At 38.0% G+C, this 144,179-nt stretch overlaps 1 protein-coding gene across 1 annotated transcript; it reads left to right on the top strand.

Moving 5' to 3' along the window:
- Positions 1 to 27,398: 27,398 nt before the first annotated feature.
- Positions 27,399 to 110,131, top strand: VEGFC (vascular endothelial growth factor C). Its single transcript, XM_052779470.1, has 7 exons — positions 27,399 to 27,687; positions 85,655 to 85,868; positions 87,883 to 88,073; positions 98,952 to 99,103; positions 103,679 to 103,788; positions 104,049 to 104,379; positions 108,995 to 110,131. The coding sequence occupies exons 1-7, from the start codon at positions 27,544 to 27,546 to the stop codon at positions 109,107 to 109,109; spliced, it is 1,257 nt and encodes a 418-aa protein (XP_052635430.1). The 5' UTR covers positions 27,399 to 27,543; the 3' UTR covers positions 109,110 to 110,131.
- Positions 110,132 to 144,179: the final 34,048 nt, after the last annotated feature.

The following is a 144,179-nucleotide window of genomic DNA, read 5'->3' as shown; positions in this document are numbered from 1 at the left end:
AGGAATACTCTTTGGGACTGGGATACTTCTTACTGCAGTGCCTAATTTTGTTACACCTATTCAAATTGAATTTCTAGCATAATGCTGTTGACCTTAATGAATGTGAGTACAATGAAAAGACATACTCAGAAACCAGATACTGCTTAACACTAAGAAATTGAATAGCGTGAGAACTCATTGTTTTGAATGTCACAAAGTTAGTGTTCAAAAAAAGTTAAGAACTTTATAAAGTTTAAAATATTGCTCAAGCCTAGTATGTTATCTGACTTAGTAGACTCCTACTATGTAGTGATCATGTGTTTTTTCAAATTAGTATCTTCTACTGTTTCAAAAGTACTCATCTTTTGAATTGAAAAAATTGATACCAATCAAAAAGCTATTAATTTCCATACCTACAGACAAGGCTACATCTATATATACTGCTTGAGTCTTAAAGGTAATCACCATAAGATCTTAAAGATGAAAGGTTTTGTGTGAAATAAGAGGGGAAGGTTTGTTACCTAAAAGCCTGAGGCTAAATGCTGTACTATTTTCAAAGAGCTTTATAAATGCCATCAAAAGCTTGGATAAGCCCTTCCTCTTTTAGTTGGACATATAGAATGAATATTAAATCACAAGTTGATCAGCTATGTGGATTTTTCTCTAAGGGAAGGCAAGTAACAAAATTATAGAACACTTCAATAGATAAACTGGGTAGTAGAATGGGAACCAAATAGTACCAGGGACTCAATACACAAATGCTGCATTAGAGGTAACTGTAAAAATTACCTAATGATTTTTTGTGATAATTTAGATTTAGGAAGACTAACATAAATGAGATTTATCACTCTATTGCTAGAATTCAATTACCTCTGTCTGTTGGATGAGGTCGTCTTTTTTTTCCTTTTACAAGTGGCCGGAGTTTTTAAAATAAACAACTCTCAGCATCTGACAGAGAGAGAAAAAACATTTATTCTCAAATTAAGGACAAGACAAACTCAGTCTTTAATGCATATGTTTCCTAAACATCTTGCTAATGCTATTATGGTATTAAGATATTTAGGATAGTCTTTTCAAAATATCAGTGCTAAACTTTGAGTAAAATTGAGTCAGTAAGTGTCTAACTTTGTATTACCTACCCAAGGAGAAAGCATGGTTACTGTTGCCTAAACCTTGGAAAAAAAGGATATTATGTCAGTTTCCCATCTCCCAAATGAGTTTCCCATTCACTAATTTTTTTTTTAAATCCTGCTCCCTGTTTTTTGGCCTAATAAAACTTTTGTCACTGTTTCAGGAGCTCTTTCAGCTCCAGAAAAACAGTTCAAAGTATAGGCTGAATATGGTGACTTACTACTCTCCTGAGGGAAAGGACAAATCTTGTGACTTTTGCATCTGGGGTAAATGACCATGACTCTACATATATTGATGTGCTTAATGTGGCTGGAGCATACTTAAACTTTTGTTTATTGTTATTTTTCTAACAGCCTAAAACACATACTAAGCATTAAAATAGCAGAAGGAAAGGAAGATATTTTTTTTTACCCTAGCTTGCTCTTTTGAAGTTGAGTGAAGTGCTAACGAATCATGGGCAGTTGTTCTGTGACTTCTTTCTGTTTATCCCTCTGAATATACAGTATTGGATATTGATGTATCAATTATTGGTGATTTAGGGTGGTTCCTAAAGACACTGAATTGAAGGAAAAGTAAATGAGAGATAATGCAACTTAAAGGGTGAGAGGGAATGACTCCAACAGGAACCATCCTATTTCTCAATTTATCATCTGTTGAAATATGACAGGGTTATATATGCATGTTATTACCTGGAAAAAAGTGAAATAATTAGAGTGACTGTTCTTTTCTTCTGGTGAAAGCGTGGGCTTCTAGTTGCCCCTTAAAATGTAAGTTTTCTTATTTTAGGCTACTGAATACATAAAACTAAGAAGGTGCTACAGAACTCAGTGGCAATATGAATTGGACATACCTAGACAAGCTTCTATTCTAATTTGCATTTTTCTTCAGTTTCCACATCAGATTTTAAGTATTTACTTATGACCATATAAAGGGAAAGCAGTGAAATACTGAATTCAGCTAAAACAAGACTCACTCTACCAAATTAGAGATGGAGAGCTGATGTATTTTCCTTTTCATCTACTGCATGATATTTCTAATTAAAAAAAAAAAAATCTGAATTGAATCTTTATGCTGACTCATACCAGCTAAGTTCCTAAAACAATAAAGCAGCATCATTATCTACAATTCTAAAACTAAATCATCATGCTGTTGCTCAGGTATTATTTAAAAGGCTTAAGCAGACTTCCCAGGGAGGCTCATTTCCCTCCAAATCAAATCTATCGCAATTGTAACCCCACCCTATTTGTAATGCCTGGTGGGACACTTAGAGCTTCTGTTGTTTATGAAGTATTGCAGTGTAAGTAATTTGCCTGCATAAGAGATCTATAGCTTGAAAGGGCAAAGGTCTTGATCGCCTGTGACCCAGAAACAAGAAATGTTTAGCCTTTCTGTGTACATAAAGTTTGGCCACTTCAAAACCTTTTGAATGTGCCTGTGCTGTGCCCCTGAAGCTTTATGTGAGTCTTCTCTCAACAGTAACTGTTTTAAAAATTCCTTTAAAAATAGTACCTTGCAGGGACTGCTTGGCCTCTCAGAGTGTGAATAAAAAAATGCATTCACTGTCACAATCAAGCTCTCGGGAGTGAATGATAACATTCGGCTAATAATTTGTTGCTTTAGGTTACTGTGTAAGCAGTAGCTTAAACTGTGATTCAAAGATAGTATTTAGCTTCATGGTTCTTATGACCTGTGCAGCTTTGGGTATGGTAATTGTCCTTGCTGGTTTTTCTGTGTTCCATAAATTCTCAGCTTACAATAATGCAGTGTACATAACTTACACATGTTACCTGAGAAAAGAACTTAGTTTGATTAACTTCAGGTATCTCTCAGATGCAAGAAAGGATTTTGCCAAATGGTCTGGAATTTATCACTGCAGCTGCTGGATCAGGCAGCAAGGGAAATTAATCCAAAAATATGCTAAAAATTTGAACACAAACAGGGATTGTAGTGCAGTCTCCTTCCCATTCTTGCGTGTGATCTGAGTAACACTAACTCTTTTTATTTGAAGTGTGCTAACCATTGTGTGATGGTGTCTCAAGGTTCTTGGCAATGAGATTTTTATGCTGAGTTGAATCTCTCTCTGAGATGTCTCTAAGAGCCTTGGGGCTCTTAGTTCTCATAACATTCCTTTTTTGGTAGAGTACTGCTATGCTACTAAAAGCCCTGTTAGAAATACATAGCCTAAATCCATATTAGGCAAAATAGTGCTGAGGTTGGTGTATCAAATCTCCTTAGGTCTCCAATTTGCAGATTTGTTTCTTTTCACTACTGATGAATGGAGGCTGGTAGCAAAATAGGGTCTTAATAGTAAAAAGCAGATTATGTTGTGGAACTAGCAAATGGTGGGTTAATGGGGAGAGCGAGGCTCTTTATCCATCGGTTGTTCACTATGCAAACTTATTTTCAATTCTGAGCAGAAAAGCTCTCCTTGACATTACCCCAACAAAGAGCTTCCCTTATGCAGCTGTGTTGGTCTCTTTCCCTGTGTACAGCTGAAACATCAGGACACACAGCAGACAAGTCGTGGTGAAGTGAGATTAGGAGAACAGTTTACACCTGGGACCTTGTAGCAATTCTAGAATAAGTAATCCAGACTTGGTGTTTAATGGATATTCTACAGAAATGGTGTGTCCATATTGCTCCAGTTACATGCTTATTTAGCTGATTTAGCATATACACCAACTAAATTGTTTTGACTTAAGTTTTTGTGGGCCCAATCTCTGAGCTACTTTCTTCTCAAACGTTTCACACACTCCCCCCCACCCCCCCCTTTTTTTTCCCCCAACCTTTCTTCTGGAAAGAGGGTGTGAAGAAAAGCATGTTTTGACTATTAAAGCTTTTATATTTTCTTCTTAAGGGCTGGAGCAGGGGTAGAAAGAACAAGTATCACTATCAAATTTGACTGTAAATGATTAGCAGAAGTCTATGTAAAGCAAATATGTTTAATTCATTACTATACCTTGTAAATCATTTATTAATGCTTCAGTTCTTACTTTTGCTTTAGTTATCTCAAGTAAACTTCAGAAAAATATTTTCATGAATTTCATTAAGCTAAATATCTTATTACATAAAGCCCTGCGATTGAACAGATGTTCATGTGGTTAAACAACAGTTTCAAAGAGTGGGGTTGAATGTATGTTTTTATGGTGTTTTAAAAGGTCTATGTCCCCTTGAAGCTTTTGTTGTCATCCTACCTTTAGCCAGTTTGGATATAACTGAGAAACCTAGGTGGAAAGAAAAACTAGGCTGCAGTTCTGTATGCAGTTTGTACATTATTCACATTGCTATTTTGTTTCAGTGATATCAAGATATTAACTTGCCATTGATACAGAAAACTGCTGTAAATTGGAACATAATGTGCTTTTCTAACTACATCTTATTTGCATAGCATGACACACTTTGCAGTAGATACTAGTGTAGTCTTACATGGAAAATGTAAGATGAAAAGTAAGTTACTTCAGATAACCAGGTTAATTGTAATTCTGAGACAGACATGGCATGCCTGCGTTTACTGATAGTCACAGCTTAACTTTAATTGTTATAGCTGACAAAGTTTTATCTCTTTTATACATGGCTCTCAGTCCTTCATAGATTAGGTCCGACTATTAATTTTCCTTGAAGGGATGGGGACTTACAGGTCAGTGCTGACTTTAAATTACCATTTAATTTTAAAGAGAGTCAAGTAGTCTGTTGACCATGTGGGCTGCTTTTCACTTTGGAAGATACCCATAATTGTAATGCTATTTGTCATTTTAAGACTAGGAATATGACCCGAGTTCCCAGGCCCACATAGCAAATAAACACTCGTGTCTCTTGGGAGTAGTACTACTAGCCTACTACTAACTTTGGCTCATTATACTAAGATCACTGAACATTTAGTCCTTTTGATGTACTGTGTATGTGATATATGAGAATGAGTGAGTGGGTGTTGCTTGGAAATGTCCTCTGTTCATCCATAATATAAACAGGCCATACTTACTGGTCCCTAGGTAACCAGTTTCTGGCTCGGTGTTTAATCTGAAGACTCCTGGAAAGATTGTATGTTGGACCTGATTCTGTTTGTATTAGAAAATTATCTAGTTTGTAGAAATTCTAATGATTTACTATACAAGATTCTAGCGTAAATAACCTAAACTGAATGCCCTGATAACTCCTTTACCCTATATATCATGGATGCTTTAGCAATAAATCATTCTAATCTTTGGGTTAGGCAGTGTGCAACAGACACCCTCAACATCTTTTCTTTGTCTTTTAGAGGCAACATCCAGTAAAATGAAGTTCATTAACTCATGAGCCAAGTGTTGTACTTTGTTGCTTTTCCTAGCTGCCTGCTCCTTAATGCTGTTACCATCACTTTTTTTTAATATTTACTAATGATTTATATACAATAAACCATCTCATGATAGTGATTTGAAAATGTTCCTTCTCTCTGTTATCCCAGTCTCTTAGAATTAGAAAACAGAAAACCAGAAGGGGGTGAGGGGGACCCTGTGCTTCATCAATGATATTTTTCTTGTTATGGTCTTATTTGTGTCGCATTTGCCACCTCTTGCACTGACATTTGACAGTGTGGCTTCTCTTTAGCTGTTCTACCTTGTCTTCAAATGACAAATTATCACTCTTAGTACAATGGAGTCTTTCACTTTACACTTCCTTTTGCATTAGAATTTGCAAATTATGGTCAGATGCTCAGTTAAGAGAAACAGATTAATATTTGGTTTTTTCTGCATTTGCAGAAAGAGGAACTTCAAGGAGAATTTTAGGACTTCCCTCTTATGAACACTTTAAGATATCGAAGCATCTCCATCTGTGCAGTCCTGCTAGATGGTGCGTGTGGTATGTTCCAATACGTACTACTGCCTGCAGAGTTGTGGCAGGCAACTTCAGAGTCTTGTCCACTCTTGTAGTCCTCTCTTCTGTTTTAATATAGACCATACACTATCCAACTGTCATGCTGGTTATTAAATAAAAACATTCTTTTTACTATAGAGTCAACAATGACAGTTGCTTTCCTCTTTTAGGGTTGCTAAACTGTCTTTTGTGTCAGACCTGTGCTTCATCCATTACAAAACTGTACCATAATTTACTATCCTGCTTCAGCAGAAGTAAATCTCTAGGTAGATGATATCCTGAATATAAGTCAGTAATGTTTCTGACTTTTAGCAGGGGTGAATACCTCCTTTTTCTCTGCACCCCACCCCCCAACCTTCCCTTGAGCACCATGTTGCACCAGCAACCATGTCTCTGTGACACATGCATTCCTCTGGAACAACAGGCTTACAAAGTGCAGGCAGAATGCAATGCAATATATAGTAATCTTGGCCAAAGGAATCAGTTGTGAAATTAATTTTTGGAAGACCATGTTACTTGGGCATTTTCATTCTGTAGCAGCTGTTAGTTACTCTTAAATGGCTGTATTAGAATAAACGAGTGGAAAAGACTTCATGAATTTCAGCCATGACCACAGATATTATTGCCGTCATAAAACACTTTACGTACTGGTCAATTTTGCATAATGTATAGTTTAATGTATGTTTAAATGTGTTTGTATCTTATGCCATAGGATTCCAGAAAGGTAATAGAAGCTCTTGACTGTTCTTTTTTATTATATTCCGCTTCTAGAAAGTTCACAGTTTTAGTATTTACTGCAGAACTCTTTGTGTTAGGTAGGGCCTCAGAGGCACTTCAAATACTAACCAAGAAGTAAAGAGTTGCAGGAATGAGGCTTGTTACCTGCTTGTTGGTTAGTACTCAGACAAATTAGCTTGCTAGTTCAACAGTGCATATGGATCCATTTATGTCATTTGAACTGCATTTGCATATATGTTCCATGCTGGGCAGCTGAAAAAGAGAAGCAGAGAAGTGGCAAGCACAGGAAGCCACAACTGGCAGCTTGGTAATTAATATAGCTAAAGTTCTTATCTCAAATGCACAGAACTTGTAAGATGAACACAAATAAAAGTATACTGAAATTTCTGAGTCTATGTTACTTAAAGTTTGAGTGCTGTGGGCTTAAACAGTAACAAGTATTTTCTGTTTTATAGCCTCTCTTGCTGAGTATTTTGAAGCCAAAAAGTACTAGTAAATATGACATGTTCATAACTCTCTACCTTCTGAAAGAAGGACAATATGCCTTTCAGATCCTTGCTGCACATTTTGTATTTGTCAGATACGAGAGCAGGACCATATGATTAAAAAATGCACATAGTACTAACGAGTAAATACTTTGTTTTTCTAGGAAGCTTTACTGGGAGCAGGAGGGGGGAAGAAATAAAAAATTCCTATTTTCCCAGATGTAAATCTCATCAGACCAGCATGACACAATATGTAAGAATTTGTTACCTTGAGTTTTGTAACCTAGAATGTGTCCTCAAAAAGAGTATCTAGATCTAACTAGAAGACTTGTAGTGATGGTTTGTTTCAGTGAGTGTCACACTCACTAATTGCAAGTAGGTGTCTTATTTTCATTAGTACTTGCTTTAGTTTGTTGGTCATCTTATATTTCTGCTAGATTAAGCATTCTCATTTCTTAATTTCCATTGGTTTTCCATTTGTTTTAAGCTTTTTGAAGCAAAATGCCTGAAGTAAAGGCAATGTTGGGCTTGCAACAAGACTGCATCTTACTTGGTCAGTTAAGATTTTTTGCTCTTTAACTAACCCTAAATTCAAAGTGAAGAGCACTTTAAATGCTCTTTTATGATATAATAGAGAACTCAAACTGAAAACCATAAATCTTTTGAGAGCTGGCAGCAGCAAACGACATCTTAACCACAAACCCAACTGAATGTTTTATCTTGCATATACACGTCTTTGCCTATGAATGTAATTTTCCAGAAATGACCGTCAGTTGAATGACTTTGACAGATGTCACTGTCAGTTGCTCGTCAGGGAAAACTGCCTATGATACGCTGACTAGTACATCACCTTCAGCCCTTACAGAAGGTGAATGTGCTACTGCAAGTGTATTTTTCTTGCCTTGGTTCTTACAGGAGTTTAATATAAGTTATTGTCCGTTACATAGCAAAATGTTTTCAGTCCAATGGGGGTAACAGGAAAAAAGAGACAGTAACAGTAGCATCCGATCTTATTGTAGCAGCAATAGTACCAATAGCCCCTTCACGTGCTATAAGGCAGGTTTGAGACTTTTCTTACCCACAGAGTGGAGGTCTAAAGTATTTGTGTGTCTTAAGCAGCTTCTGCTCCTAAGAAGTTTGTGGATGGTCCTTGTGAGTCAGATAAGACTTTAGGAAGAACGAGTCATTGCACTATTAGAATGCTCTCCTGAAAACACTAAAACTACCTCCTAGCAAGGCAGGTTTTGTGATATTAGCAAATTAGGGACTTTTCTTAAAACATCACTTAATCTTTAGTTTTTAATTCTAAAGTCAAGTATAGCATCTGTAACTTTACATTGAGTCATAGGCTTAGCATAAAAAGCTGAATAACTTGAAATATGAAAGCATGTTTTTTGTTTGTTCTAGATTTTGTTTGATTTGGTTGTTTAGATTTCTCTTCAGGAGCAAATTTTTGTAACCATATAAAGAATATTCCTTGACTTAATGATTAGTAATAAAGAAATCAATGTTAAGAATTATTAGGAACGTAATAGAGGAATTGAATAGGAAACACCACTGATTATTTAAATCTGCAACAAACATACAAGAACTGTATGCAATCCTTTTCTTCATTTCAATTATGGATGGAAAAAAAGGTTTAGAGGAGGATGACAAAGATAATCAAATGAACAAAACTATCTTCTGCATGAAGAAAAAGCATACTGACTAGGAACCTTCAGGAAAAAAAAAGTAAAGAAAACTAAGGGCTATATGGAAGGAGGTTTACAAAATTGGAAGTGTAGAGGAGAAGGTGGATAGGGATTTATTTCAGTTCCACCATAAGAATGAGAGGCATAAAATAAAACCAGTGGTATTCAGAGCAAACCAAGGAATATGGTTCTTCACGCAACATATTAATAAGCTGCCACATGGTGTTATGGATAGTGAATATTTACATGATCTCGAAGGGTGACGGTTCAGATTCCTGGAAGAAAAATAACTTAAGTACTGTTATATAAAAAAGATAACATTTCTGCTCAAGAAGTTTTTGAGCTGCATCTTGCTAAGGTCTAGAAAATATTCTGGGGAAGTATAGCTATGTGCTTGCCTTCATCTTCCCTAGGCACCTGCTGTTGGTCACTGTAAGGGTCAAGATAGTAGGCTAGACAGACTCTCTTTCCCCAGTATCTTCACTCAACATAAAAGCTGCATCTATTTCAGAAATATTTGAGGGTACCTAACAGGAAAACAGAAAGTAGGTAAACATTTTGTACATTATGTCAGAATTTACCTCTGGGGGGAAAAAAAAAAAAAGTCTTGCCTCTCTGAAAAAGAAACATTACTTTGAGGATACAGCTGTCTGACAAAGGCTTTATGGGTTTGGTATTTATTGCTTCTCAATCACTTCTGGTTCAAACAGGTTATTATTGCAAAAAAATTCTCTCTTTCTTTGGGAGCGATGCAGGCTATTTTGCATTCTGGTGGCTGTTATGTTGAGATGGTAGGCAGTGACTGTTTACTTAGTGGTATGAGTGATACAAGAATTCCTAAACATTTCTCACTTAACCTATACAGGCTATACTGTCTATGAAGGCAACTATATGTTGATTTGGTCAGCTAGTTTTTAAATTACTAATATATCACATCAAACAGATTTTGCATCTTTAAAAAAATATGTGCTTGGTTTTTTTTCAGGTCCTTACTGGTTTCCTTCATTGACATTTTACATAGTTTTCATGGTCATCCTGTTTGGACAACGATGTATTTTATATTCACTTTTTAAAAATAGAAAATAAGAAAGAAAATTTTAGTAGCGTCTGTTACATATGAGCAAAATAACTAATTTAATTTGATACCTGCTGCCTGAGTTATTACTATTATTACTCGTCTCCTCTCTTGCTTACTTTTCTCATTCCTTAGTACTTTAAGTTAAAATACTGTAGCAATAAGAGAGATGAAATAGTTGCTTGCTTTCTTTTTTTTTTTTTTTTTTTTTAATAGGGAAAATAAAGATCTTTTAATCTGTCAGCTGCTGGGGGTTTGGGGTTTTTTGGTTTTGTCTTAACTGAGATCACTTTTTATTAATTTTTTTCTTTTTTACTAGTCTGTTAGTTCTCTTACTTTATGGTGCCTAATACTTTTGTTTGTTTCTTCCTTGCATTTTCCCTATTTTTTGCAGCCAGAAAGTTTTTGTCCCAAATACAAATTCATTTCAGAGAATTCAATTTCAGAATCAACACAAACCAATTCTCAGCAAGGATTACATTTTCTTGAAAACACTAAATTATACAATTCACATTTTTTCTCCATCTGGTCAATTTAATGAAAATAGACTCTCGTCTTTCTCAATTTGTACTTATTATGTGCTTCGTCATGTAACAGTACTTACCTACTGATAGAAATGAGTGGTGTTTTTGCATAAGCCTGGAAGATAGCACTCGATTATCTGAAACATCAGTTTTTATATAAAGATGACATACCAAGGAAAAGAAACTTGGTAACATGTGTGTTTTGGTTTTGGTTCATGCTCTGTAGTGGCTTGCTGCAGGTTCCTGGTAGTCATCTCTAGCTGTATTGTTTGAGCTTTTACAGAGGCTGGTCTGCATTCCCTGCTTCTGATGAAGTTTTATGGCTTTGCAAACCCTGCTAAATCACCTTTACAAATTTGTGATCATATTAGGTTCAAAGAGGAATTTTTTTTTTTTAACAGAAAAAGAAAATAATCTTAGTCTTGTAAATGCTAGGTATCTGGAGAAGAAAAATCCTGGGTTTACAGCCAATTTCCCCTATTATAGAGTATTTGTTATTACTATTCCTCTTCAATGTTGCAAGATAAAACAAAACATTAAGCTACATATTTTATTTGGGGGAGGAGGAATATTTTGGCTTTTGGGGGTTTTGGTGGGGGTTTGTTTGTTTGTTTCAGAACTAAGTATAAATATTTCCAGAGGCATGTAGTTGTATATGAGTGTGTTTCCCTGCTCCATCAGTTGTGTTGGGGGGGGGGGGGGGGGGGGGAAGTCCTGTTTTAACAGAGGGAAAACAACCAGTTAAGCCTTGTCCTCCCTTTCTGAATGCGCATACCTGTAAGTTACCACAGTTTAAAAAGGAGTATTTTTGTGGGAACTGTTTGTTAAAATAGTATTATCTGCCTGGATTATTTGCTTGCTTTCTTCTATTCAAAATAAGTAGTAATTTTTAAATGGAAAAGAAAGCACTTTTGTAATGACAGAATCAACTTACTGTAAGCCTCATCTTGTCCCTAAATTACATTTTCATTCCTATAGAATGAAGAAATAGAAAGATATGTTGCTGAGTATGCCAAGTTGGAAAAGGAGCACTTCCCTTGCTTTCAATACAGGACTGAACTTGATGGAGAATCAAAGATTGTTTTTGCCACACAAAATGTTGGATTTATGTTGCTGTCAATTTTGCCAAGACTAAGGCAATTGAAAACCAAAACGTCTATAGATTTCTTCATCATGTACTGTTCTGCCTAAAATGGAAAACAGTAGGAATGAAACTTTCTCACTGAGGATAGTGGAAAATTTTGTTGCTGATTTTTAATAAACTTTTGGATTTTACTAGTATTGGAATATCAGCTTTTTTTTTTTCCCTAAGCAAATAATGAACATGGCTTTAATTTATATCCAAAGTGGAAAGTCTTATAACAGTGACTTGAGTTAGATTGACAGTTAAAATTTGGTAAACTTTTCTGCTAATTAAGTACAACGCAGATTCTTACTGCATTTTAACACTTTGGTCTTTGAATTGAAAATAAAATCTTGCTGAAGGGAAATAGGAAAAATCATGGAAATGGAGAAAGCAAATCTTTAGAGTAGAACAAAGCAATGCTTTCAGAGTTAAGTATCAGATGCCAAAAGGGGAAAATATGTATTTAAATCCCATATTTGTAGAACCTTTATAACTACAGTTTTTCTGTAGCTAACCCATCTTAAGCAACATTTTGACTATGTGTTTTATTCGTTTTATTTTAACTATCCTGGTAGCATGCATATGACTGAGCAGCAGGATGTCTTTCATGTACAAAACACTCACCAAATATTAGTAAAATTGCACTCCTGTCAATCTTTTATTTAAACAAAAGCAAAAAGAACTTGGAGGCCCCAGCAGATCTAATAAAGGTTTGTGTTGCTTTCTACCAATACAGGATGATTACAAGTATGGGGGGATAACAAGGTGAAAATTCCTGATATGCAAGTATAAGTAAATATTTTCATAAAGTATAAATGTACTGTAAGAGTACTGGGGACATGCTTTTTACTTTCCACAGATGTCTTATGGCCTTCTGCCTAATCTTTGGAAACAGTAACTGTGACACTGATGTATTCAGTGCTATTGTGCCTGTTGTGTTAGGAAAAAAACCCAAAAAACTACTTCAGAATAAGATATTCCATTTAAGACGCATTTGGACGAACCAGGGGGTAAATCTGCCTGGGAAAATGGGATTTAAGTGTCTAGAAAACAGGATTAGCCTTTTCCATTTGATCTTTGGTGAAATCATATTGAACTGAGATGTTTCAGAGTTGACAGCTCCTAGTGAATTCACTTTTTCTTCATGTTACTGAACTGGAGAGCAGAGGCCACAGGCCCTGCTGCCCTTTTATTGTCATAGCTCTGTTGAGTCAATTCTCATGCAAGAACTTGTGTTGCATATATTGAGTAGCTAAGGCTTCACTAATAGTATTTGACATTATAATAGATTTCCAGCCAAAATTAGAGAAAGATTAGATGGATTCAAATCTCTGTGATTAATAGGATATGTTACTTCACGCAATTTTTTTTACTTCTTTGAAGTAAGAATACATAATGAATGTCATAATGTATTTATAGTCTTTGCAACTTCCTAGAATTACTACCTCAAGTAGGCAGCAAAAAAGGTAAATAACTATTTCTTTCTTGTTTTAATAAAAATCAAGCATAAGCTTCTAGTTAATACAAAAAGAAGGTTTTTGTGCTGCTTTTTACTTAATTATGTAATGATGAAGGCCACATACATGGTATCACTTTAAAAAAATACTACCACAAGTGTGAAATTTATCATGTGGCAAACCAGCTAAACTCAGGAGAGAAAAATTTCACTGGAGTTATTATCTGTGCATAATTTTGTAAGAGACAATCAGCGTTCTAAATAGAGATTAAAAGTACAGTGCCCCTGAAGAATAGATCTCTCATGGAAGTTATATCTCAGTTGGTTCTCTTTCTATTCTGCTATTAATTCAGTTGAGCAGTTTGCATTTATTGCACAAGAAAGTTAGGGTGAACAAGTATAGAATCTCCTCATGCACAGGTAGACATTTACTGTTTGCAGTGAGACTGTGTATAGAGATATTGGGCAGAATTTTCTAAGCTGGGTCTCAAACATTAGAGAAACCAAGTGTTGCATTCAGAGAAACTAAATTTAGTAGCTCTCATAAAACCTGATACTTCTGAAAATCAGACCACTTGTATAAAATAATTGATATTTAGCTATAAAGGAAAGAATACCTTGTCTTGTTGTCTTGTTTCCATTTATTTCATCCTTGAGATACACAAAGGAAAAGCAATGCTGTTCAAATTATAACCATAAATTTGGTTCCAACAGAAGGGTCAACTTGTGGGCAGTTTTTGCATCTGTTTTGCTGAAAAAACATCCCATAATACATGCAGAGTGTAAGGACTACCACAGGGCTATGTGAGTAATGAAACTCTGTGTGCTTCTCCACTACTTTGTGAAATTCTGAGACTCTTACTGAAAAGACCATTCCACAGTAGTGTTCAAAAAGCTGATCTGGACATACAATCAGTCATGGATAACTGGACCAGGATCAGTGATGATCAGAGCTATGTTTTTGAATCAGAGGAGTTCCTTTGTGGTGAGATAGACATCCAGGAGTGCACTTTGTCTCAAGTATCTGTATTTCCAACTTGGAAGACTTTATAATTGGGGTAAAATGCTTCCTTTTTCTCACCTCCTCAAGCAGTGCTGTGGTGATTTCAATGAGCAAACTATAACTTAGCAACTCCCAGCTGGGTTGTTGCATTCTTTTTTTTTTCTTTTTTTCCTCGGATGCTTTTTTTTTCCTTTTCTCCTTTTTGTTGGTGGCAGAACAGTATTCTAAATCTTGTCTGAAAGAGGAAAAAATAGTGATGTTAGAATTTTAATACTTAACATTAGCTATGTTGTTCATCCATGATATCATCTAAGAGGCTTTGTGTGAGGCTTTGTTAAATGTATTTTACCTTGTAAGACACCTTTCTGCCCACTACTTTACCTGGCAGGCTTAGGATATGTTCTGTGTATATTATGTGATACACATATCAATTCCAGGAATTAACATACTCTATAAAACACAATAGTTCTATAGAAATCTCTCCTAATTCACTCACTCAAAGAAAAAAATCCAAGATCCTTTATTATCATACAGAGTCCAGCAAGGCAATTTACCATGTTAGGTGAAAATCCTCATAAATTTATGATTATCAATAATACATGTTGTAAAGACTTGTAGTTGTGGTGCAAGAAAAAGGAAAGAAAAATGGCGTGCTCATTCTTATGGCAAAAAAAAAAGGTACAAATACGGTTTCTTCTTCCTTGATAAAACTGTAACCTTTATTTATTGAGCAGTATCTGCTCACTTTGCTAACCAGAATATTTCAAATGCATTATCCCTGAAATACTGAAGAAGCCATGAGAGAGTCAGCTGGACCTATGTATAGCACATTCATCACATCATCAAAATTGTTAGCAAGTTTCTCTCACAAAGTAGTCCTCTATAAGAGAGGTTCTTTAACTAGAAAGCCAAAGTGTGTTTTAGTTTTCAGAGTTTTCAAGATTGGCAGCAAAAAAGAGGAGGGAGATGTTTTCTGGTTTTTTTGGGGGGTAGGGGTGTAAAATGAGAACCTATTGATATGTAGCCTTTGGAGGGGGGAAAAAACCCCAACCACCACTAAAAACACCCTTCCACCCTCCCCCCCAAAAAACCCATTGAGGCCCCATCAGGAAGTTTTGAAGACTCTTTTAGGTATATTTACACTTGTAGAAGTCTACAGCATGAACTTCCTTGTGAGGAAATCCTAAGCCCTGAGGAAGTAGTCTCAGAATTTGAAAATTAGATTTCTAAAAATCAAATTATTACTCTAGTAGTAATAAGGTACTTACTCTAGTGTTTCTTTAAAAAGATCTAAATGAAAAAAAAATCAAATTAAAAAATATCAAATGAAAAGCAGGGTTTCTTTCTTTTCTAACCTAGAATCTATTCTTTATCTGTTTCTTGTTCTACCTCCACTTTTTAAGCTTTTTCCAACTCTGCTCATGTTTAAAATGTGATTGTCTTCATTTAATCAGTCGCCTACTTGCTCACTTTGTAGAGAAGCTAGCACTTTTTATGGCATATTTCATAAAAGCAAGACTGTGTCCCAGAATTCAGTCCGAATTTCAGATCATCTAGCAATATGCTATTTCTGTTCTGCTTGATTTTGACAGCCCAAATGTCTTTGGTGGGAAACCTGTCTTGGGTAGAAATCAAAGTGCTTTAATAGAAATCACTCCATGGGAAAGATGAGAGCATTAAGGATCTAAAATGGACATCTGAGCACCAAATTCCTAGATGAGATCTACACAATGCTGTGGCAAAGCATCTAAGGCAGCACTGCTTGCTGCTGGCAGCTCTGTTAGGCAAAATGATGTCAAAGTATTCACTTTAGATACTCATTTGCTATATTAGTACATGCTAGACTTTGGGTTTCTCCCCCCCGCTCCCCACCACGCCCCCCGGCTTGATGTACAGAAAGAATGCATAAAATCCGGTCTTTATAAAATAATCTCAATAGCTCTAGGACTTGACTCTGCCTTCTCCTTCATGGACAATTGTACAGAACTCCCAAAGTAGTGAAGCAAAGAAAGAACTGCACTTAGCTAATGGCCAGATCTGAGAGAAAAAAAAAAATCATGTCTCTGTTCTGTTTCTTCTCTTCCCATGTAGCTGAGCTCATGGGCTTTGAGAGGTTGCCTTGGACTGCATACTAGTCATAAAACAGACTAAGGTAACATCAGAAAGTGGGAAATTTGGAGAAAAAGAAGATTACTGCAGATACAGATAGGGAAAAAATAAACTTTTGAGTATCCCTTCCGTGCATGACTTGGACCCCTGTACGGATATTGTCCCCAGCTATAAGAGCTCTAACTGTGGATAATTCAGAAAAGGGCAGTAATAATTTTAATTTCTGATTATTGAGCGTATTCAGGTTGCTAGTAGAGTGTGAATATTGTACTGCTAGGAAAGAGATCATACCGTAATCACAGTGTATTACAGGTGATGGAGATGGAAAAGGACTTTGCACTATATATTATATTTAACAGAACAACATAATTTTGCTCTCTTGATGTAACTTTTGTCTAGATATATTAGTTTTCAACTGTGTCCTATGGAGAAGAAAACATCTCTATAACGAAAAGTAATTTAAAAAAAAAATCTTTCTTTTACTGCTGCAAATAATACTTTATTCTCAGTCTCTATAGTGACTGATTATGAAAAGTTCTCAGAATTAGCAAAAATAGCTCTGTTACAACAAGCTGTTTCAAATACAGTTTGTATTACAAATGTTTAAAAAAAATTGTAAAACTTTAAGAGCCACTGGTAGTTATCTCAAGGACATTCACTAACCATCTTCTAACATGACTTTAGCTTCACTTTATAACTTTTTAGACTGACTTCAGCCAATTGCAATGTGATTAATTTTTTTATTTGCTAATTTGATAATTCTCCAGTAAAACCTACTGACATGTCTAAACATTGAAATCTATCATACGTTTCAATTTTTGTTCAATAAAGAGCTAAAAAGAATAAGCAAGACATAAAGCTAAAATGAAAGCATGAAGTCAGTCAGTCAACAATCAAACACTTCTCACATTTTTATCAGGTATGCCACTATTACCTTTGCTCCATTTTGATAGTCAAATTTCCAAGTTGGAGATTAATTTCATGGATTTAATCACTTGCCTCACTTAAATTCCTGGCCCCCTTTCCTCCTATAATTCTTGTACACCCCCTTATGGCATTGGGGCTCCCCAGGGATAGATTTTCCAATGTAGATTCTCAGCACGAGATTTCTCTTCTGTAACTTTAGGGATCTCAAAGTTAGCATATAGTCTACCCCTATTACCAACAAAGAGAAACCATATTTTAGTGCATGTCCTAAAGTGCCAAAGAAATGGAGAATGAGTTCCCCTTTGGAAGGGGCCTATTGCTCTCCATTGACCGTAATGGGCAACCAGACACTTGGCTTTAGATTAGAACTTTAATTCTGGGATGACAAAAGGGAGGCAAGAATCTCTTCCATTTATTTTACTCTTTCTGGGTGCAATTAGTTTTGCTGAATATCTGCCCACACATGACTACTGTTGAAAACAATTGTAATTCTCCTTTTGGATTTCACATTCTTTGGCCCTGTGTGTCAGTGAATGCTGGCATGATGTAAGAGGAATATCAAGGCAACGGTGCCCTTGAGGCATCCTGGCATTTGCATGAATTTGTGCATTTCTGTGTATTGTGGAGGTTGGAACAAATACAGTTCAACTGATGAACTGAAGAAAAGGTCAAGCAAGCAGACACTTTTTTTTAATCTTTGGTAAAAATTAGTAGGAATGGCCTGTAAAGTTCTATTTTTAAGATTAACTGCTTGCTTTCATTAAAAAGATAGTTTAATGTCCTTTGAAATATCAAACTGACAGCTCTGTTTTGTTAAAATCAAATGGTTTGGCTTGTGTCTTAGTAGGGAGCAAAAAAAGGAGTTTGCTTATAAGGTCAAGTATTCAAGCCAACCTGAAAGAATGAGTAGTGTTATAATTACTCCCACTGCTGTGCAAACATGAAGCTGACTGATGAAATGAGCCTTCTTAATTATGAACTTTGACATTCTATATTTAGGGTAAGCTTTTGGAAACTCACTGAGTTTAGTCCCAGCTCTTCTTGAACTTGACTGAGTAGATTGAACTCAAAAAGTTGTTTTATTCCTACTGGCACTCAGCATTATTATTTAACAAGGCATCTGTTACACAGTTTAACTAAACAATAGGTCACAATAAATATGCAGAAAACCCCTTGAAACTACTGTAGTGTATATAACAACTAGACTTTGAAGTTCTGTTTGGAAAAAAGGGAATACACTTTTCCTCCACGGTTTTAAAACTCAAATGACTTTTCAAGACCCCCTAAGAATATTAACAGCCTTGCTATTAATATCATTACATGAATACATCTCTTTCCCATTGAGTGAAAAGAGCCTTATCCTTTTTGGATAGATCATTGACACACTTGGATAAGAGCAAGAAAAGGAAAATTCACTTACAAAAATCAGATGTGATTTGAAACAAGCCTATTAAAATATAAAAGGATATAATTACAATTAATAATTGCTCCTAATTCCCTCTGTCTGCTTTGACAATTTCAGTGCAAAACTGTGGACTACAAACATTAGCCTATCAGGTGACTGTAACAGTCATTTCAGAACTGTGTGGAAACAAATATCCCTATGGACTATTTTAATTTTTATGTAATTTTACCAGTTAGAATACTAGAACTCCAAAGGTCCACTAGTAAACATCTATTTTCATTATAAGAAATTAGAGACTTACTAGGAGTAACCCAAGAGCAAAAAGTGTGTGGTGCAGCTGTCTGCTATTTGCAACCCCTCGTAAGCATAAAAATGCTTTTAAAGCTATAGTACAGCTTGCATCATCTCTCTTGTGGCTGTCTTTGTAGCAGCAGCACCGTGTAGTTTGGGTTCACTGAACTTCACCAGGTTCTCTGACAGTCTGACCTCCTCTGTACCTCCGCAGCTGGGGCGGCTCAGCACCCAGCACCAGCATGTTCCCTCATCCCGCAGTCCTTCCTCTGTACAGGGGCTGCTCCTGACTGGTCCCATCTCAAAGGAACAGAAAAATAAAATGGAAGTATGAGCAGGACTTTTCTCTAACCTGCTTAGGTGTGATAGCTGTGAGTGGCCCTATAGTTATACCAAGGGACTAGAACACAATTATGACTAACCTGCTGGGGTTGGTAGGGACAAAACCCAAAATCTGGCTCAAAAAAAAGGCGATGACAAAGCTGGCTTTTTGACTACTCAAAATTTTAAAGCAGGAAAGGTAAGCAAAGGTGACTTCTGTGCATCTCTGAAAATTGATTTCAAAAGGTAGGTTCAAAAATATGGATTATTATATTGAAATATCTGCGTATTTTAAGTTTGGGTTTTTCTGTTTGTTTGCGGGTTTTTTTGTTGTTTTTGTTTGGGGTTTTTTGTGGGTTTTTTTTTTTTAATGCTTGTGTCTCTACCTCTTCCTCCTCTATCCAGATCAAGTGGTTACCCTGGGAAGATGCCATCACTGCAGGGAGTCTTACTAAGAAGCTGGTGTTGTTTTTAGTTTTGAATATACTCAGGCTTATATTCATTATCAATAGAGAAGATTAGGTTGAGTTCCACAGCTGGAACCTGCTACTGAAAATGGTCTGTTGCTCTACCCTTTGCACTTAGGAGTTTTATGCTGGGACAGATTAGTTGAAGTGTCCCTGTGGAGTATAACTGTAGGTTTGTGATGGGATAGGAATTTTAAAAATAGATTAGGCCCAGCATGCTTACCCACTTTTTAGATCAGTAGTGGCTGCTTATATTCAAGTTACAAAGAGATAAGGAACCCGAAGGACGATGGATGTGCTGCACTGAAGGCTGCTTTGCCCAGCGATGTTCTGGTTCCATGTTGCGTGCAGCAGCTGCCTAGCCTAGCCGGAAGTGTTGAAAGCCAATAGACTGGCCAAAGGAGAGAGATTAACAGGTTGTGCTGAAAGGAAGAAACAGTCAAGAACTGGTCTAAGAATGTGTCCTATTACATAAATTCATTAATGGTAAGGGGGGAAATTAGCATGGCTTTCACTGTATCACAGGGAACTAGGATCTGCGTCACCCAGTGTTGAGTGCTTAGGAAAATGAAATTTCCTGGCCAAACAGTGAAGGAAGGAATTGCTTGTGGCCTCTGATGCAATCTGTGTATCAATGCACCTTTGTTCTTTAAATCTTTGTCATTGTAGCTTTTTTTTTTTTTAGCAGCTTTTGGAAAATGAAAAGGTTAGGGATTGAATTTTGAATTCTTAGAGATGGCGGCTTCTCATCCTTGTGCCCAGGATGTATCCTTAGGTCTGATAGCAACAAAAACACTCTTGATTCAGCACAAAGCATACAACTTTTTGAAGGGAACATGTTATGGTTTTTATTAAGCAATTGTTTAGCAGAGAACAAAACCTTTTTAGTAACCAAGTTAAGCATGGTTCCAATTCAAACTATTAGTAATAGTAACTTCCTGACCGAAAATTGGGGTGTAGGTTTCTTGTTTTGCTTTGTCTTATCACATAAAAAAAAAAAAAAAAAATCTGCTGCTTTACTGTTTTTCTGTGATAGGTATCCAAAAAGCAGATACATGGGGTTTGGTTTATGTTTTTTCTTTTTAAGATGGAATGATGGTGATGGCAATAGCACTCTTTATTCATTTTATTGTAGAGTATAAAGAATATTTTACAGACTGGATTTCCTGTGTATTTCCTTCCAACCATATCTGTTGGACTGACTTCTGGTGCAATAATGATGTGTAAAAATAAGTATTTTTGTTATGACTAAGTATACGTGGTCTGAACATGAGACTACAAGACAAGAACAAATTTACTTTGTGGTTTGGAACTGAATCAATGAGAAATTGATTCAGTTTCCCTCAAAATATAAGAAATGTCCTATTGGCTCAGACAAACCATCTGTCTAGACTGTCTATCTAGCTTTCTGTCTCCAACAGTTGCAACTGAACATGCTGTTTAGGGAGAGCACACATGACTCTCTGCTTCTGCAGTCCATTTCCTTCACGCTTTTCCAGCATCTGCATTCATTGAATTAGGTATGCAACGTACTTCTCTACTCCTACCTTTTTTTTTTTTGTATCAATTTATGGTCCTGATCTCCATAAATTTGTCTGATCCATTTTTAATCCTCACAGTTGTCTGCCTCCAACTTCTCATAACAACAAATTCCAGAAGTTCACTACCTGGTGTGTCAAGGGAAAAAAAACAAAAACCAACAAACCCAAACCAAAAGCTAACCCAAACTATAAACCTCTCTTTCATCGTTTTTAAACTAATCTCCAACTGTTTTTAACTATGTGAAAAATGAAGATGGGCCTAAGCAAGAATCTCAGATCTGAATATTCCCACATTTTGGCATTTTTGGTTTCTGAAGCAGTAAGATGGACCAACGCAAACTCTGCAGCCTGAACCAGCACGTCAGGAGGGAAGTTTTGACCTTCAGCCAAACCTTGCAATAGGTCACTAACAATGATTTGCTGACCCCAAGAAATCAAGGGCAGCATAGGTGAAATACACCTTTACTTTGTTACATTTACAGATGAGATCTAGCTAGCAAGGACAGCACAGACAGGTAGGCTTAAAATTGGAAATAATTTTGATAAAGTCAAGAAACAGCTAAAAAAAAATAGGAGATAGTGGAGACCATTCTGTTGGGAAATGTGAGTGCTCCACTTATGTTGGAAGAGTCAGATCTACAACTGCAGGAAAGGGAACAATTGGCTGGATAGAAAATCCTCGAAAAATATCTAAGAGTTACTGCTGATTGCAAGCTGAACATGAATCTGCCTAATAGGCAAATACCATATGGGAGTGTTATAAGGGTAAGCAGAACTTTAGAAAAAAATCTATGCAGAAATGTTGGAAGAACTGATCCTATTTAGCTTAAAAGAAGATGACTAAGTAAGAAAGGCTAAGTGTTCAAATATGTAAAAGGCTATTTTACATAGGAGAAAAGAATTGACTTTGGTAAGGAAAACCTATTAAATAATAAGGAAAAATCAGGATCATAATCAGTAATAATACATTACACTGTTCTGGGCTTGGAAATGAATTTGTCTCAATACCGTTTGGCAATTTTAAAGTTTTAATACTTCAGCAATTTGCATTTGAAGGGCTTAGCATATTCTTAATTTCCAGAACAGCCAAAATATTGAACAGAAGGTTTGAAGCACTGAAGAAAAGGGGGAGGAATGCAGCAGAATATATATGAGTGGAGAAGAGGTATTGCAGGAGCTAGGTTAGTGGAAATCGCATCTCTTTATAGAAATAATTATTTCTGCCATTGTTTTAGCAATTATATAGAAATGTCTCTTGAATTGATTTCGGACTGTTTTGTCCTGTTACATTCCAAAGTCTTCTAAGTATAGCTGGGGAAAAAAGATTCTGAATACATTCTTTATCTCGTGGATTGTCACTTGGAAGACTACTGCAGAAAGGTAGGTAACATGATAAGCGTTTGGATGTGTAGTGGTCATGTGCTGTTAAGTCCAAATATGTTTGTTGAATCTAAATTTGCTTATATAGTGACATGGCTTCAGTTATACACAGTTTAGATTGTGCACAGCTTTCAGTTAAGAGGCAGCATAAATTTACAATCAGTCATTTTATTGTTTATAGTCAGAGGTTATAACAATGAGCATCATCACTATGTGGAGAGATTAATTAGTTTACAGGATGCTAAATCAATATTTTCTGCATATCTGTTCTTGTGTGAGACCTTACATCACAAGAGGGAAGAAAAACTATGGTAAAGAGAAAGATCCTAACGTAAGACAGCTGAATAAAATGTATGCTAGGGCTTTCTCCATTCTAAGTTTAGGGCAGCTTTAGAGATATGTAATTTGTTTCGGGTAATTCAAACACTTTTCTTGAGATGCTGCCTTGTGCTGTCCATTTTTGCATCATACTAACCCCTTATTACAGCAAGGGTTGCAAGCGTTTTACACTATAGCAGTCGTCCAGTCTATAGCATAGAGAAATTCTAATGTTAGATGCCAATAGTCTTGATTTTAACGGTTTAGAAAGAGAATCCCCGAGAACAAAGAAATCCCAATAATCCTGTAATCCCTGAATATCAACCAGTGTCAAAGGGCTGAAGACTAAGGATTCTTGTCTTGTTAACTAATTTTCAAGAGGGACCAACTTTTATACTAAATGAAAGAGAAATTTTGAGATAATAAAGTGCGGGTTGCTAGGTCAAGCATTGCAGAAAATGATTTTGCAGCAGTGATGTCTTTCTCATTGAATTAAAGTATTCATCCTGGCAATATTTTTAGAGAAAATGAATGGATAAAACTACATTTTGGGATCCCTAGCTGGAGGTTTGGTGTAGAACAGTTTCCCATGGGTTAAGTTTTACAGTGAGGATGCCTGATCAAAGTCAAGAAAAAGATTTCAGTTGCTTTTGATGATCTTCAAGCCACCATGCTTAGATCCTTTTCTAGGATCATATAAGAAAATACTAAATGAGGGCCTGTACAAAAAAAGATATGTTTTTAAATCTGCTTGTGAGGAATGAGGAAGGCCATTATGCACATAATCAGTAAAACTGCAGTACTTCTAAATGCTTCTACTAAATCGTGTAAGTTTATATAAAGAAGAGGGTTTGAGGAGAGAAGTGGATTACAGCCTGAAATCCACTGCACCATCCTTTTTCAGCAGCGAAGTCTTCTCTTCCGTAGAAGTGGTTACTCCAACTGGATAAGCAATATGATAAGAAATGTGTAATGAAACTTGGGATTGAAAGATTCAATTGGCAGAAAATACATTAGTGAGCAGCTGTTCTAGTAGTTTGGCACTGAATCTGAAATGCCTTTTTTCTTTCTTTTTTCCCCTACATGTATCGGGTTCGTTTACAGTATTGACATAGGACTTTGATATTTAAGACACTGATCAATATCCAGATTTTCTTTTCCCGTGCTTTTAAGCATTAGGGGAAATATCTGTAGAGGAGCTAAGGACTGAAGCTTACTACAGTGCCTCCATCTTTTGGAACGACTCCAGAATGGCACTTCCACAGTCTTTTGGGTTGCTGAACTCGGAGAACAATGTTTTCTACCTTCAAGATTTACATTAAATATAAATTCCACTGAAACTTACCAGTAAGACTATGTGTGTGGAAACAAGAGCAAACCGTGCTATCTGTGATTTTAACTCTTGGGCGTGCCTCTCTACGTCTATTTAAGAGGAGAATGCAAAGGAGATTGGTTTGAATCAAACACAAAAATTTACACATAAGGAGAATGGAAATGACATTCTGTGAAAAGAAAACATTTAACATTAGCATTTAACTCTACAATAAGCAAATAGACCAAATTACAACAGCATGCTACTGATTTTTCTTGCTGCTATTGACACTTTCTATTCCCCGTCTTGGCTCATGTTTCTTATACTGGTTCCTCTCTGGCTTTTTGTACTGCTAATGAATGGAAATAGGAAACAGGTACTGAAACACATCCACGTTTCAGAAGCAGAATGTATCAGAAGGGAACATACCAGCTATATCTAGACACACAAGAGGGATGTGCTTGACACATGTACGTTACACCAACTTGAAGAACAGAATAGGGTCTGGATTTTTTTTTTAATGCAATTTTAAAACCACATCAAGAGAATTCATTTGAAGGAATCTTACATCTGACATAAAAAATTTCCTTTGTTTGTCAATAGTAGCTATCATTGCCATTGAAACATAACAGGGCAAGACCTAGACCTGTATCTCCACACTGTTAGGGATATCTCTGTAGTCATTTGTGTTTATAAGGTCGGCTCACTGTCAGTGTAGTGAGTGCCACTTGGAACTCTAATTGTCCTGTAGGCCAATTTCTGCTTAATTTGAAGATAAGTGGATGAATATTAATCATTAGGTGGTGGGGAAAGGAGAAAAGATTTTTAAATCGGTAAACCTTTAAATTAGCCATCTTTTATGGGATGGAAAGAAATACAGCCTGAATTGAGGAAAATCTTAGTGTCCCAGAGCCAATGGAATATTTACTTGTTTGTAAACAGAAGTTATAAAGTATCATAGATTTCAACCACTTTATTTTAAAAACCTTATGATTAGGCCGTGACTTGAGGCACTATGACTATGATTACTAGCTTTCAATTATGACACTTTAAACTCGCTACACAGAGCATTTGGTGGAAATGCTCTCTTGCATAAAAGCCTTTGATGCTGTGATGGATGTTCTATGAATTGGAGGGGGGGGGGAGGGACAGACTGAAAGTCCCAGGAAAATGGGGAAATAAATAATGAAGCCAGCTGATATTATGATGGCACAGCAGGAGTGGTATGTTCCATCCCTTTGTGATTTAGTTACGGGGAGGCGCTCCTTGTATGGTACTCGGTTATTGAAATTATCTGTGCATGATTTGTCAGGTGGGTTTTATTAATGTGCTGCAAAAGAACTTGCTTTCTACACCAGTCTGTGATGTTTCTGAGAGATTTTAGCATGTTTAAACTGAAACCAGTAATGCTGTATTTCTATTTAGATGGGGTTTGCATCCTGGACTATGCTCTCTTTAGGCTTTAATCCTATGCTTTGATCTGCAGTGCTGTAAGGGTCCACTGAAGAACAATAGGCTTCTTAATTTATGTACGCTATTTTATATCTTCATAGCTGTTCTGCTTAACTTCTACCACTGTCTTTGCTTCATGGCTTTATTGTGTTGTGAAGATGTTAAAAAATTGTTAGTGCTTTAATAACTTTCTAGTAACTGTAAGAACTTTAGAAATAGAGCTGCATTTTAAAACTTTAGATTTCATTCTGACTGCAAATGAAGTGATTACTTCCTAGCATCAAAATAATTTGTGTAGCAAGCTGAAATACCATCCTGAAAATGATAAGTAATAAAAAAAAAAGAACAGGAGGTACCTAAAGGCCTGCTAGAGGCACCTTTATGCATAACCCCCAGAATGTTGTTCCCTGAGTAGTTACATAATGGGATTCCCAAAGAATAAGAGCAGTGTAACATGAGCAGACTGCCAGCATCCAGCCAAGGCAGTCAGGGATCTGCCCCCCCCCCCCCCCCCCCCCCCCAGTTCGTTCCCATACAATCTTGTTACCAAAACACGTATAAAAGTGATGCAGAACAATTTGAAAGGCTTTCTAAATATTTACACAAGGTTCAATAATGCTGTTCACACTGAGCAAAAATAATAGTACAGGGAATATAACTTTTTCCTTTTGCATAGCTGAGATTTGAGCAGACTGTAGTGTATTTTGTTAGCAACGTGCAATCCGTTTTGGCTTTAGTGTTTGACTTTTTTTTTTTTTTTTTTACTTTTAATCACAGTGTCACTGGAACACAGTGTTTACACTCTGTTTTATTTAGGGCTCTGAATAGGGTGTAACTTTCTGTTCAAAGCTGGTTCCAAGGTGTCATACCCTGCTTCTAACATGGGAAAATCTTCTCCTCTCTGGCCAAAAAAAGCTGTATACTCTCCCAAGTGCAGCTGCCACCACTGCTCAGCATAGTACCTGACTAGGATTAACGGAAGCTTTCTTGTGTGATTTCTCTGGGTGTGTTGTACCCAACTTCATCTGTCTGTTTCAGAGGCGAATGAAACAAGCCGGCCGCTTTGCTTTCTCCTCGGGGCAGGGACCTACAGCGGGCTGCTTCACCTTGGCGGAGCCAAGGTTCGGGGCGGGACGAGCCCAGCTCGGCGGGACTGCCTGTGCCCCTCTGGGGTGCGCAGGGGAGGCTCGGGCCTGCTCACCTCCCCTTCCCTTCCCCTCCCTTCCCGGCACGGCCGCGCCGCGCCCCGGGCGGCCCTTCTGCCTGCGGCGGGGGGCGATCCGCTCCCCGGGGCGCCAGCGCTGTGCCAGCGGCAGGAGGCGCTGGGCGGCGGCAACAGAGGCGGAGGAGGAGGAGGAGGAGGAAGGCCGCTGCCGGCCCCCTCTCGCCGCGCAGAGGCGCAGGCAGAGGGCGCTTTCGCCATGCGCGGCCCCCGCCGCCGCCGCGCAGCCCCAGGCGCCGCGCTCCCCCCCGGCCGCGCTGCCGCTGACAGGCGTCCGCAGAGACCTCCGCGGCGGGCGGAGCGGAGACCCTCGGCTCGGCTCGGCCCGGCCCGCGCGGGAGGGCGAAGGGAACTCCACCGCTGCGCCCGGCCGCTCGGTCCCGCTCTGCCGCTCGCTCTCTCACTCTCCCTCCTTCCCTTCCCTCCTCCTCCTCTCTGCGCTTTCCACCTCCTGAGTGAGCGCAGCCTCGGATGTCCGGTTTCCTGGTGGGTTTTTTACCTGGCAAACTCGGGATAACTTTGGTGAGAATTTGCAAAGCGGCTGGGAAAGTTGGGAACTCCCCTGCCGGCGCCTGGGAGCTGCTGCTACCGCATCTTCTCCATCCCACGGATTTTACTGCCTTGGATATTGCGAGGGGAGGGAGGGGGGAGAGGAAGAGAAGGAGCCTCATAATTTCGCCTGCGTTCCTGCAACCGCCCCGCGGCCCCCGCTGCGCGCTCGCCCTGCCATCTTTGCACAATGCACTTGCTGGAGGTGCTCTCCCTGGGTTGCTGCCTTGCTGCCGGCGCCGTGCTCCTGGGACCCCGGCAGCCGGCCGCCGCTGCCGCCTACGAGTCCGGCCAGGGGTATTTCGAGGAGGAGCCCGACGCCGGGGAGGCAAAGGTAAGCCCGTGCCCCCGCTGCAGATGCCAGCTCGCTCCTCTGGGCATGGGGCTCCGAGTCCGCTCGAACGGACCGCCTGGAAATCCCGCCGAGGAAGATAGTTGGGAGAAGCCTTTCTAAGTGGGGCTGCTTTAAAAGGGGAGGAAGGATCTGTTTGAGGAGGGGGAAAAAAAAAAAAATTGTCTGGGTTTTCAGGGTTGCTGGAAGGAAGGTCGCACGGGGAACGACGGCATTTACAAAGAACCGCAAAACACCTGATCGGCGGGGGCAGCCCAAGGGCTCCCCTCCTGCCGTGGTGCTGGGGCTGCCCGGCGGGCAGCGGTCCCGGCCGCGGCCCCGCCGTTTGCAGCGGAGCTCGGACAGGGCAGTGACCCGCTGGCTTCCTCGTACCCCCCGGCCCCGGCCCCGGCCCTGGCAGCTGGGGCGCTTCCCGCGGGGGGGTCGCGGAGGTACCCGGGGCCGCCTCGGTACGGGCGAAGCTGCGGGGTCCTGCGGCGGCCCGGGCCGGGGAGGGCTGGGAAACGCTCAGGGGAGCAGGCGTCCACAGGAGCGGGGGGGCGATGACAACAAAACCCGAGACTTCCCATTTGTTGCGAAGTCTCTTGGAGTTATTGACACTTTGGATGAGTTGCTGCTGCGTGACGAAGTTGACAGGAGGTGACACGCTTGAGGCTGAAAATGTTCATTCTGCCCAGGCGCGCGGCGAAAGTTGGGCTTGAATTCTCAGATTCCAGTCACAAATACTTACAGTTCTGTGTTAATTTTTGTTTGCGTAGGAAGTTTCGTAACATAGAATTCAAGTACCTTTGGTGCTTGTGGTTTTGTAGTTCCCGGTATGCTGATGCATAAAAATGATGTTATAGTATGTGGTTGTATAAGCATGTGGCATTACTAGGAAGATCTTTGATGTCTGAGCTTATGACAACTCTTACCCTCGTCTCATTGTTCTGAAGATATCTGACATACTTATTGAAAGCAATCATGACCCAGCTCATTCACTATTCATTTCAGTATGGGGCGGGGAGTGTGTGGATTGAAAGTTAAGCTGATGTTCTGATTTTTTTTTTTTTCCCCTATGTTGTTAGTTTTACTGAATAGAAGTTTGGGAGATTTTACTGTAACTACATGGGAAGTCGAGTTTCGATAGCGTATGCTAGCTGTACTTATTTCAGGTGTCGTAGACCATACGTTGTTCACAGAATTCATGCTTTTTAAATAATATTGTGCATGGAAAAGGTTACTGAGTGTACTGTAGTCTCTCTTAAAATATTTTAATTACAGCCAAATGCTTACATTGCAATGTTCAGAATGCTAATATGTTATCAGTGATCATATTGCTTAAACGTTTATCAGGTATTTTTCAAACTGAAGTATTTAAAAATAGAAACGCAAAATCAATTCAGCTGGTCACTCTTATCACTTAGACTATTTATAAAAAAAATGCAGAACTCAGTGGAGGGTAAAAATACCTCAACTCTTTCCAGCCCGTGACTGTAAGTTATTTACTTGTGAAACTGGTGTTTGAGTTATAAAGCCTCAGGATAGCTTACGCTGAAGGCGTAGAAAGAATCCAAGCTAGAGCATGGTGCATATTTTGTACGCTTAAACTGCTGAGGTAGAACAGCTGATAGCGAAGCTATTCCCCTAAGTGATGCTGCATGTACCCATGCACGTGTTGTGGACAGTCACTCTGTTTCTTGAAGAAGCTTCAAAGTCTTTTGGAGCTGCCACCGTAGTGCAAGTGCTCCCTGGAAAAAGGGGAACTGTCAGCAAACCAGAGGAAGAAACGTCAGGAGACCGGGAAGTGAATGGGATAGCATGTGTTAAGCGATTACGTTAACAGAGAAATGGTTTTTGTGCCTGACTACTGGTGAGTAGTAGGGAGAGAGAGAGAGAATGACTCTGGATCCAAGCAGACTTAGTCATGTTGGAAGTCTTTAGTTGTGAGTTTGTTGCTTTTGCTGGAACTGTTTGAGTGAGTACTGTGCATATTTGTTCCAGCGATGAGAGAATGTTGAGATGAATGTTTGAAGTAATTATGAAAGAATTAAATAAGTAAACTGTAAGTAATTGTTTCAAGGAAAATATGACTATATCGTCAGTGAAAAGTCATCTACTTGAACTTTCTTAACTTCGACAAAAAATGCGTGATCGCTTGAGTTTGTGTTCATAGATGTTATGCTTCCTCTGTTTTTACTTTCTGTCCATATGCTGTGCTGCTGCATGTTAAACTGATGCCTAAGTGCAGGTCATACAGCCTTTTGGGTCTACTCTTTACACAATATATTTATTTCTCTTTACTCCTATTTTAAGAACGTCAGCTTTAGAAACACTTCTAAAAGTGTGGATGAAGTTGAGGGTCCTCCAACACAGGAGGAAAAGCTGAGCAGAAAATAAGGGTATTGTGGTTTTGTGCAGGTGAGTAAGTGTTATGCATTAATCTCGTCCTAGAGAGATTTGCAGCAACTTGGAAGCGTTACAGATATGAATAGTAGTAGCTCTTCATACGCAGCTCTTGCAAGGGCATGTTCTGCAGCAAGTGGGCACTGATAAGCTTGTGCAACACTGCCTCCCCCCCCCCCCCCCCTTTTTTTTTTTTCAGCCTAAGGGTAAAGTTCATTATTTAACAAGCTTACAGGGCCCAGATTAATACTTCTCAGCTGAACTCTCTGCTCAGTGGGATGGGAACGAATCCTGCCCGTAAATCACCTCTCTCGGATTTCCTGCAGCACAGGGGGGTTGCCCCGATGAGGTGACCCCCTCACAGGTGCACCCAGCCTCTCCCTGGTAGGGCAGGAGGCAGGGCGGCCCCCGGCTCCCTCTCTCTGTCTGGGTGGCCTGCTGCAGAAGACAACCTGGTATTTCAGTTCTCTCTCTGCTTCAGGTGGGACTGGGGGAATCAGCCCTCCTGTCCCCAGAGTTCCAGCAGTTTGGCAGGGACCCACCACCCAGCAGGGATGCTCGAGCAGCTGCAGCAAGGAGAGGGTGAGCAGTTGTGTGACACCAGTGACTTGAATCGGTGGTGATAGGGTAACAATAGCAGGAGTAGGTTATTATGGTAGTAATGGTATGGTAACAATAACTGGAAAGAAGCCACACAGCTGGGAGGGTTTGCCGTAGCTGCACCTTCGTTTTGTTGCGTAGTCAAGCCTTTAGGATTATGTGACTATACAAAGGCAGTATTGGTTAATTGTCCCACGTGGTTTTAAGAGGTTTAAAACTATAGTTAAAAACTGTATTTATGCAAGGATTCTTAGTTTTGTACTAGAATGGGAATGACAAATGAAAATGTATTTGCCTGTTCTAAAGTGCATCCCTGAAAGTGGCATTGGGGCCTCTTTACACAGACAGCAATAACGCACAGAACAGTCTTTGTGCTGTGATTCTGTGATTTGCTTTTTGCAATGAAAATAGGTGCGCTTACTTGAGCTCCATTTATCTTGGATGCTACCTCAGCTGAGAGATACCTTTTTTTTTAATTATTATTATTTTAAAATTATTTCCAATCTGACCTAACCATAAAGTGCTGCTAGTTGATGGCTAATGGAGTTTAAATGCTGTTAGCGTGGGAGTATGAGGAAAAGCAGTGTGTCGGTTTTGGGGGTTTCCTTCTGTCACTGTATCTTGAAGATGTAATCTCAAACCCATCAGTTTTATGGCCACCACTTTTATGAAGTGTGCCTTACTCTGCGTTGTGACATTACATGCACGTGTGAGAGATGAGGCTATGTTTTCTGCTCTGAAAACAAGCACAGACCTCACTCCCAGCACTCAAGCAGTACTAAATTGAGTGAGTAGGGAGGATTTTACTTTTTCTGCTGTTGCTGTTTTGTCTGCTGCAACTTTCTTCTTCATGTGTGTGTAGCCACTCTTTTTTTTTTTTTTCCAGACGCACACACAGAAAGATGCTGTCTTTTTTTAGAAGCACGATTTGTATCAGATACAACAGGATGAACAAGTAATACAATAGGACCTATTATGAAGACTAAGCAATGCTTCTGCAAACATAATTATTAAACTTTGGACTCGCTTTTGTGTGAGTAGAGTACAATACTAAGCTCTAAGCACTCATGGCACTTTCTAGTTCTTGGTGTAGGTATGTGCATTCTTGGATATCTTGTGTAAGCACACTTGCGTGCCTGTGAGGGACCTCCTGGGATTGCTGCTGCCAAATAACTGGACTTCTCAAAGTTCTAAAAAATGTTGGGGATCACTTCAACTAACTGCAGTGTTTGGAGGCGTATAGAAACATCCCATCAAAAATACTATTTTTATGCTCACTTAGGTTCAGTGTGTGTTTAAACTCTTGCGTGCTCTTCAGGGGTGTGTATCTGCTTATTTTAGTAAAACCAAACCAGCACTTGTCCTTCAGGCTGTTGTAGCTGAGGGTGATGGTAATAATCCTCTCCCATTGATACCCTGCATCCAGGGTAGGAAGTCTGTCTAGAACCTCATGTTCAGCTGCTGCTTTTTTGAATGTGGTCAGTGATTCATTAAAACAAAATGTGTGGAACAAAAGGTATCCAGCTGAAGTCAGACTGGTATCCTATCAAGTTTAATATCCTTGTTTAATGTAAAAAATGTGCTACAGCTGTTTGTAGAATGAATTATAAGAAATTCCAAGCAAGGTTGTTATTTGAAAGATGTAAGCTCATTCAAAGTCTTAAGTTGTTTCTTAAGAGTTTTGTTTGGTAAGGTATTGAATTTTGTTTAGTGAGTAGGATAGGTATGATTGTTTTCATCATCTGTTATAAACATTGAATACCCCTTCCCCCCCCCCCCCCCCGCTAATTCCACCTTGCTTCTAACCTGAGTGATCTGTAATACCAAGTTCCCCTCTATGTGTATGTGTATCTGCTTCAAAGACACTAATGGCTGCATAAATTGCAACAGAATTTTAATTTAAAACATTGATAGCTTAGGGGGACCATGAGGAATTGTTTGTTGAATTCCTATTGTATATGAATTTGTCAACTTGTTTTTCTTGCTTTGTGTTTATCTGTCACCAGAAATTTTTCTGATGACTTAATATTTATGTGTTACTGTATTTTTCCCTCTCTTTGTTGCATTTCAGACTTTAGTTAGGAAATAGCTGAACCGCAAGTAATTTATTCTTCTACTCTTCCATTGTAATCATTGTAAATCAATCCCTCTAGCTCTGTTGTAGTTTGTTTTTTTTCTTTTGACGTTTCCTGACTTGTCTAAGATGGCTATAACTCCTTACAAATACTTAGAGACTGCAGTTGCCACTGGAGTGAATGGATGTTATGGTAAAATGCTCGATTTAGCAAAGTAACCAAGCGGAATGGTGTTCTTGGGGGGGAGGAGGAGAAAACAGAGGAAAAGTACCTTCCGATAAGGGAAAGAAAAAAAAATAGTGGTAGTTGGTATATTTTGGCTGTACTGTAGTCTCTGCTGAGTATGGGTAAATTCTGTTTTAGAGTGAATGTGTTATCTTCCCAGATGTAGTTACTAAAGCAATACATTGTCTGCAGGAAATTTTTGGGATCCTGATTATGGTTAACTTCCATGAAAAATGATTGCTTGGGGAAGTTAATGACATTAATTATCTGGTACTGCCGTCACCTTGAACCCTGTAGTACTCCATACTGTTCGCGTAATGGCTTTACCTACTGGGTGACAATTTTTAAATAGCCTGACCTTGAGGATGCAGCTTAAAAACTGTTGAAGCTTTTTCACATCCTGTTCCTCATTGAATAGAGCAGGAGTTTTATCCTGGACAAGGGGAAAATACTGGCAAAGAATTGGACAGTTCTTGGAAGACACTAAAAGTCTGCTGGGAGCAGGGGACACAGGTGTTTCTTTCTGGTGCCACAGGTGTGGCATCCCCTGTGTTACTCCTACCTACTTGTGGCAGCACTGTGAAATAAACCATTAAATGGTTTAATTTTTTGGCTTTCCTTATCCAAGAATTGTGCTCTTGAGAGACAAGAGAGGAATTCAGCAGAAGGGATTGCTTCTGAAAACAGATGCAGCATTTGGCTATTTCCTCATTTTTTTCCCAAAGGAGATCTATAGCAACCCTCCACCCCCCACACATGCATATGTGAAAATTTCTGGGACTTGTAAAGATTGTTAGAAACAATAGATATCCTACTATCCTGCTGTATTTAGCATTGGTACAGCCTCACCTTGAGTACTGTGTGTGGTTCTGGGCCCCACAATTCAAGAAGGATGTGAAGGTCTTTGAATGTTTCCAGAGGAGGGCAACAAAGCTGGTGAAAGTGCTGGAAGGCATGTCCTATGAGGAATGGCTGAGGACTTTGGGTTTGTCTGGTTTGGAGAAAAGGAGGCTGAGGGGCGACCTCATTCTCTCTACAGCTTCCTGAGGAGGGGACGTGGAGAGGCAGGTGCTGATCTCTTCTCCCTGGGATCCAGTGATACGACACATGGGAATGCTTCACAGCTGCACCAGGGGAGGTTTAGACTGGACGTTAGGAAGCATTTCTTTACCGAGAGGGTGGTCAAACACTGGAACAGGCTTCTGAGAGAGGTGCTCGATGCCCCAAGCCTGTCAGTGTGTGAGAGGCATTTGGACAACGCCCTTAACAACATGCTTTAACTTCTGGTCAGCCCTGAAGTGGTCAGGCAGTTGGACTAGATGATTGCTATTCCATCCAACTGAAATAGTCTATTCTATTAGAGATCATTCAGAAGAAGCAAAACTACTCTAGCTGTCCTTCAACTTTCTTCGACTTCAGACTTCAGCAGACCAAATGTATTTGTGGTGGACTGCTCCAGCTGTCCAGAATGTACTTGCTGCATCAGTCACAGTATTTAGAGCCAAGAGAAAAACTGGCCAAGTGAAGCTTCACGTGTTAGCTGCTGTCTACTTACTCATGTTTGTGTAGACAATGAAACATTTGGGGTTTTGTTTGTTAGTTTGTTTGTTTTGTGGGTGGTTTTGTTTCCAGTTGGCTAAGAGAGATACAGCTGGTAAGTAACCTCTGCAGTGTGCTCAAGGAACAGTCTCATTAGAGAGACAAAGAACAGCAATTTTAGAGGTTGAGGTATTTATTACTTCCAGGTCAAACGTTAATTTTAGCAGGGAGGTATTATAATTATGTTTCAAGTAAGAGCCGAGCCATTCACCCCTTTCCAAATAGGTGGCTAATGCTCATTACCCTGCAAGTATGGGATCTGTATACGTAATCATGTGAAGAAAAGCTGGTAGGATTGTTTGAGGTGTGCTGTCTGCAGATGGTGGGATCCGCGTTCCTGCCCTGCCAACTGGATTCCCGATCTTGTGGGATTCTTGCTGAGGAAGCAGTGCGAGGGCAGCGTGCGCGAGTTCCCTTCCCTGGGCCCACTGTGACCCAGAGTCAGCCCAAATGGGCACTGCTGTGAGCCTGTTCTTGTGTTCATGGAGCTCGTAAGTACCAAGACCACGATCTGTGGACTCAGATTCACACTTACCTGCACTTCAAAGTGCTCAAACAAAGTTGAGCTCCAGGAACTGTCCATGTAGGTGGTCTCACTTTGTGCTATATGCATATTAAAGAAACTTAACATGGAGAATGAAAAAAAAATTCAGAAGAGTTTAAAACATAAGGAAAGCCTGAGAAGTGAGGAAAACTGTAAGGAAAAATTTGCTTGAACAGCTTTGGTTTTGTTAGTTCCTTAAAAAAAGGGAGAGCATTTCTTGCCACAAGCGTTGGAAGTAATTGTGAGAGGTTTTTTTTTTTTTTAAAAAGAAAATATTTTCTTTGAAAATGTTGCCTTTGGAGCTCTGAATTCACCATGGTCTTGACCTGTCATTCTTCTTGACTAACAACTGCTAAATATTGCAAACTATGTGACAGCTTTGTGACTGCTGTGAATTGGAGACTAGGAGGATACCATGAAAGCAGGTTTCAAAGGAAGTGTTTGTATTTTGCACCCCTAAAAGGATTGTTCACTATTTAGTGTACTGCTGAGGAGAAAATCTCTGCTTATTTGCATCTTCACTGGTACTTAGAGAACACCACTCCTACTATTTTGTCTTCTAAATAATGCAGATACGGAAAATTACGTAACTTCAGTCATTCGGGTTATGTATATTTGTAACTGGCTGCAGATACACTTGACAGAAACATACTTTGCCTGTAAATGTAATAGTAACAAGACTCTTGATGGAGACTATATGTATCATTTTTATAGAATCACTACTTATGGTTAGATTAGCAGGGTAATTAACTGTCTAAGGAAACTAAGAAATAAGCTTGCAAGGTAGCGCCTTACTGATGTTTGTCCCTTGCCTAGGGACAGATGTTTCCAAATTAAAATGGAGCCTATGACTTCCTCTTCACCCCACCCGCTCCCCAGCAAATCTTGCGTAACAGGCAGACTGCTGCTGTGGTACAAACATGACCATTTATTTACTTAGTTTCGTTTTATTCATGTATGTCAAGGTACTCACCTTAAGATTTCAGTATCTCTTTGCCATGAGGCTTTTTTTTTTTATTTTATTTACTTTATATCATTAATATTGAAATATTCTGTGATTTGGCAGAAACGAGACAATCTTGTTAATAATCAGCAGGCTTGCACTGTTGAATCGCAGTAGATTCAGTAAACATGAAGTGTTTTTTCCAGGAAGGAAGATAGCAATGGACAATTATTTTGTCTTTCCAGTTGTTGTGGTTTAACCCCAGCCAGCAACCAAGCCGCACACAGCCACTCACTCAGCTCCCTCACAGTGGGATGGGGGAGAGAATCAGGAGGGTGAAAGTGAGAAAACTGGGCTGAGATAAAGACAGTTTAATAGGGAAAGCAAAAGCCGCGCATGCAAGCAAAGCAAAACAAGGAATTCATTCACCACTTCCCATGGGCAGGCAGGTGTTCAGCCATCCCCAGAAAAGCAGGGCTCCATCACACGTAACGGTGACTTGGGAAGACAAATGCTGTAACTCTTGAACATCCCCCCTTCTTTCTTCTTCCCCCAGCTTTATATGCTGAGCATGACATCATATGGTCTAGAATATCCCTTGGGTCAGTTGCGGTCAGCTGTCCCAGCTGTGTCCCCTCCCAACTTCTTGTGCCCCCCCAGCTACTCGCTGGTGGGGTGTTGGGAGAAGCAGAAAAGGCCTTGGTTCTGTATAAGCGCTGCTTAGCAATAATGAAAACATCCCTGTGCTATCAACACTGTTTCCAGCACAAATCCAAAACATAGCCCCATACCAGCTACTGTGAAGAAAATTAACTCTATCCCAGCCAAAACCAGCACACCAGTTGGGTGTGTTTCTGGCTGGCTAGAGAAGAGCAAACTGTTGGTTCATTTAAAAATTCCAAGAACCCTGTTGTGCTGGCCACAGGGCACAGCTTTCAAGAGAACATTGACAGCTGCTAGGTATCCCACTAATATGACTGAATATGGTGGGTATTGGCCTGTCTCCTTTGTAAAGTTTCATGGCCTTTCATGGAGTTTTCATCTAAACTGCCAGGCGGCAGAAGCCAAGAGGTTAGTCTCAAAATCAAATTCTCCGAGGGTCTCCTTGCTCTCTCGCTGGAGTGTTAGCAGTGCTGAGTTTGTGCCTTCTGCCTTGTGTTCCCAGGTGCACCCTGAGATGTGAGAATGTACTTTTTGAATGAACACACAGTTTTGAAAGGTCTGGGCTCCTTTTGTGGCTCAGGAGAGCCCAGCAGGTGGGCAGCTCTTGGCTGCCTCAGTGCAATTTCTTTCACCTGCCAGGAATGCTGTGTTAATAGTACTGGGCACATGAGATTGTCCAGACCCCTCTTAGGCAGGGATTCACTATGTCTGTGCTGAGGGAGGTGAGTTTGATGAACAGTGTGGACTCAGACTGAGATCAGGCCACGTTGGAGTGGTGAGTGGTTGATAAAGGGTTGTCTCTGCAGTTACGATTCCCTTCAAGATCATGGTCCTCAAGTCAAGAGTAAACGCAGCCTGTAGAACTAAAAAGTGTGGCAAGTGATGCGTGAAAAAATGCTTTTATTTTTCTTGTCCAAGAAAAGCTGCCTATTTCTCTCTGATCATCAGCTGTGAAAATGATGAGGATCTTTAATGAGAACCCTGCTTCTTCATTTCTCCAGGCGGCTGGGCCAGCAGGTCATCAAATCACTAAAAACAAATGAAAGGAGTAAAGAGCTGCAGAGGAGTTCCAAGTACTTTCCTTTCCAAAATATCTGTGGACAGGCTGATAAGGCAGTAAAGGCACATAGAACTGTGATCTTGGAGCAGGAAATAGGGGAAGGAGCAGTGAAGGATTTTCAGAGGACAGGACTATGCTTTGAAGGAAGGAAGAATTAGGCTTTTTTATTGCATCAGGTGGAACTAAAGAATTAGGCAAACTCTAAACTGAACAGTCATTATTAATCTGGATTAATAGTATAAAAAGGCTCTTTGTAGTAATGAAACTCTTTGAGTATCTTAGCTAACGGTTTCAGAAAATTAATGAAATTTTCAAATCCTCATCTCTTATGACAGATGGACGATCTGTATTTTTCCCTTGCGGCTGTAAGTTGCTGCTTTACTCCATGATTTGTTGGCTTACGGTATTTATTTTGAGTACTGAAGTCACATAAGAGTAGAAGAATGGCTGTACCTGGTCAGACAAAATGCCTGGTTAGCCCTATATGCCGTTTTCAACAGTGCCCAACATGGGCAATCTTGTTGGACAACCCCTGCTGCGCAGCCACTAAACATGCACAGTGTGCCCCACTGATGTGGCAGAGGATGGCTCGGAGAGTGATGTTGGAAACCTCATGCACAGCACATGATGAGGAGCAATCTGTCCCATCTTCCCCCTCACGTTCTTTTCTCCCCAGCTCCTTCCAGGTGAAGGCTGCCCTTTGGCCATGGGCATGTCTCTTCCTACAAGAAGACAGTGCCCACTGAGTCCTGGCCCCCAAAAGTTTCTTTTTTTTATCCTCTGTCCTGTGAGCTGCCCTGCTTGATTCCCCTGTGGGGGTCTTGTTGCATGACATCCAGCTGATTTGTCCCCAAACCATGCCATGGAAACAGCTTGGGAGATTCATATTCTGCTTGCTTTGCTGCTTCACCTTTGCATCCCACAGACCATGCTCAGAAGAAGCCGTGAAACCCCGGTGTGCAAGCACGTACCTGCTGCTCGTTCCTTGGCTAGTTGGGGACTTCAGTTGGAAAACCCAACAGCAGGCATTGGATGTTTACAGGGTCCCCAGGCTCATCATGGTTTTTGTAGTGAAAAGGCAACCATAGCAACATGCACCTGGCTACAGCCACTCTTCTGGCTCTTCCAGTACCTCTTAGTTAGTTTTTTTGGCTGGACTACTTCTTCTCTTTTTTTATTTATGCCCTGACCATCCAAGGCCCTGCCAAATTACAGGACCTACTTGACAACCTCCTTCTGAGCAAAGAAATGGAAAGTGTTACTACATGCTTACAGACTGTTGGCAGCAGGGCAGCTTGTGGACTTCCTTGCCTTAAATGATGAGGTGGGGGGGGATTATTTTGTTTTTCTTTATTTAATAGCTTTCAGTTCACTTTTCTCCTACGTGCTATCCAGGTGCTTATTGAGGCCGCAGAAACTTTTGACATCAACACCTTTCTGTATCAAGAAGTTTGGCTCGAGTGGATGTTCTGTTAAATATATATAATAGTAAACTTAAAAAACCAAACAAGCCCCAAAACTGAAAGAACCATTCTTTTTGCTTGTCTTGAGCCTGACACCTGTTAATTATGTATGAAACTTCCTCAGTCCTTGTCCTGGACAAGGCAGGGAACAATTCTGTCCATGCTGCTTGTGGTTTTTTTGAGTCCTGCTCTCTGTTGTTCTTTTTCAGGCTAAAGATCCTTCACTTATGTAACCTGCTTTTTGTAATGAAGCTGTTCCTTACCTTTGATCATCCAACTTCATACCTTTCTTAATTCTCTTTAAGACTGCAGAACAAGGAGAGGGGAGAGCCAGGAGTTGCACACGGGATTCCGGATGTGGGATACCACAGATGTGTGTAGGGACACAATGATGCTTTGTTCTCTTTCCTAACAGTTCCAGTTAATATATTTATTTTAAAAGTGTGTCTTGATTGGAGAGCATTTTGTAACATGTCAGACATCAGTATGATTAAAATCCCTCTTTTAAAGAACTACCCGTATTTATACTGAAGAACTAGATGGGGGAAGGCATTTCATAGTTACTACAACTTCCTCAAAATTCACATAAAAGCTGTTCTTAGGGGCCTGTTTCAAGATGATATATGATTATTTAACCGATGTGTTCATTATGCTCTGAATGTGGTTTTCTGCCTGCCACATGTGCGCAGTGAGAGATTTAATGGGACTAGCTATCTTCTGAGTTATAAACCATGAGCTGTATATTTCATGTCCTCAATTATTTTTTTTAAGAAATAAGATGTGCTCTCAAAGTAATCTGTAAAATATGCTAGCAATCTTGCAACGGTCGTTTATACCTGTTAACGATAAGACGTTACTGTCAGGCAAGATTTGTGAGAGCTTGGTTATGTGCGCTAACTAGGTGCATATTACTAAGCAAATTTATCAGGAACCTACCCACATTTGCAAATTTTTAGACACACATCAAGCCTAGCCTAAAGCATAAGAATATAAGAAATACCCCACTGGGGCAGACCAATGGTCTGCCTAGACAATTCTTTGGCCTCTGTCAGTCCGAGCAGCGTGTGCTGTTCGTCTGAGGATAATGTTCGGCCTTAGTTGCTTTCTGCAGTTCGCTTCCTTCATACCCTCCTAACATCCGCAGTTGCTGAACTGAGGCTATTAGAAAATATGCCCCTGCCTCTTCCCTTCAGTGTCTGCTTATGGACATCTTGTCCATGGATTTGTCTAGTTTTGTACTGAAGGCACCACGAGCGGTTAGAAGATCCTAAACTACTTCATACCAGGACGGTGCCAGCTTGGGTGCAGTGGAGCTGCTTTGATTTTGGTGACCTGCAATGTCTGTAAAGACTTATTCTACAGTTAATATTCTTTAATTCTCTCTTGTTTGAATCTTGTGTGTTACACAGGCACAAGTTATTTTCAGCACTTGAAAAATAAAATTTGCTGTTTATTTTGGCATCTGGGATACATGTCCTGAAATTTTCAAATACCAAACTAAAGAAGAAACATGAATGTGTCATTTAATTCTTTCATACTGTATTTCAATCGAACAGAAATGCATTTTTTTTTATATATTGGCCAGTCACAGGGAGTGGGTCCAATGTCAGATTTCCCCCACCCCCTTCATTAAGAGGCTGACTTTATTTTCATCATTAGACCTTTACTACATGCATGGTGTCTCATCAGTTGCTGTCTGCCTGTGGTTTTGCCAGCTTTGAGCAGTATTGTCCCTATAGGTCAGAATCAAAATCTGTAGCTCTTTTTGAGATGCTTATGGTGCCTGGAACCCTTATTATGGATTTGTTTGTGGGGAATTCCATCTTCCAAATGTCACTTGGAGAACACAAGTGCAGTGCTGAGTATAGGAGTACAACAGGAGATCCTGTCTTGCTCTTGATGCCCCACTCCGTAGAAAAGTATGGGAAGATTTGGAGGAATATTTAGAGGAAGGTGGTGGAGTTGGGTCACAAATTTCCCTTAATTCCCCTTTTGCCTCTACTAGGAGGAGGGAGAAGATAAGGGAATTAAGGGAAACTCTTCAGATAAGGATTATATAATGTGAGCTTTAGCAGACATCCAGCATTACCCCCTTAGAAACTTCTGTCTTCTCCTGAAGAAAATTAAGTCTTCTAGGGTTTGGATTTTTTTTTTTTCCTCCTTGCATTCATTGTTCCTTCTTCTTCGGGGTGTCGGGACATCTTTCCTCTGCCTCAATAGAGAAGTACCACGTGCTGCTCTGAGGAATTTGTGCATCTTGCTAAGGGTCCCACAGAGGCATATATGTTTAAATCTCCATTATTATCTTAGAGATACTATCTAACAAGTGATATATTGAATAAAATTGAAGTTCTTCTTGATAATCATCAGGTTTTTTCTTCTAAATATTTGTTCCATGTTTGTACTAACCTATTGAATTTGCTATTATTCTGCACATTCTTTATTACAACTGTGAAAACTGTATTTAGCTTTGATTTTATTCTCTTTCCTTCCATAAATAACAATCACAATGAATTCCTCAAAATCCCTGTTACATGCATTGTCATACAGCCCCTAACTTACAGACTGTTTAACACATGCTCTGATAAAGGCTTATTTTTATAATAACTGCATATATATTTTTTTAACTTTTCAACTGCCTCATGAGGAAGCAATTAAAAAGAAAGCTTATTCTGAGCCGGAGTAGGGTGTGTTCATTAGCCTAATGGTTTCATTAGAATGGGAATTTCCCTTCCACTTTATGAGTGTGCAATGTCGAGGAATTTAAGTAAAGTCTTACTAAGATGTGGAATTAATTGCTTATCTTCTAAAACCTGCAGTGATAGCTGAGTAGCAATCTTGAAAGAAAAATGGAATTAATAAACATTCATTTTGGTAATCATTAAATAATAAAGTGGCTGAATTTCAAGCAGAACTACTCTTATCCACTGCTTGCCAATTATTTTCCCATGTCTTTTCATAAAATCAGAACTATTTTGCAACCAGCATCCTGATACTCTGAAATGGACATGCTTTAGCTGGACCTCAGTGTTGGCTTCAAAGTCTTCTAGGAAATTGAAAGAAAATAAACAAGAAAACCCCACAACCTCTCTGGCTCTTCTCAGTGATGATCGTAACAGTGTGAGAAATTTCTACCACCCTCTTTGAGGGCACTTTATTTCATTCCAAATTCTGGCAGAGCTGTACCTGGGAAGGACAAATGTTTTATCTTTTGTTGTTGTTGTTGTTGTTGTTACTGAAATTGCAGTGTTTTTACTTAAGAGTTGTCTGCAATAAATTAATTTTCTAGTATAACTATGCTGCTGTAAGCAACGCTGATATAAAGGTGTAATTGGTCATACCTTTCTAGGTCCAGCCATAGTAGTTGAGGAAGGTAGTGTATATGAGTAACAAGTTACTGCATTGCACCTGGGCTATGGTAAATAAGGCTGTGCTTGCAGCATAAATTTGACAGAAGGGCTGCTACAGCCAGAAGCCTGTCCCTGTTCTCCTAGTTCTTACTTCTCCCTCTACATGTGTTGGAAAAGCTGGTATGGGAGGGGTAAGACCAGGGTACTCCTTTTGGCAGCAGCATGGATTTATGCTGGATTTTAGTGGCTGTGCAACAGTTCACTTGTAAATACTTTTAAATGTTAAGTAAAACATTTTGGGTAAAGCAATTCTAGTGACTGATCTTGCTTTACTGTGTAGCAAAATTAATTAGGAGTAGTCACCTACCTGGTTGCAGTGATTCTTTTGTGGGTGTGTTACCTCCTCACAAACACATCCGCATGAACTGTGACTACCAATGTGAACAGTTTGTTACAATAACAGTGTCGTCTTCATTTAATGTTTGCATGTAATGAGGGTGTTTATGTAGGTCTCATTAAGCAAACTAATTTTGCTTTTTTGCACTTTTCTTTCTCCTTACATACATATAAAATTCAGTAATATTAAAGTGAAGGGCTGGTAATACTGAACCACAATGCTAATTTAACTAGTCAGCTATGCTTCCTGCAGAAGGTGGCCCAGGATCAACTATCAAGCTCCAACTCAGCTTTTGTGATTAGACAGTGCTGTAAGTGTGTTCTGTGTAGCAAGAGGGTGATCTGTTTAATGACGTATTTGTAAACAGGTTAATTATTACAACAAAATCCATGCAATTCATGAGCACCTAAACTTACGCTGACAGTTTGTAAGCCCATCCCTTGGTGGGTTATTATTTGTGTTAACATTAAATGGAAGTAGTTGTCCAAAGTGATTTCTACGGAAGTACTGTAATTAAAGTGATTGTGATCACTACTAAACTAATAGAAGGACATATAAACAAATATTGTTTACCTTCTACTTTGTACTTGGACTTTCAGTGACACGAGTTCCGTGTCTGGAAACCTTTCTCTTGCTATGATATGGAGATTTATAATCAATATTTTGTTGTCATTCCACATAAATAATATGCTAGCCTAGAGCCAAGGTAAATCTAGTAGTATTGCAACTGTAAATGTATGTAGTATGTGAATATATACACTACAGTTTGCTACTTCAATAAAAATCAAGTGTTCAGAAGTTACACAGTGCTAGAGTTAAACCTCCATTTTTTTGTGGTGGCGTTCTAGTACTCTTTGGAGTTGCCCAATGTTCAGGGACATTGAAAAGATCAACAAAAATGTCCACAGTTGTATCGTCAGAGGACAGTCTTCAGTGGTCATGGGCCTGTATGACCAGTCTCCCAAAGCATCAGGAGTGCTGCCTTTTCCCTTATCTGCTCCTCACTGTCATTGCACATCCTGGCTGGCTCTGTCCTCCTTATTTAACCTGTTTCTCCACCTGACTGAATGGGGCTTGGTACGGGGAGGTGGTAAGCAGCACCAGCAAAGTGCTTCCACCTCCCTCACCGTGGCACCTGCTAGCCATGCTGAACCTAATTTAAGAGGTGTGAGTTCGTAAGGAAACTGATCCAGCTGAAGAGATGGAAGTGATGGAAGCCCATGTCTTAAGGCCTTTGGGTGTTTTTTTTCCCATTCAAGGCAGCATTGTGTAAATACTAAAACAGCTGAGGGGGGCAGCAGGCTGTACCTTTAGGCTTCTGTCTTTCACCTGTGTTCTTGAGCAGCTCCTGGTTTTAAATCTCTCTCTCGTTCCTTGCTGCTTTCTCTACTACTTGCTTCTCCTCTTCATCAAACTGTGAAATGATTTGATCTCTCCCTTCCCTTCTCCGTACCCATCATCCTAACCTTTAATTGCCCTTTCTCCCATGAATAAATGGCAACGAAGTTGCACCAGGCTGTCACAGCTCTTTGATTCCTTTGGCTCTTTGTCTCTGCTTAGCAAATTCAGTGCCAACCCAGGTCCCTCTTCAGTGTGTCTCTTCTCTTCCCCATCTCCCTTACTAACTTCAGATCACAGCATTCTTTTCCTGCTTCTCCCACAGTCTTCTCTGAGATCCAAGTTTTAGCTGCAGACTGTAGCTCTGCTCCCTCTCTGTGTCCTTCCTTTTTTCTTATTTTCTTCTCAGGGCAGACTGAGCCTTTCTGCTTTCTGTTCCTTTACGCTCAAGTGTCTCCTTTTTAGCTGTCTGCTCTGGAATCACTGAGAGTACATGAAAGAAAAACCTCACTGCTGTTGCTTCATGACATGCTGCAGACCAGAGCTGTACCTGCACAGCAAGTCTTGTTCACCAGCTTCAGGGAACATATGATTCCTTAAACCTTTTTGTGTTTTAGCAGAGTAACCTGCCAAAGCCTTTACTGGAAATTCATAAGCTGTAATGCTTATTTGTTGGGCAAATTTTGGTGAAAATGATAAAGTATGCCCCTGAAGCACCCTCTGTTTTTTTTCTCTGTCACTCCAGATCATGCTTCCCTGCCAGTTTAAGATGCTACAAATCCTCATTGAGGAGGCTGCACTATTTTAATGTGGACAAGAAACAGGCATTAGGACAATTCCCAAGTGGCAAAATCAAGCTTCAGGTGAAGTCTGTCAAAACCTTTGAATAAACAGCTAGAAACAAGGTCTTGTAAGTGGAGAAAGTGGAGCAGTTCAGCTGAAGTTAACTACTTAAACCCCTGTAGTTTGGTGCCGCTAGCCCAAACGGCATTCCCAGCACCCACTTGCTTATTTGTCCCCTGCACTGTCCCTTCCCAAGTGCCAGCAGGAGCATGTGGGGATCTGCATGGGGAACTGAGTTGGGAACAAGATCTGAATGACAGCTTGCGTGGGGGGAAGGTGTGAGGGTTAAGGAGTACTCGCGTGGACCACTTTTTCAGTCGGATTTACCTCTTGGCTTTGCATGTGCTTGTGTCTGCACAGGAGACAAGGACTTGTGGGAGGGCAGGAATAAGCAGTTGGGAGTAGAAAGAGTAGAGGTGGGCAGTTTTTTGGTGGTAGTCTAGAACATTTGTTGATCAATAACTTCACATCACAGTGGTACTGTTAAGGGGGGCCCTGCGAAGGCCTATTTTCTTTTCACTTTGCAATGTCCTATGGAAAAATAGCCTTAGAGCAGAAATTACTGCCTTGACGGAGGCATGTTTTCTTTAGAAAACATCTGTGATTATTGGTGGCTTTATCTCACTTTATCTGCTTAAAGGTTAAGCAACTGAGTCACACTGTCTGGACTCCTGTTGTAACTAAAAGACAGAGACAGGCACCTACAAGGAATACATGACGTGACCTCATCAGCCACAGTTTCAAGGTTTCTTCAGAAATTTCAAGTTTCAAAGTTACAACTTTTAAGTGGGCATACTGATGGGGCGGGCATTAAATGAAATCAGTGTATATGTGTGTGCGCATTTATCTTGTGTAACTACAGCAACTCTTTTCAGTTGCATTCAGTGTTTTCCATATCCTCTTTGCTGAAATTGCTGAGGGTTTTTTCATAAGTATACAAAGGTTTTGTCCTCAGACCAAGCTTTAAAGGTTGCTGAAGCTTTGCTTAATGTTTAAATCCCGCTGGTTGGTGCTGAGTTATAAATAGCAAGTGGCTGAAGGAGAAGGTGAAAGGGATAAAGAAAAGCAGCAGCAGCAGGGAAGAGATGGGGACTGCTGTCCAATTATTCCTACAGCTCCAGCAACATGTAGCCAGAAACTAAGATTAATAGAAATACTATATAACGCATTCTTTGCTGATAGAGTCTAAAATATATTTTTAATTTTTTTAAAAATAAACTGTGGATTAGATCAATGCGTCTGATACCTAACACCAGCTGTTGTCTTGATTCCCATTCAGTACTAATAACAGTGGAATTAAAGGAGAGAGAATTTTAGTGTGGAATTTCCTGAGGTAATATAGTTTTATTTTAATGTATTGTTCTGTATCTGAATGCTGTTGCTTAATTTAGGTCTATCTATAGAATATAATTATGCTGTTTCCACCCTTATATGTATAGATGCACACATGCGTACACACAAAATGTGTCTATATCTATATACACACATGGATCCTTTTACGTATGTATTATTATTTTCAAGGTATTTACTGTGTACTTAAAACTGTCAGCTAACGATTCAGCTATAGCTGAAATAAAATTACTCACATTTTTTCCATGAAATACTCTCTTCTAATTTTATGGTTTGGTTTCCAATAGGCCAGTTACAATTTAGAAAATACAGAATCATGGGGGAAACAACTTTAAAATGGAAATAGAGTCTTAAAAATAAGTATTTATTTCCTTTTTTTTTTTTTTGTTAACTGCCTATTTTTATACAAAGCCTAAAACTTTCTTACCAACTCTGATAAATGTGGAGGACTGAAGACTGACAAGCTGTTTTTCAGGAGCTGGTTATTATACTTGTTACAGTCTTGATGAGAATATCAAACCTAGGTGTATGTTAAGACTACAGGATATACACTTCCTATGTTTATTAATATTTTATAGGTATCAAGGTTTTAAGTCTGTATACTCATATGTAATTATACTATTGAAATCTAATATAGTAGAGTGCAGTAAACGTGCATTATCAGGAGAACTGGTTTTGTTTAGAAGAAACATTTTTGAGGCCAAATTGTGTCTTTGTTTAGAGAAGCTTTTCTAATTTTTAGCTGCCTGACTCACCATATTGTCAAATCACAGTGTCCACTCTGTCTAATGTGGATGAATAGTAGGGTGAGTTGAGCTAACTTTGGCTCCTCTCACTTAAAACACTGTATTGCACTGTCTGTCTCTTCATAGCCTAAAAGTTGATAAAGATATGCATGAGGCAGAAGTAGTCGACTTAACCTTCCTTTTATTAATCTGATAAGTTTTAAGTAGTTTTCTAGGTCTTTATTCCCAGGTGTGCACAGACTGAAGTACATGCAGGATTATAACTTGTTCCATAGTTTGTTCCATAACTAAATGTGACTGTTCACAAATGTACCTTTAGATACACTCAGAGATCTTTGTGGTAGTGCCAATGAATGAATTGCCTGCACTCTGCTAACTCAGATGCCAAAGTTGGGGTCTCTTTCACTCCTGCTCCTACCTGCTTGCTTCATCTTCATCCTTCTTTAATAAATGTTTTATTCTGAGTGGAGAAGTGAGACCTGAGTCACCTCTCTCACACTTGTTCATTTCATCTGAGTCTGAGGTGTTTCACAGTTACCTTACTCTTTTCTCAATTTGCCCCAAACTGTGAAGTGTAACATATTGCAACTCTCTGCTTTAAATAGCAAAAAGATGCTTTCAGTAGACCATGATTACAAAAAACCTCAGGTGACCTGGATCTGTACTTGAAGTGCAGTTCTCTGCCCCAACACTCCAAATGATAGTTTCATAGAAAATAGGGCAAATGAGGAACACTGAATGCCACTCCCTGTATTCCCCATTCCTGTTTTTATGGCAAACGGCTGTTTAACTTTTGTTAGAAAGTGTAAATGAATCAATTAAAACTGTTACTTCAAATCTAGTGGAGTGCCTTGATTTTTCAGCATGATAATCCTGACCTTGTCAGGCCTCATACTTATGATTGGCAATGAGCATTGGCAGAAACAAAGCATTAGAGAAAATGTCTTCTTGAAAGCCTGGAAACTTTAACTTCAAGAATATTTTAACTGTCGTACCATGCTAGTCTGAATGGCCTTAGTAATAAATGGCAAGTGGTTTATATGGCCTATAAAATGACAACCTATAAAGATAGGGAGACCAATAAACAACATGTTTATGTTTATGTTACTGTTGCAGAAGTACTTCCTATGTCACTGTTATCTTCTACATCACATACAAAAACTTTTTTCACTCTGCTGTAGCAAAATGCTGGCAGTCCCAAATATGAAAAATCATGAGTCCAGCAAAGCAAAATAATGAGACTTTAAACTCTTGATACTTGAAGCAAAACTGTGATTTGCCTTCTAGTAATTAAGATTGAATATACTTGTTACATAGATAGAAGACTTTCTATGTAACAGTTATGTAGACAGTTACGTAGATAGAAGAGGAAAATAACTTCTAGTGAGAGTCTTAGAGTTGCAGATCAAAGATGACTGGAAAAAGCACGTAGAAGTCTTCAGAAAACAGAAAATGTAACATGGTAAAAGGCATAGCAGAAATTAAAAACTGAGACATTGGTGTTTTGGTTTTTTCTTCCTTCTGAACTGTGAGAGTGACTAATCTTTGGAATAAACTGTCAAAGGATATGGTGACTGTAGCATCTATTCTGATTGTCAAGTCTAGGTACTCTCAGGTAGGAGCCTTTATGTTTCTAAGATGTTCAATTTGGTGCTGAGATACATAGATGAAAATGGCCATTGCATGCAGGAGGTTGGAGCAGATGATCTTCCTTTGGTGTACCTGACCCTCCAAGCAGCGTACCTTTGTACAGGCACATACAGTATGGCATCGTCGTTTAACCCCTGCTGGCAACTAAGCACCACGCAGCCGCTCACTCACTCCCCCCACCCAGTGGGACAGGGGAGAGAATTGGAAAAAAGTAAAACTTGTGGATTGAGATAGAGAAAGAAACAGAAGAAAATAATAATGATAATAAAAAAATGACAATAATATAAAGAATTAGAATATGCAAAACAAGTGATGCACAGTGCAATTGCTCACCATCTGCTGACCAATGCACGGTCAGTTCCCGAGCAGCGATCCGCCCCCAGGCCAACTTCACAGTTTATATACTAGACATGACATCACATGGTATGGAATATCCCTTTGGCCAATTTGGATCAGTTCTCCTGGCTGCGTCCCTCCCAACTTCTCATGCCCCCCCCCCGCCTTCTTGCTGGCTGGGCATAAGAAGCTGAAAAGTCCTTGACTTAGTATAAACAGTACTTAGCAACAACTAAAACATTAGTGTGTTATCAAGGTTATTCTCATACTAAATCCAAAATATAACACTATGCCAGCTACTAGGAAGAAAATTAACTCTATCCTGGCCAAAACCAGGACATATGGCATGCCAAAATCCTCTTTGGTCTGACTACAAGTATAAAAAAGCATTAGAAATACCACGCTTAAGTCCATCTGGATTAGTATTTCATCTGATTGTGTTGTGAATACTGAAGGACTGTGTTTGAAGTGGAGAGATGCTTTTTTTCCAGTCTTATCCTTTGGCTTCCATCAGGCAGCAGATTAGGGCTGAGACAGGGCAACTCTAGCCCGCCAAGTTTATTATCCAGTTGTATACTCACCTACCCCGAGTTTGCCAAATTCCTTTGTTATGGCTCTTTATAGCTCTTGCCTCCACAGTCTTCCACAGCAGTGAGTTTGAGTTGCACCGTGTAATTGAGTCTTGGCGGGGAGGTGGAACTCTTCCCCCCCTTCCCTGCCTTTTCTTTATTTTAAACCTGTTATTTGATTGTTTCTTTAGATTTCAACCAGTTCTTGTTTTGTAAGAAATAGTGTATAATCATTTGGGTATTGCTATTCATAATTTTACATTTATTTTACAGCTCTCATACAGAAACAGTTTGGCATTGTGGGTTGTTGTCCTTGTCTTTGACTGTCTGCTTGTCAGATGCTCTTTTCATTTTGAGGTGGGGTGATCTGATTTGTGCATGATGTGAGAGAACACAGGGAATTAATGAGGTACAATCATACAAGACCAACACATAGTTATTTCCTGTCAAATCAGCTGATAAGAGCAGTCTGTTTTATTCAAGTGATGTATCCAAACATGACTTCATCCTGAGACGTGCTCATGAGCGAGTGTCTCTCTTCATTGTAATGGCTATATATCCCCTCATGTGATGGGAGATTGTGTGCAGCCTCTTACATGTCCTTCGTGTCTTTCCTTGTCCTCTTATGAGCACACATGACACTTTCATGTGAGCGGACATTTATCCATTGTACATCAGTAAACTAGAGCAGGCATCGTCATGGTATGCCTGTTTCTAGTTAAGTGAAGAGAGAAGAGCTGTGATCTTTCCATAAACATTATGACAGGGAGTGAGATGCAGCCCCAGCTTGCCTTTTTATCTGAAAAAAGAGGACAAGAGGGGGGAAGCTGTAGCTGCGTGCAGAAGGAATTATTCTAGTGAGCCAAATCCAGTAAGTAATTTTGGGCACCTCAGTTCCAAATGACCTTTCTGGCTTGGAAGAAGTATTACATTTTTTAAAGTTTTTTTGTCATTGCTGTGTTTTGTTTAGAAGCATATGTAAAAGTTTGAATTGTGATTGCTTCCAGGAGTTTTAAGTAAAACAGTAAAAAGCTCTGTTTGAAGATGAAAATAAGATTTGGCAATATTGCTAACAGAAAAAAATTAAGCTTTCAAGCAGCGCATTTAGGCAACAAAAATAATTTATTTTATAATTAAAATATAAACGCACCACTTTTCCTAAACTAAGCATGCTAAACAACCTGGAGTACACTTTGCATATCGAAAACATGCGACTGTTCTGATTGTTAAGGAATTTAAAAGAAGTTAAATTTGTAAATATAAGAGTTATTTTGGCTTACGTTCTTTTATTTACTCAGTTGTGTATCTCAAATAAACGTATTAAGTCAGTAGTTAGTCTGGGCTTGCACTACCGTGAAAACAGAACGCGATCCATATTTTTGTCCCAATCTGCAGCCTTAGGTGCAGATCCACACATAGAAAGAAACAAAATATGTAGCCAACATCCCCAGTACAAATCTCAAGCCTTTACCCTTGGATATACTTTTGGGTAAAAGATCAAGGGTCCGATTCTTCAGTGGCATCAAAGGGGGAAAAAGAGCAACAAGCTGCTGAGGGCTGGATCCCATGAGCCAGCATGATGGCGCTCGGGGGGGACATCCATACCTAACCTCTAGGCACTGAGACCCTGGGTAGCAGCAGCCTAGTGCAAAGCAAGACAGCGTGCTGAATCGGGCATCTGGTAAGGCTTGCTGGGTGGTTTTGAACTTCTGGTAGAAACTGTGCTGGAATAATGGATCCCCATTTCCTAGGCAGGCATTCAGGACACTAAACCATAGATAAAAAGTGGTCACTGGCCCCCTCCCATACGTGGATTTTTTAGATGGAAGCGCCTGTTGCACCTTGCACAAAACTGAAGCTTGTCAGGCTGTGTGAAATGCCTTCAGAGCGTGCCAGCATAATCAGCTTCTTGGGGAGATTCCCTGTGGCGACCCTCCTTCGTGAGTCCTAGATAACCGTACGTGTGCAATGGGTGCTAGGACACGCTGCTTTTTCGAACTGGTAAGCAAGTGTAGTTAAGTATGGTGAATGTTGTAGCTGAGGGTACCGAGCACGGTTAGACAGAACACGCAACTCCAGCTTGTTTTGTCATCCGGGTAAATGTAGCCAGATCGAGTGCTGTTTTGTGTGGCATGAGATAAAAGTATGTTAGATACGTCTTAGGTGTACATCAGATGTTTCCTATTATAGGCCAGAAAAAAACCTATTAGAATGGATTTTTATTTTTTGTCTTCTGAGAAGCACAAAGAAAGTGTAGGTGGGTGCTGGTCAGCCTTAAGCCCCTGTAACGTGAGTGCTGTGAAGCAGCCTGCCCAGTAAATTAGAGCTGCTCTGACATTTCAGGCCACAATAGCTGTGGCATGGAAGTTCTGCTGTGGGCATTTGTCCTCCTTCTTTCATTCCCCCACTAAGAGGCTCTACTTGGAAAACCTGTAGCACTTCATATAAAATGCTTCTGCTCAAGAAAATGCTCCTTTCAGCCACTGAGTCCCCTTCTCAGCCTGTAAATGCAGCTCAAGTGTCATGTACATAGGGCAGACCAGGTCAGACTAATTCCCTGTTTGGGAAGCTGTGGGCACTAGTCAGGGGCTTGAAGTACATAAGCTGGTCTTGGAGAGGTCCTGGGCATGGTAGCGAGGGTTGCTGTAATTCTCTTGCTTAGGGAAAAAAAACCCACAAACCCCAAAACTGATTCTGCATTGTTCAATGTGTGAGTTTATCTATATGTATATGTAAAGCCATATTAATTGCTACAGAAAGTGAAGACCTACAGAAACTATTTTTATTTTGTTCCTGTAGTTTTCAACAGCCACCTGTTTGGTTAAGGATCATAGTGGGAAGGGAGGGTTAGAAAGCAGTTACAGTCTTCGATTTGTCGGAAGACATCTGTGCTTGAACCCCTGTTTAAGATAACTGATGGGGTATTTCTAGGCATGTAGCTGGGGCAGGATGGATCTCTGGGAAAGCCTGCATGAAGTATCTTGGAAGGATTTTCTCTCTACTTAGTTCTGTGTTGCAACAGCCACTTCAGTGTTAATGCACCTATGTAGCCAATTTGCTGTTAACTCATGCATCATTGCAAACTACCTTCACGTTTTTTGTTTGAATTGGAAATAAATGCCATGATTAAATGTATCATGCAATGTAGGTACAGTGAAGACAATGCTAGGCTTTCTTAATTCGGGTGTCTCACTACTGGTTTGAAGGCCTACTTTTGAATATTCAGGCTTTGAACAACAGCTGCGGTATATGCTTGGAATTCTAGTTCAAAAAAAATGCATAAATGTGTAGCAGGGGGAAGTATAATTTTGATCTCTGTGTATGTAGTGTTGGATACATAAACTGCAGACTGGTAATTTCAACCCTTTTCTGCTAGCAGTTGTAATTTCGAGATATGTATCCCCACTTCGAGTTTACTAGCTACAATTCTGTAGTTGAATTTTCTTGAGCTGATGACCCTATACATGAAGATCATGAGCTCTCTGTTGGTAGTTATGAGATTCAAGATCTGATTCAGTTTCTGAAGTTAGTGAAAGACCTACCAATGGTTTTAGTAGGCTTTGAATTAGTCCTAGTGTGTGTATAGTTATTTTAGTGGGCCTAAAGCATGTACTTCAAGATCATATAAAAATTAGAAAATACTGCCAAGCAATTCTTCCACCATGACTTTTAAGTGTCAATTAAAGATTGAAGTATATTAATATTGTTAGGCAATTATACAGGGATATGTGAAAATATAATAAGCTATTTAATTTCTTTTTAATATATGTTAATTTTAAAAGGCAGTATAGAATAACTTCAAGTGAGTAATGTCAACTTTGTTTCCACAGTCTAAAGAAATGCAGGAATCTTTGGGAAATGAGGGATTTGCAAGATGCTGAGCAAAGGAATAGTTACTACCATCTGAGGACTTCAGTGTGCTTGTTAACTGAGTTGCATTTTGAACACAATCCAGCATCCATAGGCATTTAGCTGCGTGCTGTATTAGAAACTTAGTCACCCAAAGCTGTGTTGAGAGGGAGCAGCTTCAGAGGATAGTTTAACCCATGCAAATTCTAAATTAGCCCCTGGAAGTTCACTTCTCTCTGCACTGACTAAGGAATTGGGAAACCTGAATTAATTTATTAATTAATGCCTAAAGTTAAGTGGGATGCATGTATGTATGGGGTTTTTTTTAACTTGTTACAAAATCTTCCCTTTCGTGTTAATAAAGGTCAAGTTTACTTCCTGTGTTGTTTCTGCTGAAGGCATTTTTAAAAATACTGGCCTTTTTGGTTCATGATTTGGATCTGGTTTTCGTTTGTTTGGATTTGCGGGTGTTTGGAGCTTTTTGTTTGTTTGTTTAGGAATCCGCTACTCATGGGTCTGCTGTGCTTGGATCTCACTATCATGAATCTGCATAGGCTTCTCTTAATCCAGATAGGCTGGAACACTATATTGCCTTGGTGTACTTCTCATCTCTGAGAGCAGGACTTTCTGACACCCCAGGCATCCAGTAGCTTAAACATCTAAACATCTGCTTTCGCAAATGCCAACTGTATGGTTTCTTCACTTCAACTATTGGAGATAGTCGAGTCAATGAGCAGCTTGGGGTTTTATGAAGGTTTCTAAGACCTTTGGGTTCCAAAAAAGATAAGGAGTTGGAGACACTATTACAGGGCCTCTCCATGCTCTTGTCTGCTTCAGTTCTTTACTGCTACCATTTAGAGAGCTTTGGAGGACAACCAAGATTTCTCTGCTTACAAATGGCTGCTGAGATGGAAGTTCCTTCTTCCTCAGCCGGAGTTGTAGCAGTCCAATACACTATTTTGCTATGAAACTGGGTTCCTTTATTGTTCCAGATTTCATTCCCTCCTGAAACCTCTTACCATGTGCCTTTGTTTTCCTCACTGCTTTATGAATGCAGGCAGTCAAGCTGTTTTCCACTTCTCGCTGAAAATGAGTTATTTTGACGTGTGATCTTTGTGGTTTGTTCTATTGCATATTCAAACAGTAGTCTGAACAGAAAAATCTAGATGACATCCTGAGAACTGGGTACAATGGGATGCAAGAGAGCAGTATGGACTTATACTGTATCTAGTGCAATCTTTTGTTTAGCCTTAGTGTTTTGTGAAGCCACCTTTTGTTAATGTATTTTATCAGATTTTTGTCCATATATTTGTTTTTGTGATTTTGATCACTGTTCTTTTTAGATACAGATTTTTTGTGGATAGGTGACTGATCCAACTGCATTGTGTTCTTAAAAAATTTTGATATCTCTACATTACTTTAAAAAAATTGTCTTTAAAAGCTTAAGTCTTCTGAGAGCTGATCACTGCTACAATCTCAGTAATACCATATCATGAGTTATGTAACAATTTTCCAGCTATTCCAAAATCAAAACAATATCAGGAAGGAGTTTAAAAATTAGTATGTATGCCAAGCAAATGTCCACAAACAGGTAATACGGATCGCATGTTTTAGTTCACTAAAATTTGTTTTCTTACTAACAAAGGTTTTTTTCCTGCTTAGTCAAAACTTACTGAGTTAGGTTTTTATGAGTGCAATGAATAGAAGGGAAAATACCTGTTGCTCAGCTATTGGAGTATGCACCTTGAAAGGAAAATAGTTTGAACATGTAAACATAGTGTCCTGGCAAATCTTAAAGCTTTTTACTTTTGAAGGTTTCTGTTTGTGTGTTTTTCTTCTCACCACATCATGTCTGGCATGGTTGAAAAACTGTGCAAGTTAGTGACTATTTAAAAAATGTGATATGTGTGGAATTTTTTTGTATGCATTAATGCTCACTTAGCAATAATTGTTGCATTATTGCAGCTGTCTTAACATTGTTAGGTATTATTTAGGCCTTTCAATGTGATTCATCTTTTGTTGCTCTACATCTTGTAGTAGCAAGAGCAGAAACCTGCCTCAAAGGGCTTTAAGTCCAAACAGAAAAAGAGAGACGAAAAGCAATGTTGCTCTTATGTCCATTTAGCAGTTCTGTGTGGATTCCTATCTACTTCACTGTAACCTTGTTTACCCAAACAATTTGTGGTCTGTCATTAAGAACAAAATATGGCCATTGATACATAGGTTTAAAATTTATTTACTTATTTTTTGGTCTAGACCAAAGCCATAAGGGGATACTTTTTGTAGTGGAATTTCTCACATGCAGAAAATGAGGTTAGTCTTTGGAGCTTTATCTTTTAATTTATTTAGGAATTAGCCAAAGTTAAGATTCAATATGGAGCTGTTTCAGAGAGCATTTGAAATTATGTGCTTAAGAGTTTTATTCTGAATATTATTTTTTTTATTTTTAGCAAGTGCTTTAAATTAAACTTGAATTGTATTAAAAGTGGGACCAATAGTAATTTTCTTCTTTATTCTCCCTAAAATTAAGTAGTTTAAAACAGCAGAACATTTGAGCTCAGTTATATAAATGTAACCTCAGCCAGAGCTGCAGAGCTGGTGTCTTTATTATAGGGGAGAAGTCTTTCTGAAAAGCCAAATATTGCAGTTTCTTATGACATAATTATTATGAAAGATGCTTACTCTAACTTTAAATTGTCATGCAACTTAGATAGACTGATGATTTGATTTCAGTAATTCTCCATCAGATAAAAGCTGTAATGTGATACTGAGTATGTTTTGATGGGATTAATTCATACCCATATAAATTTTAGAACTTTAGAACACTTTTGCTGATTAGAAAATCATAGTTTTAAAAAAGTATCTTATATAAATGCAACACTTAATTTTCTGTCTGATTCACCTTTCAACTCTTGAACTACAACTGGACTGTTTCTGATACTATGGTTTAAACCACTGATGTAGTTAAATTGCTTTAAAACATTATTTTGAAAGCGAAGGAAAGCTTTAGAGTTCCCACTGATGTCTTCCTGATTATTAGCAGTCTAAAATTAGCAGTCTGGCTGTTTTCAAATTACTAATCGTTCATTTTTAAGAATTCTCATTGATCTAACTCATGGTGGTTAATTTAGTTTTGCTTATGTTTTTTCCTTACTGTGATGATATGTAGGAAAGATAAATTGTAGCCACGCACATATGCTAAATGTAAATACCAATTATCACCACATTATGGGCTTATTTAAACAAGTAAGGTCTATAGCAAAGGCTCCTTTGAGTGCTCCTGTAAACTCCCTTGAGGAGATGACTAACTGTGGACTTGGCCATATAAATTACTGCAAACGTCAGCAAAGCTGAATGAGTTCAGTTAATACCCCTCATGTTATTTCCTCTTCTTACATCTTCCACTTCAGATCACTTTCTGTATAATCAACAGGCTGAAGAATTTTGGAGGATGGTAAGCCATGAAGGCAGTACTCATGCTAACTGTGTCTCAAATCGAGTTCTATAGATTCAGGCACCCCTTGTATATGTTTGGTTCATCGTCCACCGAAACTGGTGAATATTTCACTATTGATTTTTAGTGGGGGTTGGACCAACATTCTGCATTTGCATAGCAATCCCTTTTTCCTTGAAAGGTGGTCTCTTTTTAATTAGAACTTTTACTTGGACGAGTATGGTTTGTGGACTTCTGCATTGTTTAGAGTGACATACCAGCTATTTTTGTTTTGTTTTTAAGAGAAGGAGGTGTGATTTCTGGTTCTCTGTGTCCTAAACTACCTTACTTTATGTGAAAGCAAGATATTATTTTATATTACTTTATATTACAATTTACTTTGTATTTCATCAAACTAATGAAATCCATGGTTTTCATTACTTCAGTGTAAGGGTACTTCATAATCATAAAATATTTTATTGAACAAAATGGCAAAATAATTTTAAAAAATCATGCCATAATTTCTTCTTAGGCGTTTAGTAAGCTATCATTCTAAATGCAAAGCTTCAACTTAAGAATTATCCCCAGTGTTATGTGTATGAGACTTAGAAATGTCGGTGTTGAGGTGCATATATAATGAATGTATTGTTTCAAGACTACATTTTCTTCTCCTTCTAAAGAACTTAAGATTTTTGTAGTGGGTCAATAAATCAAGCAACTATACAAGTGTTTCTTACACAAAGAACTGGCTTCTGCTGAATGTCTGCATGATGCAGGCTAGAATGGAGGGTCATTGTATGGCTAAACCATAGATCCATTTTTATGTAGACCCAGTACAGGGATGGGTGGCTTACATCTGAATTCATGAATGGGAAAAGTAGCCAGACAGCAATGTGTGTTCTACTGGCTGAAAGATTACATTTCACTGCTATGGCTCCCCTTGTATTTTATCTTCTTACAGCCCAAGTATGTTTCTGCCTGTTTTCATGTTCACTTTTATATATGCTTATTATATATGTGGCATTACGTGGTTGGAGTGGATTTTGTAGTCTGAAAGTTATCATAAATTTTGCACAATTAAAAAAAAAAAAAAGAGCTCCTACATTTTAAATTGTATTTATATTCCTTGTGAGAGTAATACTGCAACTTAAGCATTTGGAATTGATTCATTAGTCACAGGAAGATCTGTTTCCTTTTTATTCCCTTTCGTCTCTCCCATCCTCTTAAAGTACCAGGTGGCAATATGGTAGACAGAGTCCTGAATTTGGAACAGGTGTCTAAACAACATCCATTTTGCAACTGCAGCACAAGATAATAGTTAGAAGTACTTCATGTATTTTCAGAAAGAGTTTTTGTTGGCTGGTTATATCCAACACATTTAATGAAAAATCAGTCTATTGGATTATTTCTTGGGCATTTTTAAAGCAACTGTACTTTCCTTCTAATGTGCGTAATTAATTACACACAAGGACACTTTTTCATGGAATCAAACTCCCATGTCGAGCTGTCCATGTGATTTTTGAAGCAGTATCTGGTCCACTGAATCTAGCTGAAGCCTCAGAATAAAAGAAATTTTGTATTAACTTTTCCTTATTTTGGTACATATACTTTGGAATATTTATAACGATTTTTAATAAGATATGCTCATCTATTTTCATTAGAGAAATTTGTCTTGACTGCTTTCTGTGGTTTCATTTGTGGTGGTATAGTTTTACCACAAGACTGGCAGAAAAGCAAGACACTGGCTAGATGAAAAGCAAACAAAAAAGCCATGATAGGTCTTTGTATGGGACAGTAAAGGGAAGTCTGAGACAAATAGGGAACTTTGCTTATATACTTATCTGTATAGATCTCTAGAAAAGGAGATTATTCAGCACAACTCTTACTCCTAACATCCAGTGTAAATATTGAGTGCTGTAAATGTAAGTCCGTTATTATTTGTCCTGGATAATATGGATATGGAAGATGGCTTATTTCCTCCTTCATTGTATTTAGCCCTTTACTCCTCTCAAGCTCCTCTTCTTTAGACTAAACAATGGTCCCTTCAATTTGTTCTTTGTAGATGTTAACTTGTGTTCAGCTTGTGACTCGTAGATGGCTTTTCTGGAGAGCTGCTACAAAGTTGGAATTTCTTCAATTTGTGTTTGTCCAGTTGAATATTCCTGCTTGAAGGACAGAATTTAAAAGATCCTGATGAGTGGAAGTGTCCTAACAAAATTTCATAATCTTTCTTTTTGTTTGAGTATTTCTCTTATTGGCCAAGTTCCTTTTGAATTCTCATCCTGTCCTCCAAAGTTTTTACGGCCTATCACAAAGTAGTCAGCTGCATATTTAGTAAGTATGTCCCTCTTCTGCCACCCAAATCCAGAATGAATATGTTAAACAGCACAGCACCAAGAGTACAGCTGTGTTCACTTTGACAGTGAATCATTGATAAACAATGTAGAGTACAGTTTTCCAACAGTTTTGCTTCCCTCTTTGTAGTAACTTCCTCTAGACCATATTTCCTGCATCTTAGAATGTCAAGGAAAAAGTCTTACTAAAGTCAAAATAAATTACAGAGTGGACAAGATGAGGCTTGTAATTCACACTGAGGTCACAAGCTTTCCAAGAAAACAAGAGACAGGCATCTGAGCTGACAGAAAAAATAACACAGATTTTTTTCTCAAGAATAGTTGTAAGAGGAAGTGCAGCTCCATGACAACGGTTTCTATTTCTTGTAGTCTTTAACCAGTGCAACACATTGGAGAAAGGGCCAAGTTTGCTTATCAGTATCTTTTAGTGGGTCCCTTTTGGCCACAGGATCTCACAACAAATCATGCATGGGGTAGGATCATGGAGAGAGGGGAGGGAAGCTGTTATACAAATACTTGATGTGCAGCTATAGTATGTTTTGGCTACGGACTTTTATTATGCTGCAGAAATAGCGAGTTTAAAAGAATGTATGATCTGTCTAGCAGCAGAGGCTATCTGGGTCTGACTAGTGTCTGCAATTGCATGCAGGGACAGTACAAGGTTGGGAGAAGGGTGCTGGGAGCAGTGCGGCTGGGCTGTGGGCTTGCAGGGAGAAAGTGTGGCTTTTCCCCATGTGAAAATGTTAGAATGCTGCTTATTACCATGCAGAGGGTTTATCCTAATTCATCTGATCCTTATTGCTGCTTCCTTATCAGAATGAACCGTTTCCCTGTCATAACAGCAAGAGAGAATGATAGTCATTTGACATGATTAGTGCATTATACACGGCTGTGTCAGATGTTTACAGTCTCTTGGGGGGTAGGGGTAAGGATTCTTCTTCTTTTCCTGCTCCCCAAGACCTTGCAAACAGCTTGTTTACCGTTTGCTTTAATGTTTGTGCAATTGGAGTTGAGCCTGGATAGGAACTCTGGTTTTCTTTTCCAGTCTTATGAAACCACCAATCCTCCAGATTGGCTATCCTTCTCAAAGACAGCAACTAATAGCTCTCTTGTTCCTTCTGTCAAAATTGAAAGTATCTTAGGAAAAACTAGACAAACTCTTTTTTTTTTTTTTTTTTTTTTTAAAGCATCCAGATTAACATGTAGGAGAATGCTTTCCCTATTTTAGTTGAAGCTCTTTGTTGCTGTGTTCAACACGTCAGCTGCCTGATTGCAATCGACCTTTCTTAAAGAAAAGAAAGACTAAAAAATATAAATCTGTCTTCTCAGTGCAATCTGTCGATAAGCTGCTCCTCTCCATTAGGTAGAAGATCAGCTTTCCTTTGAAAGTTAATGGACTATTCCATCAAAAACTCTATTTCCTTCTTCACATTCTGGACTAAGTCCTCCCTTGTAGTCGGGGTGGAATTTAGAAATACTTGCTCTCTAGTGGTTTTCTCAGTCCTCTGTAGCGAAAATTGTTATAAGCACATAACAGAAGCTTGCTGGACAATCTGTTCTGCTTCATTCTTTCCTCGGAAGACTGGAAAGTTAAAGCATGTTTGTTTCCCAGTACTAATGTCCCATACATTGATTGGGTGGTTGGATCGTGAGAGGCCATGTCTTGCTCATCTTTCTGTGGTTAACGTCCTTACCACCACCTTTATTCTTTTCATTCCTGTCACTATCCAGCTGTAGTAGATTGTCTGTTTATAAACAGCACATGGTGTAGTAGATATAATGATGCACAAGCTGGCATCTATTGTAATTACAACTTTGACCAAAACCAGCAGTACTTGCTGATAGTCTGTTGCACCAGTGCTGTTTACCCCGTAAGAGTGTTCTGTGCAGAACTCAATCACTTGGTTTAAAAAAATAAAATAAAATAAAAAAATCTGTAAAAGATAAACTAGATAAATTTGTGCCTGGTAAATCATTTGAACTGATTAGAAGATAAGGGGTTGGATTTAAAGCTGCACCACTTTATATCAGCTAACAATCTGGTCTAGGAAAGGAAAAAGAGCTTTGTGTTTATAGGGACATAAGGTAGATTTATCAGAGTTTATGTGTTGCTGGTGATTGATGTAGTACATAGACATAATAAGTGCCAGCTGTTCCTCCCCCATAAATCAGAAACAATAATATTTCCTTGTATTTCAGTATGAACTATCTGACGTGCTTGAATTCCTTTTTGAATTCAAAGGACTTTTTATTTACAGTTACAAATTAGAAATACACCTACACAAACAAATTAGAAACATTGTTATTTAAGACTATAATGCAACCTGAAAGCAGCATCACAAATACCTGTGTAGTATTAGGGTTTGCTATTCTTCATGAGCTATGTCAAAAGCATTTTTCTATTTCTGCCCATATTTGAGTAATATGGATTTCTGTCTTTTCTCCATTAAAGTTGATGTGTTTGCGGCTGCCCACATCACTTGGTACTCTAGCCATATATGGAAGCATCATGTTTTTGTATTGTTAACTAGACTCAAACAGATTTGACTATTTTATTCCTTTTGATCTCCACTTCCAAAGTTCCTGCTTTGTCAGGAACTGTTAAGTAAGGGATTTACATATTTAGCATGAAAAAATCCAGAGGGTTGATGTTGATGTACTAACATATAAATCTAGTGAACTACATGCTACGAGTAGTTGTCTTAAAATCATAATTTATCTGTCCTTTTTAGGCTTTAAGGAGATTGCATTTCCTACTAGGTCTTTCCAGTTTCTGTAACTAGTAGGTGTGTTGATAAATGTCATGTGTGATGTAACAGGATCTAAAAAAAAAAAAAAAATAGTTACGTGTTTGCAGAGTGTAAATAGTTGTGGACTATGTAAATGGAAGAAAGTAAAGTTGAAGTAAAACACTTGTTCAATATGCATAGTCATGTAATGCAACAAGCACATTCCTGCAGCTTGTTAATAAATTCAATAAATGAGAGTTATCAACGGCTGGTATCTGCCTTTACAGTTATCCAAATGAACAACTGGTGCATGGTGACCTTTGATTATTTTAATTATAGTTTAGTGGCTCTTTAAGGTTTTCAGACAGGTTTAGTTAATACAAGAAAATTCTCCTCACTGGCATTCTCATAGATAATGCATGTCTTATACTGTTTCTGAACCTTCAAATTACACAATTTTTGTCTTTTAAGAATGAATCTACACTGCTGCTTGTAAAAGAAGGCACAGCTACTCTGTTCATGTGTATGACAAGTGGCATCAGTTCCCTTAAAACAGCTTGCTTTGTTCCACTGGTGTTTAATATCTGGGCCCCATTCCTGCTAACTTGTATGTGCTTTATATGATGTAAGTTTTACTGAATTTTCAACTCCAAACTAGGATAGGTTACAAATAGTACAAAATAGACAGTGCTTACTTTTGTCTGCATCTGAATTGTTTTTTCTATTTTAGAATATATGAAAAAAGTCTTACTTTTGTGTTGTTGTTATTTGTGGCTTTCTCATGTTCTGAAGTTTAGACAGAAATTAACCAAAGCATTTTTATTTGTGGAAACAGACAAAACTACCATTTGCCTTTTAGTATGATATTCCATCATTTCAGATGTCTTTTTTTCTATCATTTTAATCCATTTACTTTTAAAAAAGGTTATTAGAAGTCATAAGACAGAGGTGCTACCACTTTGAAATGTAAGCTGAAGCTTTATTATTTCAGGACTTGGGCTTTTCAGAAATATGTTTCCCTAATTTGACCCTCAGTAACCCCTGAGAGACCTAAGCACAAGTTACAAACTAATTACATGAATTGCTTTACTGGAACTTGTTAGGCATTTTCTGTTTATACATTAATGTAATATAAATATAGCTTAGGCAACAAAAGCCCTTGGGGCAAATTTATGTCCTGAGTAACCCTGTTCTAGTGACCTCAACAGAATTACTCAAAGTCAAGACAGAATTTAAATTGGAAGACCAGATCTTCAGCTGCTGTAAATGGGTCTGAACTCCACTAGAGTCAGTGTAGCTGCGGTCACAACAGCTGTAGAGACAGAATTGCTCCTTCAAGTATATGTTTGGCTGGGTTTTTTGATTTGTGGGCACTTCTAGCAAAGGTGTTGGGCTGCCTTTTCTTTCCAGAGTTTAAAACCAAGCAGAACTTACCTATAGAAACAATTTTGATTTTAGTCTAGAGCTGTTACGATGTTATACAACCTGCTTTTGTCTGAATTTTTAAAAAAGGCTTAATGGAGTGTTGGGGAATGTAGCATCTTCTGGTCCTGCATCTTTGGTTTTTCCACGCCTTTTTCTGTGCTATGATCTAGCTTCTAAAAAAAGTTTCTCTAACCAAGCAATGTATATAGGAAATTGTACTCAACAGTTACATGGTCTTGTACAACAATGTTTGTTTGTGTTTCATAACGGCTTTGTTTCAAAAATAAATTTAAAATAATGGCTAATCTGTACTCCAGCCCTACAGATGCGTATATCGCTTTCACCTTGAGGATTATCTCCTTGGTCTAATTGGAAAAAGATGTGCTCAGTGTTAAGTCTGGATGAAAATGGCTTCACAACTGAAAATCTGGATTGAGACTATTTTGTTTATGAGGAGCCATGAGTGATCTGCAATTTTTACAATATTATAGCAATAACCTATCAATGGGAGTTGTTTGATATGTTTTCCAATTCAGTAGTCAACATTAATACTGGGTTTTTTTCAGCACACTGAGATGTGTGTCTCTCCCAGAGATTCTCTGAGCTAACTGTAGGGGTCAATAACATCTTGGGTTTTTAGTGACCTCCACTCACTAAGCAAATATTAAGTTACCATCAGTCAGTTGACTTGCTAGAAGAGAAACAGCATACGTTTCTGATAAATGGTAGCCCACAACGAGACTCTCTTCTCATCATTCTCTAAAGCTCTTCTGCAGGCTTGGCCAAGGAAGTGGAATTGTAGTTCAAGATGTGAGGCTGGTGATCCTCATTGTTGCTCAGTGTTTCTATGTCTTGCTGGGCAATATCCCCAGCAGAACTGAGGCCTTATTTTTCTGGCTTAGGACATGTTTGGGGCTCTGTTGCTTTGTGTTCTATATATCTAAGCCCTGAACTATGGTAGCATAAGTGTTGCAAGCCATTCTGTGCCTCTTTTTGAGAGTTAAAGCAGGTGCCCTTTCTGCTTTTCTGTGGCAGTGCAGCACAGTCACCTTTCCTGACAAACCTCTTCCTTGTAGCATGGTTTTAGACTTGCTTTTCAGCATGCAGTTCAGCTTCAAAGGGACAACATTAGTCACTTCCAGATATTAGAATAGAATAGAATATTTTGGTTGGAAAGGACCTACAACAATCATCTAGTCCAACTGCCTGACCACTTCAGGGCTGACCAGAAGTTAAAGCATGTTGTTAAGGGCGTTGTCCAAATGCCTCTCACACACTGACAGGCTTGGGGCATCGAGCACCTCTCTCAGAAGCCTGTTCCAGTGTTTGACCACCCTCTCGGTAAAGAAATGCTTCCTAACGTCCAGTCTAAACCTCCCCTGGTGCAGCTTTGAAGCATTCCCATGTGTCGTATCACTGGATCCCAGGGAGAAGAGATCAGCACCTGCCTCTCCACGTCCCCTCCTCAGGAAGCTGTAGAGAGAATGAGGTCGCCCCTCAGCCTCCTTTTCTCCAAACCAGACAAACCCAAAGTCCTCAGCCATTCCTCATAGGACATGCCTTCCAGCACTTTCACCAGCTTTGTTGCCCTCCTCTGGAAACATTCAAAGACCTTCACATCCTTCTTGAATTGTGGGGCCCAGAACCACACACAGTACTCAAGGTGAGGCCGCACCAACACTGAACACAGTGGGATAATCGCCTCTCTTGACCAGCTGGTTATCCTGTGTTTGATGCCCCCCAGGATGGGGTTTGCCCTCTTGGCTGCCAGGGCACACTGCTGACTCACAGTGAGCCTGCTGTTGACCAGCACCCCCAGATCCCTTTCTGCAGGGCTGTTCTCCAGCCACTCCTCTCCCCTTTTGTGCAGAATCTGGCATTTGGACTTGTTAAAATTTATCCTATTAATCACTGCCCAATGCTCCAATCTATCTAGATCCCTCTGCAAGGCATCTTGTCCATCAAGAGCGTCAACAGCACCTCCCAGCTAGGGAGCCTGTGTCCTGGTCCAGAGTGTATCCCATGCAAAACAATGAAGTTGGGCAATCTCAGTACTGCAATCTGTAGACATCCCTAGGGTAACTTTTAAATGAGGTAGTTGGAGTACCAGTGCAGGATAGCTGCACCTATATGGCTGTTCACTCAATCCAAGATACTGTTTTCAGTTTGCGGTTCCAGTCTTTAAAATCACTGTGTTAGAAGAGATTTTAGCCTTGTTTGGCTAAGTAGTCTTTCCTTCCATTGCCTGCATATATGATGCTGATCGGACATGCTAATGTATAGACTTCTACAGTCTTTTCATCATTTTAATTTACCACAGTACAGCTTTCCCAGAAGCAGCAATGCTAATTTGAAAGTGTGATAGCTGACAGGCAAACTGCTACTTTGTCAGATTGTCTGTACACATTTTTAATTAATGTTTTCTTACTGGAAAGGAGAGGGCTAGAAACAGATTTTAGAGAGAAGGAAAAGATTTGTTGGGAGAAAAGAATCCAAAATTTGGATGACAGACAGAAAAGTACTATCAGCAGATGGTCAAATCTGAGGAAGAACTCTGAAGCAAAACATAAATCTTCTGGTTTATAGACTGTCAGGGAAGAATTGCCTGCACAGAGATGCACACAACCTAGGAATCAATCAGGAGGAAGCAGAGCTCTGCATGCAGACACATCACTAAGGCATTGTCGGAACAACTGTGATGCATGGATATAGAAAGACAGGCAGGGAACAAAGGGATGGGGGTTTCCCTTTACATGAAGAAGCAGTTTGAGTGGATGGGTTGCTTGTGGATTAGGATCAGAGGAGGGGCTAGTATGGGTGACATTATGGTGAGCATATGTTACAGATCATTTGGTTAGTATGAGGAAGAGGACAAAGTCATATTTAAGCAACTCAGAGACCCTTGTTCGTAGGGGAGACTTTAGCCTCCCTGACACCTGCTGGAAGGGCAACACATATAAGCCACCCAGGAGGTTTCTGGAGACTGCCAAGGGATTCTAATGTAGATGCAATATACCTGGGTGACACTGTCCTCACAAATAAAGAACTGGCTAAGGAGGTAATAATCAATGGCAGCCTTGGCTTGTAGCAAGCGTGAATTATTGGAGCTCAGCATCCAGAGGGGAGTGAGGAAGGCAAGTAGCAGAGCCTGACCTTTGATAAAGCAAACTTTGGTTTATTCAAGGAACTGGTAAATGGGATCCTTTTGGAGGCAGCATGGTTATGCCAAGGGTAAATCAGGCTTGACTAATCTGATCACCACCATCTGTGATGAAATTACTAGATCTGTGGATGAGGGCAGAGAAGTGGTGGATTTCAACTACCTTGACTTCAGCAAGGCTTTTGATGCTGTCTCCCACAGTATTCTTGTACTCAAGTTAGGATCTTATGGTCTGGTTGGTTGGAAGCTTGGGTTCTAGAGTGTAGTTAATGGTTCATACTCTGTATGGAGGCCAGTTACGAGTACCTTTTCTCAGGGGCCTCTCCTGGGATCTGTTCGGTTTTATATCTTTGTCAGTAACAGAAGGAGGAGAGGGTACATTGTGGTGAGACGGAGCACACCCTCATAAGATTTTTGGATGACACCAAACTGGAAGTGTAGAGGCAGCGTGGCTGATAGACTTCAGGGCAGGGTTGCCATTCAGAGGGGCCAAGGTGCACTGAAAAAATGGACTGACAGGAGTCTGATGAAATTCAGTAAAGGCAAATGTGAAGTCTTTAACCCAGGATGGAAGAGCTCCTTACAATGATAGAGGCTGGGGCTGACTGGTTGGGGAACAGCTCTGCAGAAAAGGACTTGGGGATCCTGGTAGACAGTAAGCTGAACGTGAGCCAGTATTGTGCCCTACCAGCAATGCAGGCTGACAGCATCCTGGGCTCTATCGAGAGGAGCACGGCCAGTAACTTGAGTAAAGTGATTATCCTCCTCTATTTGATGCTTGTTAAACCACATGTGGAATAGTGTGTTCGGTTTTCAGGAAGAAAGAAAAAAAAATACAAGAAAGATGTCAGTAAACTTGATTGAGTCTAGCAGTGGGCCACCAAGATGGGCTGGAACATGTGCCCTATGAGAAGAGTCTGAGAGGACTGGACCTAATAGTGACCTTCCAAATCTTGAGGTTACTAAGAAGATGGAGCCAGGCTCTTCACTGAGGTACACAGGCTTAGAACAAGAGACAATGATCGTAAGTTCAAACAGGAGAGGCTTCCAAAGGGTATGGGGGGGGGTGGGAAGGTTTTCTACTGCCATTGATCCTTTCAGTATTGTTATAGGAGTTCTGGTTTACCTGATGATATCTAGGGGGAGGTGATCAGAAGGTGAAACGCTACTCTTGAGTCGCTATTGAAGGAAGGAGGTGAAATCCCAAAGAAATAGATGTTAAAATTGAGGATCCAGGGGAAGGATGGGGAGGAGTAGGAGGGGGGATTTCTTGAAAGGAGTCCCATAACACACACTCAAAAACAATGCAAGAGTCAGAATGGGAGGTTTCTCCAGTTTTTGTAATTTCTTTAGAAATGAAATGTAAATCAGTGTTATTTTTTCATTTGTTCAGAAATTATAATTTGTCTGTGTAAATTGTGTCTGTGGTAACTTTCACCTGTCTTTCAAAACAAAGTAAGTTTGTGGGATGAAATTTTCCAGATATGAGCTTTCTCAATCTGTTCTTAACACCTGTCCTTCAAATGCAGGAAATTAACTCAGTATAATTAATAACTTGCATTATATTCTGTATGTTCACTTTTTATAAACATACGCATATCAGGAGAAAGAATGTAGTCCTGTAATAAACTTTACCAACTCTTGTTCTTTAAAAGAATAAATTATAATAAAAAAATTTCCCCTTATAGAGATTGCAGTTTTCAATATTCAGTTCAACTATTTATGTGTTAAAGGGCATCTGTTCTTTAGACTTTCATTTGGAGTATTGAATTCTGGATGCTTAGAGCATTACTGCTGTATTGAAAAAAACTAGAAATTGGGAGTCAGGTATAAAATAGAAGGCGCAAAAATTTGATTAATTTTCTATTTTTCTGTCTGGTTCTGTTCCTTTAAGGTTTGGTTTTTACAACTGTTGCCCACTATCAGGAGATGTTGGGTATATTTTAAAGACATGATTTTTTTGTAACTGTATGAGTCCCAGAATCTGGACTTTTAGTATAAGCTATAAACGTTGTCAAGGTCATAAAAGTTTGGCTTCTAAATCTATGTCTTTGTGCCACATTTTTTTCAGAGGAGCTAAATACATTCTTGTATTTGCAAAATATGTCCTTTCGTAAGGCAGTCAGGTACGTGAATAAAAATAAGCAATAGCCACTCAATTTTCAGGTTTTAGGCTACACTCACCAGTTTTAGCTACATTTGGGGGACATCTTTGATGAAAATTGTATTTCCCACTTCTCTAACTCTTCCCACACATTCTTTGTCCTTTACACATCAAAAATGTTTCCGTGTGACCCACTAATGTATCTGAAATCATGAAAATGTGACTAATATATCAGTGATAAATCTGAAATTATGAAAGAGCACATACATAACTATGTATTTGTGCCATTTATACTATTGCTGGATTTGACTATACCGCATTGTCTATTTAATATTCCTTTGAAAAAAAATTGTAAGCAAACTATTAATTTAGAATAATGTGCCATATTTTCTGTCTGGGTGTATACTCTCTGACATCTATTTCTACCTAGGATAGCTCATGCTTTCTGAAGACAGATTAAGTGTAAATCCTGAGGCAATCACTTTAAATATGCCGGCAAATCAACATCTTTGTAATATGCTATACCTCCTGATTCAGGATTTGATAACAAGGGTAACTTCTACCTTACTTTTATTAGCAGATGTAAAGCCTTTTATCAGGAATATTGGTATAGTCAGTCACAGGGTGCTTTTTGTTTGTTTTTTCCCAGCAATTCTGTTGCTTCAAGTTTGGACGTATTAATAAATAGGTATAATTCTGCCTGCAGGTGATGTGTGCCTGATGTGGCTATCTCAAAGAATTGAGACCGGGGCTTTAGTGCGTGTGGTCTTCTGTATTGCCACAGGGCAAAGCAGTAGGAACTGAAGACTTAGAGTATTTCTCCCTTTCCCATGTATTCCCTGCAGTTACTGTTTGAATACTAATTTTGTAAATGGAGAGTATCGTGAAATGTTGCTGCTCACATAAGGAATGTCCATGTGCTCTCCAAAACTACCTTCAAGTGTGTTTAGCCCTAAGAAAGGTGCTGAGTTTGGCAGCACTGGAGTCTGTCTGTGCGCAGAATCAGTAGGCGCAAATAGCATCATTGCATAGACAGGCGGTGCTGAGAGATTTTAATGCATGTGTCCTTTGGTCTTAAAGACTGGTGAGGAGTTTTAGGCATCTCATGTAAGGAATGCTGCAAGGGAATGTTGGAATTAAGCTCAGGAAGCCAACCACATATGGTTGCAGAGAACAGGTATCTGTCCTTAAATGACGAGTATTTGTTAAAAATCTGAAAAAGGCTGAGAATGGAAAGATATATCTGGATACTTCAGAGGGAAAGTCTTTTCTGTTCTGTCTGCAGGCTACAAACTACCATGGCTTAGTGCAGGCTTTACTGAAAGAAGGTCAAAATAATCCACACAAGAATTTCAGTTCACAGGAAAGATACAGTTTTAAGTTCAGTTTAAAAATGTGCACTTACTTGGCAGGGCTAGTTGCCTTCCAAAAATCGGATTGTCCAGTTTTGATTCATACCCTCCATGTGTGTGCTCCATGTTGCTTACAGACAGAATAGTAAGATAACACATCTTTCATTTAAATTACTGCAGTCTAGCCTTTGAATTGCATCAATCTGCCAGTTCTTGTTATCCAACCTCCTTTATTTGATGTGACTGATGTGACCGTGATACTGAAGACTGAAGGGGACTTAGAAGTTCCCATGCGAAGCCAGCAAGCACGTACTGATCTGTACATCATCTGGCAATTAACTAACTGTGAACTCTACTGCTACTGTATACACCAAGGGCGACAAGAGTACGATGGTCAGGCTGGTGCTTAAGCCTCCAAAAGTTAACTGCTGTTTCTGCATGTGGTCCAGAGCTGACAGTGCCTGTTGACTGTAGCCTTGTAGCAGTGTCCCAAACTCGGCAGTGAGTTTGCATCCCTTATTTATCAGTAGGTGTTAAGTGCTCTTTTGCCTTTAAAGTAAATGGCTGATAAAATCTCCTGACTAGCATGTGCTTTTGGGTACCTTGGTTGGCACTGACTGTTTCACATTGTATTGGAACATAATGTAACCTTGAAAGTGGACCCCATTAAATAGTATTCTGATCACTCACATAGTGATACCAGAGAAACTGCAAAACTTAAGCAGTGATTATACATCTTCTGTTGCTTGCAACTAACTGGTGACATTTTAACTAAATGAATATACTTTACCCAGGGTGTCACTTTAGTTAATGCTTCTGATTCTCATGTAACCAATTCTTCAACCTTCATCTACTGCTCAAAAAATCTTGTTTAAATGACAATAAAACTACACTGAAATGCATGTAAACCAGAGGATGGAAGATAACCGTAGTTACATGTTTAACCATAGAAACATAGGATATGATATTTTTTTCTATTCTTTTAAAATGCTATAATTCACAGTTGTACAGAAAAGAGGCTTTGCTAATAAAAACATGTTAGAGTACTGGCCTCTCATAAGACAAAAATCAGTCTGTTAACTCACAGCTTCTCAGTCTGTAGTGCACAGTTAATGTGTTGCTCACAAATTAGAAGCGAATAGTTAAAATTGAGGCCAACAGAAACATTTGATGTTGCCCAAAGACCAGCAGAAGCTGAAGACCACTGGCCTAGGTAGAAACAAAGTCTATAGGAGAAGTTATCAGGCATAATTCTTTTAAAGCATTTAAGAATTAGAAAAATTTTCTTTTAAAATCTAGATGTTTAACGTAACAATCAAAATGTTCAGTGCTCACCAGTGCATCTTTCTAACTGATAGAACAAATAGTTAATTTTCTTCTTAGCAATGCATTATGGAGCCTGTGTATTTCTCTAACACAGATTTTATTTTTATTTTTCTACATTTATATCAAAGTGTTCTGCTACAACAGCGGAGAAGATACCACTGAGAATACTACTTTAATATAGACAGTATGGACCAGAGATAGGATGAGAAGCGTGAGGGAGTTCAGAGAGTGTGAGACAGTCAAGTAATGTTTTCCTGTGGTAAGACCAGTAAGTGCTTGGCTTTCTACCTGGACAGCTCTGCTTGGATTATTTTTGGTATTTTGCTTGAAATGCTTGCAGTAGCAGAGGCTGTCCATGATGTGTAAAGTCTTTCAGCATCAAGACTTTTCTGTTTAATCCAGCAGAAAGCTTAGAATATAGCTAGTCAGGGAGCTTGAGGTAGCTACATTTTCGCAAAGCCCTTGCCTGGGAGGGAGTGTTGAGCAAAAGCCTGTTTCCTAAAAATTTATCTGGTAAATACCTTGAGAAACACAACAGAAAATTAATATGGATCCATGAAGTTATTAGGCTAAACTGTAGCACCCTGAATCTGCTTGGCTTCCCTGCGATACGACCTGCACAGGGAGTTACTGTGTTGTAAATTATACATGTTGTCTTCTAATTTCATTGGTCTGTTTTCATTTTCCAGGGAGTCTGTGTGCCAGGCATTACTTTCAGAGGCATTAGGAGTTAATCAAGATTTTGAAAATGGCTGTGCCATATGTATCTCATGTACGTGGTATTTCTTAAGGAAGCAAAGACTGTATCTAGGCAGTCTTTGTGGACTGTAGTAGAGAGCAAACTCTAGCCCCCGGGCTGCTTGGGTATGGGTCCGACCCTTGTCGATGCTGCCTGGAGCAGGGTGACCACACGCACTCGGCACAGCAGTTTATATGGGTCCCCTCAGCTCCCGTGTTACGCCTCTGAGGCATAATTACTTTCTGTGTTGTTTTGGAGGGTTCTTCAGTTCAGAGGGATTTTTATTGTTGTTGCTTTTTGAGTATATTTTGTGTTTGAAATAGTCAAAGGGTGTGTTTGAGCACCCTGGAAAGGTGTTTGCAGAGCGTAATGCTGCAGGTGCCCATTGCGTGCTCTGGGAGGTGGCAGAAGGGCTTCGTTGGTGCCAGACCAGCTGGGATATGCTGGAAACAAACTCGCGGCATTTTGGGTTTGCACTGTTAGAAGCAGGCCCTTGAGTGAACCGACTTGTCAGCTGTGTCTCGTGCGTTCAGTTTGGATGAAGAAGAGACCAATGGGCCTGAACTGACAACATAGAAACACCCCTGCCTTTGAGTTGTACAGCTGGTCTGGTAAAAGAATGATAGCATGCACTTTGTCTAGATTGGAGTGTTTGCATAATAACGAAAAAATACCTTATGAACATATGTTGTGGGGTAAATTAAGGAAGGACTGCAGGCGACCTGATGTAAACTTCTAAAAAAAATTGGAATTGAGAATTAATCATACAAACATGCTGTGACAAGCAAAAATGTTTAGAGAAGTCAACAAAAGCTATTATGGGCATCGGTAAGATCATCTAAAAATCACCAGACTGCTTTAATAAGGAGCTGAAATGTAACCAAGAATTTAAGAGAAAGACTTTGGGGTAGGAAAAGTACTGTCTTTGTGTTTTAGCAGAATGACTAATATGGTAGTTAGGTCAATAGGTTTTGAAAGCAAATTAATATGTTTTAAATGAAAAATATAGCAGCAGTGGGACAAACATTGGCTGCCAGGTAACTAATTTTCAAAGTCAAATAATGTTGACCATAGAAAAGCAAAAGAAAGTCAACTGTAACAAAAGGAAAACTGAGTTTTAAGGCTTTGGGAGGGTGAAAGACTTAAAAAGCTCAACATGATATTTAGGGCTAGTAGGACTACAGATAATGTGACCGTAGGGACTGAAACATACTACACACAGTGATGTATAGATGCAATACTTAAGCTAGGAGGCGAAATCCTGTAATCCTCACTAAACAAAAATCCCATTGAAGTCGGTAGAAGATTTGGGTGACCAAGGAATGTATAACTGGGCAATTAGAGACAAACTTGCAGCCTGACCTTGACTGGGCCTTTGTGCCTGTGATTAGCTGTACCCATAGCATCTGGGCACATTTGTTTAAAGGCACAGTCAATTTTAATGATGTCTCAAAAAAAAAAACCAAACCCCAAAAAAACCAAAAACCCCCACCAACCCCAAACCCAACCCACAATTATGCCACAGTTAAAGTTCTAATTGATCCAAATGACAGATGTGAATAATTGCAGAGAGACATAGTAAGGCTACTCTTGTAAATCGGAGTCTTTTGGAACAGCAAAATTTTGCATTCTCTGTTCCTTTCCTTCTTGGGGAAAACAGGAATTTAATAGATACTCTTCTAGTTTTTTCCCTAAGAATATAGGGTGATAGTTATCTGACTTCTCAGAAATGTGAGACAGTAAGGGAGATTATTCTGTGGGATGTCAGAAATAACCTCCAGGTAAATTAATAAAAATATGTAACAGCATCTGCCATACATGTTTATAAAGCTACATTAATAATTGTTCTCCAAATTGTTTTAAAACTATTTCAGTATGAAACAAAATGTTCTTAAAGATCATTAATTTACATTTATTCCTTCTTTTGTGATTCTGGTTCAAATAAAATTGAAAATAAACAAAACACTTTCTTTTGAAACAAGATTTAATTCAGCATACCAGAAATGTCGTTCTCACTGTCAGTTACTTTAATGGGACATGTGTTCCCTGTGTCTGAATCTACTTTGTTTGAAAAGAGCTGCTGTCTCAAAGCGTTGAGGAGATCGCGGTTCTCAGTAAAAGAAATGCTAGAAACGTGCGCAAGAACAGACAGAAATTGTTTCATGGTCTGGTCCTGTAAATGGTAACCTCAGTGACTACAATGGGCTCTTGGTATTAACAAGTGTGTGTCCAAAATTCCAATTTCCAGGACTGCAATCCTGCAAAGACACGTGTGTGCCTCATGGTATGCACAGTAAGTTGCTGGGGAAAAAAGTCAAAGGAATCCTTTTATTACATTAATTCTGTGTGCACATAACTCCATCATGGTTTTATATGCAAATCATTATAAGTAATCTCTGCAGATTGAACTTTGGGAAGTGGTTTCATATGCTTGAAAAAGCTCTTCCTTAAGGGTTGCTGGTAGTGCTAGAGAATTTGAAATTTCTCTTCTGCATAAATTCTCCTGCTTTGACACTTTCTTCTGCTAAAATCTCCAAAACACTCTGGAACCTTTCATTTTGAGGAAACTAATATGATAGGATCTATTTTATTCAGGAAGTCTAGAGCCCTTTGATTTAATTGTTTCTTCCTTTTGTATTAGGATCTGTCATCTCGAGATGTGTACCTTTGCTTCTGAAGAATAAAGTCTCAGGGTGCTCTGAGCCTGAGACTGGGTGTTAGGTTGCACTGTCCTGGTACTAACCAACTTTTACTCCCTTATCTCTTCCTTCCCTCACTCCCATTTTCACGTCACAAACCTGATACCTGGGTTTGTTTACTTAAAAGTTCTTCTGTTCAAGTCCCTGTGACCAGGTGAATACAAAATGCAGTGATACAAAACCTTTTTTCATAAAATAGTTGTTTACTTCTAAGAGCAGATAAAAAGCTTAACACGAGAAAATATTTCAATGTAACAGTAAGGTTTATGCATATGTTTAGCTTAATTTTAAACATCTTCCTTACGTCTTTCCACAGACTGTGAATAACTAGAGCCTCTGTCCCCTTTCTTCTGCTCTCTGTATGCCTCCCTTTAATATACATAATCCCTACAAATCCGTTTTCTTTTTTCATTAGTTTCTGGCCTGGATAAGAATGCAGGCAACTCAGCAAAGTGGTACAGGACAATTTCAACTAATGGCAACTATCGTGGATTTCAAGATGCAACATTATACGTTCCATCAGAGATTATACGTATTCTTGCAATCCAGTGGGAGTTGATAGCTCAGGGCATACTTTGTAAACCTGTTCTTGCAAAAACTTCATTCTGCAGTCAAGCCTTTTTCAAAAAGTCTTCTGATAACATATGGTGTTCGGCATTGGATTACTCTGTGTCCTGTCAGTATAAATTAGGATCTAGTTTAATACTGCTGATGTTCCTGACCCCTTTTAAGTAACATTACAGTACAATACGCTATTCAGAATAATTTAAGCCAAAAATAATGGGCAACATATATTTCTCCTGATTCGGTTGCATGAAAGAGAATTGTGACCAAATCTCAATCTAGTTCTTGGATTTGCCGTTCTCAAGGATTCTTTTGCCTTTCCCCATCTCTCATGCCTTGCTGACAAATCTCTTAATACCTGTCAGGTTTTACATGGTACAGTAGGCTTTCTCCTTCAGTGATACACAAGCATGACTTCTGTTTTTGTGATCAAAACCCCTGTTTTTTATTTTCTCCTCCCCATAGTTCAGAAGGGATGTGAGAGTTCCACAGAACTACTGATCTTTTATATTGTAGTTTGCAATGAAGTTAGCCCATCAGGGGAAGCAAAGGTGTGCCTTACATCATCTTACCCTGTCTGTGGAGAGGAATACCTCGGCTCCTGATTGCAGTACCTTAAAGTGTGCAGCTGGTACAGGCTATTCAAACATAGGAAGAATAAAATGGTATTCATCCATGCCACGCTATTCCATAGTTCTCAAATATTGATGTGTTAAAGTACTGTATTTTCTTGGGTTTAAATAATTTGCTCTTAATGGAATACTATGGCTTTGTGTGGGCATGAAGGATTTTGTTATTGTCTTTTGTTTTTAAAATGCTTTCAATGCAGTGTTGTACTTAAAGGCTTGAAAATAAATCTTCTTCTCTTTGTACTGTTCTAATCCATTTGGAATTTTGGGATTAAGATTGGATAGTGCTTTCTCTGTTGTCTGGCTATTTTTTCCTGCAGCATCAAAAGGCAAGGGAAAAAGTATTATAGGCTCAATGTCTAAACAAGTGTTTTTGTTTCTGTATAACTTCTCTGTAACAGATGTCAAATGGTGATCCAAAGAATGTTCCACACAGAATTTAGGATGGAACAGATTTCAAACCCAGATTATCAGGGTGAGCACAAGTGGGCGGTGGGTAGCAGGTCCTTTGCATTGTGTACCTACCTCAGGCTAATGAAATTCAGATGATCTCTTTCTTTTGTCTGCGTTAGCAAAGAACCTTCACATAAAATATTTGGGTAATACTTTGACAACAAAAATAAAAGCTGCTTCTGGTATTTTGTTAATGAAATCTCATAATTTAATACCTTTGTTACCAAAGGCTTAGCTGTGTGATGTATTAGTCTGGCGGGTTACTTTGAGGTACCAAATGGACTTTTTTTTAATGACTTGTGTAAAATGAACTGAAGAAACATGATGCTGAATAAAATAATCAGATAATATCTTTTTAATGGCATACACTTAGAAACTCTAAAATTTAATAAAACCCACAGGTTTCTAAGAGCCGTTATGTGTTCCCATTTTCATATATATAAAACTCATTTGTAATAATTTAAAACAAAGATTTTTGCAACTGGAATTGCTGTGTTATAACTTGCTCATTATTCTTTAGCTTTTAAGTATTGTATACTTATACAATTGTGTTTATAGCTGGAATATTTGTTGAAATAGGCAATGTGACAAGGTAGGTGGTCTTCTAATTAATATTTCCGTACAGATCTGTAAACTCTGCAAGGCTTGTTTAACAATACAGAAATCACATCCTATTAGATTAAGACATTTGTTTAGGAATAAAGTTCAAGTTTTTCTTTGAAATTCAATTGATCTTGTTCCATGGCCTGAGAAATTATTTATTTTAAGAACCATTTCAAAAGTGTAGTTAATTCAAGAAATTTCTGTGACCTGTTGCTAAATATTTAGAACATGGATTAATTGCATTTGCTCAGGGCTTCAAATAGTGATTTTAAAAACTCGGTGAAAAGGAAAGTTACTTAGTAGTGAGAGAAATTATCCAACAATGATAAGAGGCGACGTGTTCATGTAATCCTTCTGTCCTATGAGTGGCCACACTGTTAAAAATTCAAGAATAAACAAGAGCATTGAATTGAAAACTAAATACTCTCATCACAGTGAGAATGCACCGTATGCTGTAGCCTATGTGTTCAGCATAACTCAGAAATGTTCTTAAGAATGTGCAATTTCTTATTCCAGCTCTTAGTGAAACCTTTTCGTATGTACCATTGACATGTAGAATAGAAAACATTACATTAAAACTGTACCTACTGCCTTTTTGAAGCCCATCACTTGACACATGTCCAGCTTGTACTTCTCACTAACTAATTAGGGTCTAGGATATCTTTGCATGGCACACATACTGTGCTCAAGCAGTATCTCAGAATGGGCTGGCATTTAAATTAAAATGAAGGGGTTGTCCCTTACCTTTCCGCCTAGTAAGTCTGTACTTGATACTAAGAAAGCTTTTAATTCTCACTGGCTGTGTTACAGCTGCTGAAGTGATGACAGGGAATTGCGGTGTTACCATGCTAATAGTTTTTGTTAAGAACTGTCTCCATATTTGTTTGCTTTTACTGACAAAGCTAATGGCAGTTGCTAATAAAAGTAATGATAATACCAATGAAAGGTCAGTAAAGACTGAAAATAAACAATCCTCTTATGAAGGCCTGGTAGTTTATTCTTGTGTACTGATTTTAATGAGAGTGTCTGACTGTTGGAGGGAAAACAAAAGGTTGCAGGGTATTTTAAAAAAACAGCAATATTCAAATGATTAAAAAAATTGCTTAACTGGAGTTTTATCTTTTTCTAAGAGAATAAGATCTTACAACTAGAATTTTTAGCTGGAGTTCAATTTCTAAGTACTTAAGTTTTCTTTTCAGAATTGCGTGCTTCACTTTCCTCAGCGTTAGTTAAAAGTTGCGTAAAAGTATTCAAAATGAACTTACTGTTTTTATAACATGTCAAATTCTACAGAACTGCCATGTGGCATCAACCCAGATGCCTCGTAGTCAGGGCACATGCAGTTGGCACCAGAGCGTCGCCGGCTGCAGTGGTTGTGTTGCAGAGGGCACCGGCACTCTCATGCTGCTCGCTGTCTCCTTTCTGGCGGAGTTGCTGTGTCTGTTAGCCACCTTAATAACCCCGCAGTCATCACAATGTTGTCCTTTATTTTTGCTTTACAAATGTTTTTTACTTACAAATGGTTTCCCCTTCCTTCTGGTCATGCATCTGGTCATGCACAGTGATCCTTGCATTTGTCACCACTGATCACTGTAGCTGTAGATGACCGAGAAAATAATACACAAATCTCATCTGGTACAGATTGCACTGCCTGATGTCTGCAAGATTTAATCAGATGTAAGCCTTTCAGCAGCAATAATCCAAATCCTTATTGATTCCCAATCTATTTGTAATGCTAGCTGGAAGCTTCAGTATGAGTCTGGGAATCAATTAAACAATCCAGATGCAGCTGCACTTAGACAGTAAATGGTTATCCCACCAATTTCCATGACTGCTGTGCAGCCTTTGACCTTTAATTTGTGGGCTCATGTACTGCGAGCTCCTGAATAGTGAATTGAGTCTATTGATAACAGGCTTGATTTTTGTATTTTATTTTGCAATTGTGACTTGCTGTATTCTTAGAAATAGTCTGCAGGGATTTATGAACACAAGTTGAAGACTACTGCTGCGGAACAATGCAAATTTCAAAGATTGGTCTGAAGTGCATAAAACCAAAACCTTTTCTGTTACTGTAACCTAGTTGTGAAATTGCTTCAGAAAAGGTCATAGATATTCAGGGTCTGGCTAAGGTGCTCCCAGTCCTCTTTCTCAAATCTGCTTTCCATCATAGTCAGGAATGGTATTCAACACCTTTTCTTTTCCCATGTCTATGCACGCATGCATGCGTGTCTAGATTGTATGGATTTCTCTCGTGGCACCGGGGTATTACCATCTCTAATTGTATCAGATATCGTTACCTACAGCAGTGTCTTAATCACCCACACTCATAGAAACCTGGGAGAACTGCCCATCTAAGACGAGCTTCTAAGGAAACCAGGCAGCAGAGCAGGGAGTTGCTCTAGAAAGCAGCTAGAATTATTTTTTTTTCTCTCTCTCTCTGCTTCCCAGGGAAATCAGACTCAGATCAAAAAAGGGTGTTTTCAGAAGTAATTCCCTTTGAATGGATGAAAGTACTGGCATTTTATTAGGGAAGGTTGAGAACCATTCAGGAATGCAGGTACTTGAGGAATAAGCACCAGCCAAGAAGCGTGTTTCAGAACCTCAGTAGCAGCTAAATGTTTCACTGAAGGACCTAACATAAGTGCCTTTGTGCAAACCTGTAATCTTAGATATGTTTTTCCGCATTTTCTAAGAATATCTAAATAAAATATTACCTGGAAAATGCTGACTTGCATAAAAATTGAATTTCCCTTAAAATGAAAATTTTACACTACCTACCTCAGCTTAAATACTTGTACTCATAAACAGGAGAGCAATATTAAACAATATAAGCCTGGGATGTTTTGCTAGCAGTTTATGCATCTCCTCTCCAAAACTGTTCCAGTCGAAAGAAAAAAATGTGATGTATAACATAGAAATGAAACTTCTGTAGTCTTAAGCTTATCCTCATAGCCAATGTCTTTTTCTTCCTTTTTAACAAATTCTCTTTGAAATCTCTCCGCAAACTCATTCGTTTTTCCCTGCCTATCTGCTTTGTACATTCTCCCCGCCTTGCCCCTGCCATTTATTTGTTTTCTTTGCCTGGTGTTATTCTTGGTATTTAAAATGCCAGAATGAATAAAGGTCACCTAAAGCATAATATAGTTCACACCATTGTATTTATTTTATACTTTTATTCTTACTTTTTATGTTTGTCTAATGTGCTTTGTAAGCTTTTTGGAACAGAGACCGATTCTAATCTCTCTGCTGTTCTCATGTTTTGATTTAGTTCAAATTAACTGTAGTGGTCTTACTACTTATTTAAAGTAACATGAAATAAAAAATTATTCTGTAAGGCACTATTTTGTTACTATATTGAATGGTAACTTAAAAGATTGCAACTGCAGACAGTCATTCAATTTTATTAGTGACAAATTGGTGCATATGAGATCAAAATCAGGGCTAATCTAGCATGATTGTAGAGGTGCACAAAAAAGTGGAATGTAATTCTTAACTATGGCTAAGATATTTAATTAGAATATTTTCTTTTTCTACTGTCATCAACTTCCAAAAAACTAGCGCTGAAATACATGAAAATTGCAATAAAATATTATGCAAGTGAAGTGTTTATACATACTTTTCTTTTGCAATATTTCTATTTGCTTGCACGCTGTTTCAACGTTTGGATTTAACTACTTGATTTTTAATACATTTCAGTCAGTCAATAAATGCAGGATATAAACATATTAAAATGGAGGGGGTGTTATAGACAGCATTTTCCTGTTAAGAATTGTCAACAAAATCCTTGAAAATGAAATGAGCTGACAACTATAGTCGGAGCAGATATGTAAAGTACTGTTATAGCGCATTACACCATCAATTATGTGTCAAGCATGCTGCCAAATATTAAGTGTTCTGACCTTTGTTATTAATAATAGAGGCAGACACTGGGGACATGTGAAAGACAAATAATGTAATGCGTGGAAAGTCTATTATGGATTTGATTTTGTTAATGGATGTAGAGCCTATTTGGTATCCTGCCCCTGCCCTTGCAAGCTATAATTTTATTAAAAACTTGACATACCATGTAATGGGAAGCCACATTGTGAAAAACATACTTTGATAGAATTAAATGTTCCTAAGTTAAATAAATAATAGTGAGAGAGCACTTGTCATCAAGCTTTACTGCTTTATTTATATGTGTATTTGTCATTTCCCCTGTTCCTTAGGAAATAGTGTGGAAGAAGTAAAATGAAGCAAGCTTGTCTTTACTGTATTTTCCATTCATTCTTGTATTTTTAAGTTGTTGTTTTGCTCAATATCATCTATCATCTTGTAGAGATTGGCTAGTCAAAGGTTTAGTCAACATCTTTCTCCAGAATATAGCTTCTAGCATTTTTAAGTGATCATGTAGGACAACATTGATAATCTGTAAAAATGAGAAAAACAGTGGAATGGCCAATCAAAGGACAGAGATAAGCACTTATGAAGGGAGTGGTGGTGTTTTTAAAAAAAAAAAAAAAAAAAAAAAGGCACAAACTCCAACTCCTTAACTGACTTAAGAAGAAGAACCCTTTAACTGAGCAAAGAAAATAGAAGACATGGGACAGAGGAAACTCCTTCCTCTGCAGGCACAGATGGCACAATTTCCTGCTTCCTTCTCAGTGTAGAATATAGATCCCAGAATGTCTTGCCAGTAAAACATTAGGCAGTTGTTCCAGGATTTCATGTGGAGTGCACTGCAACTGTTTATATGAAAATTGATGGATTGTTTACACTTATCAGAAAGCTTACTTTGGTCCTAAAAGTTGTAGAATTTCTCTTATCACAATATTTGTTAATGTTATATTACTTTCAGCCAATAGAACAATTTTTTTTTTTTTAATTTAAGATTACATTTGGGCATAACTGGCTTGGTGACAGTAATTGCATCTACAGACTATCTCTGTAAACTTCACTAATCTGGGCTTGCATAAGATTAATGAAAAATTAGAGCCCCTCTGATTTGTACTACATTTTTGTTGTCACTTTCTTTGTGTCTTGTCATAAATTCTAAATAGGTGTTGAAGTCTGGATTTCCAGTGCAAAACCTTTTTGAGGTTTTATTTTTTTTTTCTGTCCTACACTAAAATCCAATGCACAATTAAGAAAAAGCAAAGAATTTAAAATAAAATGTAGGGACCGAGAGAGTATATTTTTGTGAAATTAACCAAAATTTGGACAAAATAAAAAATTTTGCCAGACAACTATTATATTTACAGAAGCAGTTGCATTCCTCTCAAAAATTTCTAATCAACCAGAACTTAAGATTTTGTTTGATGTTCATGTCAACAATAAAGTTTGACTCTTGTACAAAATCAAATCACTCCACAAGCTCCTTACGTGTGTGTTCCTTTAAACAGTTTGACACAAATGAGAATAATTTGCTGCAGTTAAAAAAATACATCAACTTACAGTGAATATACCAGGAAGAAATCATTGATCTGTGTCAAGGTAATATAGGAAACATATTAAAAAATCAACATATTTTTTCTATTCTTTTTTTTTTTTTCCTAACTGGGCACCGCATGTACTGTATTTAGTATACATGTATGGATTTCCTTCTCCCTTTCTTGCTAAATCAGAAGAGGGGAGAGAACAAAGGCCTTCTAGTGATCAAGCTGGTTTTCCACAGCATATTTGTAAGTTTGAATTGAAGCCATCCGTACAAGCAAATGGCTTTATTAAACTAAGCACAAAATAATTCAGATGCAAGAATGATGATTCATTTTTGTAAAAAAAGTAATTCTATATATCCGCTCCAGAAATTGTTTTCTTTTTGTTCATATTAAGTGAGCACTTCATGTAGTAGGCACATGCCACTCTGGCCCATAGAATATCCAGGAGGAAATGCAGTTGAAAACAATACTGTATTAAATTTGATACAATACTTTATTAAGCCACTAATTTTTTCATGTTTTGACTTTTGTTCATACATATTTTATATGTGTATATAAAATTTTCTGTCCAGCTGGAAAGACGTGACTTGATTTCCTGACCAAAGAGGATTTTATCAACACACAGTATTTCTAACAAATATAACATCTTTCCTGCTCCATACCCTGGCTTCTTATCAACTAAGTAATTTTGAGTTTCAGCACTTACTTTTCTGTCAATCTAGGCCTATACCTTGAATATCTGAAATAGCAATAGCCACCATTTTGTCTACAGTGGGCTGCCCAGGCTTTCAAGGGATTCATCAAAGGTTGGTGAACCTTTGGTTGGATTCCCTTTCCACATCACCCCCGTGATCTGCTAGGGCCTCCTAGGATCACCTACTGGATGCCTAAACGCGGTTTCCATTCTGGGCCTTTTCCACAATGGACTGGCATCCAGCCTCGTGACGGGATATATGCGCCGGCCGCCTCCGCACCGAGACCTCCCACGCTGTACGTATTCCCATCATGTGGCAGACAGGCATCTGCCACACTGGCGTTCACTGCGCTGCTGCAGCGACCCGCTTCCCGATACTCAAGGGGCACGTGCCGCAGCACCCTCGGGAAGCAGTCTGGCAGGGATGAGGCTACTCAAACCCTGCTCTTTTCACCTCTCGGGAGGGATGAAAACAAGCAGACGGTGGCTGAATTAGTTGTTTGTTCAGCTTGGGTTTTTGTCTGTGACTTACTGATTGGGAACCTGAAAGGGGAGCAGGGGTGGTGGGGAGCGTGATGCCCCGTGTTGCCAACAAATTTGAAGGCAAGGCCCCAAGATACCGCTTGCTGGGTGGCTTGGGTAAAAGATGACCCTTCCTATGGAGGCAAGGAAAGAGATGAAGTCCTGAATGAGTGCGTTTCTGAGACTGATAGCTTGATTGTTGAAATCTCCTAGGACAAAGTAGTGTGTCATGACGCTGTGGTTTAGTGAGGCTTTAGTGAAAACATATTTTTTTAACATCATAACACTTTGACGTAGAAAATGACTTTGAAATCTGTGTTAGCTTCGGCTTCTGTGTTTAACTGTACTTAGGGAGATGAGTTCTGTGAATCTACCTTGCCCTGAGGCATTTCTCCTATATTTGACAGCTGACAAGGAAGTAGGTGCAACAGCACGTGCCATTTTGTACTCTTTTAGTTGTTTGTGAGACAAGGAGCAGTTTTGTTTGAGGTGAGCTGGTTCAGAACTGGTTGTTTTACTTGCGTAATGTTCAAAATCACTGAACTGAAAGAATTTATTTTTTGTTAGTAGTGGAGTTTGATAAGGAAACTCAAATTTCAATTTCTATAGTTTCACGTTTCTGGTTTTAGGCACAGGTTTTACGCTGTTACAGCCTGGTGTTTCTTGGACTAGAGCAACAGTTTTGTAGTAAACGCTACAGAGTCTGCAGCAAGTTGCTAGACACTTTTTACAGAGTGTACCTCTATATTTTGTGTCTCATACTGCCATCTAAGGGCCACATAGGCTGAGAAGGTGGCTAAAGGTTCTTCAATATTTTTCTTTCTCCTTACTGCCCTTCCCTTTGGGAAGTCAGCAGTTCATGGATGAGAAGGGTGGGCAGGGAATAACAGGAGTCCTTTGATGCAATATATTGTTTCATCTAAGAGGACAGAAGAATCTTTCAGATAAGTGAGAAATTAGAATGTAAATTTGAATCATAGTCTTTCAGAAAAATGCAATTGCAATGAGTTTGTGTAAAAGCCAACAAATAAGAATGCGATATATTACAGGATTTGAGGCTACTCTTGAAACAAGAAGTTAAGGAGTGTAGTGCTTAGAGTCCTAAAGACTTTCAGTTGAAACTCTTAGTAGTGATGGAGTGTGCAGTTCAGATTCTCTTAAAGGTACCAAAGTCCTTGACTCATACTGATTTAAGGATTAATGCTTTATAACAGGACTTGCTTATTAACATTTCCCCTAAAAAGGTACAAAATAACATGAATTATTTTCTTCTTTTTTCAAATTTAACCGTTTTTGCATTTCTGGGTGTTTCAATTTTCCTGGACTAAGGGAAAATGGGCAAAAATTTGATGTTACTTTAAGAGTATGTGATATTAAATAACATGAACATCATGTAAATGTTTTGGGGTTTAAGTATTCAAAATTTTATCATAAAAACTTTTCTTTCCAAGATAAAAATGCCTTTTTTTGTTGTTTTGTTTATAAATCTTCAAATTGTACTTGTATAGGCTTAATTCTATAGCTCCTTTCTCAAAAAGATGTTTTCAGCTACAGGTGTGATAAAGAATTAGTGGGAGAAGCAAAACATTTCAATATTTGTCAATACAGTACTGTTGGCACTGACTGACAAAAGCTGTTTTTATAATGAGGACCCCTCTGAGCACAACTTTATTTTACAACGTATGAGTTGTTTTTCAGGTGAGTTTCCAGCAAACCTTGTGTAATAGAGAAAGTAATTAATCTTGCATGTTACTTTGACAGGCTCATGCAAGCAAAGACCTGGAAGAGCAGTTGCGGTCTGTGTCCAGTGTGGATGAACTCATGACAGTACTTTACCCAGAATACTGGAAAATGTTCAAGTGTCAGTTGAGGAAAGGAGGTTGGCAACACAACAGGGAACACTCCAGCTTTGACACAAGATCAGATGATTCCCTGAAATTTGCTGCAGCACACTATAATGCAGAGATCCTGAAAAGTAAGTACAGGACTCAAAATATGTTCTAACACACAATAATTTAAAATTAAAATCCGAAGGCTTCTCACTTGTGTCAAAAATATTTTAAAAGCTAAGCATTGTCAGTAAACCAACCTCAGCAGTTCGATCTGATGTCATGTCTATAATATAAAAATCTTTGAGAGTCAACCTTCCATAATGAAATAAATTGCTCCGCAGATGTATTTTTGGTACATCCATTGTAAGAAAGATATAGACTGCTTTCTCAGCTCAGTAGATGCAGGAAGTTAAGTGTTTCTCTTCAGGTATAAGGAATTCTGCTTTGTAGAGGCTGTAAAAATTTTGCAGAAAGCAAAGAGGGCACTAATAGTTGGTTTCATTGAACTGTTTCTGCTCATTTTCTGCAATTACGTCACAGCTGGTAATGCTGTCTTCTCTTACGCGTTATTGCTTAGGATGCCAAATAATCCACTTGTAGATTTTTCCTGTTACAAGAGGGCAGTTGTCATGATGTTACGCTCAAATCGGAAAAAAACAGCTTTCAAACCAGTATGTCAATACCCCTTAGTGTTTCAGGGGTATTGACATATATATATACACCCTGGATATAAATATGTTAGCTTACAGTTTAAGGAAGCGCTTGCAGGTAGAGAAACACAGGTATTTATAGCAGGAAGTGTATTTTTTTATGTGATATCGGAAATCATGTACCTTAATGGAGACTTTAAGGTACGCATTAGTTGAAATTTCCATTTTTGCTGAATAGCCTACCAAAAACTGGCACCAAGAGAGACTAAAGGAGCCTGTACAACTGCAAGTGTTATGGCTGTTTAGTGTAAGATTGTATTTGGTAAAAGGCTGTATGACACAATGTAAAATGTTTGCCCAAATTTGCGTGGATAATCTGTGCATAAATATCACCTTTCAGATTAAATCATATGGTGTATATAATTGCTAAATAATAACCTTTTGCTTTAAATTATACTCTTGTAGTTAACAAAGTAAACGTATTCAAACTAATTTCATGTTAAGTGTGTAGGCATCAAATTTAATGTTTCTAGTATATAGTATACAAGTGAAGTACTGTGTGGGACCGGTTAAAATTACTTTGCGGAGATGGGCAGTACTTCTTTAGACTTCACTCAAGGTGAGACTAACCTCAAACATAGGAGAAAGGACATGTACAGCTTTAGCTGCTGGCCAGCGGGTTGAGGGAGGTGATTCTTCCCATCTATTCCACCTTCATGAGACCTCACCTGGAGTACTGCGTTCAGCTCTGGGGCCCCCAACATCAGAAGGACATGGACCTGTTGAATTGAGTCCGGAGGAGGGCCACAAAGATGATCAGGGGGCTGGAGCACCTCTCCTATGAAGACAGGCTGAGAGAGTTGGGGTGGTTCAGCCTGGAGAAAAGAAGGCTCCGGGGAGACCTTAGAGCAGCCTTCCAGTACCTAAAGGGGGCCTATAAGAAAGATGGGGACAAACATTTTAGCAGGGCCTGTTGCGATAGGACAAGGGGTAATGGTTTTAAACTAAACAACGATAGATTTAGACTAGATATAAGGAAGACTTTTTTTACAATGAGGGTGGTGAAACACTGGAATAGGTTGTCCAGAGAGGTGGTAGATGCCCCATCCTTGGAAACACTCAAGGTCAGGTTGGATGGGGCTCTGAGCAACCTGATCTAGTTGAAGATGTCCCGGCTTATTGCAGGGGCATTGGACTAGATGAACTTTAAAGACAAACCGTTCTATAATTCTATGATTCTGTGTCATAAGATCTGCCCAACCTTGTTAGGTTCCCTCTTAGCTACGCTGTGACTTTTCTTCTGCTCCGTGACAATATGTCACATCTCTAGGAAGAAATAAAATTAGCTAGAAGTTAACACAGAGAGATGTGTATGACACTGAATAAAGGGATAGCAATGCATATTCTGGTTCTAAACTTAAAAAAAACCCTCTACTAATTTACTGCAGGAGAGTATTGTTTTTAAACAGTTACTTTATAACATATGAAATTCCCTGTAACTTGGCAGGTATTGATACTGAATGGAGAAAAACTCAGTGCATGCCACGTGAAGTGTGTGTGGATGTGGGAAAAGAGTTTGGAGCAACTACAAACACCTTCTTTAAACCCCCATGTGTATCCATCTACAGATGTGGAGGTTGCTGCAACAGTGAAGGTCTCCAGTGTATGAATATCAGCACAAATTACATCAGCAAGACAGTAAGTTCTCACTCTTATTACAGTCAAAGTGCTCCTTGCAAATCCATTTGTGATCATGCATATTTTAAACCTTTTTATTGCTACTATGAGGAAGGAAAAAAATCAGCTCCAAAATACATAGGAAAAACAGCTGAAGAGACTACTGCCTGGAAGAAGGTGGTTAACGCTCTTTTCCCTCTTTTCCCTATTCTTTTTTTTGGGGGGGGGGGGGGGGAGGAAGAGAGAAAAATAAGTAGTAAATTATGATGTCCTGTTCTCAGTTTTGAGATTATCCATGAAACTTATTTCTATGCTTTTTCTTGCATCTACCATTTGCCTGCTATATGAGGCAAGCTCTCTCTGGAAAACTATCCTGTAATTTTATTAGTGAAGACTGTTTTAGAACATGGGCAGACAGGATACATGTTGCAAATAAAGCCTTTTAGGAACTGAACTTTACTGGATTAAGAGATGTTAGTATAATGTACCTATTCATTTTATTTTAATGCATCTTCCTCAGGTGTATGTGTGGTTTTGATTCTTCAGGTTCAGGGCTAGTGATCAGGAGTGTGCAGAGATTATGCATTGAGCCTGTGAGCTGCCTTTGAAGGGAAAGCAGGCACGCATTATTCTATTTTAAGTAGCTATTACAATTATCACAATTATCTTACAACATTTCCCTCAAAAATCATGTAAAAATAGTCACACTTCAAAATATCTGCTAGGATATTTTGCTTTTATTACAGTATTTGGTAGGTTTTTTGTTGGTTGTGGCCTTTTCTGCTTTTTACCTCATCTTTCTGATACTTCGAAGAAAACTGATTTTAGCATAACTCTTGCTTCCTTTTTCAACTAGATTCATCTAGCTGAAAATGCAGTATATATTTATAAGGAAGATACACAACTGTATAGCCGAATATAAAATAGTAGCCCATGGAAATGTCATTCCTTTATCATGAAGTTTCTGAGTGCTCTGAGCCTTCTTGAGAGAGTATTAGGAAAAGGGGACATGAAGAAAACAGAAAAAAAACAACTCTTTTTTTTTTTACTACATTTTCTGTCCTCATTTCTCACCAAATCTGTCTGTCTGAAATGGTATATTCTACCAAGAATTTTCAATCCTAAATTTAAGCTAGTGGTAGACAGCCACACAGCACAGGAATCGTGTAACTCAAATAGCTTAAACAAGGAAAACTACAACACTGATTTTGTTCAAGCCCATAGTAATTCCCACAAACAGCTGTCCTAATTCCAGTTGCTTGAAAGATGCAAATATAATTTTCATGTTACAAACCAAGAAATATGACTTTTTTTTTTTTTTTTTTTGGCTTGTATTTGTAAAGTTTAGCTTACTGGAATAAAGGATGATCTAGTTACAGAGAGTTGTTCCATTTAGCACAGATTTCCTGGTCTTTCAGCACCATGTCAGTTTGGGGTAAATAATCCTTTTCTATTCATCTTTCTGTTCATATCTATTGAGTGAAGTAATTTTTTTTTTTTTTTTTGCCTAGTAGAAAATGTTTAGTACTGAGTTTCTTTTTTAAGTTCTTGATGTCATTGGTGGTAAGATGGTATAGGATTAGTTAAAAGATTTGAGAGACTCTGAAAAGGAAAATTTTAAAGGACTTCTCAGATAGAAGAAAGAGGCAATAGCATTGTTTTGTTTTCTTACCTATTCTGTAAAAGCAAGCAATTTAATCTCTGAGTTTTCTGTCTTGCTTCTGCTTTCCAGTTTTATCTGGTCCTTGACAGAATGCAGTTTTAAAAAAAACCTTAATAAAGGAAGAGAGCTATAGCTATATCTCTTCATCTATCATCATCTCAAATCTTTTTAAAGTTATGTGACCACAGCTTACCCTATATCAGATGAGAATTAGGAAGAAAAAAGTATTGGATTCAAGACCCTTCTGTGGAATTCAGGTACCCTACACACCTATTTTCACTACTGTTTTCCTTTTATTTCCTGAATGAAATGAGGACAAATGGTTAGTAACCAGGCATCTTCTGTTTTTTCATAAGTTACCATTTTTGTAGCTTTACTTTTGGTGCATAAACTCCGTAAGATAACTTCATATTGTTCACCCTGCAGAAAAAGTACTTAATGGGAAATTAACTTTTCAGCTGGAGGTCTTACTGTGAGGGCAAGCTCTGGCATTGGTTCCAGACATTAAAATCTAAAGAAAGTTGATATCAGCTTTCATCAAAATTAATTTAAAAGAGCTAAGCATAGAAATTATTTTTATGGGGAGCAAATTGATTGCCAGGAGAATGGACTAGGTCAGATGTTCCCAGATTGGCTTGTGGAACACTGTGGTGGTCCAGAGAGAGGTCAATAGTTCTCTAGTTTGGGCTGTGTTCCTCCTTTCCAGCTATTTAACTTTATTAAGAGAAAAAGAGAGAAGTATTCTGCTTTGCTTTTAATACCATTTTTTCCACAAAGACTGTTTCTGTAGTTGCTAAGTGGTGTTTATACAATCATGATTGGGATATGAGACAATTTTTTAATTAAGATGTGGTACGAGGTCTGTGAAAACATTTGAGGACCCCCTAGGCTAATTCATAAAATGCAGTAGATCTTTTTCTTTTGTTTTATCCATGGCATTGCAATAGCCCAACTTTGTAGGTGGTGGCTTGTCTAATGAAGGTCTATGTGGAAGGTGGTTGGTTGGGTTTTAGTTTTGTGGTGCGGTTGTGTTGGTTTTTTCTCTAATTCATTATTATTCAAACATCTGTTCTCTCTTTCCATGACATGAGTAATTCAAAAGCAGTTAAAAGATTGGAACTACCTGGTGCAGCAACAGCCTGTCCCTCAGCTGTACTTTTTTTATGCCCCACCTATAGGTACTTGCTTACAGGTTGAAGGGAAGCAGTGAGAAGATGTCAGAGCCATCTCATTCCATTCTTCCTCTTGGCTGGCGGGATGGACAGTTTTTTGGCTTCTTTCAGATCATTTGATGTAAAGGTCCTAAATCTTCTTGTTTCATGGTTACAGTAATAGTCCCTCAAGGGAAAACGTGTTTCCAAGCAGTTTGAAATTAGATTTAGAGGAGCTTTTCTCACAGGAAACAAGTTAAGAGCTTGAAATTGTTTGCCATATTTGAGAAGTACATGGTGTTCCTTTACACAATTTGGAGATGCATATGTCACAAGAATTTTCAGTTGTTTTGAGCTTTACCATTTATGCCTTTTCCCATGCATTTTTCTATGTTAAACAGACTGATGATTGTAGTGATATAGTAGGTACTATTAATAGTGGGAGATATATCAGTATAATTTCCAAATGTTTTTTGTTAAAATTTCGGGGGGGGGGGGGGGGGGGGAGTGATTCAAATATAAGAAGATAGAATAAGGAACCCAAGCATATTAAACAGATATGAAATATATCAGATAAGTTACTAATTCTTGTATCACACATAAGCCTTGAAATACTGTGTTTTCAGAAAAGTTAGGTAGTAAAATAAATAATGATGATGTACCATTTTTCAAATAGCTTATTTTCATTCTTTCCAGTATAGAGATGTTTAGAGTTTTGAGAACAGTCTTATATCCCTAGCTTAAAAATCTCTCTAGACACAATGTGCTCTGTTACGCTGGTTATATTTGGCCGGCCTTACTGACACTTTAGGAAGTGCAAAGATCACAAGTGATGGAAACTGAGAGTCAATCAATTTAAGGGAAACTTGCCAAAATAAACCACAGTCCATTCAGAAGAACATGGTGTAGTTAATATAAATCTGGGAAAAAAATCATACATAAATCCTATGTTTGAAAAGTATCTAGAATGATAAGCTTCCCTCATCGTGGTACAAAAATAACAGGTTTGATTATTTTATATTTCAGAAGTAAGTGATCATAATAATAATTTTATGTGTGCTGGTACAATGGATATTGGCACATGTGATAATAGTGCTGAATAAATTAATTTAGCCACTGAAGCAAAGAAATACTTTGTATAGAAATCAACAGTTTTTCTGGAAAGCATGGCATGAAGTCCTTCTAGTCTAAAGAAGGAGCTATCAATACAGTGGATCAAAAATACATGCCTTTCTAAGGATCAGTGAGGAGGAATATATGGGAAATTTTTTTTACAGGAATTCTGATAGTGCTGGAAATTTTTTTTTACAGGAATTCTGATAGCGCTTTTGGTCAAGCATTCAGAGATTCTTGTCTGCTTTTAGATTTTTGTTGTTGTTGTTTTGGGGTTTTTTTGGTTTTGGGGGTTTTTTTGTTAAAGGTTAAAATCCTGCTGAGCTCTAGGTTGTGGACCAGACTCTGGTCCCACCCTTGTTTCTGTTCTCCACTCCAGTTCTATAAATGGCTAAAGGAAGAGCACTGCCAGTGTGGGAACTGAAAAGAGCCTACTACAGGGTGGTCTGTGGGACCACGCAACTCTGGCCTGGAAGCTCTGGCAAGCATGGCTGAAAAAATAACAAGGTTGAGAAGACAGGGGACTGGTGCACTTGGCATCACAGTAATTGCAGGTTGTGGAGTGCCAAAGTCTAAGTCTGGTTGGGTGAGCGATTGAGGACACCTTTGCCCAGTGTCCTCTTGCTGTGCTTCTCACCTGAGAAGTACAGTACAGATCATATGCACTGATCTTCAAGGATTTAAAGAACTGAGGTGTAAAAGAATGAAAATCCAGGGAAAAAAATTGTTTGTAGTTGCACACATGATTGTAAAAGTTATTCTGATTATTCACTTATCTTTGTATTAGTCTGAAAAGTTCTTTAATTATATACCTGTCCATACTGGGAGGCAGTAAATACAAGCATATGAAGCTGACATTCGGGTCTGTAGGATATGCTGCCTTTTAATTTTGGCTGGTGCAGTGGAACAAAGGTTAATTATTAAGCTTAAAATACACCTTATTACAGATTCTGTAATCCAAATGTATGAAGAAAAATGACCTTCCTTCATTTTTTAAGATGAACGTTTCAAGTTTGGCTAGGTTGAAAGATAGATATAAAGTCATCTTGATAATGGTCAGTGGGAACTACAGAAAATACATATCCTTAAAAAAGAATTAAAAAAAATGTCCTGCAACCAAAACTTGTTTTTAAAACAAGTAGATTAAAACAACATATAGTACCAATGACTGTCATGGTTTTAGCACACAATTTCCATTTAAGGCATTTACTGTACAAGGCTCTTGAATTTTTTCATGACAGATCAAAATGGGGAAAAAACATTTATAGTCGCACATAATCTTGTTCAATGGTAAACAGCTCTCATTTAAGTGGCCCAATAGTAAGATTATCCAACATACTCCATTATAAACTCTATTGTCATTGTCAGCCTAACTTTGCTGTTCTTTAACAGTAAGGGTTGAAATTTTCTCTGCCAGATGCCTGCCTCAGCTTGATGTGTTGTTTTTACTTTTTAGTTTTTTGCTTTAAAGCAAAAGTGGTAGTTCTGCTTTTTCTTAGACCAGAGTGAGAAAGAAGTGTATATGGCTTTACCGTTAAAAACAAAAATCCGGATTTTGTGTTTTATCTGAAAAAAATTTTCATGTTCCCTCATTTTAGGTAAAGGATATGATACTTGTTTGTTTATATTCGGAAGGTATGGTTTTTTTATCTTTGAGACAATCTGTATACTTCTGAATGTTAAAAAAAAGACCTAGGAGGCAAATGGAATTGGTGGGAGACTTGGATTTATTTGTAACTAGAAGACTTTATAACTTGGGGCTGAACAAAAATCTGATGCAGTTCAGATCTAGGCACCTAAATCCCACCTTCTAGGGAGAGCCCATCGCTGATACACCCACCTTTGTCTTGTTGGGAAGGAAGAAACCTGGTTGATCCAGAAGTAGCTGGGACAAGATGTGCATGTGTCAGAATGCTAAAAGTTATGCTAAGGAGCCCAAAAAGAGGGAAGGGAAATCAAGCTTTGTGGGCTGGCTGAAAGGGAAACTGGTTGGGCTGAAATGAGGGGAGGTTGGCATGGAGAATCGTCATATTGGGTGAAGACCTAAGGAGACAAGGGCTGAACACAGTACTTTGAAGAGAAATATTAGAAATGGTGAGAAAGACTGGAAGACCTGCCGTCTGGTTTTCTGTGACAAAACAGCCTTAGACTGGCTGAATGGCATGTGTTAAGTTCTTGTGAAATGCATTAACTGTGTAGGGTTTTCAACTGTTCCTTTAGTTACATAGAACTTCCATTAGTATGTGTTATATGCTGAGATTAAGAGTGCGTTACTGTCTTATGTTTACGATATCAGCTTCTGTGAAAGAGGTTAGGACAGAGCTTGACTGTGATTTTGTGTGGTTTAATTTGGGGGTTTTTTTCTTCTTTATATATAATATTATTTAGTTACGCTATCACATACTGCTTCAGTTGTTGTTTTCCACTCGTTTCCTAACACTGCAGAGTTGGTAGCACAAATGTACAGGACAGCATGGGCAAGTTGAGTCCTAATTTTTTTCTTTTAACTTTTGAGTATTTTCCTCTAACTCTAGCAATATTCATTTAATGTACTTTAATTTGCGGTTTAATGTACTATAATTACTAACATCTTTTTGAAAACTGCAAGCAATAAAAGCTCTCTACTTTGAAAAAACTGTCCTAATCCCTACTCCTGTCAGATCTGGTGTTCTTCTGGGGACTGAAGGTCATTCTTCGCGGTCTTTAGTCCTGAATGTTTGTCTTTAGGCATTGATCCCTGAAGAACAGACCTGCAGGAAATGTCTTTTCCCTATTTCCTGTAGTGTGAGTTAGTCTGATTTTTACTACGATTTGAATTTGGGAAGGAGGAGAAGATTTTGGCCTCTGAGAATACAGTAAAACCAATCCTTTACTGAATGAGGGATCAGACAGAAATATAAGCCATCTGATCTCCAAGAAGAGCTACCCATTTGGGCAATGTAGGTACCAGCAATAGTACCCACAACCAGCAATGTTGCCAGAAAAGAAGGGAGTCAAGAACCAGCCTCATACACAGATGTTATGGTTTCTATTTCTCATAGAAATATCCTTTCTAGATACTGACATTTGGCTGTTACATGTTGCCAACATGCCCTGTAGTGACAACAGATGTTAAGCTTATTGTTCTATTGGATGAGGAAGATGAGGAACAAATAAATTAGCGATGTTAGGAAAACCAGAAAGTGTTACACAAGGTCAGATCTTACCTAATTTGAAATTATTTATTAAGATAATTCAAACCTAGCTTATGTATATTGAGATTTTATTCACTTAAGTGTAAATAGCTTCATTGGATTTAGAGATGCTGCTATCACAGCTGAGAGCAGAATATAGATTTTCTTTAGAATGGATCTTATTTTAAAATGCCAGAGATCATTTAAACTGAATTATTCTGAATATTAAATACATTTTCTATAACAGACTACTTTTCAAGAATTTATTTCTTGTGAAATCTCTGCTTGATATATTTTCATGATCAGAAGAGAAGAATAAATATGTCCTTTTTCAGCGGGCATCAAAATATAGTATCCTAATAGCATGTACAGGCAAAAGTGTAGGAAGAACAAATCAATAATTCCAACCCCAGTATTTCACTTCCATCATTTCCATTAATGAAAATAGATCTGGTTTATATTCTTTTTCAAAATGCTAGTTCATGTATCATCTTAAGCACTTTCCAAAAGTGAGCGCTAGAGATGTAATACCAAATATAATATAATCTCTAACGTAAATAGTCGGCTTAGTTTTTTTGACTTTATGTATAAGCAGTGGCTACTATTGGGTGATGTAAAATACATTGCTATTGAGAGAATTTAGTTGAACAGACTGAAGGTAATTCAGTGATGTCAAGGAAGCCAGTCTACCTTTATGTTGCCTAACTGGGCTTTTTTTGCATTGCACCACTGAAGTGTTGATTCACAGTTTAAAAGGAAGAATAAATGTAGATTAAGATAATTCATGTTCACCATCATTGCCGCTCACAATTGGTATGTCTCAGGTGTTTTAGTGAAATTTCTCTCAGTGCATGCCTGAAGCCAAACAGGAGGACAGTTGGGCTGACAGGGACCTCTTTTAGGTGGTTTGGAATTGTAGCAACAGTCTTACACTGCCATCTCCAGCAGTCTGGAGTCTGCTATGCTTTGCAGCATGGCAAACTGATCTACTCCAAGAGCAGAGGAAGAACAGAACATGCCCTTTTTTCTAGTCAGCTACAGTTTGGTCCACACAAAGAATCGTACTTATCTTCAGTTTCTAAGTTTTCTCAGTTCCCCCTACAGTGGGTTTTTACTTCAGCTTTGGAAAAGCAAGTTCATAATGTTGTAAGAGAGCAGAGAAAACAAGATTCTCTTTTTGTGTGTAATATTGTAGTTAAGTCCATACTCTTTGTTCTGCCTCTCAATTCATATATGTCTTTTAAGAATCAGTTTTCATACAAGTTATCTAATACAGTAAAGGCTTTTGCATCTGTAGATTCTTAGCTGTCCAGATTTTCAGAGGTCTCAACAGTTGGGCTGTCCTTCTCAATGCACAACTTGTTTAAAAAAAGATACAAGTCTTGAAGAATATGTAGGTGAGTTTTGTCATCTGATTAAAGATCAGTATTTAAAAAACCACATACTCAAAGAACTCAGCATGTATTTTCTCAAATGTGTACTGTGCAGAAATGAAAGCTATTTTTCATAAACATGGTCCTTTCTGTCTCTTTATCTACAACACCACCTTCCTCCTCTCCATTTTCCTGGTTAGTTTGTGCATCATAAAAAAGCTATGATGGCCTTCAAGTAGGTGGATATTTTTAAAAGAAATGAATAAGTACATAAAGCTGTTTTCATATAACCTATTAATATGAAAATGATAACTCTGTGTTATGATTATTGTTCTTTTGGGAAGAGGCATCTTGGTAAGAATGCCTTTTGTGATTAATTTAAAGGAGCTTTTATAATAGATGAGGGTAAAGGAGCCAATATTGGTTTGGAAGCCAAAAAGGATTATAAGTATAATAAAATGTTGATTAGAAAGTCTCTTTCCAGAAGTCTGTGTTGAACTTAGTGAAAACCCTGGAGGTACGTCTGGTGATAATTAGGCATTCATTTTATTGGTACCAAACCTTAAACTAGACATGGACTTGTGCCCTTATCTTATAAATGACTCCAGATCACAATTTTAAGAAGCGTTACTTATTTTGCAGCTGGAGCAAGAATCCAAATGTTAATATGCTTTGGCTAGAAGTCACTCTAACAAGAGAAACTCTTTTCATGGTAGCTCCCTAGATAGATAGTTTTTTTTATCAGTATTTGAAAGATGCAGGAAACTGTTTTCTGTTTTTGTTTTCCTTGTACAGAAGTAAACGTATACCAGTTTGCATTTTTAGATTCTAGTGAAGAAAAAACCCCACATTTAAAACTAATATAGGGGATGTGGTACTTTTTGCAGCAAAAATAATAGCATTGTAATCTTCTGTAACAGAATAAAATGCAAATATAATACTTTTGCCATTTCCATTCTTTTGTGATGACACTCCCAATGTTAAACTTTTTAAAGATCCAGTTACTAAATAATATCAAAATTTGTTTTGTAAAACAGAAAATATCTGTCAGAGTTGATGATGCTTTATACAATTTAAAGTTGCATAGGTTAGGTATACGAATAGTATGAGCTTTATTGTTGGCTGCACAAGTGCCTTTTTACCTTGTGGGTGCTTGGTGAATACATCCCATACCGCTGCACATGCATGCTTGTTAGTACTCAGGCTTACTTGTGTACTTCCGTGCAAGGTACTGTTTTCAGGACATCCCGTAGATGTACTTCGTATTTTGAATAATTTAAAATTACCAGTATTTTGATTATATTTGCATGCTGCCTATATGCCATACTATAAAGTTATTGATTATAAAAAAAGCATTGAAGATAGATCTCAGCTAAAAAGTAAAGTTTTGTTATACAGTCTCATGAACTGGAACTGGAATAATAACCAACGACCATGTTTTTAAAGGTAGTAAAGTCCCCAGAAGATGCAGGAATATTCTTGAATATGCTTGGAAAAGTGACTAAACACCTAAAAGGCAACAGTGCACTATTATCTTATTAAAAATACTACCAAAATAGATTTTTTTAAGACATTGACCTAAAGTATTTGCCCTAACTAACTATTGAGATTTGAGTCTTACAGTAAAACCTTCTTAGTTTGATAAAGTAGATGTCCTGAATTGAATACTGAAATGAGTCTCACTGTCTGTTATCGCATGTTCGGTTTTTCCACAAGGTATCACTTAAGTTGTCCTCTTCCACCAGTTGAACTACATTTCCCACTAAAATAAGGATTTTTTTCATTCACATACATTATTATTTTATTAATAGTGGCTATTTCTTAATGTCTTGAAGAAAAATTATAGTTCAAGATGCATTCCATTAGGGTAACCCTATAATTTGCATTGATACAAATACTGGAAAGTCAAAAACATTGTATACTGCAGTTCAAAACTTGTTCATCCAAAAATGTTTTAATCCAAGTCCAATATATTGGTGTTTTATGCAAGCTTTTGTAATGGTGCAACTGATATATTAGGTTGTAGCTTACCCCCTTTTTTAACTATTCTTGTTTTCCAACTTTGAAGCACCTTCCAAATGTTACATTTTAGATTTTTTAAAAGGCTGCCAATTTGAAGTCATTTCCTCTAGAAAAATGAGTTCTTTGTACATTTTTGTCTTTTAACATTAGTTTAAACGTTATAGTAAGCAAACAGGCACGTAACAGGGTTTAACACTAAAAACATTGTCATGCCGTAGCTGTTGTATTCATTTTGCACATAATGATTATTTAGCAGTATAATTGAATATGCCACTGAATGACGGTAGAGAACAAAAACCTAAACTTAAATTCCTTATAGCTTTTTTGTATGTCCTTATATTATTTTTAGTTGTACTGTTACTGATCTATAAAAAAAGTGCTTTGCTTTGGTTTCCCTTTTATAGTTGTTTGAGATCACAGTGCCTCTTTCTCATGGCCCCAAACCTGTAACCGTCAGTTTTGCCAATCACACGTCCTGCCGATGCATGTCGAAGTTGGATGTTTACAGACAAGTTCATTCTATCATAAGACGTTCTTTGCCAGCAACACAAACTCAGTAAGTATGAGACTTGTCTTTCCTTTCACATTATGAGCAAGCCTATATAATTAGATTTAAAATATTGCTGGAAGCTTTCACAATTAAGATAGGTGAACTTATTAGGTCAACTACACATTAGTACTAGCAGAACTCATTTTGCAAAGGAGCTAATACTGGTTTACATGAAGAGAATGTTACTAAAGTAACATTATCCTTTTACCCAGTGGATAAATTGGGGCTAGGTGGTTTAAAAATGAATAATGTTTGTGGGGTTTGTTTCATGGAAGGAGCTACAATGCAACTGAGGCTTAAAGGAAACATCAATAAAAAAACATCATTAAAAAAAAAAAAGTAATCAAGAAAAGCTAAAAATAGTTACTTTTGCAAATAAGGAGTAGACAACATTTCTCTCTCAAACTGTCTTTTCCTATTTAAAATGCTGTTTAAAAAAAGGCCTGGTTTTAGGGAATTTTTAACTACAAATCTTTTTGCACATCTTCATATGCCAGAGGTAAAAACAAAACAGAATGGAAATGGAAAGCAAAGGGTTAATTGACAGTCCACAGAATTAGCATATTGATTTGTTTGGTGATTTTTGAATGAAAAAAAGTCACAGAAGAAATCTGGCACTGAAGCAAGTGTTATTAAAACACCTGCCCTTCATTTTAGAAGACTGAGTGATGATTTCATGATGTATAAATATTTAGGAGGACAAAAATAGGTAACAAACTAACAGTTGCTTTATGGAAGAACCAATGACTAGAAGCTGAATGGGAATTAATTGTAGACGTTTTTAATAAGGCGAGTAAATAGTGCAAAATGCCCAGAGGTATAAGCTAGATCATTTTCTCTGTGTTTTCATTCAGTTAAAGTCTGGATGTTTTCTGACATGTTCCAGCTAAACACAGATTATATTCAATTGTTGAATTTGTTCATCAAAATATGGATCATAAACAGTGGATTAGAAAAATATTAGGAAATAAATCTATTAATAGTTTAATTATTTGCATAATTAACAGATTATAAAAAATCAAAACCCAAAAGTCAATAATAAAGTCAAATTATGCTGACTGTTGGCAGCTTCTTAGTGCTTCCAGATTAAGAGCAGTGGCAATTATCAGTGCAAGGGTTTTTTCTAGCCAGGAAACAGCTACCTATAGTTACAGGGAAGTAAGCTTACAGATACAAGACTTTGACCAGCACTCACAGGTAGCTGGCTGTCCTGTGAGGAAGGAATCATGCTTCAACAAAGGTAAGGCAGAGTAGTACTGGGTAAGAATATATACAGCCCTTCTCTGCTGTTAAGTACTGTCTTAAAGTTTAAAAATCTATGATTTTTTACAGTAAAATAGAAAAAAAAAACCCAAACCAAAAAAAAAACCCCACCAAAACAAAAAAAATCAAGCTGACTGCTTCTAGATTCTAGAAAGAAAAGATATTTTCATGTTCCTGGTGGGTGCCTGGATGCTTTTCAGAATCCCACTGGGGTTTTTTAATTTGTACTAAAGTTCTCAATTTCTTTTCAACTTTTTATTTTTCCTTAATGTTTTTATTTATAGGTTTGAATGCTAGTGAAACTGTTGTAAAGCCAAAACTTGGAAATGTACTTTCTTGTCACAGTGGCAGCTCTGCATGTGCCCGTGTATTTATGTACATGCTCATTTTAACAGAAATATAGTAATGACTTCCTTATGTATTACTGAAAAGAAAAGCCTAGGAGTATAATCTCTGGTTTTAGGGTAGTGTCGTGGTTTAACCCCAGCCAGCAACCAAGTACCATGCAGCCACTCGTTCGCTACCCCCACCCCAGTGGGATGGGGGAGAGAATCAAAAAAAAGTAAAACTTTTGGGTTGAGATAAAGACAGTTTAATAGGACAGAAAGGAATAAAATAATAATATTAATAGAAGGATTGGAATATACAAAACAAATTATGCACAATGCAATTGCTCACCACTCACTGACCGAAGCCGAGTTAGTCCCCGAGCTGCGATCCCGCAGCCAACTCCCCCAGTTTATATACTGGGCATGACATCAACATGGTATGGAATACCCCATTGGCCAGTTTGGGTCAGCTGCCCTGGCTGTGTCCCCTCCCAACTTCTTGTGCCCCTTCAGCTTTCTTGCTGGCTGGGCATCAGAAGCTGAAAAATCCTTGGCTTGGTCTAAACACTACTTAGCAACAACTGAAAACATCAGTGTGTTACTTCTAATGCTGAACCCAAAACATAGCACTATACCAGCTACTAGGAGGAAAATTAACTCTGTCCCAGCTGAAACCGGGACAGGTAGTAACACTTGGGATCTAATAAGAATTCAAGGCTGGATTATGCCAGGATTCACAGGCACATGTTAGAAAGAAGCGAGAAATGACATGTAAGATAGAATACAAATAGTCGGATTTTTTTTTTATCTAAAATATATCGTCTGCACAACTTTATTCTGAGAATTAAGGTCGAGGTCTTTGCCTGTTCTCCTGCTTTTTTCCTTCTAAAAAGTAGTATCTACTTCTACATACTGGCAGAGCTAAGGCATGTCAGTTCATGTTAACCAGTGTTTCAGAGTACCTCCAGGATTAATGGTATCTTAAGTTGTACTCTTCTCTGTTTATATAGAATGTCATCAAAATGTGCAAGTGAGTTAGAAAGTTGTCACTCTATTTTAGAAGTTTAGCAATTGGGGGGGGGGGAGCAGAGGGGCCTTCAGTTCAGATCAAATCTCTGTGATGACCTTTTTTTCCTGTGGTCTGTAGGTAGGCACAGAGCTGATAAGCGTATATTAGATGTAGTTTGGATGTATGTTGTACCCATTAAGTATTTCCCTCTCTTGTGCATTATCTATCCTGACACTGACAGGTAACAAGTTAGCATGCTGATTTTTTTGGTGGTGGTTTGTTTTGGGTTTTTTTGGTTGAGTTGACAATGATTTGGAAAGAGGTAGTGAAATTTTCTGCAAAGTGGTTTTGCCTCTGTTTTTTCTTCCTAGCCTTCCTGAACTTTCCTAAAATGATACAGTAAGTAATTTTAAAATTTCAGCCACATCCCCCATTAATTTTCTGCACTAGCAACCAGAGCAGAATTTGTAAACAAGCAGTTCCAGTTCCTTTTGCTGGGTGTGTCTCCAACCCTGATGCTGAAATATCATACATAACATTCCCTTCAAGTTCTGGTAACTCGGGTTTTGTATCAACATTGTCTTCTCAAGGGTTCATGTGCGCTTAGTGTTTCCTTTATACTGTCACCTTGGCTTTCTTCTGTAGTTAAACACTCCCAGCTAGAGCCAGGCTGCTCCAGGTGTGAGTTGTTTGGGTTTTTTTTTTTAAACAGAATACAATAATATGCCTGTAAATTATCCTTACCATTTCTCAAGCAGAATCAGGAGGCAGGGAAAAGGACATACGTGCCAAATGAGAGAGCAAGAGTGAGATCATTAGCAGAATGAAATCAGGAAATGCCAGCTTGATAAAACATGAGGTGATGCAGGGTGATGTTAAACTACAGCAGTCTTTACAAGCAAAGAGTTGTTTCATGTGGTGAAGGGGAGTGGTATACTTGAATGATGATCATGGAAGAATGCCCCAGCACCTGCATTTTTGAATGCATGAGTAATGGTGCTCAGGGGAATGAAAAGTGCTTAAAATGTGTAATATATGTGCTGCCTTAACAGATGAGGATTTTAGACATACTACAGAAACAATGAATAAATGACACAGCCTGACACAGGATGCATGAAGTTAGGCATGACTTGTTAAAAGTTGTAATGTCACCTGTGGTGATAAAGAAATTGCAAGCAAGGAAGATGAGATAATACACATAAATATTCTGTCTGTGGTGCACCTACTAGCTATAAGTTCAGTCATTCTTTAAAAAGGCACCAGCTGCTGTTGGGATTTTTTGCTTTATTTGGTACCTGTACCTGTGCTGCAAAACTCTGGCAGGTAAGGAGCACTAAACTGTTAAATTGTTTATTGTCTTTCATTTCTAAAGTGAAGAGGCATCACTGCTGAAGTCCAAATCTTTAGATTCAAGAAAGCTGTGCAGGATTTGAGTGGCTCATGAGAAAGAGTCAGTTAAAGGCACATAACTTGTACATGAAGAGGAAGGGAATCTGAGAAGCTGATCTTATTTTAGAAATTAGAGTTTTGTCTACAGCATTCATTCAGAAACTGTTATCAGCTGTCTTTTGACATTTATGTGTGTGAAAACGTTTTTGTACTTCAAAAGACAACGTAGAAAACTATGCCTGTTACCACCTATGCGGTATTATACTGGTCTGTTTTCTGTATGAGGCTTACATTCAAGGGTTAGATCTGTTTCCAAACTACATTAGGAAGGTACAAATATCAGCTTCTAGAAGTTAGAGCTAAAACTTGAAATGTGAGCAGGTATCTTCAACAAATGGCTGAAGATTCCTGTAGTGAGGAGAACCTTAATTAGTAACAGATCTGATAGGACCTAATAATAAGATTATGAATGAGCTGAAGCTCTTAGAAAAGTTTTTATAATGGAGGGAAACAAAAGCAATCAGCACCTAATTTTTTTTTTTTCCCTTGAGTTCTTATGGTAGTAAATCAACAGCATATTTCATTCCACAGGTGTCATGTGGCAAACAAGACCTGTCCAAAAAATCATATTTGGAATAATCAAATTTGCAGATGTTTGGCACAGCATGATTTTGGCTTCTCTTCTCACCTTGGAGATTCTGGTAAGCAGTTTTGCTTAAAGGATTAAATATAGTTCCATGTTTTGATTTACCTAAAGGAGAAATTAAAAACATGAAAAGTAAATAGTTGAATCTTTTTTCCTTATTGATAATATTACTGGTTGTTGCCTGTCTTTTGACATATGCTTGTCCTTAAAACATCTTAAAAGGTATGAATTTGTTACCATTTTTTCACTTAAAAATACATGAATGGGTAGACACAAAATTCTGGTAATTGTGCAACTTCTCTGCTGTATTTCTAGACACATCTGAAGGATTCCATATTTGTGGACCAAACAAAGAGCTGGATGAAGAAACCTGTCAATGTGTCTGCAAAGGAGGCGTGCGGCCCTCAAGCTGTGGACCTCACAAAGAATTAGACAGATCATCATGTCAGTGCATGTGCAAAAACAAACTTCTCCCCACTTCCTGTGGGCCCAACAAGGAATTTGATGAAGATAAGTGCCAGTGTGTATGTAAAAAGACCTGTCCTAAACATCAGCCACTAAATCCTGCAAAATGCATTTGTGAATGTACAGAATCTCCCAATAAATGCTTCTTAAAAGGAAAAAGGTTCCATCACCAGACATGCAGGTAAAAAAATCAGTCTTTAGCCCTTTCGTTGTGTTTAAGGTATAAAATTTGGGGTTGTATCATCAGCTGTCTTGTTGAATTGCTTTGTAGTCTTAAGTAAACAGTAAGCCTCTCTTCAATTTGTTTTTATCTTCTATGACTTTTATCATCTCCAAGAGGAAATTACTAGGCAGAATAAGTATTTTAAAGCATGTTTAGTTTCTTGTACTCTTTCTACTACTTCATGTGAATTTTTTTTTTCTTTTGGTGAAAATGACTGTAAGTTTAAGCTCCCTGGTGTTTTTATGCTACTTACAATCCCACTCTATTTTTCCCAAGAACTGAATACTGCAATTCACATAACTCAAATATTCCCAATTAGATTTCAGGAGTTAGTTCTGGAGATACCATCATTCATTGTCACTTCCTAAATTTTTGCATATCCTTCATTCCACTCAACTGATACTAAAGATTTATGAGTGCATAAGAAGTCTTATAGCTCTGGGTGATTTCTGTGGAAAGTAGACATATATAAGTATAAAACAGACTGCTCACATTCATCATTTAAAATGGGATTTGGTCAGGAAGAAAACCCTGCAATTTCTTTATATATCACAGGAGGTTTTCCTTTCACAACTGCTACACCCATAGCGGTAGCAGTCTATATATAAAAATGTGAATGACTTTAGGTTCTGAGAAACAAACAATATTATTTCTGCTTTTTATATTTTGTGAGGAAAGTTTTCCTGTGAAATGAATTTGTTAAAACAGAAACAATGCTGCCACTTGGAGCAGAAAGATCACTTATTTATTAATATATGGGTATTGTTTCTATAACAATTCCAGAAATGTTCAGGCACTGGAAATGGAAAATAGCAAATTGGGACATTTAAGTGTCTGTGGTAATTTGTTGCTTATCAAAAGTAAACCTTATGGGTTTTTTTTTTTTTATTATAACATGTAATTAGTTGGCATAAATATATTGCCAGATACATAGACATTAGTTCATCTTGAATAAAGAGAAAATGTGTAATACTAGGACTGACACCTGTATTAGTCTCTAAAATAGGGGAAAAGATTAAAAATAACTGGCATTACTTGTTTTCCTATGTTTGGCCTCATGAGTGGAATAGAACAGTTGTTAGAAACATGAGAAATAATTTCTTCTCTATTGTTCAGTTTTTATTTCAATTTTGTTTGCAGAAGAAAAGAAACCAACCTGATTACATGAGCTTTAGCATGTTACAAAGCCTTAGCACTACTCTAGCCTGCGCTTCCAGCAGTGCTAGACATACAAACCATGTGTGTTTTAAAAGAACATTCACAACTGGAAAAGTCAGGCATTTAAAAAGATAAGAAATGCCATAATAAATATCTGATGCCACCTCTATTGCTTTAAAGACTTAGTATTTGAAGGAGGGAATTGAGCTCAGCTTTTCTCTGTGGTGTTGTGGTTGAATACAATAAACTTTCTCACTCCCAAGGACAATGTGATACAGGATGCTTTTAGCTGTTTCTCTTTTCTAAGCTGTTTGTCTTTATGTGGAGGAAGAAAGATTTATATATGGTGTTATTCTATAGCTCTACAACCGATAGCCCTGTAGGTGTTACCACTGTCAAGGAAAATAGAGAATGCAATCTTTCCTCCTTTTTAAGAAAGGACTTAGCATAGGTTTCTCACATTTTGGCTCTCTCCACCACAAGCTTTCTCTAAAAAGAAGTAAAAACCCTGCAACACCCTCTTTGTTTTTGAAAGAAAGGTCCCTTGCTGTTACGAGCCCACATAAATGGAAGTACCACTCTATAACTTTGTGCAAGATGCCTGAGACCTAAACATGAGCAGAATCCTGCAGCCATGTCCTAGACAGCTCCCCATGCAGAGGAGTAGTCCTTGTAGGTTCTGGTTTTGAAGCACCAACATTTTTATGTGCTATACCTAAAATGCCTCTGCCTCTAATGTTATATACCCTGCTCCAGAGAAAATGAATACAAAGTCATTTACAAAGCACAGAATAGGAAGAAGAAAAGAAAAAAAACCAAAACAAAACACAAAACCAACACCATAAAGCATACTGGCTTTTAATTAAGGTGATCATGCTGTTACCACCACTAAAAGTAGCATTTCTACTTCAATTTTATCAGTGAAGTTGTTAGACTGCCCGAAATGACAAACCTGGGCATTCGGTAGCAAAAAAAAAAAAATTTTAAAAAAAATCACAATTTCTGACCATAAAGAGAAGGTTGTCACTGACTCACCCAGCACTATACATATTGATTGAGCATCTATCTTAGCTCCAGCATGCTCAGATTGTCCTCATCAAAACAGACATCTGTCTCATGAAAGCACTCCATAAACAACATTCAGCCCAAATCTTTTGAAAGACCTGGTCTATTGTTCAGCAGAATTTCCTAAGGAAACCACATTTATGTAGTTACAGTGACTCTGCTGCTATTCACCCTGTGCTATCACTTCAAAAATTTATTTTGGTCAGTTTTGGCAGGGCCAGATAACTACGCACCTCAGCTGCAAAGCATTTTAGAGGAGGAGAGGGGCTTGCTTGCTCTGTTGAAATGTCCCAAATAAGGATAAGACTGCAGTAACCCGACCTTGACTGCTGCTAGACACAAACTCACATGGGAGAGATGCTTTATAGCACTTTCAACTGTAAGTTGAAGTTCACAGTTCACTAGAAGGCATGAATCCTAAACAAAGTGACCTCCTCATATTTTATGATTATGTGACTGCTTTTCGTTTTGTACATGTCGTACGTGGGTGGAAGAGTTTGGCTTTGTCTTTCTTTTTTTCTTACCTTATTTCATTTTATGGTCATTCAGTACATGAAATAATAGTCTAACTTTCATAGCAGAGACAGGCAAAAAGGCAAGTGAGTTCAATGTTTCCTCCATTGCATCTCTATGGAGTACCTTTTTCCCAGAACAGACCTATAGCTGGTTGCCCGTTTGCTCAGAGTATTAGATCCTTTGGCAAACATTTTTGTTGCCTTTTGCCACTATTTCCGAACTTTATTCCCATGAGCTGTTACATTGATCTCAAATATCTATATTAAGTGGCACAAAATAATATTACTCCCTTAATTACAAAGACCACACTGGTGAACTAATCTATGATTAAGACATTGAAAACACTAAACAAGATGTTACTAGTTAATAAATATCATGTTTGCAGTCTTCCTCATTCCTTATTGTTTTCCTCATAGCCAGGTTCATTGGTTGAACTAGCTGACGTGAGTTAATGTAACTGTAATCCAGACCTCATATCATAAACAAATTATTGCAAAGTAGTAACTTGGTATCCAAAACAAGCACACAACATAATAACTTATCGCAACAATAATAAGAGTAGCCACAAGCCTGAAACAAGAATTACCTAGGAAAGAGGATAGTGACATTGCCTTAATATAGGGTACTGTAGTGTCTTTGAACTGAAGTGAGTATGAATTATAGTAATAGATCATAATATCAGTGTTTCACAAACAGGCACACATTATTTAAATACAAGTTTTAAGTATAACTATGTTTTGAATTTCAAAACACATACTTTTGTCTTTTGACTCATTGCCAGCGTCTGAAAAAAACCCCAGACTTGTACTTTGTCTCCATAATACACCAGAAAGTATTTAGCATTGTTATTGTAAGGTTATTTTAGGTCAAGTTCTTGTTTTAATAGAAAAATAAAATAGGAAAAGGAAGAGTTCAGGGACAACCACAGATAACTATCTTTCTTTCTATAAGTTCTATTTTTCAGTCAAGGAATCTGTGAAGAAAAAGTCTGCTGCTTCCTAGGTGGATGTGACTTGTGGTTTAATTTTCTATTTCTGTTAAACTTATTTTAATCAAATAGGACTATTTCTCTTCTTTTTCCTTTTAGATTTATCATTAACATGCAGGCTCTGATCTTACTTCAGAATGCACATAGATGCAATATGAAGTGTAGATATATTCCTTCTGCCCTCAGAGAGTGTCAATAGGAGTTTGCAACTTCAAAGGACATGGTTTAGCGGGCATGGTGGTGTTGGGTTGATGGTTGGACTCAATGATCTTAAAGGTCTTTTCCAATCTAAACAATTCTATGATTCTAAGGAAGTATGTTCTCATTTTCAAGATCAGAGTCACAGTGTAACATAAGAAGACAAATCTCTCTCAGGCTTATTGCATTAGTGAATAAGGTGAGAAACAGTCCTGGGTGGGTAAGAAGATGGTAGATTTGATTATCACCTGATCGTGGACTGCCATCTCAAACTGGCAGCATGCAGTAGATCATAACAAGCCAATTTGAGTACAGGAAAATATTACTGTATTTTCAAAATTAAACTTAAAAATTACTACTCAAGATTAGAATGTGACTACAACCAGGCAATATGTTAAAAATATTCATGAGTATCTGTTGCAATAGAATAATTTCTCTTCAGTAGCATTCACTATTCTTTCATTGTCTTTTGTGAAGAGTAGTCCAGTTAAAAGTAGTTGCAAGAATGTAAACAGAAGTTAAAAGATATGTGTTTGTAGGAGTTAAATATCCCATCAAGAAATGGCAATCTAAATGCACACAGATTTCTACACCAGGTTAATATAAATGATCATGTTATATTAAAGCCCGCTTTTTTCATTTCTTTAGTTGTTACAGACCACCATGTACAGTCCGAACGAAACGCTGTGATGCTGGATTTTCTTTTAGTGAAGAAGTGTGCCGCTGTGTACCCACATATTGGAAAAGACCACTTACGAATTAGTGAAGAGAGCACTACTTGCTATTTTGGTGTACATTTTTCCATTAGAACAAAAGAACAACAGAAACTTTGCTAATAATTGGAATTAAATGTTCACCAGAGACTCTGTGGGGCTTTCAGAGACAGACTCATTGTGCTTTTCTCAAGATGTGGAAAGCAAATGTAGAAAATAACTGGGGTTCATGTTTTGTAAAGAACTCAATAAGGACTTATTTTCTGCCAATGACCAAACAGCCTAGGTTCTCCTTCTTGTGATTTTTTTTTTTTTTAAAGAGATAATGACTATATAATTTATTTCCACTAAAACCATTGTGCAGCATTTCTGTTTATAGCAGTAACAATTGTTAAAGCTCACTGTGATCAATATTTTTATATCATGCAAAGTATGTTTAAAATAAAATGGAAATTGTATTATATAATGGTGAGTATGTTTAATCATCTGCCTAAAGAAAGTATTACAATTCAGTTTTATTATCAGGGTTCTTAAAAGGGGGAAATGTGATTTAAGAGAAAGCACTTTTCTGAAAGGAAGACTACAGCCATTTTCTCATACCTGCCGTGTATGTCATTTGAAACAGAAAGAGTTACACTTAGTGTTTCATGACCTGGTGATATTTCTGTCTCTAGAACGAAATTAGCAAAGCAAGTACAATTAATAACTAATGAAAACATTGGAGGTCCTGTACATTGCCCAAGGATAAGGACTATGTTTAAAGGACAACAGCAACTACTCACACATTCCAATATATTTACCTTCCATTTTATTTCTTGTTAGCATTCCTAAAGAATAAATATGAAATAATGTCTACTCAAGGTTATTGGTATGAAAGTGGAAATGCCAACTATGCTTTTTATTTAGTATTACAGGCTATACTGTAAAATTTACAACTAAATAATTCAGAATGCTTTGATGTACTTTGCTCTTTCATATAGTCAATCATATATCTTGATCAACAATGTGTGTGTGCAAAAATACTTTGAAGGAAAGAAAATACAATTTATATTCCAATGGGGACATGAAAGGACTTCTACCAGTCTGGTATGGATTGACATAATCTCTACATAAAAAGTTGTCAGGACTTCTCTTTATTAAAGAGTATGCAAAATCACACATCTACAACTCTAAGAAGAGGTAAGATTTTTAACTTGCATGGGAAGAGCAATGTGCATAGAACAATCTATTCAAAATTAAAATATTCAGACATTGGAAGTAAGTTGTTAAATTATGGAAACTTTATTGAGTGCAGAAGTGGAACAAGCAAAGCTGCAAAGCAAGATTTGTGTGACAGGAGTGGGCAGATTTGTAAAAATAATTGTAGATGTCAGTGCTGGTTCTAAGCAGCTGTTCTTAAAAGAGTTATTAATGAAATAGTATTATTTCCAATTATTTCCTAGAAAGTTGGGGGAGGGGGTGTTCCTTTTCTCGATTCTTGCATATTTAGATATCACAGTTCCTAAAACTGAGTGAAAGCTACTTTTAATTACTCAGTCCCCATCGAGGGTTGAGACAGTCTAACAAGTAGGCAGGATGAGAGGCAGTTTGAGAGTTCACACTTTCCACTGTACATCTAGTGTCCTCAATGTTCTTCCTAAGAGGCCAGCTATTCATTATCCAGGTAGGATAATAGGATGAAGTTTAGGCATACAAATACTGAGGAATGTCTTTCTTACTATATTGCCTCAGCAATCAAATGCAGGTAGAACTCCAGATGACAATTTGACATTGATCTAGAACTTTAGCTAGTATAACAACACACAATTCCCATCGGTTGGATTAGTAGTCATGCAAAATCATCAGTGTCTAAACTGGCATTGTCAATCTAATAGCAAGAGGTTAATAGTCAAAACTTACATTCAGTATTTCTAAAGATCCGGGCATCCACTTCTATATGTCAGCTGCTTGAAGGAAGCATAAAATACCTTAAGAAATCAATTAAAGAGCAAACTTTAATGAGGACTTGAGAAAACAAGCTGTAGGTGAAGCTCCCAAAATAAGCTTTTTAATTTCTATCCAAGCCCAATACAGAAGAGAGGCAGTGGGAGAAGGACAAATCAAACCTGAAACCAGGAATAGAGGCTAAATAAGCCAGTATCTAACAAACAGATAAAATATGTACTTGTGGTTAAAAAGGAGAAGGGCACAAGTGAAGACAGAGCAAAACTACATTCCGACAAGTAATTCTGTGTAGATTCTAAAAAGTGTATGTTACAATACTGTGCAAATAAGAAAACCTACTAAACTGAGCAATGCTCACTTTACGTGTTTAAACTATTTGAAAGGAGTTCATGAAAACAGAGCTAATAAAACCATTCTAGCTAAGCAGATATTTGGATTTCTACTGAGCATACTACACTCCAGAATAATAAAACTCATCAGGGAAGGGAAGGTTGAGAGTTTGAAAATGAGAGCACTGAACAGGAAGCTCCAACTTTATTACAAACATCAGCATTCAATAAGAATTACTTTCTTGAATGCATCTTTTTTTCAATTTCTTAACTTTCCAAATATTGAGACCTTTGGACATAAGTTATGTAAATCACTAAATAAAACTAAGATTCAAAGAAAGCATAGAGTTGACTACTTAAAGTTACCACAAATCAGGTTTATGTCTGAGCAAAGCGGCTGGTCAACTGTTCTCAAAGGTATGCAGGTGAGTAGAATAATATACGCAAGAAGTTGACAGCATTTTCTGGTAATCAGGCTCTCCAATTCTGCTTTACATGAAAATACCGGGTTTTTTAAAATGCATTACACCCAAGAACACAATAGATATCACAATTATTGTCATTAGTATAGGCTACAGATTTCCCATTCTATGTGATAAAATGCAATTCTGTTTATCTCAGTACTGTCATAAAATCATCTATATTTAAGCAACTGTTTATCTGTGGAAAAATAGAGCGTGGTGGCATAATCTGCATAGCAGGTCTTCCTTGCATCTATTATATAAAGTAGCTGATATAGATTTACACCATTTTCAGTTTTGAAGTGTTATTTGATTATAACTCCTTGCAATTTTCATCTTAATTTCAAATCTTAATTTAGTATTCTTAAAACATATAAAAAGAGACTATACAGCTTAAAAGAAGATCTTAAAATATAAGTGATAATTCTATATACAAGTTATTCTGCACTAACTCTGAATAAAAAGCTTATATTGTTATTTGTCTAAAACCCCTGTACCTTCTACAAAAAAATATAAGGGGGGGGGCGGGGAGAGAGAACACATGTAACTCTGCAGTAAATCACATTTAATAGTAAACAGACTTATGCTTGCATTTCATCAGGAATTTACAACAATTTCTGTACTCTTTCAATATTGTACTATATGGAGACCATAAATTATGCAGAGCAACCCCTCTCTACCTGTATTAACAGAAGGACATACTATTTACAGTATGAGTGTTGTTAGTCTGCTGACATGTTTGTTTAATTCATGTTGAGCAAGTTGATAGTAAATCAGTTCTCTTGGTTCTATTTGAAAGACCAGCATGAAATCTTGCATATGTACCATACCATCTTGAAAGGCTTAGTGTTAGGATTGCTTCAGTATTCTCATTTTCAGTCTTCAGATCTCGGTGACAACTCTAGATGTGCTTGAATTTTAACATCTCTCTCTCCCCCTCCTTCCTCTCTCTCTCCCCCCCTGCCTCTCCCTGCCAAAAGCTAGGAATGGAATAATTTATGCAGTCAGTTAGCTCTGAGGAATAGACTATATTCTTTTAAATATTATTTAATTTATATTTAATTTAAGAATATATTCTTTAAAGATTAATTTAATTTATTAATTTTTTTAATTATTATTATTTGGAGGTACAAAACGTTGCCCTCAAGTAGAAAAGTTTAAAGGTGATCAGTTCAGAATTTTCAGAGCTTTGGTAATTTAGTCAATACGATACAGTAATAATTTTTAATATTATAGGATTTTTACTTTATTGAAAAAATGAAAATAATGGTAATTTCTTTAATAGCTTCCTTTTCTTCTCTTTCTCTTTTCCTTTCCCATTTCAGATAAAAACTTCTGGGAAAGAACACAGGACAACCTTCTGGTTGAGTGATGAAATATTAAGATCAAATGGACCAGGTATTTAATTTTTTTTAATAAATATGAAGGACTCATAAGGACTAATAAAATGAGGCCAGGTTAACGCAGGTTTAAGACTCCAGATTACCCTAGAGTTCTTAAAAGCTCTAGATAGATCAAAACATTTTTATAGAATAACATACTTGGACTCATTTTATCTGTATTTTCCTGTCCAAATGTTGTAATGGAATCTGAACAGTAGCAAGCATTAAGAGGTCACCAGTTTTACAATAGCACAGTTTCTAAAATGTCAGTAATTTCTCATTATTAAAATGTATATTTTACCTATAGTCTGAAGCTATGAATCAGGGGACCTTACTTCAGCTTGAGAACGTACTGAATTACAAAACATAGAACATTCCACCAAAAAAACCCTTAAAACACAATGCTTTGCTCTTTTTTGTAAACATTGCTACTAGTGGCAAACCACTATGGAAATCTCCGAAAATTGTACATTATCATTTATTCCCTTTTTCTTCTCAGCAAAACATTGTCATGAAAATAGGATCTTGTAGATTCAGCTGTTTTTCCTGGGTAAGGGTACTGTATCCATTCCTGACAGACACTGACCTTTCAACTGAGTTTCAGCAAACTCTTTATCCATTTTCTGCATTTATAATCAGCCATATGTGGTCACTGAACTCTTCGCCTTTGCCCCCTTTCTCAAATTACTTCTCTTAGATTTCTGGACCATATCTCAGTCTCCCCATAAGAATATCTGTATTTCTCTTTCAGCCTTTCTCACATATCACTGTTAACTCTAACCTGTCGATTTCCCTTTTATATCCAGTCTCTCACTAAAGATGACATTGCTTTCTTCTCTATTACCATTAAGACCTCTTTACTCTCTCTACTTTAAATAATCATGCCAACATGGGGATTAATCTGGTTTTAGATGTCTAGTGATTCTCTTAACTACACATACGTTAAAGAACAAGTGTTAAAAAGAAGTCTGAAACTTCACATTCTGATTGTGCAAATCCAGTCTGCCCAAGCAAATAATAATAATAAAAATTATTACAGTTGTGAGCCTCCCAAAGTAAACTTGCAAATAAAAATAACAGGTGCAGAAATCACTCTAGCAGATTACACTTGAAACGAAAAAGACAATTCATGCTATCACCCTCCCTGTAAAAAACACAAGCTTTAATTCTGCTGGATACTATCTCTGCAGTCTAACATTGCACTCATGCAGTCCTCAACAATGTCCCACGCAGCATTTTGGAACTAAATTCAGCCTTGTAATTGAGTTTATATTCACGTCTCATCCACACTGTGGAAAAAATCCAGGGCTCAAGGGCAGGTAGGGAGACTTTTCAAACATACCACAAAAAACCTGAGGTCTGTGCTCTTCCTTAGCACAGACGTACCCACCTCTGTGATTTACACCACTGTGAAATCACAGATGAAACGTGGTCACAGGATCCTTCCCAGAAAGATAATGCCATTTTTAAGGATAGATAGTATTTGTAAGCTCAGATTGCCTTCATAAGGTGAACGTGCTTTTCACCAGCCTGCACCCTGTCCAGTAATTTGGATGCAGAGAGCTACCAAGTCACAGAACATTTTAGGCTCAACTTAGTCCATGGGTTAACATCAAGGTAGATACTGTATTGGTTTCAGTTGCCCCAATCAGTTTTTAATAAATGATTTAAGAGACACCTATTTTAAAATACAGCAAATAACCTGTTACTGAAGCACTAAAATACCTTGGGCTTGTATTGCTTTCAGAAAAAAAAATTAAAAATCTAAACACATGAGCAGACACGCTGCCTGGAAGTTTATCTGGAATTAAACTCAAGTAAAATTAAGGTAAGCTTAAAAAAAAGCAAATGCTGAAATATTCCTCTGAGGCTAAATCAAGTCAGTTACATCCATTAGAGGAAGATGTAGTACTAACAAACATTTACTTTAATTTCCAAACTATGAAAAAAAATACAAATACATGCTTTATGTAGGGTTTAAGCATTTATAAAAGGTCATTTCCAAAAATAGGGGAGTGAGTTTTCAAATACATAATAAGTACATATTAGTGTCATCTGTGGGAGAACTATAAAACTTTGACAGCACTTTCATATATTTGTTTGCAAGAACAGACAGTGCAGAGATGAGATGCTTTAATATTGCTCTAAGTATATATATTAAAAAATCAGTATTTTATTCTTTTGAAAGATTAATACTCAGTAATAGGTTATGCTCTAGAGAATCCAAACATTAGAAGTTCATCTATTCATTCAGTACATTACTGCATTAGATTTATACTGTATTAAGTTTACAAACATTCAGATTTTACAAATTTTTACAATCACAAGTCTTTAGCTATTGAAGATCTATGAGTTAACGTTTCCCTTTATTAGTTGCTTGTCATTGTTCTTTAAAACATACAGGAAGTATATCTTATATTCTTTAACTGTAGTTTATTTTGAAAAATACTTCCGAAATAACTGGTTTTGTTTTAGTAACTAACTCTAACAATAATATGACAAACAGCCCATAAACAACGAGCAGGTTAATAAAACTTCACCTTTCACAGCCCACAGTCCCAGTTCAGTCATTCACTCTATCACCAGCTAGGGTCCTGCAGAACTGTGTATGCAGGTTCCTAAACCAACATACGCTCTCCGAGTGGTTTCGAGTTGTGCATGCGGCTGCAGCCACCAGCGCTGCCAAGATCCTTTCTGACTGACTTACACATAGGACAGCTTCTTGGACCAGCTCTTAGCTTAGACTGAAGATTATCTGTATTAGGGGCCTTCTCAAACTCCCAGGTAGAAAAATCAATGCTCAGGAAAGCAAAAATAAATAAATTACTAAATTAATAAACAATTATCTTGGCCTCTGAGAAGAACATCAAGAGGAGGTTAGCTAAAGGCAAGTCAAAACCATTATGTCTGCAGGAGGCAGCTTGTTGCTGACATCACTGATTCTTTCTCCTGATTTCAATGGTATTATTCATTTTAATGGCATCACTCTAAGACTGTGATCAGTCTTCAGAGTAGCAAGGCCTGGTAAATGTCATCAAACACTCCTGTTCTTTACAGGTTGTTCTAACATTGTTGATTGCTCAAGGAGGGAAGAACTACATATACTCATGAATATTCTGCCTGAAAACTCTTTATATTTACCAAATAGGTAACTATAGCTGTTAGAACCTCGTAGCTCAAGAAGACATCATCCATAACTTTTGTTACTGGTTTTACACAAAAGTGAAGCGACAGATATCTACTAGAATTCTAGTTAGCTTTTCAAGAGACTGAGCAACACTGTGAAGCTCAAAGCATGCCTCATGGAAAAGGACTGAAAAAATAAGACAGAGAAAATTAAACATCCCACCATTAATGAAGTGTTAATTAAGATTAAGTGCGTTCAAAACAACCCTCACTGACAGCAAAACTGTTTTGTATAAAGTTCAGGAAGTTTTAAAACAGATAGTTTAGACCAAATTGTGGTCTCTTAACTATATTGTTTCTGCTGTGGTAGTTTGCAACATAGTGAAATGCCATACCAATAGCTAATTAAGTCTTACAAAGACTCAGGAGTCAGCACTTAAAATTTCCTTATTTATCACTGAAGAAGCTGTAAAGAGGAAAACCAAAGGACACATAAAGGAAAAATACATAAGGGATTAGATCCACAATTGACTTTATAATCACTGTGAGCGGTACCTAAATCCTAAATTTAGACCCTAAAAATCCTCATTCATTTGCCCCCAATTCACAGGAGGCAAGTTTCCAGATTAAGTTTCCCTAACCTGAAGACGCACTTTTGCAAATGCCTATAGCGCTGCATAACTACACGCCTAAACTACATCAAGATTTATAAACTGGTGACGTCTCTGTTTACACTGTGAAGTAAAATCCAGTAGATATTCAGACGGTAATAACAACATCTTTGTACCCAAAACACATGGAAAAGCTGCTCTCACTCCCTTCTGAGTTATACTTTGTATGAACTAAGTAAATAAAATTTGGGTCAGAAATGGAGAATATTATATCCTAAATTATTGCTGTTGATTTTAAAATGGAAGACCTGGATTCCAGTACTATTTGATTGACTACTGTGTTCTTGTAGCACACCAGCAGATGTTAGAGAAGGGACTAAACTGTCCTGGATGTTATCACTTGCTATTAGTTTGTAGTTCTGGAGACTTGACAAGTATGGGAATAAATCCTCTTCATCTAGTTCATGTGACTAATTCCCATTTCTCACTTTTGCCATGCTTCTCTTATCTAGGATATGACATGTTTTATTTTCTTTGACTTAAGAAAGTCTTACTGTTGTGAGTTGCAATTGTTCTACAACGTACAAAAAACCTCAACATCTTTTTGTATTTTTGCTGTGGTTTCATTAATTTGTAGGGTAAATTGACACAGTTAGAACTTGTTTATACTTAAATTTCCATCTGCCTTGTTCAGCCTTGCCTGGTGTGCACTTGATTCCTTTAGAGCGTTTCTTGGTTTATGATGCTAACTGTTGGTATGATTATTTAATACTTTATATACTTCATTGAAAGCAATACATTCCATTTCCTAAGCTATCATCTTCATTTTTAGTCAGGTATAACCACTGAAAGAATTCAGAAAAGAAAAACATTTTGAACAAAAAAGCCTCTTTACTTAAACTTAAGTGGTTTAAAATCTATTAAAGAGGTGAATAAGACGGTAGTAATTCCTCTTACGTTAGTAATAAAAGTCTGATTTTTTCCTTCAAACAATCCAGGAAAATCAGAGATCTGAAAGACAGAATACTGCATTATTTATACACATGAAGATTCTGTCAAGCATTCATCCCCAAGATGATCAGTAATTTCATAGCATAAACTTGGGGCGCAAGTCAGGGTGAGTTCCAATTTGACGTCAGTACAGTAACACATACTCGTCTTCGGCTGATTGTGATAACCTCCCCATGAGTCCTGCTTGTAATTGCACTCCATGCCATAAAACTGCTGCAAGCCAGCGCAAAACTCAGTGGTACAGCTGCTGGTTTTTGGGACATTTTGGCCAATTCGCTTGGCGAGCACTGTATCTACCAGTAAGTAAGGTTACAACAGAAGCTTTCTTGAAATAACTTTCACAAGGATTTATACATGCTCATACAAACCAAGAGCACATTTTATTGTAGTGCTTAATGTGAAAGAGTGAAACACACTCATATTCACGGTGCTTATCAGCATTACCATGTCATTGACACCAGTCATTCTGGTGGGATGGTTTGAGGTGATGAATGTTTGTTTCTCCAGATGTGAGAAAAAGGTTGAAAATCCTTCTTCATCTTTTTACTTCTCATCACACACTTTGAATACTAAAGATGATACAGGACTTTCAGGGAAGAGGGGAGAGTTGGAGTCACAAGAGCTAGCAATTCACTTAGTAGGCTTCAAAAATACTTAACCTGAGTTTGTGTAAGATATGAGAGATCTACACGTGGCCCATGAATCTATTTTAAGTCTCATTTGCATTGTTTCCAATGAAGCTATCTGCTAAATAAGCAAGCTGTTTAATTTGATAATATCTTGCAGTAAAAAGCCATCATTGCAGCAATCGGGTAACATTCTGCTTGCATATCTTCAAAACCCACATGTCCATTGATACTTAGCACTTACATGTCCAAATTTATCGTAGCTGAAATAAATGAAGAAAAATGCACTTGTCTTTCAAAGTAAAAAACAATATTCTGGAATTGATGAGAGCTGATCCATTCTACCTCTAAAGGCTTGAAAGTATGTTTTTTCCCCTTTAAGAATGTTAATTTTTGCTTATTTTATTTTGTCTTTATACTGAAGAAAACAATCATTGACCTAAATTGTCATCTGCTGAGTGGAAAATTTTCATAAGCAGAGAAAGTTACTCATCTGGATCCTTCCATCTACTGAAACACACTGTGTACGAGAAGAACATCAAATATGCCCTTCATGCACTTCAAAAAAAATAATATTGCAATAGCTAATTTTTTTCTTTAGTTAGAATTCTGTGTATATGTATAGGTAGATAGGGAAAAAAAATAAAATCAGACATTCGAGTTTCAAAATGAAGGGAAATCTGGGGAAAAACTCGTTTTGAACTGCTTCCTATTTTGTTAGATAAAATACAATTACAGATAGAAAAATAATATTACCAGGAATAGAAAGTATCTCCTTCCAAATATCATAATTTCCTTATAATAATGATGACAGGATTTTACCCTGAGCAAAGAAATGAGCCTGTACTAGGTCTTTGAGATTATCAGTCTTGCTTTGATACTGCAGCAATTCCCAAACCTTTTCAAGAGTGTCCCATGATGCACCATCTCCTCCCAATACATATTATGAATGATTTGGAGAAGATGTATTTTTTTACCTACTGTTACACAACCAGTAAGAGAACTATACGTTTAGCTTTTTGTAAGAAAATATATTTTATGTAAAACATTACACAAAGTCTCTGAGTTTCTCTCATGTTTCAGCTTCAGCACTTAACTTCATAGACAATCACTGTACAGTGATTTGTGTCCCACCATTGTCTCTTTAGTCATTGGCTGATTCCCTGTTCAAGATAATCTTCCCACTTCCAAAACTGAGACTGATTGCTGTTTGCCCCTGGATCATACCACAGGCAGCGTCATGGCACCGAACCTCTTGTTTACTTCTTCTGTCTTCCATAGTAGTAAGCTGTCATGAAGAATGCCTGAATGTGTCATCACATAGTTTCTCTCCTAATAAAGCAGCACAGTCTCAAAATTGAGCTCAGTGATTGAGAACTTCAGATATTTACATTGCAGGACTGATACTTAGCATCTCTTCTAATCAGACTCACCTTCTCTTTGAAAAGCTGTATTAATGAAAATACCAGTCTTCATTCTACTCTACATACAGCTTTGCCCACTTTGAATTAATTATTGAGTAACAGAGATCAAACACTCAGTTCTGGCCTCTTAATAGTGATTTTCTAAATTCATGCAGGTGGATAAGAAAAAGTGCTCTACTGAATGTAGTTTTAACTTTCCAATTTCATTTTAGATACTTGTTGTACGTTAGTTACAACTGAAGACTGAAAGTTATGCCATTGGGCATAAAATTCTCCTTAAAATGGCTGAATTATCATGATTATGTAGGACATAGATACACTGACAAATTAATAAGTAGTTTCAGTTCTTTTCAGCAAACGGCAGTCTGTACAAATATTTCTGAGCTCATTTACTTCCCAAGTACAAACTTGTGTAGTGGTTGCTTATACAGGATATATAATTCCAGCTGTCTTTCCACACTGTACGGTAAAACTGTAAAACTTGTGGATGAAAACAGGAAACATGATCACTTTGGATCAAAGCCCTCAACTTTTTTTTTCTGTGGTAGGAACGTAGGAAAATTACGTGATGTCATACTCCATTCATTAGTATAACATTTGCACAGCAGTCAAGTAACCACTTATTCCCAAGTGCATAGCTGTGCCAACAGAATTTTTTTAACATTTGAGCAAAAGGAAGGCTACATCTTAATTTTTCAAATGCAACATGCTAATGAATGAGTCACATACCCAAATCTTCACGTTGCCCAGAGCCATAACTCGCCAGGTTCCCAAACGAGCTGAGAGAAGCCAAAGCCCTGGAAGTGGTGGCGAAGCTGGATAGGACAACTACTCCTCTGCTGCCCCAGGGCAACAGGTCCAGACCTGTACCAAGGGTGACCTCAGCCTGGTGCAGCCTCTGCCACCACCTTCTGCTAGTGCCATTCACATGCTGCATTAAGGGCAGGGGACCTTCCCTTAAAACCCAAGACTCCCAAGGGTCACAGATGGACCATTCCAACAATAATGGATTCAAATATGAATTAATAAGCAGAGATGACAGACTTATTTTGTTATTCCTTCTAACAGGAGTTACACTGCTTGGCATGGAAAATACAGTATGCATTTGATACCTTTAGAATGATGATGTAGCTTCTAATCCATATAGAATATGTAATGTAACGATAATAATCCTTCTATTTTAAAACTAAAAACCAGTCTGTTAAGTACTGTGTGTTTATCATACAAAAGCTTTTTTTTTTTGCGTATAAATTAAATGCATATTTGACACTTACTTCTGTATCACTTAAAATGCTTTCCGAAATATTTTTAATAGTAAGTCTAGAAGTGCTAATTATGCATCATTCACCATTACAAAACATATTTTTCAACAATTACTGTGTTTAAATATATAATCCAGTTTTACCCTATATTTGGAATAGGAAATAACCGTGCAATCTCATTTTCTACTTCATAGTATTGGCAAATGTTGACTTCTTAAAAAATCTGTGAATAAGATGTGATAGGGCAATAGGAGTCCAACCCAGATATGTGCCAAGTTGGCTCCAGAGAAACCTTCTAGTTGGTCAAAGCTTTCAACAAATCAATAGGAAATCCAAATCAAGCATCCAAAAACTTAGTTACGTAATATTACAGAATTAATTCATTTTCACTGTTCTACTCTGGAATACTCAATCCACTAACTCTACAGACAATCTTTGGTATTATCAGGTAAAGTCAGCTTGTCTTTTTATGTTTTATGAATAATGACATTTTTCCCTGTCCTACATTGTCCTAACAGACAACAGTAAGAGAGGCCAATTTATCAGACTCAAGTACAAAACTTTTTTCCATGTAGTCTGAAAATAAAAACTCATTATGAACCACACACAAGTCTGTGCTTCTTAGGTGACTTGAATGGCTTTACCAAAGGCAAAGCGCACCTAACTAACCAAATTTTCTTCTATCATCAGATGGCTGGCTCTGGGGGCAATGGGAGAGCGGTGGGTGTCATTTACCTTTATTTTAACATGACTTTTGACACAGTGTCCCATAGCATCCTTGTAGCTGAACGAGGTGAAAAATCTCAGCTCGCCAACTCAACTGCCAAGTTTGAAGACTAGTTGTTAATAGTTTGAAGTCTGGGTGGATGACAATTACCAGTGGCATTCCTTAGGGCTCAGCAGTTCTCAGGCAAATATTATTGAACACTTTCACCAATAGCTTGGGTGATGGAACAGAACATTATTGATAAAGTTCAGGAATGACACCAAACTAGGGGAGGCGGTCAATGTCACGTAGGGTGGAGCTGTCATTCAGAGGGTTCTTGACAAGCTGAAGGACAAGGTTTGACTGAAGCCTCATAAAGTACAAATACAAAACCCCACACCTTAGATGGAATAAGCCCATGCAAACACTACAGACTGAGGGCAGACAGTCTAAAAAAGCAGCTTTGTACAAAATGATCTGAAGATCCAGGCAGGCAACAAGTTGAACATGATCCAGAGAAGTGCCCTTGCAACAACGAAGCAGGGCTGTGTGAAGAGATATAGCCAGAAGGACAACAGAAGAGATTATTTCCCTCTGGTCAGGACCCGCAGGAGCATATTTGACATGTTGTGCCCAGTTTTGGCTCCCCAGTTCAACAGCAAACTGGGCAAACTGGAGACAATCAAGTGGCAGGCCGCTGAGATGGTGGTAGCACACAAGGCACGGAAGGAGAGGCTGAGGGAGCTGGGCTTGTTCTGCCCAAAGAAGTCTAAGGGGGGTGTCTGACCATTCTCTTCCACTACCTAGTGGGTGATTGTAGAGAAGAGAGATTCAGAGTCAGACTCTTCTTGCAGGTCCATGGAGAGGAAAAGACACAGTCATCACAAGTTGCAGCAAGGGAAATTCTGACTAGGTAAAAGGAAAAAAGCATTTCACAATGAGGCTCATTTTGGTACTGGAACAGGGTGTCCAGGGAAGTTTCAGTATCTCCGTTCTTAGAGGTTTTCAAAACTCAGCTGGACAAGGGCCTGAGCACCCCAAAGCTGCCCCTGCTTTGAGCAGGCTAGCTTAGATTAGATGAGCTCCAGGGGTCCCAGACTGATTTTTTCTATGATTCTATGAAAACTGACCTCAGAGGGAAAAGGATAAAACCAGGCTCGCTAGAGATAAGCCTAGGGGCGGCATGCCAACGTTTGAGGGACAGTGTGCTAGCAAGGTCCTTCCATCTGCCATCTCAGTGGAGGTAGGGGATGGAGATCCACATGGGAGCAAAGACACAAGGGTTATTGATGTGTTAGAAACCATGGAAGTGCCTGAGAACAGTCACGTAGGAATTAGGGCTTCACACCCAAAAAAGGTAGCAGGATCAATAGCCCAACTGAACTGCATCTACACCAATGCATGTAGCATGGGCAACAAACAGGAGAAGTTGGAAGCCATTGTGCAGCTGGAAAACTATGATATAGTTGCAGTCACAGAAACAGTTTTGGGTCCTTCACTACAGGAAAGACACTGAGGTGCTGGAGCAGGTCCAAAGAAGAGCAACAAAGCTGGTAAAGGGTCTAGAGAACAAGTCCTGTGAGGATCGGCCGAGGGAATTGGGGTTGTTTAGCCTGGAGAAAAGGAGGCTGAGGGGAGACCTTATTGCTCTCTACAACTACCTGAAAGGAGGTTGTAGCGAGGTGGGTGTCGATCTCTTCTCCCAAGTAACAAGCGATAGGACAAGAGGAAACGACCTCAAGTTGCACCAGGGGAGGTTTAGATTGGATATTAGGAAAAATTTCTTCACCGAAAGACTTATCAAGCATTGGAACAGGCTGCCCAGGGAAGTGGTGGGGTCACCATCCCTGGAGGTATTTAAAAGACATGTAGACGTGGTGCTTAGGGACATGGTTTAGTGGTGGACTTGGCAGTGCTAGGTTAATGGTTGGGCTCGATTGTCTTAAAGGTCTTTTCCAACCTAAATGATTCTATGATTCATTGGACACAGACACCTTCCCAAACATTTCACACAGTTTGGCACAGCACAGAAATTATACCCAGCTGTTGCCAAAAGTGCTTAAGAAAGAAAGGTATATTAAATCTCAGATGTTTAGCAATTCTATTGAACTATCCAGAAGAACTGATTTTATTCAGACTGTTTTGTTAACTAAGAGACAATATTTTATTACTGACCAGTTAAATAAATACGTATGTATACACTAATACTATTGAATAGTTAGTAGAATATTAGAAGGTGGTTTCTGAGACGAAACATAGCTATTTCATGCCATTTTAGACACCAAGCTTATCTGGCACTTCGGTTCAGGGCTGTCAGGTATAAATGCAAGGCCTACAGGAGCCCAGGATTCACTTGGACATCTAAAATGCAACTGGAGATCTCTCTCTCTCTCTAACCACCTGGATTGAACCTTGAACTTTTACTTTCTCAATTAACCATTTTTGTTACTTTAATTTCTTTTCTGTTTGAGATATTTAATTATTCAATTACATTACTTAGGAATTTAGATTTTACTAGAATTTTACTGCGTTCTTATCCTAAGATGGGTTTGGTAAACAGTTTCAATATTGTTTCATCTCCATAGTACTTGCTAAGCTTCCAAATTGCTGAGTAGTCTAAGCAACCACATCAGTTTTTATGCATCTATAAAAGACAGCCCTTGTGAGAAATCCTTATTCTAAGAATATTCTCTTATACAACTTTTCATATTAACAACTTTCCTTGCAACTGACTCGCATCCCATGACTAACAATATTTTGAGTCAATTCCATCATTGTTTGTATCTCCTGTTACACCTGAGAAGGCATTTGATCTCATACAATATGCAGCAGTCGCTATTGTTCTAAAAATTGCCTCTATTGGCTTTTCTGTGTGAACAATTTCTGAAAATTATGATGGTTGAATTTGTGGTCAAGTCAGTCATTCTGAGAAAGCTCATAAAATCCCGAGAGACTTGCAAGAACAATCAATCCCTACATCAGGAAGCAAAAAGGAAGTGCCAACCCAGTGGAAATTTATTTATTACACGTTTGAAGTCTGCTGAAATAACAAAACGTTGGACTTAACAGTCAAACAGGGCATATACAAAGGCAATGGAATTAAATCTTATTTTCAACGAGGGAATGGTATTCAAGAAACTATTAAAAATAGATTTTTTTTTTTAAAGTCCCTCCTATAAAAGTTAAAAGAAAAAGTAAATGTGATCATATAAATTACATTAGGCATCGGTGAGAAACTTTCCTTGAACTATATCCTTGCAGGAAATTGGCTAAATGTAGCCCCTTGGCGCCAAGGAGGTCATGAGCTCTGCGTCAGTGCTAATTCATTTTTTGTGACCGCATTGTGTTGGGAAATCCTGATTCCCAGTGCTGAAGTGTAAAACAAGACTTTGAACTCTATGGGATTATGTATATGATATGCCAAACATGAACAAAATTTCATTTCCTCGAACCTGTAAGGAGTGTACGAACACAGAAAATGTTCCATATATCAGTAATTATTTTCTTTTGCACAAGTTCCAGACAATTTTCTCTTCCAAAATGAAAATTACATTTGGAATGAAAATACCTAACACAATGCAATTTTGTCTTTTTTTATTTCTGAAGATAGAACCCAAACTAAAACATTTTTAAAGCAAAAATAACCTATAACCACCATTCAAGAATCTCTCAATGGCAAACAGGTTTTCACAAAAAAAGCTAATTCATATTTACAAGACAACTATGAAAATAGTCCAAGCATGACCACAACACAGACCAAAACCACCCAACCAGCAGGTTTGCCTCCAAGTCACAACTTCCATTTAAACCATAACTTCTGCTAAATAAAAGACAGTCTTGAATGTAAGTCCTCTGATGTTGAAAGATATATAAAGATAACCCAGCAATTAAATACCTCTGTTAAAAACCTGCAGATTGTGTTCTCCAGATCAGTAGAAGAGTAAATATTACAAAGAAAGAATATGGTAAAATATTCTCGAAGGTAAAGGTTCATCATGCTTACAGCACACATTCCTGAATAGGCAAACTGCAGCACTCTGCTAGCATTGACTTTTGAGTGTGCCAAGCTCTAGGTTATGTAGCCTATGTTGCAGCTGTGTTTAATAAAATCAGGGATAATTTAGGAGTGTTTCACTTCAGAGAGAAAAGATAATACTCTTTTCACCCCATACACAACTACCATGAGTATATAGGCACAGAGTAGACTTCAGGACATTGTAAACCTGCCTTACAGATTTCCAAATCTTTGCAGACCCTCCTTGAAGAGTCCCACCAGCTCTTCCACTGCTTCACCTGCTCCATGCATCAGTGTGATTTGTTTGCCTAGCCAGAGCTGTGCTGAACTACTTCTAATCTAAGCTCAACTTCTATAAAAGGGACTGGGAAGGGCATGCCGCAAGAAGCCACTAAAGTTGTGAGAGTCAGTTTTGCTCTGTGTGGGCACTGCAGGTGGAGATCTTTAGAGAGTCACACCTGAAATGGCATCCTCCTCCTGCATCCACTGCCATCCACAAAGCAGTGACTCTTGCAGAATTTGGAAAAAAGTTGGTTTAAGCAACAGAACAAAGAGCGATTTAGAGGAAGTGTAAGATCTTCTCCCAGTACTGAAATGCTGTGGCAGGGAGCGCAGTAGGACACACAGGAGTTCTTAGGGTTAGGACACATATGAATCATCAGCAATGGGGAGGGTTAATCCCCCCAAAAAACATATTTACTGTTACTTGAGGGGGACAAAGTACATTACCATGGCAAGAAATATAATTTTGGGTGATGTTAGGGAAGAAGTTAACTGCTGATCACATACAGGAGGTGATCTCTTTCTCTCGCTTCTGTGGTACTTCCATATTGACAGGCAGATAATGTCTGGACTGACACAATTTCGGGACAGACTGAACAGTAACTCCTGCAACCCCAGGGCTTTCCCTGTATGAAATCACTTGAGTCAGTACAAATTTTTGTTTGAATGCAACCAAACCCAACTCCTCTACTGAAAACTTGACAGCAATTAGGTTTTTAACGCAAACCTCTTTCTACCCAAGTACAGCACCAGCAGAGATGTAAATTCTCTCCTCTCACCTAATTACTGGGTCTGTACTCATCCCCCATTTTCTTTGGTCTCTTCCTGGTTTCACGCCTTGCCACCGCATATGTGTTAAGAAGGGAAAACTCTACCACAGCCTGTTAACACTGGCTTTATACTTTATTTGCTCTCCATACAAAATCCACATTATGGAGGTCTGAATTCCAAAAAAGCAATTAGATTTACAACAGGTTTTACGATAATATCTTTCAGAGAGAAGATTACGGTATAGCCTGTGTGGCAGTGAAAACAACCATTCAGACAACATCTGCAAAAAAGAATCTGACAAAGTCTACCAGCAAATTTTGCACGATTACCGTGTCAATACAGATCCCTTTTAAAAATGGAAATAGGCTAAATTATCATCCAGAGGTTGCTTTTACTTATCAAGAGGACACAAGATGTTTACAGTAACAATGTCATATCTATAAGGCTTACAAACCTTTCATCAATACTGAATACACTTTAAAGTTGTAGGAGTTAGGAAAGCATCCAAGTTTTTAGAGTTACGTGCTCTGGTCATTTGAAAATCCATCTATTTTCTATTTAATACTGCAGGGCAAGTAATTTTGTAACTATCTGGTAGCATAGCCAACAGATTTTCTAGTGAAAGCATCAAGGCAAACAGACCAACCAAGGGATTGTTTTGTTACTGATTGGCCTGCTTCAGTCTACCTGAGAATAGCAAAAAGGTACTTTCAGAGAAGGCAGTGTGCTTTTTTTTTTTTTTTGAAGACTTACAATATGAGTCATCCCAAGCAAGGAACAGGGCGGGGGGGGGGGGGGGGAGATGGGAGGCATCCCAGCCCTTAGTTAAAATGTTATGAAAGCTTTTGTTGGCCAGTCTATCCTCTCCTTTCTCTGAATACAGTCAGTCAACAGTAGCTAATATCTCTTGGGAAAAAAGTTCTAATAAAATTTGTCTCTAGTTGCTTGTGAAAAAGAAATAGTAGTTCAGAGCTGTTGGCTTTTTTCCACAGTGCCACTTGAAACAGGAGGTAAATTCTGCCTTTAGAAAGCAGATTTTCTCCAAGCTCCCTGGAGAACAGGAGTTTCTCACTGTAGTCAGTGCAGTAACTTCCATTAATAATCAGTGTTTACAATGCATTCATAAGACAGCCTTTAATCCCTTCTCCAGACCTCATTGATTAATTCTTGCTCTAAAAGTAGTAGTGGTGCAGCTCCTATATTTTGAGGGCCAGAGATCCGCTTTCAACCCCACAAATGAGAACACTGTGAATGCAGGTTGGTTCAGCAGGCAAGCAAGAAGCCACATACTAATATTTTGCATCCCGTTAGTAGTGCAAGAATCACATTCAGGAGGCATTGGGTTACAGTAGTAAAGGCAAGGCTAGCTGTTTATATATCTTTACATGGAAAATGTCTTTTGGTCAGAGGCAAACCGAGGAGTTTATGTAGCAGCCTATACAAGGCAAGGGAAGTTCCCTGACGAGGAACTCCCTCCAGGCATCAGGTTCTATCCCCAGAATCAAAGTGACCCAGCAAAAAGAAGTTTGGGAGTCCACAGAAGAACAATTCTTGTTCCCCCAGCACAAAATGAGCCATAAAACACTCCACTACTCCACAGCAAATTTAGAGTGTTTAATACAAAACACAAAGAACAATGACCGCAGTTGGCACAGAAGGCGTATGCCTTGTGCTTGAACAGCATTAGCTAGGGACATTAGAAAATACCTAATCACATTACCAGAATTAGAAGTTATCTTATCAAAGATTACATTACTTTAGGAAGATAGATCTTTGATGAACTTAAATTGTACCTTATTCTGTGTTTCTGCTTTTTTTTTCTTTTCCTTTACTACTCATGCCATTTTCTTAATCCTTGCTACCAGACCTGAAATGTCAAAAGTCTTGAAAGCACCTAACCAATTCCCACTCATAATCCATTTAGAGTATGTGACATTCTGAGCTTTGTTACCATCATTAAGGAGGTGATTTCCATTGCCACATGTTCATAACCATTAGCCATCTGGCTTTTGCAGATTTTTTTGTATCACTATTTAAAAGTGAATCAAAATACTACTCTTATTTGGGGCCAATACAGGTTACCTCGTGCAAACAAATCTTGTTCTCTTCTTATTTATATATTTAAAGAATTTTTTTGTTTGTTTGTTTTAATTTCCTTGCAAAGGTCACTTCAGCTTGAATTCTAGCAATTCTAACCTCTTCCTACTTTCTCTGACCTACATACAACATACAGCTCTCTTTGTGCTGTCTTTAGGGCGGGAGGGAAGAGGTTCTTTCTCGGGTCACTATTCATCCAGATAAGCCTGGAGACCTTCCCTACAAAGGTGATGGTTTTAGTTTTGTTTGGGTTTTTTTTTCATTTTGACTTGCAATCCTTTTCTGTGTTCAAGGCCTTGACCTACTTAGTTCAAGGTAATTAAACCAGTACTTCGGAAACAAAATTCTCTTAAAACACCATTTTGCTTTTTTCATACTTGTATTTTCTACCAATATTTTTGTTGTTTGTTTTAGTATCTGGAAATATTTTCGAAGAATGCATAGAATCATAGAATCATTTAGGTTGGAAAAGACCTTTAAGATCATCGAGTCCAACCATCAACGATGCCCACTAAACCATGTCCCGAAGTGCCTTGTCCACACGCTTTTTGAATACCTCCAGGGATGGTAACTCAACCACTTCCCTGGGCAGCCTGTTTCAATGCCTGACAACCCTTTCAGTAAATAAATTTTTCCTAATATCCAATCTAAACCTCCCCTGCCACAGCTTGGGGCCATTTCCTCTCATCCTATCTCCAGCCACCTGACAGAAGAGACCAGCACCCACCTCACTACAACCTCCTTTCAGGTAGTTGTAGAGAGCGATAAGGTAATACTTAGTAATTCTTATTGTTTCTTGCTATACATTGAATATATATGTATATATATTGGCTTTTGTCACTCATAGACCCAATAAATATTTTATAAATATGAGCATTATTAGACATATACACATTCACACACTGAAGAAATAACAAACACACACACAGATTGTAAGGGGCATTTAAGCATGCATCAGTACTGCAGTGCAGCTCTCTACAAATTCAGATTATGTTTTGATCCTCCAGACTTACAGTAATATGTTTATTCTCCTTTAAGTAGTATATACAATTTGAAACCGAAGCATAATATCCCTCTTGAAGTTAATGAGTATACTCAGGGGCTGCCACACACGCATATAGGTCAGACAAAACGCACATTAGGTGTTGTCCCACATCCCAAGGATGTTATCCAATATGTCAACATCACAGTTTTTCTTTTTATTAGTCCCTCGAGTTGCACTAATTTTGACAGCTGTTAAACTTGTTTTCCTGCATTTTAACTGCTCTAAGACAATCATCATAAAGGGACAAATCCTGCTTGGCTTCACAAGGGAGAAAGGCTTTGCACAAGCCTTTTAAAACATGATGAAAGCGAAGTGATTGTTAAGACTTTATGGTTTGTTTGGGTTTTTCTTTCCATTCAAAGCAAGGTGAAGTACCCAAGCAGTGATCTTTGTCCCTTTTTCCCCCCCACCCCTCAACTTCTAGAAGGTAACTACCTAAGCGCTGACCTTTAAAATTACAGATTCTGACAGCTGCTAAACTGTAAGATAAGCTAATAAGCATCTGTTTAATTAAACATCTTCTGAAGGCAACTACAGAGTCAAATCGCTAATGTAAGTATTTAAACAAATCTCTTCTGAGGCAATCTCTTATCCTTAAAATTTAATTTATATTTGAAGTGAATTTAAAAGCAAACATAAATGTATTTTTAAAGGGAAATAGGAGCTATGTTTTATGCTGCTGCTTCTCCAAAATGTGCGTTGTCTTGGCTTTTCTATATACCTCATACATTCTATGTGAAAGATGTTGGAAAAGCCCCAAGAAGAATATAAAAATCCCAGCAGTAAACCTTTAGTTTTTGAAAGTGAACAAAATGAGAAGAGCAGGGAGGAAGAATTACCTCAAAGGATGCTGTCATTGCAAGAAAAGGAGCACTACATTTAGCCAAGAAGACTTGTGATATGCATTTCAAAGGAGGAACTGAGAAGACGTTCATCCTTCTGGAGGAGCCAGCATCCTTTCAGATAAAGCAGTGAGTAGGAAATGTGGTCTAAAATGTGGTTAATGAAATTAAGCATCTGAACTACTATCATAAGCAAAGCACTGTTTGACATTCATTTCTTTCAGGTAAAGAATTCTTTTGAATTATCATCTAGAAGAAAGTCTAGAAGCAAGTTTCACAGGCCAGAATCAAAAGATGTTGTGTACGCCGTAAGAGATCTTACTTTCCCTCCCATTTTCACCCCATGGAGCTATTCAAAATACCAATACTCACATATGAACTCATCTAACAGGCTGGTTTCACAGAAATGACAGTCCTACTTATGATCAATCTGTACATGAAATGCACCTCATAAAGCTTGCAGACATTCTGAAAACAGTTTCCACTAGAGAATCTCTTTCTTCTGGCTTCTTATTATCCAGGAACGCAATTATTATCCTCATAGGAATGGCCAAAAAGGACACAATTCCATGTACCATATTGTATTGGGTTTGTGTGGCAAGGTTTTGGTAGCGGGGGGGTACAGAGGTGGCCTCTTTGAGAAGCTGCTAGAAGCTTCCCCTGAGTCCAACAGAGCCAATGCCAGCCGGCTCCAAGACGGACCCGCTGCTGGCCAAGACCAAGCCCATCAGCGATCGTGGTAGCACCTCCAGGATCACATATTTGAGAAGGGGAAAAAATTACTGTGCAACAGAAAAATTGCAGCCAGAGAGAGAGGAGTGAGAACATGTGAAACAGCCCTGCAGACACCAAGGTCAGTGAAGAAGGAGGGGGAGGAGGTGCTCCAGGCACCAGAGCAGAGATTCCCCTGCAGCCCGTGGGGAAGACCATGGTGAGGCAGGCTGTCCGCCTGCAGCCCATGGAGGTCCATGGTGGAGCAGATACCCACCTGCAGCCCGTGGAGGACCCCATGCCAGAACAGGTGGGTGCCCGAAGGAGGCTGTGACCCTGTGGGAAGCCCATGCTGGAGCAGGCTCCTGGCATGACCTGTGGACCCCTGGAGAGAGGAGCCCATGCTGGAGCAGGTTTTCTGGCAGGACTTGTGACCCCACGGGGGACCCACGCTGGAGCAGTCTGTGCCTGAAGGACTGCACCCCGTGGGAAGGACCCATGTTGGAGAAGTTTGTGGAGGACAGTCTCCCCTGGGAGGGACCCCACGCTGTACCAGGTGAAGAGTGTGAGGAGTCCTGCCCCTGAGGAGGAAGGAGCAGCAGAGACAATGTGTGATGAACTGACCACAACCCCCATTCCGTGTCCCCCTGTGCTGTTGGGGGGGGGGGGGGGGGGGGGGGGAGGTAGAGAAACAGGGAGTAAAGTTTAGCCCAAGAAGGAGGGAGGGGTGAGGGGCAGGTGTTTTTAAGATTTGGTTTTATTTCTCATTATCCTACTCTAATTCGATTGGTAATAAATTAAATTTTTTTTTTTTCCCCCAAGTCAAGTCCGTTTTGCCCATCATGGTAATTGCTGACTGGTTATCTCGACCCATGAGCTTTTTGTTATATTTTCTCTCCCCTGTCCAGCTGAGGAGGGTGAGTGATAGAGCAGCTTTGGTGGGATCCTGGCATCTGGCCAGGGTCAACCCGCGACACATATTTATTTGCAGTAAGTGAAACTTCATATGCTTCCTAAACTGTAACATATACCTCAAGTTCCCTTCCTTGGTTTGTAGCAATCTGTTCTTTGAGGAGCAAAAAAAGAATCTCAAAAAGCTAGTCAGAGGGGAAAAATTAAACAGGAAAAATCTCCCAAATCTTTGCTTGTACGTATTCTACTAAGTAAAAATGGTGAGACCTTCATCAGCCCCGTTTGTTTAAAGACACTAAGTGAAATTATTATTTAAAGCTTCCCTCTCTCACTCCTTTTCCTGGAAGCCATATCAAACAAGACTTCCATATATTTCAGTCTGCATCGGAAAGGGAAAAGTCATGTATGCCCTTGTGGAATTTAGGGGTAAAAAGCTCTACCTGGTGAACAGTGGAGCATTTTCTCATGTATTGTAGAAAGCTTTTTGTTGGGGAGAGGGGTTTTTTGCGGTGTTTTGTTTGTGGGATTCTTTATTTCCCAGTAGAGGGGAGGAAGGATTTAGAAAAACATGGTCAGAAGGTTCTATGTGGCAATACTGATTACACACAGACTGATGAGAAATGCTGTTCAATTCTGATAAAAGCTGATTCATTTTGTATTTTTATTTAATCAAAGATACTTTTCAAAACTTACATAAATTATCATTTCACCTACCAACTAAATTATGGTTTCAGTTATATACTGAAACACTGTGATGGCATCAAGATAGTGTCTCTAAACAGCAGCGTGGAGAAGTTATCTGCAGGAAACATAGCCTCATGCCAACAGTGTAGTGAGGTTAGCATGGGCAGATACCTACTACATCGGGTGCTCTGTCTAGGCATATTTCTTACCTTATAGCCGACTTCCATTGAAACGAAGTCTCAAACCAAAGATTTTATTTTATTTCACTCTTAATGGGACTCATAGAAAAATGGGCTAGAATTGCTCTCTTCACCTCTATGACTTCACGAAGAAGTAATTCTGTGTGCTCCCTTACAAAATACTGCTATTCTTAGTTCACACCTTTATCTAATGTTACACCATAGTCTTACTGAGCATTCACGTACAAAACCCCTCAAACAACACCGTAACCGTCACATCCTGAGATACCATCATCTTGTGGCAGAATTGAAGGCAGAGTCAAAAAAGACTTAGTAGCTATTTTAAAAGGCTTTTCTTTAACAGCTCCCTTAAAGGCATTTCCTTCTATTGTCTTTTGAAAGCTATGTCAACCGTCCATTGTTCTTCAGGGACTGGGCCGACAGCATAATTTTTAAATGTGCCCAAGTTTGAGTGTTACCTTCCATTTTCAATGACATTTATGTTCCAAAGTGTTCAAATACATAACTTTCGGAACTGGGATTTTTCAGCTCTTGTATGACTTTGAAACTGCTTTTATGGAGTGTTACATGGCTATGAAACATAAGCCAGTGCTGAAGAACAAATGACCTGTTTTCCAAGGGTCAGCAACCTAGTGCAGCATTTTAGTAGGTTCAAGTCATTTTTCCCAGCTCCATACACATGTATTTTTCACAACAAATACTTCATCACTACCTTCAATATCTATATTAAAGCTACACTAGTATCTTTGCAAATTTGGATTATTTTCCCATACTTTCTAATTAAGAAAATACATTTCAGCTCCAATGCATGTACTGGAGGATCATGTTTGCATTACAAATTTTATAAAGGACATCAGGTTATTCAAAAGAATCAGAGTCACTTAAACAAATCACTAACTATGTGGGTTGTTTGGGCTCCTGAGGACTGCAAGCTTGGTTTTAATGACTCAAGGATGCTTTCTCTTTAATCAACAAGGGAGATTTAGTGAGAAGTTAAATACATCACCAGTTTTTCATACAATCCAAATCTCTCAAGCAACACGTCCATGTTTTTCTGTGACTTGGACTGAAACTATCTTAATTATTATGAACCAAAGAAATACATGAAACACACATAACGCACACCAGTCAGGAGAATTTGAAGTCAACTAAAGATCCTATATTATTTCATTTCTCAGGTCTTAGAGAGTTTTTCCTCCTCTTTGCCTCTCCCCTCCTCTTTCTGCTCAGAGGAACATGTACCTGCTAGTTTATAATCATTGTTTTATATTACTGGGAATGAACTTGAATTTAGCTATTTTCAGCTGGGAACCTAAGAGCAGATGCATGTTGCTTCTTTAAATAACCAGTTCTTCTATTGTTTAGTCCTAGAAAATACTAGTTTAATATCTGAATATAGAATTACTCTGCATACATAACCCACAATGCTCTTCTGCATGGAGCTGCTTGTACATCTGAAGTGGTGTATACCATCATATTCTAGACATGGAGGTTGATCCACAACATAAGGATACTTCTTTTTGATTTGTCACAATTTGCCTTATTCTTTTTTAAACAGACTATATATTTTCTCATATACAGCGCCATAGCCATCCAAGGGATTTATTTTTAAAAAACACAGAAGTGCTTGGTTTCTCACTCTTATTTTTATGCCATCTAATAATCAATTTCAAATGCTTAGAACTTGCCATATTTGATTATCTACAATGTAATCATGTCAAGGATACCTTAAAGCATCTATAAACGTCTTCAAATTAAGTTTTGTTCCTACTGCCAGGCACTCATTTTCTGGTTAGCTTGAGCTCTGTCATTCTGCCTGACATCACTTTGCACTTCCATACAACTTTTTAATTTCTTATTTTATTTTTACAACCCAATATTTGTAAAAGACTCCATGAACTGGTGACACATAATATTCACAGCACCCAAGAATATCTAGCAATATTCTTCTTCATTTCCATGTGATAAATTATCTTGTTCCTTTTTTAATATCTTGAGGCTTTTTTCTACCTACGAGAAGAAAAAATATCTCCAATTCTATCCTGGTCTATTTAAACTGGCAATCTGCACTCACGAAACATCATTTGTAAGATGATAGACTACATGTGGACTGAAAAAACAAGCAGGAAAAAGGAAAAAGAAGAGTAGTAGAAAGATTCTATAAGTGCCCTCAAGATAGTCTCTAGTACATTCCCATACGTTAAGGTGTGGACCACCCACACTCATGTAATTCTTGAACAGAAAAGTTTAAAAATATAAAATGTTTAAATAAACAACGATAGACATTCCACAACCCTCTAAGCAATCAATTCATCTGCCCTTATCCCCTGTGTTATCAACTCTGAATACAAGAAAAAAAGTATTCTTTTCAAGCAGTTTTTTCCCTGTATTTATTGGAACACCATTCAACCCAGTATTCTCTTTTTTTTATTCTAAACAACCTGAAGTCCTTCCATTTTTCTTCATGGAATCGTGTCTTCTAAAAGTGTGTTTACATCTTTCTAACTTAGTTTAAAGCAAAAAGACTAATCTGACATATTTTATATGTAACCCTTCTCTTCATATTTCCTAGTGGGCCAATATGAAGTTTTGCATTCCACTTACTTTACTCCACCAAGCTCGTGATTCTTCTCATTTAAGTGTCCAACTTTTCCTTCTATCATGTATTTCTGAAATATATTCTTCCATTTTTATACACCATTCTAATCTCTTATCTTGTATGCTTTATGGTTTCTTTCTAGATCATTGTTATCTGCAAATATGCTATATATTCTTTTTATTCCATTATTCAAGCCATTTATTAATATCAAGTAGTACCAGATTTGAGATAGATGATTGAAGAATACCATTCAATACATCCCCATTGTAGCAGTGAAATATTTCATCTCATAATGCTAGGAAATCCAGGTGCTTATTTTTTAATTATTATTATTTTATTTGCTCCTCACTGCATATTTTTGATGAAATAATACTCATGATTCTAAGTAATTACAAGCAGTAAATCTAAGACAACCTACACTGATTCTGAAAATAAATAGTAAAATTGCATATGTCTACTATTAATAATTGATTTATTCCTTCTTTTTTTTTTTTTTTTAAGATTTAATTTCTATTATGTGCCCTGTAAGAAGAGGCGGCTATGGAAATTTGAAGAATCACCACAGAAACACAGTTTGAAACAGCAAACACACTGAAAGAATGAGTATGATCCTTATGGGTCCCTTCCAACTCAAGATATTCTATGATTCTATGATAATGATGTTATACTTTGTAAAAACAATTTGCTTTTATTTCTCAGATCCACGGTATAAGGATAATAAAGACCAAGATTTTTAAATGCGATTATAGATTTGTCACATTTCATCACACATTTAAAGGTATCTCAAAATAGCTATCCAAGAACAGAGATGTTCTAAAATCTCTACACACACAGAGAAGTAATTTTAAGATTTTAAAACAGAACATTAAAGGACAAGAATCATCTAAACCACTCCGCTCACAACATAAAAAGTTACATACATTTATTTTACAGTTTTGAGCTAATATGACTGCTAGTTTTTTTAAAATAAAATTCTCATTGATTCCAGCCTATTTTCTCCACCTCAAAGAGCCTAGTTTCCTCAGCAGGAAATCAAATAAGAGATAGAATATCCTACAAATAATGCAGGTGTACTTTGATTTTCACTTTATTATTTCCTTAATTAATATAAACACTAACTTTCAGTTCAGTGTAAACAAGGGAAAAAAATCATAGTATGGAGCATGTAAGAGTTATGTATTTCCTACAGTGCAATGCAGTCATTCAAAATATTTGTTTTGGAAAATGAGTTTTTTCTGTCACAAACCAGGTTTCTTCTATTTGATCCTGCAGGGTAAGGTACAAACCTTTTGTTTATGATCAAATCTGTGAGTGGAGAGGACTGTACTATCATAAATTTATCATTGGGGGTGACAGTTTCCCTGCAGGAATGTACGAGGCAACGTCAGGAGAAATCAGCTTTGGTATCAAGCAACAGAGTTGTGAACTGATAAATAAACTCAAGAGAGAAAAAAAAAAAAGTACAGTCAAATGAAGAACTGTTTTTAAGAAACAAAAATATATCATTAGATGTGTACAATTATATTTCAGAACAATTTAAGAAAAAGACAAACTACTCTGGTTGATTCTTATGGATGATGGGGTGAAAGTGGTCAAGAAACGCATGCTACTGTCATCTTCCTGTTCACTGAGGACTTTCTAGCAATACTAAATCCCACTAAAAGCAAGAAGTAAAATACAAAAAATGAATCTAAAACACCCCCATTCAAGTCGTCTTTGGGATCCAAAAATTGAGGTAGGTACCAACAAATCTAAACCCTTTATAACTGCCCAGAAGAGAATTCCTCTAGAAAAAATTCCCACTGAAGGGCACACGCCTTCTTCTGAACTAAGCTCTAAAGCCACCTCGCAAGTGAAACGTAGGCCTAAATAAACTCAAACTGTTCCCCCTTTTCATAGAAGTCCCCCCCCCCCCCCCCCCAAAAAAAAAAAAATCAGTCAGAAATAGCGTGCACAACTTTGTTGAAAGCAGACCACTGCTAAGTAAACCTTTGGAGCTACTTTGTAAACAGCCAGAAACATCCAGTCAGTTTTCTGTAAACAGTCGAGTCACGCACCAGCTGAAGACGGCAGCCCTCTGCGGAAGCCTTTGGTTGATATTTAACAGGGTTACATTTTAAAAGAGCAAATAGTCACAGCTATTATCATTGCAGTTTGATTGCACAAACCAGAAAACTCTTCAAAAAATGAGCCACAGCCTGTTCTGATTCGGTGATGCCATTTGAGAACTTGATAGGACAGAATAAGTCAGAAAATCCATAGATCTCCTCCTAAAATATGACAGGCTAATTTATGCAAGGTCCATCATTAATCCTCATGAATGAGAAAAATTTTAATTCACCTTGAGTTTACAAGTTTCAACGCAGTGTGACAGACATAAATACAAATATTTATGCCTGCCTTGTTTGCTTCTTTCTACTTTACACTTACCCCCATTAACATACTTTGAGAAGGAATTAAATTGATCATGTGAGTCATTTCCCTGACCTTCAGAGCTTGAAGGATTTAAGACTTGTATTTACTCAAAGCAATATTACATGTTTTATCCAAATAAGTTCTCCTCCTTACTTTTGATGAGCCTTCTTATTTTTCTTTATAATTCAGTTTAACAACTTAGTCTTTTAACCCTGTCTCTCTGATTGCACCTTAAAAATAAACTAAATTACTGTAAAACACTCAAAGTGCCACAAAAAAATAAAGATTTGGCAAATTGACCACAATTCGGATCTAAGCTGCTCCTACAAATTGCTCTGTGAAACTTTTAAAATTCCGGAGCTCTTTTAGGTTGAAAGGCAATATAAAAATGAAAATTGTTAACAGAATGAGTACATTTGCATGTTTCCTGTAGAAATCCATTCCTTAGAGCCTGTTCTCAGCTTCACTGATATAAACCAAAAGTGACATTGTAGGACTGCTACACTAAGGGCTTTTGAATCTTCAATTTTAGTTTTTACAGATGTAAGATAAATTAATATCACATAGCCTGACTATCCATTATTATTTTGCAGTAATGATGACTATTTTTGATAGTGTACATAGCCTAGCCCAATGCTGAGTTTAAGTAGTTCCCCAAATTCTCCTCTCTCTTAAAGAATTCAGGATGGCTCTAGTTTTCCAAAACCTGAGAACTGCTAAAGAAAATTGAAGAGATATAAATAGAAAAGCTAAAACTTAACACTGTCCTGCATTACTAATGCAAGTTTCTCAGTAACATCAGTAATGTATGGACCTAAAAAGAAGTTGTTAAAACTTTCAAGTACCTGCAAGCTATAGGATAAGGCTGGCTAGTGTATTTATGGCACCTTGATATCTGTGATTAGCATGCAAAAAAATGTTAGGAATTTTGTTATGACATGGATTCTGAACACAGTTTCCCAAACCAAAATTCAACAGAATTCTATAAAACTACATATTTGTTCTCAAAGCTAAACCTATAATTCATTTTTTTATCTTACCATTATCCTATATTAATTGTAAATTGAAAATATGTAATGTCACTAGGCACTTTGACAAAAAGCAACAGATTAGGTCATTAAAGATTATTCTCAGATCAAAATAATAGCTTGCATATCTGGATTGTTACTAACCAAGCTAATTACTCATTTGTTAAGTTATGAGTTATAAATAATAAGGTTCTGAGGGTTTTATTTGCTTTAAAAGCCAGCAGTAGAAGAATATGATTAACATAAACTTCTACTTAACTGAGCATTTTGAAAACATTTTATGTCTTAGAGTCACAAAAGTCATCGTTGGGTTTATGTTATTAATCCTGGGGGGGAGGGGAAGGGGCAGGCAGGAGAGGTGGAAAACAGGCTGCACCTAGTTTCTCTGGATTTGCTTGCTTGCACCCTTGGCAGATTTTTCTCCATGTATACCAAGGAACTAGCCAAAAGCACATTTGGTAGTTTCTACTGAAGATTGGCAATTGCCGAATTGTCATCATCTTTCGCTGGAAGAATTCCATAATTTTGGTCAAACTCCTATAAAAGTTAGGTCTTCCCAAACCTCACTATATTAACCAACAGCTAATTTTTTTCCAGCAGAATATTAGTATCATGAGAGATATCAAAGGGAGATGCACTGGAGGGGATGAAGTCTGAGGGACCCTACAGTTTTAGCCTTTGAACTGAAGTGATATCTGCTTATGATAATCTATATTCAGCCTTTGTTTTGAAGAAAAATTGTAAGAGAAAAACCCTATAGTGGCCTAACTCTTGTCTTGGCTTTGGATCTCAAAGGAACATAAATATGGATGCATTTTACTTCTTAAGCAAACAGAAAGAACTTTCACCTTTTATCAACCCAGAGAAAAGTACATAGAGGATGTGAAACTAAAGCTAAAAAGGTTTTGGCAAATCACATTTTGCAGAGGACAGTTATGGAACAAGGAAGGATGCAATATGAACTTTCCCAAATTGCTTACAGAGATTTTTTTGAACATTGCTTCATTAAGCTGCTAGCAGTGTACTGGTAGAAAGTACTATGTACAGGACCCTTTTCTATCTGTAATTATATTTATTGTGTAATCCTAGAACGATGAGATATGGTGATCTTTTGTCTACATAAACTGATAGCATCTTTCTCATCTCAAAATAGGTGTTCATTGTTTTAATTTCCTATGGGGAAATGGCATTTCCTTACCCTGGCATGCTATATTACATGATGTAACAACCCAGCTCATTCAAATTATTACAAGTTATCTAATTTTCCTCATCAACTGAAATTAGCCTGAAGATGTGATAAAAAAATGAAACTTTTATAGTCACTGGATACTACTCAGAACTGTGAAGGAATTCTTTCAGAAGCCATAGAGTGAGAAGACAAGTGGTCTCTGTTCCTGCTATAGAAATAAGAGGACATTTGAAATTTTGGATTTTTTTTTTTTTTAATCTGGAATCTTATATAAATTCTACTTTACAAAAAGGGGGGGGGGGGAATGCACAAGGATTTTATATAGTTTCATAACTAACAGCGCTCAAGAAGTTCACCTAATGGACTACAGCTCTTGGTGCCACTGCAATTGTCCCTTTGCCTGAGTCACGATAACGGAGCATCTTCACCGTGATTGTGGTGAGCCACAGAATACATAGTCTAGAGGGGGAGCCTGGCAGACAGATATAATGAAAGCATGAGATACGTGACCTCAACTCTCATGAAGCACCACAATAGCTTAAGGAAGCAGATTTTAGACTGATTCAAAAGAAAGATGCTAGGTTTTTGTGGTACACTGAAAGTATACATTTTGTTTTGGAGACGCTGATGTAGATTTTACAGTTTCAAGAAGCAGCAGCTTTGCAGGTAGGAGAGAGCATGCTGGGATAAATGTTTGCTTTCTATTTATTTATTAATACATAATTTTATTTATCCTTCACACACCACCACCACTCCTCATGCACTGGAATGGAAAAAAAAAAAAAAAAGCCTTGACATATTGCTGGAACTCTCACAAAAATAGTGGAACTCAGGACACTTTGATTCTTATGGTTAGGGTCTCTTGGTTAGATGCTCAGGTGTCCGGTGAGTTGAGGCTTTTCCCACAGATGGAAAACCCACAGGATTTCTCTGGCTAACCTCATACCACAGCATTTTGCTCAGGAAGCATCACTCATACATGCAATTCAGATTAATTTTCATGAACCTGTATGAACTTAATAGCCTTGAGACTTTATTACTCTCTTAAAATCAGTTGAACTAAGCCAAGTGATTCAAAATTTATCAGAAAAAGAGAGACTGCTTGACTGGAAATTTTTTTTTTTTTTTTAAGATGGAGTTTGAAGTAACAGAAACGATGATAATGCATGATTACTTTCCAATTAGAATAGAAAAAACTGAATAAAATTTAATTCATTTCTCCATTTTGGTTCAATTTTGAGTGCAGACAACTATTTTGAGTTAACTGTATATAGTTTTGCACTTAAAACAGTAAAAAAAAATTAAGTTAAATTTTTTCAGAATTAAAGAAATAAGGTGAAAGTACCATTAGAAAGGCGAATCAAGATGTATGCTAATAAACAAGGGCTATAGATAAAACACTGAAAAAAACAAGTCTTCAGAGAACTGAAGAGCAAAAGTAAGAGCAAAGATTTTCCTGATATGGAGGTTGGCAGTTTTTGTGTTAAAAGCAACTTAAAGAATTGAAAAATAATCAACACTGACAGCATGCTAAGTACTTTAAAAAGCGTTCTAATAATTCTTCAATATTTTTAGATGTAATTAAGCTGAGTTAATTTCTGCAATATTTGCCTACCCAAAGCAAAGTCCTTCTGACGTGATAGTAAACATCTGATGAAACATTTCCTTCTCAATGGATGTCAACATGTAAATATAGTTTAATACAGGACACTTGATAAGAACTCTATTTAAATAACCTATACAAAATCTGATATAGTAAAGTAATATATGACTTGTGTAGAAGTAATAAAAATATGTAGCTCTTTTGATTTGCTTCTAGGGTATGAGTTCAAACTGTCTAAAAGTATTAATCTAAATGTTAAACTGGAGTCTTCTCACATCTCCCCACACCATTCCCAATTCGCATCATGACTAGAGAGTATTTCCAGCTGTTACTGATATGTTAACAGGACCACTGTGAATGCATACTATTTTTTAAGCTGTACATATAAAAAAGGAGTATGGGTAATATTTCCAAGATAATTTCATTCAGCCCTACAATGACTTTTTTTCTTTGAAGGTTGTATTCAATTTTCACTCTTCTTAATAACAATGAATAAAGCAGTTGCCACATTAGGTGTGCCAATAGTACCCTACTAGTATTTGCTTAAATGCACACACTTGGATTACAGAAGAGTGAGAAAGTGCTATGGAAGAGTTATTAAACAGTACATCATCTGAAAACATACATAGCATGTATGAAGTCTCATTCTCTCACCTTGCCACTTCCAAATATTTTATCTTCTTTCCCCTGCTCATGCAGTGATCCCCAAGAGGGGGAAGTAAAAAGCAGTGCTGCCAAAATGCTGGTGATGGTGCATCCAGATTACAATCTAAACTGCCCATCCAGTTGTTGAGCTACAACTTGTGCAGTTTACGTGGGCTAAAGAAACACCTTAGAGGTTAAAAATTACAAATCATTTTTGTAAATCTCAAACCATAACAGTCTAATCAAGGGATTATTATTAGCCCAGATCTGCTTATTACAGGGGAAAAAAAAAGAAAAATCAAAGAAAGAATATTATTATAGAAAAAGCTTCCAAAATACTAGTTAAAATTGAGTCCATACATTTCCTAGTACCTACACCTTATTTTTGGTGTTATTTCACCTTTCTTTTGGGAGAGGACAAAGGCTTATATTGCAAGCTGATGACTGCTTTCTTCTCTTTTCTTTTCTCTAGGAGAAGTATGATGTTGAAGTTTTCTTCCTCCCCTGTAACGTCTGTTCAGCACTATTTTGATGTGCTTTCTAACATGCTCTACACATTGCTCATATCACTGGTTTACAATTCCACACTACTACCAAATTTGCTATATACAGCATGTTGTAACATACTGGATACTTCTCCTCTGTTCTCTTTGCAGTCCCTAACACTGGTTTTGACCAGTCCCAAGGCTGCATTTCTGTGTTGACCTGTGACCAACCACAAGGAGAGGTTTATAGCACCGGGGCCTCTAGTATAATTTAAAAGGCTTCCATTGTCATCCCCTGTCCCCTTTACTCTACACTGTATTCTAGGGTCACACATAGTTCATTCTACATAGAGTAACTTTACGATATTATTACCTATTATTAAAATAAATACATAACAGTAAGCACCATACCACAAAATTGCACAAAGCTAAGCAAAAGAGAACTAATCACTCACGGTCATCTCGTCATTAGGTAATTGCCCTAACAGCTAAACAAGCTAAAACAAACTTCCAGGAAGACCGAGACAAGGTCCAGACAGAGCCTGATAAACCTGAGGCTCATGCTGTTAGCTTAACAAAGACCCGTGGCATTTTTCTAGCAATGGAAACACCTTATACATGGGGCTACAAGGCTACATGACTAACACGGATGGTAGTGGGAAGCTAAATCGGATATGTCCTCCTGCACTTCTGATACGCCTATTCCAGGCTATGT

The sequence above is a fragment of the Harpia harpyja genome, chromosome 2 (assembly GCF_026419915.1).
Source record: "Harpia harpyja isolate bHarHar1 chromosome 2, bHarHar1 primary haplotype, whole genome shotgun sequence".
Taxonomy (NCBI): Eukaryota; Metazoa; Chordata; class Aves; order Accipitriformes; family Accipitridae; genus Harpia; species Harpia harpyja.
The sequence above is the reverse complement of the archived record's forward strand: the minus strand, read 5'-3'. Positions and strand labels throughout refer to the sequence as shown.

What these genes read in the sequence shown, in the direction of transcription:
- VEGFC (XM_052779470.1), top strand. Translation starts at nt 27,544, where the DNA reads ATGCACTTGCTGGAGGTGCTCTCCCTGGGTTGCTGCCTTGCTGCCGGC. An exon ending in CCGACGCCGGGGAGGCAAAG is followed by an intron (nt 27,688 to 85,654) that starts GTAAGCCCGTGC and finishes TTACTTTGACAG; the next exon opens with GCTCATGCAAGCAAAGACCT. An exon ending in TTCTCACCTTGGAGATTCTG is followed by an intron (nt 103,789 to 104,048) that starts GTAAGCAGTTTT and finishes CTGTATTTCTAG; the next exon opens with ACACATCTGAAGGATTCCAT.